Source organism: Chiloscyllium plagiosum, unplaced genomic scaffold (assembly GCF_037043375.1).
Source record: "Chiloscyllium plagiosum isolate Xiang-an unplaced genomic scaffold, Cpla_swu_hap1 HiC_scaffold_45, whole genome shotgun sequence".
NCBI classification, from domain to species: Eukaryota; Metazoa; Chordata; class Chondrichthyes; order Orectolobiformes; family Hemiscylliidae; genus Chiloscyllium; species Chiloscyllium plagiosum.
This window is the reverse complement of record NW_028270183.1, coordinates 44258341-44402519: the sequence shown is the minus strand read 5'-3', so window position 1 is coordinate 44402519 and position 144179 is coordinate 44258341. Positions and strand designations below refer to the sequence as shown.

Genomic DNA, 144179 nt, shown 5'->3' with positions numbered 1-144179 from the left:
TCCACACTGTAATCTAATCTGTAATCTAATCTAATCTAATCTACTCCCACTGTAAATTCCCCAGTCTTCAGTTGGCAGTCAAACCTGATCTTACATCGGGAACGCAAAATTTCTGTCCATGTTTCCCACAAATTGCCATATTCTCGGGTAACTAATCAGAAAGAGTGTGAATTAGCTCATCCCTTACTATCAGCCACTGGTTGGTCCTGTATTTCTCAAAGGTATAACTTCTTGTTCTTCTCTTCAATTCGTTTTGAGTAAACTTTACCCACAGAAGTGAGTTATTTACAGCGATCAGTTAAGAACTTCATACCCACCCTCTGCCCAGGCTGTTTACTGTCCTGCATTTCCTCGGCTTTTATTGCGGTTTTCTTTACTACCTTCATTAATGCCACTGGCTTAGCTTCTTTTGCCACACCTTTTTCCTGGTGGTGACCAGGAGTTCGAAGCAAACACATTCTCGCATTATTTTGGTTCACTGCCATTGTGATATATTGCAGCAGAAAGATATTTTCACGTTTGCAGTATGCAATGAGAACCAGCCATGCCCCTCACAAGGACAAGCTTTACGAAAGACGAAGGAAAGGTCAAAATGCAGGCAGTTGTGAAAAATGCAGACCTGATTTTAGAACCATAACTCTTCGCAAAACGCTGTGATATTGAAGAAACTGTAATGTTTGCACGTCTCGGCTGAGAGGGGTCATCATCTCTGAGCAATACACACTTTAAATGATGCAATGAGATGGAATGGTCACGACAGCAGTGTGCTTTAAACGAGTCACCCACTCACGTACATCTGTGTTACCAACGTCATCCGGCACTGTTTCTACCGTTGGTTATCCATTTGGCTGAAGTTTTGAGCAACGTCTTACATGTGAGGTGAACACCGCAGAATCATCATCACCCTGTAGAGATGATGTGCAGTTTCCCCGAGGCTGATTGTGAAGGCCAATGCAATGGCACCAGAAGGGAGTTGGAGGAGGCGGGAGAGTTAGGGCCAGAGAATTTTTCATTCTGATCCAGGCTTTCACGGGTTTCTGTTTGAAGAGCATGAAAGCGAACTTTGCCTTTCTGGGGTTCGGGATGGTGAGTAACCTGGCAGGACAGGACAGTAAGAGACAGAGGGTGATCGAGGTCTCTATTCATGGCTCCCATTGCTGAAAGGACAATTCAATGAATGAAGCCTTATTCACAAGATCCTAGAAATATGCAGCAGAAGAACAGACTCTTCGTCCATGCTCGCATGATTTAACAAATGGAAGCAATTCAATTTGGTTGTACAGAGCCCATATAACTTTATTTCATAGCCAGATGTTGCATTGATTCGGAAAGGAAGAAAGTTTCGTGCCAAGCTGCGGTCCGTAAATATTCCATATTCTACACAAGGACAGACAGTGAATTCGTGCAGGCGTATTTTACACTGGGTGCGTCTTCTACGATCGAAACTCAGGAGGAAAGTCAAAGTTTTCATTGATATTTCCAACTATACCTGCGTATTTAACCCAAGTACAGAATTGCAGTATCTGTGAACAAATCCACAGCACAATTGTGATGTAAGCACAATTCTCTGGTCAACCACACAGAGGAAACATTACGCTAGTTTCCCAGGATATGGGGGGAGCAGTGGACCGGAGTTGCTGTTCGCAACTTTTCAACTTTCAGTGAACATGTTTGCAATCTTTTTTTGCAGCTGTATCTAATTTAGTGGATTAGGCCGAAAATAATGTTGGTTCAAGAGAACAGCATTTCCTATTTCAACATGAAGTGCGATCAGTTCTCTGCTTAATCCCATGTATCTCTCCAGGAAATTGATACAACTCTTTTACCTCATGTCGATTTACTCTGGAAGATAAATCAATAATTTAGGCCAATTTTCAAGAACGTCCTCATTGTCTAATTCAATTTTAGTACTGTCACGTTCAGAACTACCTGTTTTGGGTACAGTGGTCTCAGTTGTGATAACTGCCACATTATCCTTTTGCTCTCGTTCCTGATTGAGGTACTGTTTGCACGTATTCACACGACATATTGTGAGAGCTGGAATTCTTAGATACCATGACGGGCGCGCTGGGCAATGGAGAACCGTTGCATGTGGTGCATCTGAATCTCCAGGTGATATTGCTCAAGGAAATGCACGTAGGCTGGTGCAACAGGTAAAGGTGCAAGGCATTATTGGTAAGGAGGTAGCATGTGTAAATGATTAGCTAGTGAATAGAAAACAATAATTGTGGATAAATCGTTGTTTTTTTTAAATTTTGGCAATCAATGTCTACTGGTTTGCCTCAAAGGTGAGTGTTGGAATCGTAATTGATTCCAACTGACATCGATGATTTGGAATTTTAGGTCATGTGTAACGTGTCAATGTTCGCACAAGACACTACGATGAGTGGTATCGCAAAAACAGCAGAATAATAGAGAGAGATTAAGTGAGTGGACCAGGGTGTGGCAGGTGCAGTACAATTCTGGTAAATGTAAGGTCATTCATTTTGACAGGGATAACAGCAACACAGTTTTTTGTTAAAATGGAGAAGAGTTGCAGCATGCTGCGATTCAAAGGGTGTACTTGTGCATGAATCTCAGGAGGTTGATTTGCAATTGCAACAGGTAACTAAGAACAGAAATGGTATATTAACCTTAAATGCAAGATGGATGGATTTTCAAGACTCGTAGGTTTTGCTGCAGTTGCATCGCGTGCAGATGAGGCCACACCTAGAAACGTATGTCTAATGTTCGTCTTCTTACTTGGGAAATAATGTAATGGCACTGTACGGGACGCAGAGAGGTTCCATAAATTGATTCGAGAGTAACGAGCTTTGCCTTTTGAGGACCAGACTGAGTAGCTGAGCCGATACATATTGGAATTTAGAAAAAAATGGGAGCGGTCTTCTCGCCACAAGTAAAGTTATGAAGGGAATAGTTAAGATCGAAGCAGGGAAGTTATTTCCACATGTAGGTCAAATTGAAACGGAGTGACAGAAATTCTACGTTTCGGGAAGCAGATTTACGACTCAGTTAAAGAATTGATTCATTACCCAAATGGTTGTGAATCTGCAAATTTCCCTGTCACCTGAAACAATTACGTCAACCATATTTCATGTTTTAAAGGCAAAGCTAGATTGATATTCGAACAGTGCAGAAATTCATGTTTTTTGCGAATGGGCGGGGAAGTTGAGTTGAACATCAAAATGATCACCCACAATGTTAATGGATGATGAAGCAGGCTCGAGGAGTCAGGTCGCCTACTTCTGCTCCTTATATTTCTTATGTTTGAATATTGAACATAGAACTTAGACCATTACAGCGCAGTACCCTCGACCCTCGATGCTGCGGCGTCCTGAGAAACTAATCTGAAGTCCATTTAAACTACACTATTCCATTTTTATCCCTGTCTATCCAACGACCATTTAAATAATCTTAAACTGGGCCAATCTCCTCCTGTTGCAGGCACACCATTCCACGCACCGAGTACACTCTGAGTAAAGAAACTACCTCTGACATCTGTCCAATATCTATCAAGCCTCAACTTAAAGCTATACCCACTCGTTATAACCATCGCCATTCGAGGAAAAAGGCTCTCATTTTCCAGCCGATTGACACGTCTGATTATCCTATACGTTCCAATTAAGTGATCTCTCAACCTTCTTTAACCGAACGCAAACAGCCTCAAGTCCCTCAGCGTTTCATCTAACACCTTTCCTGCACATCAGGCAACATCTGGTAAATCTCCTCTGATACCTAACAAGGTTTCCACACCAATCCTATAAGGTGGTGACCAGAACTGTGCACAATACCTCAAGTGCAGCTGCACCAGAGTTCCGTACACTTGCAGCATGACCTCATGGTTCCGAAACTCATTATCACTAATAATAAAAGCTGACATACTGCATGCCTTCTTAATAACCCTCTCAAACTGGGTGACGACTTGCAGGGATATATGTTCATGGACATCAAAATCTCTCAGTTTCAATGAAGTAAGCATCATTACCGAGCATCATAACGTTAATCCTGTACTCTGCACTCTTGTTTTTTCTTCCAAAGTGAGTCAGCTCACACTTTTCGGCATTAAACTGCATTTGCCAACTGTCAGCTCAGCTCTGCAGAGTATCTGTGTCGCCCTGCAACCTACAACATCCTTTGATATTGGCCACAACTCTACCAACCTCGTGTCATCCTCAAATTTACTAATCGTACCTGATACGCCCTCATTCAGGTCATATATAAATATGACAAATTGCAGTGGTCCCATAACAGATCGGTGCCGTACACCACGAGGAACTGAACTCCAGGATGAACATTTCCCATCAACCACAATTGGATGTCTTCGTTCAGTTATCCAATTTCTGATCAAAACTGCCAAATAACTAAATCTCGAAACTTCGCATTTTATGCAATAACCTTCTGTGGGAAACCTTATCAAACGCCTTACTGAAATCCATATATAACACATCAATTGATTTATCCTTATACACCACTTTGGCCACTTTCCCAAAGAACGCAATAAGGTTTGTGTGGCACGACCTCCTCTTCACAAAACCGTGTTGAATATCGTTAATCACCTTGTTTTCTTTCTGGATGATTATAAATTCTATCTAATAAACCTTTCCAATGCTTTATCCACAGCCGAAATAAGCCTCACTGATCTGGAATGACCATGGTTGTCTCTACCCCATTCTTGAAGAAGGGAACAATATTTGGTATCCTCCAAAATTCTGGCACCATTCCTGTTGACAATAACGAAATAAAGATCAAAGCCAAAGCTCTACAACCACCTCCCTGGTTTACCAGATAATTTATTTTCACACAATCCAGAATTGCTCTTCATTTAGAAACTCAATCCCATCTAGTCAATGAGCCTGTATCTCAGTATTCTACTAGACAACATTTTTCCAGTGTGAATACTGAAAATGGATATTCATTTAGGAATTCACCTATCTCCTCTGACTCCACCCTTAACTTCCTAGTCCTTTCGTCGATTAGCCCTAATCTTACTATTGTCATTCTTTCATCCCTGATGTACCAAGGGAAAGCCTAACGGTTTTCTTTGATCCAAACCTCCAACAACTTCTCATGTCCCCTTTTCGCTCTTCTTCGCTCTCTCTTTTGGGATTCCATTGCTGACATTACCTCTCAAGTGCCAAACTGACACTTCACGTCTTCTTCTAACGTTAGCCTTCGCATTCCTCTTTCGTGAACCATGGCTCCCTCGCTGTAGAACGTCCTTCCTTAAGTAATATTCTTATGTAATAAAACACTTGTCGTTTGATCGGGTGGTCTTATCAAACAAGACACCTCACTCAATTTCACATCAATTTGATACACAACACTACTGATTAGGGAAAGACTCAATTCCCTCCTGGAATAACTCTAATTCTTTATCTACACGAGCAAAACGCAGGAACAAGAGAACCCTTTCAACTGCTCGAACTCCTCCGTCCAGTCAACAGGATGTTTTGCTGCTGAGCTGCACATGTCTGCACTCAGGCTTCATCTCTCCCTCAACGAGATAAAATGCTCTCATATTTCAATCTGACAATTTATGGAGAATCTACTGTGGTTTGTGCAAGTCTTTTCCAAATGTCGATAACCCTTTTTTCTATTCGTTTGCATACTTGTTTGTGTGTGCTTATGTTCATGTGTGTCGGTGTTAGTATGAGTGAGTGCGTTTATGCGGGTGAGACTATGTGTGTGTGTACCATGCGCGTGTGTCCTTGTTTGTGTGAGTGCGTGTGAGTGTACCTGTGCGTGGGTGTGAGTCACACTGTGTTCAAGAGTGAGAGTGTGTGAGTGTTTAAGAATGTGTTGAGTGTGTGTATGTGTATATCTGTGAGTGTATGTGTGCGAGTGTGACATTAAGAGAGAGAGTCTGAGTGAATGCGTCTATGAGACAGAATATGTGTGTGCATGTGTGTGTGTGGCGGGGGGGGGGGGGGGTGGTTGGAGGAAATCGCTCCCAGAATGGAATAGGGCCAAATTCGCAGGCTATGCCTCAGTAGGAAACTGGAATGGAACGACTGTAATCCTCGGGCACTATTTGTGACTGATCACGATGTTAAGGGGATAAATTCCTTGAAACTTTCAGTTATTTGAACGTGAAGTAGCGGAAAGCAGGAGGCCCGATTTGACTCACTGATTCTGTGCTTTTCTTAACTGAATTGCAAGATCACTTTCCCTCTCTCTCGCTGACGTACACAAAGAGGTGATTTCGGAGGAAGTGAGGACTGCAGGTGCTGGCCCTCAGAGTTGAAGATTTTGGTGAATGCCGAGTCCGTGATACTCACCTCACACAGATCATAAATGCCCGGAATCTTGACGGTTTTTGTGACCACCTCCATGTTTTCTCTGATAAAATCCATGCTCTGTCAGAAGATATTGGAAAGAGGGAAACATGCTCAGCTGATAACATGCAGATGTCTTTTGAATGTTAGAATTGTACCAGCCTCCTCCACTTCCTTTGCCAGCTGATGTCATGTACGCACCACCCTATGCATGAAAAAGTCACACCACTCTTCTCATTTAATTCGCTTGACTCTAATCTTAAATTTACGCTCTCTAGGTTTGGTCCACCCAACCAACAGAGACCACCTCAGTGATTCACCTCATCTGTGCTCCTTCTGATTTACTACATCTCTATATGATACCCACTCATCCGCTTGCACTCCAGGGAAATTAATCCTAGCCTGTCCAGCCTCTCGTCAAAACATAAACACTGCAGTCTCGGTAACATGCTTGTAAATCTTTTCTTCCACTCTTCCACATTTAATGTTATCTTCCTGCAGCAGAGTGACCAGAACTGTTCACAGTTTTCGGAAAGTGACCTCACCAAATTCTTATGCAGATCTAACATAATATCTCATCTCCTCCACGCAATGCTCTGACCAATGAAGGAACGTGCATCAGAGCCAATGTTCAATTCCCTGTCTGCCAGTGATGTCACTACAACTATCTACGTACCTACACCCCTTTGGTCCCTCTGTTCACCAGCACTCCACAGACTCTACCATAGACTGTGTAAGTCCGCACTGGTTTGTGCTCCCAGCTTCTAAAATCCCATTCTGTTTTGCTATTGCTCATAAAGCAATCCCTCCCTACTTGGGGACCATCCTGTTGTACCTTCTGTAAAAGTTCTCCAACGAAATGATGTATTTCCTAAAAATGAGGGAGACTTAACCTGCTCACGATGCTCCCGTCGTGGTTTTCCCTTTCCGTTCCTTTTCAACCTCATTGGAACTCACCATCAAATTGGATTCAGGAGCGAGGGAGTTGCAGACTTCCTGCTGCAGTGTTCCCATGCCGATACCATCCCTCCATTGCGACTGGAGCTTCGTGGAGATTTCCACACACTGGAAACAGGACATTGTAGACAAAACTGGATTGCAGAGAAATTAGAAAGGTTATGATTGAATAGGGAATGCTTCCGACAAGTAATCAACACACAAATTCTCATGTTTTAGTTGAGGGCTGGGTAGTAGGGACGGGTAGTGAGGACAGATTAGCTCGCACCAAAAGTGCTTCTGACACTCTGTGTTTGGAGGAGTGCGTACAATTTCAAAACACGTGGAGACGAGAACATGGTATTGTCCGAGGATCTCAGCAGATCTGAAAGCATCTGTGGAGTCAGAGAAGGCAAGGTAAAGTCTTCGACTCCGCTGTACATTTTTCAGAGAATGTTCCCTCCTGGAGAGAAAAATCAAATCATTTTACAAATAAATCTGAACAATCTTCCATGTGGACTTGCGTCAAATGGCGTTGGCCGTGACTGGTTAATCAGTTTCACCTAATAGGGGTGATCGTCAGAGAATTGGGATTGGGAAAGGCGATTCGGAGCACAGAGGACCTTCATAAATATTTCAGAATAACTTATAACTTTTCAGTCTCTCTCTCTATCTCTTTCTCTCTCGCTAAATGTAAAGGACGTTTCAGAAGTAGAGGAATCGCAGTTTGTTTATTATTAACTGCAGGCAATTGAGTTGGAAGATCAAGACGGAATTATCAGTCCAGGATTAGGCAGAGATGTAATATCATTCCACTTCATCAACATCTCGCTAATCGCAATTATGGTGCTTTTCAATGTGGGACGTTCAGACAAGAATGGGCAAGAATGTTTGGGGCCATTTGAACTAATGTGTTTCTTGCCTATCTTGCACAGGAACGCATTTGGCCACAAGGAGGGCGTTGTCCCTGCCCAGAGCTGAACAGTTTCGTGACTGAAAAATACGTCCAGAGAGAGTGTTTAGGCTATCATGTTACTTCGCTTTGCTTAGACATTTTTTGAAACAAAAACGCGCCATAAGCGGCAATATGGGCTCTTCCAGAACTGGAATCGGGATAAACAGCTGGGACAGTTCACATACACCCTTGTGTCGACAGAAATTCAAGCGTCTTTGTCACTTCTGATAGCATTGTCGACAGAATGGGCACATTTTCAGATCAGTGACGTATGTGTCAGTTCTGAACAGATAACTCTGCTTTCTGCCCCTGCAGATGATAAGAGCCTGGCTGGCTTTATGGCGCAGTCTGGCTGTTATTGATTTCCAACAGAGTAAATAGAGCCAATTTGGTCCGTCACATCTGCACTGCCCCTCCGAAGAGCATCCCACCATTTCCCTGTAACCTTGTATTTCCGGCTAACCGTGAATTTTTCGACTGTCGGAGGAAACCGGAACACCTGAGGAAACCCACGCAGACACGGGGGAGAATGCAGAAAACTCACGCAATCCATCGCCGATGGTGGAATTGAGACAGGTCCCTGGCGTTGTGAGGTAGCAGTGCTAACTACTCTGCCCCCCTGCGTTGACGACCTTCAGCATTTGCAGTGCATCCCCTCTTGTGCCACACAGGACTCGGTATTGGAGTGGACCTCACGCCCTCTCCCATTCTAATCAGCCCTCTGATCATTCAATCTCTCGAGGTAAGGGCGAGCCTGTCGATAGCCCCGGTTAAATCGATGAGTTCTAATGAAAGCTCGCTTTGATTGCTTTCTGTTTCCCCATGTAACCGAATGCTTTTCATCGTTTTCCGGGCTGAACCAGAATCTCGTATTATACAAATGCAGACAGCTTAGCATCATGTAATACCGTTAAAATAATGCGACATTCCCATCGGAGTCATTGAGCAGGGAACATTTCAGGTTAGATTCTGAGCAGCAAAAGAACAGTGAATTCGCATCAGCATCAAAACGAAGGTAAGTGACAAATGTTGATTGTCACGGTGTTTCCTGGACTTCTTCAGACGCCCTTTCTACCCTGCCAACGTCCTAAAGAGGAGAGTTTTACAAAGTTGTTAGCATCTTACCAGGAGAGAAGCAGAAGAGAACGAGGAAAAGCAAGACAGTCATCGCTGTTTTCTGACTTTCGAACTCACATGCAGTCCTGTTGTTATACATCAGGAAATCACCCAGAGCTCAGGTTTTATGGTGGAATGACAGAATAGTGAGCACAGCAAAACATGTAAGGTAGCCAATAGGAGCCCCTTCTTGTGACCAAGACATCCACCCTTTCTCCGACAGATTGATCTATGTTTGTCCGGTGTGAGAACACATTGCCACGTTTCCCTTACTGCTGGGAAATTAAACATCAACGCGATGACAGCGCCACAATAGAGTTAGTGAATTGCATCCTTCTAAATGGTGACGATTTCTCAGTTTGTCTGATTGTTACTGGTGTTTGCTTTCCTGGAAGGGTCCTGCTTAATGATTCGGGCCAGTGTTTTGGGTGGGGGATGGGGGGTGAAGCCAACTCAATGATTCCATCCCGAATGCATGCTTTGCTACAGAAGCTGAGTTCTCTCACACCTTGAAGAAAGGAATCCTCGTTGGGACCGAGGAGGGAGCATGGAGGTAAATAAGTCCACACTCTGATAGAAAATGTTTGTCTTTATTCCCCATTGGACAATAAGATTCAGGGGGGCAGCGCTACGACCCTCTGATTCACAAAACCTTAAAGTACAAACCGCATAGATGAAATGAGAATAAATAAACAGAAAGAGGTGATTCAGAGAGCAGGCTGGTGTACACAGAAAAAACAACTATCGGATTGCAGTGCTATGCTTGCGCTACACTAACAGGGGAATCATCTTCCAGGCAAGACTATTCACAGATGTGCCGATATAAATACTCGAAGAGAGGTAGATAGAATCAGAATTACCGTTTAGATATTGTGTGAATTTCATGCAGGGGAGTACTCAGTGCCAAAAAAAAAATCAGTCAACAGGGCTCTCCAGAAGTTCACTCGCGGATTTGAATACAGGGAGGTGACTGACTCCTAGAACTGACTGTTCCGGCCATGGATGACTGGCACTGACTTTTGTTTGGAAAGCTGGCACATTGAAGGAAACGAGGTAAAAACAATGACTGCAGATGCTGGAAACCAGATTCTGGATCAGTGGTGCTGGAAGAGCACAGCAATTCAGGCAGCATCCGAAGACAGGCAAAATCGACGTTTCGGGCAAAAGCCCTTCATCAGGAATAAAAGCTTTTGCCCGATTTTGCCTGTCTTCGGATGCTGCCTGAATTGCTGTGCTCTTCCAGCACCACTGATCCAGACATTGAAGGAAACACCATGTACACAAACATGGGGAAGGATTCGATCAGATGGAGAGCGAAAATAATTCTGCTCTGAAGGAGAAACCCCCTGCACAATTTGGTACTTCTCTCTCAAAGTTTCCAAACTTTCCCCAGCCATTTCCCGACTCTCAACTCAGAAGTAAGAAATGCCTGATCAGTGATAGCCCTAATTCCTGCTGGGTACTCTATTTGATGAGTGAATTAGATTTGCTAAGTTCACCGGACAGTTTTACTTAGTCACAACACACTAACACCAATGAAAGTGAAATGTTTTCTATTTGCAAACAGCGAAGATGTTCTGAAGAAAAATCGAAATGTTCTGAAGAAAAATGTCTTCCTCTTTCAAACATCCTCCCTCCCCATCCCCGGCAAGGTTGATTCTTCGTTTGCTAAGTATGTTTTTTTTTTCCATTGTTGCTCGGTTACCCGTACCATAGACTGAGTCCAGTTCCGGAACAGAATATCGAACTGCAATGAAGTTGATGTTTGGTCTGATAATCTCAAAACATGACAACCGAATTAGCAGGAAGGAATGCACTTTGCCTTTTGAAATCGCAGCTCTGTAAGTCGCAGATGTCCAACACAAAAGGACAAGCTGGCTACAAATTTTGTGTTCAGACAAATGATGGCAGCAAACTCAGGAAAGCTCCAACGAGCTCCAATTATTCTTGAACAAAGAGAAGAGCAGAACAAGCATTACCAACAACATGCCCAGTAGGAACCTTATTGTGTTTCTTTCACTTTCTGTTAACCCAGGGGAATTGTCAGCCTGTGGATCTCAGTGTCAAAGAAAGTTATTGAATTTGAACCTTTCCACATTCTTGTGTGGATACAATACATAGACATAGAAGACAAATTGAGAGGGTGGTTAAAAGGGGATGGGCTTATCAGCATGAACGTCACGAATGGCGGAACAGGCTCGAGAGGCTGAATGATAGAAGGAGCTTAATTTGCATAAATGAAATGTGCAGTATTTTGGTAAAACAACTGAGGGCAGGACTTATACAACTAAAATTAGGGCATTGGGCAATGTTATAGAACAGAGATATAAGGGGTACGGGTGCATAATTCTTCCTGGAGAAATGTGTGAATTACCGGTCAGTCTCCCTTGGCGAAGTATGATTGAGGATCAGTGGTGCTGGAAGAGCACAGCAGTTCAGGCAGCATCCGAGGACAGGCAAAATCGACGTTTCGGGCAAAAGCCCTTCATCATGAATAAAGGCAGAGAGCCTGAAGCGTGGAGAGATAAGCTAGAGGAGGGTGGGGGTGGGTAGAGAGTAGCATAGAGTACAATAGGTCAGTGGGGAAGGAGATGAAGGTGTTAGGTCAGGGAGTAGAGGGTGGAGTGGATAGGTGGAAAAGGAGCTGGGCAGGTCGGACAAGTCCGGACAAGTCAGGGGATCGAATTGCTGGAGGAAAGAAACTAGGATGAGGTGGGGGAAGGGGAAATGAGGAAACTGTTGAAATCCACATTGATGGCCTGGGGTTGAAGTGTTCCGAGGCAGAAGATGAGGCGTTCTTCCTCCAGGCGTCTGGTGGTGAGGGAGCAGCGGTGGAGGAGGCCCAGCACCTCCATATCCTCGGCAGAGTGGGAGGGGGAGTTGAAATGTTGAGCCACGGGGCGATTTGGTTGATTGGTGCGGGTGTCTCGGAGATGTTCCCTAAAGCGCTCTGCTAGGAGGCGCCCAGTCTCCCCAATGTAGAGGAGACCGCATCGGGAGCAACGGATGCAATAGATGATATTAGTGGATGTGCAGGTAAAACTTTGATGGATGTGGAAGGCTCATTTAGGGCCTTGGATGGAGGTGAGGGAGGAGGTGTGGGCACAGGTTTTACAGTTCCTGCGGTGGCAGGGGAAAGTGCCAGGATGGGAGGGTGGGTCGTAGAGGGGCGTGGACCTGACCAGGTAGTCACGGAGGGAACGGTCTTTGCGGAAGGCGGAGAAGGGTGGGGAGGGAAATATATCCCTGGTGGTGGGGTCTGTTTGGAGGTGGCGGAAATGTCGGCGGATGATTTGGTTTATGCGAAGGTTGGTAGGGTGGAAGGTGAGCACCAGGGGCGTTCTGTCCTTGTTGCGGTTGGAGGGGTTGGGTCTGAGGGCGGAGGTGCGGGATGTGAATGAGATGCGTTGGAGGGCATCTTTAACCACGTGGGAAGGGAAATTGCGGTCTCTTAAGAAGGAGGCCATCTGGTGTGTTCTATCGTGGAACTGCTCCTCCTGGGAGCAGATACGGCGGAGGCGGAGGAATTGGGAATACGGGATGGCATTTTTGCAAGATGTAGGGTGGGAAGTGGTGTAATACAGGTAGCTGTGGGAGTCGGTGGGTTTGTAGAAAATGTCAGTGTCAAGTCGGTCGTCACTGATGGAGATGGAGAGGTCCAGGAAGGGGAGGGAGGTGTCAGAGATGGTCCAGGTAAATTTAAGGTCAGGGTGGAATGTGTTGGTGAAGTTGATGAATTGCTCAACCTCCTCGCGGGAGCACGAGGTGGCGCCAATGCAGTCATCAATGTAGCGGAGGAAGAGGTTGGGAGTGGTGCCGGTGTAATTACGGAAGATCAACTGCTCTACGTAGCCAACAAAGAGACAGGCATAGCTGGGGCCCATACGTGTGCCCATGGCTACCCCTTAGGTCTGGAGGAAGTGGGAGGATTCAAAGGAGAAATTGTTAAGGGTGAGGACCAGTTCGACCAAACGAATGTGAGTGTCGGTGGAGGGGTACTGTTGGGAACGTCTGGAGAGGAAACAACGGAGTGCGTGGAGGCCCTGGTCATGGCGGATGGAGCTGTAGAGGGATTGGATATCCATGGTGAAGATGAGGCGTTGGGGGTCGGGGAAACGGAAGTCTTGGAGGAGGTGGAGGGCGTGGGTGGTGTCTCGAACATATGTGGGGAGTTCCTGGACTAGGGGGAATAGGACAGTGTCGAGGTAGGTAGAGATGAGTTCAGTGGGGCAGGAGCATGCTGAGACAATGGGTCGGCCAGTTTGGTCAGGCTTGTGGATCTTGGGAAGGAGGTCGAAACGGGCAGTGCGGGGTTCCCGGACTATGAGGTTGGAAGCTGTGGGTGAGAGATCTCCTGAGGTGATGAGGTTCTGTATGGTCTGGGGGATGATGGTTTGGTGATGGGGGGTGGGGTCATGGTCAAGGGGGCGGTAGGAAGAGGTGTCCTCGAGTTGGCGTTTGGCTTCAGCGATGTAGAGGTCAGTGCGCCAGACTACCACTGCGCCCCCTTTGTCCGCTGGCTTGATGATGAGGTCAGGATTGGAGCAGAGGGATTGGAGGGCTGCGCGTTGTGAGGGTGAGAGGTTGGAGTGGGGGAGGGTGGTCGACAGGTTGAGGCGGTTAATGCCCCGGCGGCAGTTGGAAATGAAGAGGTCGAGGGCAGGTAATAGGCCAGCGCGGGGTGTCCAGGTGGATGCAGTGTGTTGGAGGTGGGCGAAGGGGTCCTCGGAATGTGGGCGGGAGTCCTGTTTGTGAAAGTAAGCTCGGAGGCGGAGGCGACGGAAGAATTGTTCGATGTCACGGCGTGTATTAACTTCATTGATGCGTGGACGGAGGGGGACAAAGGTGAGTCCTTTGCTGAGGACTGATCGTTCGTCCTCAGTGAGGGGGAGGTCTGGGGGGATGTTGAAAACTCGGCAGGGCTGGGAGCTGGGAGCTGGTGTGGGTGCAGAGCTGGGAGTGGGGTCGGAGCCAGTACCTGGAGTGGGTGTGCTCTTCCAGCACCACTGATCCAGAATCTGGTTTCCAGCATCTGCAGTCATTGTTTTTACCCCGAAGTATGATTGAGGTCGAGAGGGTTCCGAAGAAATTTACAAGGAGGTTGCTGGAAATGAAATGTTTGACTAATAAAGAGAGCCCGGAATCTTTTTCACTTGAACCTGGGAAGTAGTGGGGTGACCTTTTGTAGTTTTAATAACCTTGAGAGGCACAAATAAGATAAATAGAATGCAACCTTTCCTCACAGTGGGTGATTAGAAATAAAAGCCTTTTTAAAATTTGTTTAGAGCTAAGCTTCAGGAAAAAACCTGAGGTGTATTCTTCTTTAATAGAAAGAGGTTCATATTTGAAGTGAACTTCTAAACGAATTCATGGATATGGGTGCAGCGACAAAGTTTAGAAGACATTTGGATTGGAGCATGAACAGAGTTTCGGCAGATTCTGTACAGGAGGAGGCGGGTGGGAATACATTAGTGTGAGATTATGGTTGTAATGGAATGGTTGAAATCTTCGAGGAGAAAGTGAGGTCTGCAGATGCTGGAGATCAAAGTTGAAACTTTATTGCTGAAACAGCACAGCAGGTCAGGCAGCATCCAGGGAACAGGAGATTCGACGTTTCGGGCACAGGCCCTTCTTCAGGAATGAGCAGAGAGTGTTCAGCAGGAGAAGATAAAAGGTAGGGAGGAGGGACTTGGAGGAGGGGCGTTGGAAATGTGATAGGTGGAAAGAGGTCAAGGTGAGGGTGATAGGTCGGAGTAGGATGGAGGCGGAGAGGTCAAGAAGAAGACTGCAGGTCAGGAAGGCGGTGCCGGGCTGGAGGGATTCGGCTGAGACAAGGTGGGGGGAGGGGGGATGAAGAAACTGGTGAAGTCCAAGTTCATCCCCTGTGGTTGGAGGGTTCCCAGTCGGAAGATAAGACGCTCCTCCTCCGACCGTCGGGTTGTTGTGGTTTGGCGGTGGATGAGTCCAATCACCTGCATATCCTCGGTGGAGTGGGAGGGGGAGTTGAAATGCTGTGCTACAGGGTGGTTGGGTTGGTTCGTCCGGGTGGCCCAGAGGTGCTCTCTGAATCACTCCGCAAGTAGGCGGCCTGTCTCCCCAATATAGAGGAGGCCACACCGGCTGCAGCGGATGCAGTAGATGATGTGGGTGGAGGTGCAGGTGAATCTGTGGCGGATATGGAAGTTTCCTTTGGGGCCTTGGAGAGAAGTGAGGGGGGAGGTGTGGGTGCAAGTGTTGCACCTCCTGCGGTTGCAAGGGAAGGTGCCGGGAGGGGAGGTTGGGTCGGTGGAGGGTGTGGATCTGACAAGGGAGTCGCGGAGGGAGTGGTCTCGACGGAAAGCTGATAGGGGAGGGGAGGGAAATATATACTTGGTGCTGGGGTCTGTTTGGAGGTGGCGGAAGTGACGGCGGATGATGTGCTGTACATGGAGATTGGTGGGGTGGTAGGTGAGGACCAGTGGGGTTCTGTCCTGGTGGCGGTTGGAGGGGCGGGGCTCAAGGGCGGAGGAGCGGGAAGTGGAGGAGATGCGGTGGAGGGCACCGTCGACCACGTCGGGGGGGAAATTGCGGTCCTTGAAGAAGGAGGCCATCTGTGTTGTACGTATTTTGAACTGGTCCTCCTGGGAGCAGATGCGGCGGAGACGAAGGAATTGGGAGAATGGGATGGCGTTTTTACAGGGGGCAGGATGGGAGGAGGTGTAGTCCAGGTAGCTGTGGGAGTCGGTTGGTTTGTAGTAGATGTCCGTGTTGATTCGGTCGCCTGAGATAGAAACAGAAAGGTCTAGGAAGGGGAGGGAGGAGTCCGAGACTGTCCAGGTGAATTTGAGGTCGGGGTGGAAGGTGTTAGTGTAGTCGATGAACTGTTCAACCTCCTCGTGGGAGCACGAGGTAGCGCCGATACAGTCATCAATGTAGCGAAGGAAAAGATGGGGGGTGGGGCCAGTGTAGTTGCGGAAGATGGATTGTTCCACATACCCTACGAAGAGGCAGGCATAGCTGGGGCCCATGCGGGTGCCCATGCGGGTGCCCATGGCTACTCCTTTTGTTTGGAGAAAGTGGGAGGATTGGAAAGAAAAGTTGTTCCGGGTGAGGACCAGTTCGGTCAGTCGAAGGAGGGTGTCGGTGGAAGGGTACTGGGTGGTACGGCGGGAAAGGAAGAAGCGGAGTGCTTTGAGTCCTTCGTGATGGGGGATGGAGGTGTAAAGGGACTGGATGTCCATGGTGAAGATGAGGCGTTGGGGACCGGGGAAGCGGAAATCCTGGAAGAGGTGGAGGGCGTGGGTGGTGTCAAGAACGTAGGTGGGGAGTTCTTGGACTAATGGGGACAGGACCGTGTCGAGGTATGCCGAGATCAGTTCGGTTGGGCAGGAGCAGGCTGAGACGATGGGTCGTCCGGGGCAGTCAGGTTTGTGGATTTTGGGCAGGAGGTAGAAACGGGCGGTGCGGGGTTGTGGGACTATGAGGTTGGGGGCGGTGGATGGGAGGTCCCCTGAGGTGATGAGGTTATGGATGGTCTGGGAGATGATGGTTTGGTGGTGGGGGGTGGGGTCATGGTCAAGGGGACGGTAGGAGGAGGTATCTGCGAGCTGGCGTTTGGCCTCAGCGGTGTAAAGGTCAGTGCGCCAAACTACTACTGCGCCTCCCTTGTCAGCTGGTTTGATGGTGAGGTTGGCGTTGGAACGGAGGGAGTGGAGGGCTGCACGTTCCGAGGGTGAGAGGTTGGAGTGGGTGGGAGGGGTGTGGGAGTTCAGGTAGCGGTTAATATCGCGGCGGCAGTTTGCTATGAAGAGGTCGAGGGCAGGTAGGAGGCCAGCACGGGGTGTCCAGGTGGACGGGGTGTGTTGGAGGTGGGAGAAGGGGTCGTCAGATGGTGGGCGAGAGTCTTGATTGAAGAAGAAGGCACGGAGGCGAAGGCGGACTTGGTTGTACTCAAGTGTCTGTTTCTGTGTTGTATGACTCTACGCCTCAATTAGTTTTTGAGAGGACATTGAAACAAAAGACAAAAAGAGAGTCTTGGTCTGAATTGACGTTTTCACGCTGGGGTGTCGCTTTGTTTCATTTGACTGTCGCTCGAGTTACGTTGAAGAGAAACTGGCAATATACACTTCTTTAGAATTGTTTTGGATACTGTTGCGGGGACGACTTATCAGAGGTAATCCATTGGGGTACGGTTCTCTGGCACAGAGTCTGTCCATATTGGTCAGAAAGTAAGGGGTGTGGGGGAGATGTGCAGAGCATTGGTCACTGGGGACTCCACAGCTGGGGGACAGATAGAAGATTCTTAGAAAAGAGAGAGTCTAAAAGTGGGTGTGTTTCCTGCCAGGTGCCACGGTTCGGGATGTCTCAGATCATGTTTTTGGAAACCTTAACGGAGATGGGAGTAATTCAAAATCTTGTTCCACATAGTCACCGCCGACTTAGGTTGGAAAAGGGATGGTGATTTAAGGCAGAGATTCAGGGAGCTAATGTGAAAGTTAAAACTAGAACAAAGGGAGTTGCTTTCTCTGGTTTGAAACCCGTGTCACGTGCTAGCAAGGCGAGGCAGACAGACAAGGGAGAGAGACGAGTTAAATGCGTGGCTACAGGGATTGTGGATGAAGGAAGGATTCGGATACATGAATATTTGCGTCTCATTCTAGGTTAGGTAGATCCAGTGAAAACGGCATTGTTTGCAACTGAAGCAGGGGTAACCAATGTGCTGGGGGAAGCGGGTGGTATTTGCGAATGCTCTTTGGAAGGGTTGAAACTCATTCAGCAGGGCGATGGGAAGCTGAATTTTATCTCCAGTGAGAAGGAGATTGAGGAAAATGATTTCATAAATATGGTTACAAAGTCAAATGAATTTCACGGGCTGGAGGAAGGTGGTATGAAATGTGTCAATTTCAACACCAGGAGCATCGACAATAAGGCGGAGTACAAGCAGCATGGGTTTTCGATATTGTGGCCATTTCAAACATGTGGACTGAACAGGGAGAGTCATGAATGTTGCAGGCGCCGAGGGCAATGGCAAAATGAGTGAGAAATGCTGTCGTGATCCAATTGCACCGAAGGGGATAAGGAATTTCCAAGCTTTTGTACCAAAAAGCAGGAGAATATGAGACAAAACCGATGTTTTGATAAAGGATGTCTCAAAACGGCAACATGATATTCCGATGGAATGAAGGATGAGTGGAGAGCCAATATTCAATGGTCATGCAGCAAATTGTTACCAGCAATATGGGTGCAAAGCAAATATACGAGGCGAGAGAGGCGGCGTGAAAGTGAGAAAGTGCGGAGTGGGTGCGTTTCAGATTCCTCGCACCAGTTGTGGCGGAGGTGGGACCAGTCCAGACTGGAGTCGGCACAGCTTGGCAGGACCTGCGAACCTTGGCGTGGGGGGCGGTGGCTTATTCACTCAGGCATATACAATGACTGTTCAGTTAAAATGGCAGGGTGAGTTTGTTTTTGGAACCTTTTAACGTTGGCCCTGAGAAAAGAGCAAGGACAGGAACTCGGAGGAAGCTGGTCATTTCACTTTATAAAATGCTGGGAGCAGCTCTGAGGAGTTCCGACCTGTAATTGTTTTGTTTCAATGTGGACTGTGATTAGCAATGCCGATTGAAAATGTGAGTGCAGCAGCTCTCTGTGTTTAGTCAGATTTTAGCTCTTGACCTGGAGAAAATGAGGCCGTGACATTCGGTCTCTGTCTAGTTGGAGTTCAAAAGATGGGAAACATTGCCTCCGACTTTGTTCTTATGTGAGGCTGTTTGGTGGAGCAGTGCAGCTTGCCTCAGCTGCTGTGGTTTGGATACGCCTGTTGACATTCACACTGTCAAGGCACTCAGCGTGAGTAGTCTCATAAGCCACTGTAGGAATGAACGTCTCTCACTCAACGGTGAGTCGTTCATATGAGGAACAACAACTTGAAGATGATGTCAAACAGAATCGTTGACTGATGTTTCGAAGACCCATATTCATTTGCGAAGTGTTATGTTGAGAAAAGTGTACTTCGCGTGTGAATTACATCTCTGAACACCAATGAGCTCCAGGGGACAAGGGAACTAATTTTTAAGCGAAATATCCCTGCGTGAATTCACATTGGCATCGATTAGATCAAATTCCATCAGAACACTACACCCCCCACCACCGCCTCCCAAACATACCTGTTCGGGAATCTCCCATTTTGTTCCCGATGTGGAACGGGCAAACTTGTGCTCATCCTAACAGGTGTTACTGTATTGACAATGTCTGTTCAAGAGCAGAAATAAAAAGCAAACTTTAAAAGGACAGAGCCTCGTCCAACCTCAGAATGACTTTGGAATCACCGACCCTTTGTCAGAAACAGTAACGTAGCTTTTAAGACATCCTTTGCCAAAATGATTTTGCCAGAATGGTGCTGAAATGTCTGCTTCCGAAATAGTGGTTAAACAGCATTGAGCATCTTAATCTGTTTTTTTTGTTGTTACATTAAACCAAAACACCAAAAGTGGGTGGAGTCAGGCTCACCAAGATCCAGGGCTTTAGTTTTACCTTCAGTTTAAGTTGGGGTGGTATTTGGAGAGAGATTGAAGCTGATAGGCACAGATCTGTCCCCTCTCCTAAAAAAAACTTGCCTAATCTATCTGCTGCGAGAGCGTTACTTTTTTTCCCGGTTTTCTTTTCTCCATATCTGGAGGTAGCAGATGTTTATAAAAATATCAGTGTTTGTGAGAACCCAAAAACAGACGATGTCGGAAAAACACAGCAGGGTTGGCAGCATCTCCAGAGTGAAAACAAGGTTAATGTATTTTTGTGAATTTGCTATAGTGAACAGTTGATGATTAATCATTGCATTCGTTTGTTTCGCCTTTAAATGAAATGAAAGTGATGCCAATTCTGTGTTGTGTTCTGTCTGTTAACTGTTTTCAAGGGAGAAATTGCACTTTTCTTGTGTCTTTAACTCAATAAAAGTTAGGATCTGGGCTATATTCTCGATCTGTTTTGCAGAGATTTGGTCCAGTTCCGAACATTTGCCGCAGCTTTAACTGGACGACAATCCTGATGTTGCAATTTGACTAAACATGCATGAGACACAAGGTTCAAAATCTGAGTTAGAAACTGCAGGAAGAGAATGGAATCGGTCTGGCTCCGTGAGTGAGTTCGCTACATATGTCAAATAAAACAGTAACATTTTAAATGATTTTTTTTTAAATTTTGTACGCTCCGTGAAATCTCCAAAAAAACCCATAAACTGCTCGAGAAACCCGTCAAGTCTGGCAACATCTGTGTAGAAAGCAGAGGTCAGTTTCGAGTCCAGGGACTCTTTATCAGAACTCTCTGTGAAATAAATGGAGACCATGAAGCTTCCCTTTCATTGTTGATGGATCGCTCCTTAATGAACTCTGCTATGTCCGTTTTGACCTTTCTTTGATCTTTTTTCATTTCTTGACTAATTTAAAACATGTTTTTGAAAACTGTATCAAAGCCGCTGACAAAACGTGTTTGCTCGAGGAAGTGGAACTACTAGTAATGATGAGATGTGCATCAATGTCATGAGAATTTATTCGATGTCTATTTCAAGGCCAATTTAAATGGAGGGCCTTGCTAAACTATCGCTTCCAGACCAAATAAAGCAGATGCATAAACAAGAAATGGAATATGCATTAACGTTGAAGGTAGAACACATTTACTACCCGATTCCAGCAGCTGTTGTGATCCCAGTAAGTCCCCTTCTGAGTTGCTGATGCTGAACGTCGGTGTGAGCTCTGTTGCTGTTCTTAATAGCAGTTCTCACTGAGTTTATCTTACACCTGCTTGTTGTGCCTAAGAATTGACCAAAGGCCGTTACTCTGTTCACTGTTTTTTTTTATTCAAACAAGATTGCATTTTATCTGCAACGTATTTGATTTGTTAAGTTCCAACATTCAGAGTAATAGTTTAATGAAAAGAGGAATATTATTATTTCAGAAATGTGACACTTTTTGATGCTCTCGGGGGATGTCTGATACATCAGAATTCTGTGTTTATTTTATAAAAAGGAATCCTGCGGGTAAAGTTAGTTTGTTGCTAACCAATGAGGTGAATGATTAGCAGGTATATTCAGAAATACTCAGGAATTTAGAGATAATCATAAAAGTGTATCAGTAATGAAATTATCGCATAGCAATGCAGGCTGTATGGACTAAGTATGCAACTCATTTTTTTTTTTATTGGTATGTTTCACGTGTTAATGAAGTGTTGTTTTCCTTGTGTGTTGGTGTTAAGAAAAAGCTTCTGGCCAAGACACAGGGATCAGAGAATCTCCAATTGTTACTACCTTTAATTTGTGAGTCTCACGATCAGAATTAGAATAATTGAATACCCTCATGTGGAAGAAAGCGATTCAGCCCAGCGAGTCCACACCATTCCTGCAAAGTGTATTCAAATTAGCGACACAAACCATGTCGCCCTGCATTTCCCTTAGCTAATACATCTACACTGCACATCTTGGATATTACGGGGAATTTAGCATGTTTAACCCACCTTCTATGCATATCGTCGTACTTTCGGTGGAAATCAGACCACCCATAAGAAACCCATGTAGGCAGGAAAGAATATGCAAGCTCCATATGCAGCTTGAGAATGAAATTGAACCGACATATCTGGCGCGTGAAGCCGCTGTGTTAACCACGGAATCACTGTGCCGCAAAAAAAAATATATAGTGCAAATATTTTCAGTTAGAAAAATGTCTTCTCTCGTCCCAATATTACACAGACGAAGCTGGAAATCGTCTCACCCTACTCTATGCCGTCATTTTTCTAAGATTTTACTATCAGTCTGGTATTGTATAATATTGTGCATAACTGAGCCGAAAACAGATTTGCAGAAGGCATGAAATACGGGCAAACAACAATCAGATATTTTTTAAGCGAGGAAGAGAATAACATCGAAAACATGCAGGGGCAGACATTGATCGGGAAGAAGAAAGAGGAGGTGTGGATATTGAGCAAGCATGATCGGTAAAAGATTAGGAGAGATCAGAGAATGAAACGGTCACACAAAAAAAGTGGAGAAATACACAGGAGGAAGCAACTGCAAGTTTGAGAGGAAACTGTGTATTGCAGAGTTGAGATGGAGATGTAAAATCGCAAATGGGAGTGTCTGAGAAAGAGTGACAGCGAGGGATGGAGAATAAATTAGAGGTACATGAAAAGATGAAAAGGTATTGAGATGGATGGGAGAAGCTGGGAAAATAATAACCAATGCACAGTAATTCATGGGAGAATCTGTGTTTTGTTTCCTGTTAGAATATCGTCTTATTGAGTTGGTATTTCAAGTTAACCTCACTTGCTGCAATCTTTTTTTATTTCCTTTCAGTATGTCAATTTCTTCCATCAATGTGTTACGATTCAGAAGTTTAAAATGCATTTGTGACCAAAGTAGGAGAGTTCTTCATAACCCAGAACTTTGAAGCTGAGCGAAACAAAAAAGGTTCAAACAGAAAACGAGAAAGCACCAGTCTGATGGGCTGGAATATAAGTTCATTCCATCGCAATCGGATGTGTGCAATTATTAACCTTGTTTTGTACCCTTAGTTGGCTTGGTCACTAACGTCAAAAGGTCTCAGAAATTAATGATTCATAGATCTCTTTAACCATTTACTGGAAGTTCTCTTGAAGGAAACACTGCTGCAATATAGCCCTTTACGGATTCCCCGGTGTAGAAACAGACCATTGGCACAAAATGTCCACACCGACCCACCAAAGAATAGCCCACCCAGAACCATTTACCTACTCTGTTACTCTATGTTTACCACTGAACTTTGCAACTTGCCTGCACATCCCTGAACACTATGGCCAATTCAGCTTACATGAAAATCTTTGGATTATGGGAGAAAAAGCAGGCACACAAGAAGAATATTTCTTTCTCTTCTTTTTCAAACATGGAATCCCTACACTGTGGAAAAAGGCCGTTTGGCCCAATAAGTTCTTCCTGACCCTTCGAAGAGTATCCAATTACACTGCACTAATCCACCTAAGTTACACACTCTTGAACACGATGGACAACTTCGCTAGGACAATTCACCTTACGTGCATGTCTTTGGAATTCGGAAGGTTAGGCAATCAAACATGGCGAGGACGTGCGAACTCCATACAGAGTGGTGCCCTAGGCCAGACCTGAATCTAGCTCCCGAGAGCTGTGAAGCAGCAGTGCTAACAAGTGAGACACCGCGCCACTGAGCTTTCTTTGCATTAAATTGTAAGCGCACGTGCTGGAAGTGTGGTAGCACCACAGATACCGATATTAATTCAACTCCATTCATATCACGCTCAATTTGAATTCAATGAAAGACAAAGTCGTGTAATGGCAGATTTTCTCCTTGTTTCCTTTTGTGGAGGACATCGGTTGGCCGACATGAGACTCCAGAAGAGACAAAAAGAACACGAACTGCAGATGCTGAAATCCAAGACAGACAAGCAGGAGGCTGGAAGAAGAAAGCAAGCCAGGCAGCATCAGCAGATGGAGAACTCAAACTTTCAGGTGTAACACTCCTTCAGGCCTGGGTCTCGATGTATGTACACCTGCAGATCAAGGAGAGTAGTCGGAGGCAGGAGCGGTGTGACGTGTTCAAGACAGGTGAAAACAAGTGGAGGGCACATCGTGGTTGTTCGTTGGCTAACTGTGCAATTGTTTAGTCTCTGCAAGAAATTGTTAATTACAGGAATGGAAGGGAGGGGGAGAGGCCTCGTAGTGCTGTTGGCGGATGGGAATTGAAGCAGCTTGAAAGTAGAAAACGAACTGTTGAGTCTCGTGGCTGTCATCACACAGGCAGAAAATGAGGTGACCTTTCCCACAATATGTGCTCTGATTCGCTGTGGCAAAGGATGAGGCGAAGGATGGTCATATTAGTTAAGGAGTGGAAAAGGGGAATTACAACGGAGAATGACTGGGAGATCAGGTTGGACCCTGCACACCAGGCTCAGCGAAATGTGGCCTCACTTATCGTTCGGTCTCAGCGATGGAGCGGGATCACTTGATACGAAAAACTACTTTGGAGACGGGGAAGGTGAACAGCTGTCTTAACGGGAAGGAAATTTTAGGGGCTGGGATGGAAGTGACGGAGTGGTGGTGCCAATAGATTTTGATAGTCTTACGGTTGTAGGGGAGGGTGACTTGGGCTTCGGCTGTGTTTGCGGGGCAAGTGGTGTAAAAGAATGTGGAACGGAATGGCACTTCGGTATGCAGGAAAGGGTGGGGAGAGCAAAATATTTTTCGTGGTGAGGTCTAATTAGAATTGGCAGAAGTGTTTGAGAATGATAGGTTGGATGTGGAGCCTGGTCGCGTGGGACATGAGGACAAGAGTGAATCTTTTTCATGGTGTTTAATGGGGAATTTAGAGCAGTGAATTGGAGAATGGAGGAGGTGTGCTGTGGTGCTGTCAGAAAGATCAAAGGGGTGAATAACAAGTTGATCAAAATAGATGGACTTCTGTAAGGCTTGCAAGTAGAATGTCTCTTCGTACAAGCGGATGCCGTGTGGTCTGAGGAATTGGGATAATTGTGTGGACCTCTTGCAGGTTATTTTCAGGGAAAAGGTGTTGTCCACGTAGCGATGAGTCTGTGGGTTTACTGTAATCATCCATTTGGGACTGTACCCGAGATCAAAATAGAGATGTCAAGACACGGCGGGGTGGTTTCCGAGATGGACCAAATGTGACTACAGCAATGGACCTCATTGTAAACTGTCTGGAAGCAATTGTGGGGACCTAATAAAATCTGATGCAGTATGATTTTCCATGCATGAACTATTAATAAAATACTTGCATTCCTGCTTCAATTATTCTGAACGACTGGCTTCTATTAAACTGTTTTCACTGCAGTTTCATAACCCATGCTTTCTTTACAAACCCAGTGTTCGGTTCAAACCTCTTAGAATATCTTAATTCAATTTTTTTCACTCCTCATGCTTCCTGCCTTTGTAGACCACAGTCTCTCGTTCTACTTAACATGTCAAAAGGAATCAATTGCCATCAGTCTTGCCCAGCCTTTAAACTGGCTCCAGATCTGAACTGATACCCTGACTGAGAAAAGATTCTGTCATTCACATACCTCACTGCATTTTACTTCAGCCATTCAAATAGATCTCATGCATTTTAAACAATGACGGTACTGAGTAAATACATTTAAAACAATATTTTTTATCAAAGAAAAATTGACAGAAATAGTGGCCAAAATATCATTCTTCATCATAGACGGGGCGGAAAACGATTAAAATTTCAACCCAGACAGTGTTATTGTATCTTTGCCTCTGCATGTGATCAGAAAATTCCAATTATGTTTCTACCTGTTTCAATATTCCTCATTTTAAGCATTATCCTGCACGCTGAATGTGTTCTTTGATGCTGTCGGATACCCTGATGGATAAAACATTTCCTCCTTTCCTGACTTTGCTGCATACTATTTCAGCTGTCGAAACAGAGCTCGTGCATTTCTTTCTCAATTCCGGATTGAGTAAATAAATGAAAAGTTATCTTTCTTTTTTACCAAAGGAAATTGACTGCAAATACGAAGCACATTTTCCTCATTGAAGATGCAGAAAACGAGCAAGATTTCAAACTGGGCATGTTCATTCTGTCTTTGTGATGGTTTCTAATCAGAAAGTTCTGGCATTGTTTTCCTGTGACTTTCAACTAAACTCAGTAGATTTTTCATCCTGTAACTCACGGCAACTGTTCTTTGTTTAAATGCATCTTTCACTATATCCTGGTTGTTTTCGTGCACCTTATACTGAGGTGGATAGCCGCAATTTATTTCCGAGATTCATTCCTATTCATAACACCTGCTTATTCTCTCATGACCAGTTTGAGGTTTGCAGCCACGTTGTTTCTCTCTGGCTCACTGTGACTGCCACCTTTGATCGATTTGTGGCCATTTAATGTGAGAAGCTTGAAAACAATCTACTGTGCTGAAAAAAAGCGATTGAAGTTAGAACATAGAACATAAAACATGAAAGCGCAGTATAGGTACTTCAGCCCGCGATATTGAGTGACCTGTGAAACCAATCTGTAAACCATCGAACCCACACTGTTCCATTTGCATCCATATGTCAACAAATGACCATTTAAGTACCCGGAAAATTGACGAGTCTACTACTGCTGCAGGTAGACCGCGAGCGCTCCAACTATTCTCTGTGGGAAGTAACTACCTCTGGCATCTGCCCTGTGTCAATTTCCTGTCAATTTAAGGCTATGTCTCCACGTGCTGGCCATCACCAAAAAAGGTCTGACTGTCTACGCCAGCTCACCCACTGATATTTTACATATCTCAGTTAAGTCACCTCTCCACCTTCTTCTCTCTAAGGAAAACAGCCTCAAGTCGCTCATACTTTCCTCACCATATCTTCCTCCATAGCAGGCAACATCCGATTCAATCTCCTCTGAACCCTTTCCAAAGCTTCCACATCTTTCATCTTCTACAGCAACCAGATGTGTATGCCATACGCAAAGTGCGACCGCATCAGAGTTTTGCACAGCTGCAGCATGACCTCATGGCTCTGAAACTCAATTCCTCTACCCAAAAAAGCTAATTCACTGTATGCTTTCTCAACAAGACCATCACTGGTGGCGGTAACTTTGAGCGATCTATGTGTACCCAGGTATGCTGAGATCTCTCTGTCAATCTACACTGTCAAGGCCATTAACCAAGTACACTGCATTCTATTTACTCCTTCAAGTGAAGCAGGTCATACTTTTTATGAATTAACCTCCATTTGCCAACTTTCAGCACAGCTCTTCAGCTTATGTGTGTCCCTCTGTATCCTACAACATTCCTCGGCATGACCCACAACGCTCCCAACCTTTGTGTCATTCACACATTTACGAACGCATCCTTCTACTAACTCATTCAGGTCATTTGTCAAAATGACAAACAGCAGTGGCACCAAAACAGATTATAGAGGTGCACGACTGATAACTGAATCCAGAATGAAGATTTCCAAAGAACCACCACTCCTTGTCTTCTTTCAGCGAGCCAATTTCTGATCCAAATATCTAAAGCACCCCAATCTCTTTCCTCTGTATTTTCTGGAATAGCCTACCGTGGGGAACCGTAACAAACGGCTCACTGAAATCCAAAAACACCACATCAACGTGTTACCCGCATCTGCGTGTTTGCTCTCCTTCACAAATAACTTAACAAAGCTTGTGAGGAACGACTTACTCTCCTCAAAATCGTGCTGACAATCTCTAATCAACGTATTTCTTTATTGATAATTGGAAATCCTATCTCTTATAATCTTTTCCAACATTATACCAACAACCGAAGAATGGGTCACATTTCTATAATTTCCAGAGTGGTGTCCGCTCCCCTTCCTGAACATGGGGACCACATTTTCTGTCCTCCAGTCTTCCGTCACTTTTCCTGTGGACAATGGCGACATTGTTCTTACAAATGTGAACGTACTGAGCTGCTTGGAAACTTTTTTTCCCTGGCGCTTTACGCAAAAAGATCGATTTATGATTGGCAGTGTTCCCTGGTAATTAGATTGAATCTCATCTTTGTTGATTACGCATCATTGACCATAATTGTCACGTCTGATTTCATATTAACTTCCTTTCTCCCGTTCTCTCTTGTTTTTTTGTTCAATATTCTGACTGTCAGACGCATTGCAGAGTACGACATGGGCGCCAGCGCTGAAGCTTTGCAGAGAATCAGAATGACCAAGAGGCTTACAAGCGAAGGAGATTGATTATTCTACACTTTTGACACTTTCGTTATTTTATTGGTGACTCTGCTTGTTTATAATATGTATTTGTGAACTGCAAATATTGAATTTCATCCCTCTGGCTCAGATCTCCACCTCGTAAGAAAACGTTCTTCTGCCATGATATAGCTCCTCAGTATATATGCCAAAACTTTCATTTACACTGCAACACAGCAACAATTCAGAAATAAGCTCAATAACAGTTTAAAATACCGACTCGAGTGCATTGTGAAATTAGTAATCGCTTGAGCCTCTTTATAGTGACAGTAGACTTGTTCTTGGCGCAAATATGCAGAAGGGAACACTGAAACAATGTCCAAGGCAGAATAAGCATCCAGGACAGAATAAGAGAGTACACATATCACCCTAGTCAATAATTGCTGCATTTTCTCATTGAGTGACAAGGATGAGTTCGTAAATACCTTTCACTGACAAGTTGTCAGTTGAAACCTGCAGAGTGGTCCCACTACTGCATGTGTGTTACATTTACCTCTCCATTGTGTTATTGATGTTTTTTACTGATACGAATAATATGAATAATTAAACAATGATTTAAATATTCAGCTGTGTGCACAACAAGTCCGCATGCTATACTCACTTTCAACAAAACTATTTATTTCGTCGTTTCCTCGAACCCAACAACAATTACACATTTGAGGCTCGAGAAAAGTGGGATTCGTATGGTGATGTGTGAAAGAGGCTGATATTTTCCAACAATTTAATATGCTGGATATTTTGAAAAGCCTGAGAATGCATAAATCCCCTGGACCAGCGTGGGTATACCCAAAGATTCGAGGGGAAGTGAGGGAAGATATTGCTGTTTCGGCCATGATCTTAAATATCCACTGGAGTATCACCAGATGATTGACTGTGGCAAATGACTTGCTCCAGATTGGGAATAGGAATACCGCTGGGAATTACAAGCAAGTCAGTCTTACATCGTTGGTGAGCATACGGTTGAAGAGGATTCTGTGGTGCAGGATTTTTAATTGTTCGTAAAAGCCTGGTTGGTGTAGAAATAGTCTGTATATCTTTGTGATTCGAAAGGATTCACGTTGGAAAGGCGCTGCAGGTCAGTCAGCATTCGAGGAGCAGAGAAATCGACTTTTCAGGCATAATTCCTTCATCAAGATTGTGGCACGGAAGGGTGATGACAGATCAATTGACGGAAGTGGCATTAAGGTGAAGGTAACAGGGAGGGTAATAGGTCGGTGTAGCCGGGGGTGATCGTGAAAGATCGGAGCAGACGTTGGCACACATAGATGGGAAGGAATAGGAGCAGGTGCAACAGTTCAAGAGGCCTGTGCCATGTTGCAGGTTTGGATCTGGGCTGAGTTGGGGTAGGCGTTGAGGAAATGGCGATTTCGGCGTTGATGCGGTGTCATTCGAGGTTGCGAGGTGGATGATGAGGAGTTCTTCCTCCAAGCGTCGTTGGCAAGTATTTGGCAAAGAAGGATGACCAGAACTTGCGTGTGCTTTGCGCTGTGGGAGGGGGAGACGATGTGATCTTCCACAAAGCGGTGGGGTTGTTTATTGCTTATGTTCCAGAGATGTTCTCAGAAGCATTCCGCGAATTCGAGCATGTCAGCCTCTTTCACTCCCCTCCATACAGTTTCACAAGGTTCAATTGTTGTTCACCCAAAGGAGGAGACAACATATCGATATCAACGGGCACAGCATATGAGGTATTTCGATGTGCAGGAAAAGCTTTGCTGCATGTGGAAGTATTCTTTAGGGCATTGGATAGAGGTGAGGGTGGCAGGTATGGCCGCAGGATTTATATCTCTTGCAGTGACAAGGGAAGGTGCCGGGGGTGGAGTGCAGCATTGTGGGTTGTGTGGACCAGACGAGGGTGTCGCAGTGGGAATAGTCTCTGTGGAATGCTGGAGGGGTGGGGAGAGAAGTTATACCTCTGCTGCTGGGGTTTGATTGTTGGTGGTGGAAATCACGTAGGATGATGCTCTTTATCGATAGATTGGTGGTATGGATGGCGAGGACCAGTGGGGTTCTATTCTTATTCTGTTTGAAAGGGTGTGTTTCAAGGACAAGGGTAGGGAAGGCTGGAGGGCATTGATGACTTCTTGGGAAGGGGAAATTGCTCTCCTTGAAATAGGAGGCCATTTGAGATGATCTGGCGTGGAAGTGCCCCTCGTGGGAGCAAAAACGACCGGAGCAGAGGATTTGGGATTAAGGCAAAGCGTTTCACAGGAGGGGGTGTGGGAGGATGCGTAACCCAGGTAGGTGCGGGAGTGGGTACGATTGAATTTGATGTCAGTGTTGAGTCAATTACCGGAAATAAAGTTGAAAGTTCCAGGAAAGGGAGAGAGGTGTCTGTGAAGGTCCAGGTGTTCTTGAGGTCAGGGTGGAAGGTGTTCGTGAAGTTGATCAAGCAGGCACCCACAGTGTCACCAATGTAACGGTGGAGGAAAAGTTGGGGATTGGTGCAACGTTAACTACTGAAGATGGATTGTTCCACATATCCGACGGACAGGCAGTCATGGCAGGGCCCCACGTGGGAACTCAAGGCTTCACGTTTGGTCTGAAGAAAATGGAAGGATTCAAAGAAGATGTTGCTGAGGGTGAAGACAATTTTTGCCACTTGAATGAGTGTGTCAGTGATGTGGAACTGGAAGGGTTGTTGGAAGAGGAAGAAACTGAGGGCTGGCATGGCTTCACCATGATGGATGTATCGGTGTTGGAAATGGTTGTCCATGGTGACGATGAGACAATGACCGCTGTGGAAACGAAAGTCATGGAGTTGGGGGAAGGCGTGGGTAGTGACCAGAATGTATGTGAGGAGTTAATCGAGCAACGTGGCACGGATGCTCTCAAGATTTGAAAATGCAGTTTTGGTGTGACAGGAGCATGCGTAGACGCTGCTTCGACTGGGGCAGGCATGATTTTGAATTTTGTTTAAGAGGTAGAACCAGGGTGTGGGATTTCGGGACAATGAGGTGGGAGGCTGTGGATAGGAGATCCCTGAGATGATAAGGTTGTGGATGGTCTGGGTTTGGTGATGAAAGGTGAGGAGGATCCCTGGGAATGCACCTGACATCAGCAGTGTAGAGTTCTGACCGCCACACAAATACTGCGCTCCACCTTGTCTGCTGGTTTGATGGTGACTTTGGGTTTGGAGCAAAATGACTTGAGGAGGGCGCATTGTGAGCATGAGAGGTTGTCGTGTGTGAAAGGAGCGGACAGATTGAGGTGTTGAAACTTTATTGCTGGAACAGCACAGCAGGTCAGGCAGCATCCAGGGAACAGGAGATTCGACGTTTCGGGCACAGGCCCTTCTCATTCCTGAAGAAGGGCCTGTGCCCGAAACGTCGAATCTCCTGTTCCCTGGATGCTGCCTGACCTGCTGTGCTGTTCCAGCAATAAAGTTTCAACTTTGATCTCCAGCATCTGCAGACCTCACTTTCTCCTCGACAGATTGAGGTGGTCGATGTAATGGCAGCAGTTGAATGTGAAACGGGCGGGGACGGGTAACAGACCAACACAGTTTGACCAATGGATGGATTATATTAAAGGCAGGAGACAGAATCCTCAGAGGGAGGGAGGGAGTCCTGATGGCAACAGTAAGCATGGAGACAGAGGCAGCAGAAGAAAAAAATGATGTTGGAACGCGTGTTGAATTCGTTAACTCAGGACCAAAGTGCAAGAAGGTCAGACATTCACTGAGGACTGAACGTTCATTCTCGGTAAGGTCGAGATCTGGGGATGGTACAGAAAACCTCGGCAAGGCTGCAGTTAAGAACCTAGTGGAGCGGTGTAGTTGTGAGTGGGACAGAGACTGCTTTGGGAATGGTTGTGGTCATGGTATTATTTGAGCCGCCATCAAAGGATGTGCTGTTAACTGTAGTGATCGGGGGCAGAGCTGATATATTCATTAGCATCCCCGGCGATTTAAGTGACCTTACGTATGACGTTAGTGCTGTCTTTGGTGGGGGCTGTAGCGATTGACTTCAGTGACCATGGGAATACTTCGGGCGGAAGTGGCGTTGCGGGTAGGCTTGGTGTGTTTTCGCCGGGGGTGGACCAACCCACCAAAAAAAAAATCACCGTTCCCACATTGTGATTGAATTTCTCTCCCAGAATCCCCTCCCGAGTGGAACTGTGGCTGCTCCAAAAGCACGAAAAAAGCAAAACTTCAAGTAGACAGCTCACAACCACCTTATTAAGGAGTTATTCGGGCGAGGGAAAAATCCTGCCCCAGCCCAAAAGAATGAGAGATTGCGTCCACAGACAATTATCAGACTGTGTACCCCGTGAAATTGCGACTTGAATACCTTCTGGCCATTGTTTGATAATCGAGCTTTTCAACAGAGTTTGTTAATATTTGACTGTGCTCTTCCTATATTCTAAACTTTACTTTTAGGGGATTATACAGAATTTCACAGTCCCTTTCTCAGTTCAATATCCTCTGCCTCCAGCAGTAACACGTTTCCCTCCCCTCTCCGTCTCGTCTGAATTCATGCATATCTGGTCCTGCACAGGCTCCACTCTTCTGTTTGTCATTGTGAACATCAGGTGACCAATGCCATTCTTGAATTTCTATTCCAACACGTTCCACATCCTGTCACACATATCTTTGTCCTTTTCAGGTCTGCAGCGTTGTCCAATGTCGAAGACTTGTCCACTTCGCTGCATCATTATTACAGCAGCCTGGTGTTGTGTGATTTTTAACTTTGTACACCCCAGTCCAACACCGCACCTCCAAATCATGACAACCTCGTGTATAGGATGAGTGCACGCTGAACAGCAGCGGACACCGGAAGCCTAGGTAAGTAAGGTAATATATTGGAGAGGTTGCTTTACCCGAAGCACTATTCATGTCGTTGCTCCCACCCATACTCCTCCTGCGATTAATAATAATTCTTCTGTGCGCCAGATTGGAAAACGTTATGCGTTTATCATTTTCAATTGTCTCTTTCGGAATTCAGGACAGTGGTAATGGCTGTTAGGGCATTTGATTGCTCCTTCTATAGATTGTGGGAGTTAAGGATCACGGGTCGCGTCCCCACTGACTTTAATGGCTGGAAGTGCACCCAACAAAAACTGCTTGGATACCAGATGAGGTGACTGGAGCTGGAGCGAGATGAACTTTTGAACATTCGGGAGGCTGAAAGTGTAATTGAGAGGAGTTACAGGGAGGTAGGCGCACTGCCGGTACAGAAAAAAAAGGTATATGGTTTACAGTCAGGGGACAGAAAGGGAACAGGCAAGCAAAGCATGAATCTCCTGTGGACGTTCCCCTCAGTAACAAGTATGCCGCTTTGGACACATTTGAGGGGACGATATACCAGCGGTACCATGCGATACATGTCTCCAGCAGAGAGTCTGTCTCTGTTTCTGAGAAGAGAAGGGTGAGAGGAGGAGATCGTTGTCATTGTGGACTATATAATTAAGGGGACAGATAGGCGATAACGTGAGAACGAGAGAGAGTCACATTTTGTGTGATGCCTCCCAGGTTCCAGGGTATGTGATGTCTCGGATCGTCTTTTCAGGATCCTTAAGTGGGAAGGGAAAGCAGCCGCAAGCCTTGATCCACACAAGCACTAAAGACATGGGTTGGAAATGGGCTGTGGATGTTAGGCAAAATATCCAGGTAGATCGGGTGGAAGCTTGGAGCTAGATCAAGCAGAGCTGTTATCTCTGCTTTGCTACACATGCCACGTGCCATCGAGGCGAGGAATAGACAGATTCCTTGAGTACGTGGTGGCAGGACACTGCAGGAGGGAAGGTTTTGTATACCTGGATAATTGGGGCACAATCTGTGCTAGGTGGTACCTCTACAAACGCGATGGAATGCACCTGAACCAGAGGAATACCAAAAACCTCTGGTGGAAAATTTGTTCATACGCTTCAGAAGTGTTTACATCAATTCAGCACGGGGATGGTAAACTGAACTTCAGATCCATTGAACGAGAGGTTGAAAGTAGTAAGATCATAAATAAATTTTCAAGGTGGCAGGAGTGTATCAGCAATCGGCAAGTTGGTTTGAAGAATGTCTACTTTCACGCCAGGAGTATCTGGAAAAGAAAACCTGGTTGAACCTGCAGCATCGGTTGGAAACTGGAACTTCGAAATTGTGCCATTTTGGAACATGGATAGAACAAGTACAGAAACAGTTGTTGCAGGGTCTGGGGTGTTGATGTTAAAGAAAGTGCAGGAAAGGTGATAAAAGGTGAGGTGTGCATTGTTAGTGAAGAACAGTGTTGAAGTGGTAGAACGGACGTTTGTTGAGAACTCATCTACTGATGTAATATGGTCTGAGGTTAGAAGCAGGAAATGATAGGTCAAAGCATTGTGAGTTTTCTATAGACTTTAGAAAAATTACATAGATTTTTTGGAAAGAATTGCAATGATAATTCTAGATAGGAGTAAAAGTAAGTCGTTGTTATGGGTCTTAACTTTGCAAATGATGACTGGGAAACGCTATTCTTCGAGTCCAGCATTTATTTCAAAGTGTGCTGGAGGATTTCCTAACATACTTTGTAGATAGGCCGACAAAAGCAGAGTCCACATTGGATTATGTACTGGGTAATGAACCCAGCCACATGTTAGATCTGGAGGTAGGTGTGTACTTTGATGATAGTGACTATAATTCGGTTACGTTTTTGTTTGCGATTGAAACAGAAATCTATATACCACAAGGCATGACTTACACTTGTAGGAAAGCCAAATATGATGCCATTAGGCAAGATCAAGGATGCAGTGGATGGGGAAGGAAACAGCAGTGTGTGGGCAAAATGTAAATGTGGAGCTTGTTCAAGGAAGAGCTACTGCATGCCTTGATAAAGTTTGCACTTCTCATACAGTGAGGACGATTTCGAGCGAGGGAGCCATGGTTTACCAAAGTCGTTGAATCTCTTATCAAGAGGAAGAAAGTGGACGATGTAAAGATGAGATGTAAAGGCTCAGTTGTGGGGCTTGAGAGTTACACGTTAGCCAGAAAGGACCTAAAGAGACAGCGTAGAGGAGCGAGAGGGAACATGAGAAGTGATTTGCAGGTAGAATCAATGAAAACTCTCAAGCTTTCGATAGGTATGTCAGAAATAAAAGAATGACGAGAGTAAGATTACGGCCAGTCAAGACAGTTTTGGCAAGTTGTGCACAGAGTGCGAGGAGCTAGGAGAGTAGCTAAATGAATATTTTTCGTTAGCATTAACGCAAGAAAAGTCAATGACTTCGAGGGAATACTGATACAGAGGCTGTCAGAAGACACAGGATTGTGTGTTTTTGAATGCAAATGTACATGCAAAAATGTGTACATCTCGGTATGCATATGTCTGTGTGCGTCAACATGTGCATAATGATATATTTGTTTGCATTAGTAGCATGAAGATGTATAGGTTTTGGGACGAAGTTGTTCCTTTAACAAGATTACGTTATCCTTCGCAGAGAGGTTGGAAAGATGTTGGAATGTCTGAGTTTGCAAGGTGTAAGAGCCAACTTGTTTATAGATAATCGACACTGCGACAGCCAAAATGCTATCAAGATAAAATAAAAACAATTCTACAATGAGAAGTGAGTGGATAGTTCTCCCAGACCAGCTTTTCTCTGGTAGTTTAGTATTAACAGTAGTGAAGAAAGGCTACTGGAAGCAGGTCTTTACTCGTTATCTCTCACTCTCTCTGACTTCAACCATGAAAGAACGTGATTTAATTTTACCTTTTGTGCTAAGTGCTGCTTATGGGGATTATTTCAAGTATTTTAAAACTGCATCATTAAGTTGGCGGATCTGTTGGTTCATGGATAGAAGACGTTATTCGGTATTACTTTATTTGTACTTCGTGTTTCATTCAGAAATTTCGTAAATAATTTCTGTTTTGTTTAATCTGATTTGACAAACTGATTCTCCCCTGGAATACCTACTTCCCACCTGCTGAAAATAATTAGTAAAATATGTTTCAGGCTACCTTCTTGAAATGTTTTGATGGGTCTGGCCTGATCCATGACAGATTTGCGGCTCTATTCGGAGTTTGCTCTGTTGTTCCAAATTGGAATTAGGTATGTCGGACTCAAAGGCAGTGAGTTGGAGGTGTTTTATTCTCCGTGTTAAATTTGCTCAGTTAAAACAGTGTTTGGGATAGCGATGGCTCTTTCAGTAACCAAGGTGTTTTGTTGGGTGGAAAAAGTGACCTTGGGGATTATACAAAAGGTGGTTAAGACCATGTTGCTGGAATTAGCAGGGAAGCTGGAGATGCAGCTGCCTACATGAAATGAAGGACGAAGAGCAATAGCTCAGCATTTAAATATGCTCTGTTCACCATCAGAATATTTAAAGATGGCCAAACCTCAAAGTAAAATAAAGCAGCCTGCGTTACAGGCAAAAGGCAAGGAAAGGACAATAAAACTGAACAGTATGAATTACGATTCAAAGCAGAACACAGAATAAAAAATGAATGGTTTTAACAGAAGGCAGAGAAAAATAGAGAGCGCGTTTGAACTTCATAGTTTGACACTGATACAGAAAACTCAGCTGAAAAGGATGGAGATAAAAGGTGCAGCTAAGTTCTGTGAGAGAGAGTGAGAATGAGCAAACACTTAGTAGCCAAGTACCTGGTGGGGATCTGTTTAAATATACTCAAGCTGTGCCTAAATCCGATGAGGAGGATATTGAAGCCTCATTTGGAAGTGATGTTAAATAGATTAGGTGACCAATGCTCATATGGTTGCCGATCCAAACAAAACTCACCTGTTTTGTCACTTTCAAGGGTAGAAATAGTGAGGAAATGCCATCGTGATCAGAGGATGTAGCTGGAGCTTATGAGGAGGCGACGAATGCCATCTTAAGTGCATATGAGTTTGTGTCAGACGACTTCAGACAACGTTTCATGAAACTATGGCGGGACGTTGTTCAAAACTCCATTGAGTTTGAAATGATTAAATAAAACAATTTTGAAAGGTAGATAAGGGTGGTAAAAATGGAGGAAAGCTACGACTCTGTGAGAGAGACAACTATTTTGGAGGAGTTCAAAAATTCACTTCCTGAATTTCTGAGAGCACATATGGAAGAGCAGAGAGGTAAAAGGGCAAGATTAGCTGCTGAGATAGCTGATGATGATGAGTTGGAGCAGAAAAGAAAGGTTTAGAAATTGAGGAAATGACAAATTCTCACGTGAAAAATGAAAGATCAAACTCGGTAAAGATCATAAGGATGAGTTACAACAGTGTAAAAAAGAAACTCTTGAAGGGGACAAAGCAGGTAAGAAGTTCCGGTGTTTTCACTGCAATAAAGTAGTCCCATGAAATCACCATGTTGGTCGGTTTGGAAAAGGACTGGAAAATTGAGTCTATGAAAACCAGATAAGCCTGTGAATTTTGTCGGAGTGGTAGGAGAAAGCGCCGTGGAGGCTGCACCAGAATGTTCAAGCCAGTCGAAGGTTGTTTAAGAACTTCGATGTCGTAGCCATTTCGGAGACATGGATAGAGCAGTGTGTCGAATGGATGCTGCAGGTTCCAGGATTTAGATCTTTCGTTAAACAAGCAAGGCGGTGAAAGAGGGGGAGTCGTGGCCTTGTTAGTCAAAGATAGCATAACGGTGACTGAGAGACCTTTTGATGAGGACTCGTCTACTAAGGTAGTGTGGGCTGAGGTTAGAAAGAGGAGAGGAGAGTTCACACTGCTTGGAGTTTGTTTATAGGCCTCCGCAGAGTTCCAGGAAGATGGAAGAGAGGATTGGCAAAATTATTCTGGGGAGGAGTGAAAGGAACAGGGTGGTCATTATGGGGGACTTTACCTTCCCCAACATTGATTGGAAATGTTACATGAAAAATTGAGGGCTGCAGATGCTGGAGATCAGAGCTGAAAATGTGTTGCTGGAAAAGCGCAGCAGGTCAGGCAGCATCCAAGGAGCAGGAGAATCGACGTTTCGGGCACAAGCCCTTCTTCGGGAATGAGGAAAGTGTGCCAAGCAAGCTAAGATAAAAGGTAGTGAGGAGGGACTTGGGGGAGGGGCTTTGGAAATGCGATAGGCGGAAGGAAGTTAAGGTGAGGGTGATAGACCGGAGTGGGGGTGGGGGGCGAAGAGGTCAGAAAGAAGATTTAAAGTTAGGAATGTGGTGCTGAGTTCGGGGGTTGGTACTGAGACAAGGTAGGGGAGGGGAAATGAGGAAACTGGAGAAATATGAGTTCATACCTTCTGGTTGGAGGGTTCCGAGGCGGAAGATGAGACGCTCTTCCTCAAGCCGTCGTGTTGCTATGGTCTGGTGATGGAGGAGTCCAAGGACCTGCATGTCCTTGCTGGATCGGGAGGGGGACTTGAAGTGTTGAGCCACGGGGTGTTTGGGTTGGTGGGTCCGGGTGCCCCAGAGGAGTTCTCTGAAACGTTCTGCAAGTAGGCAGCCTGTTTCCCCAATACAGAGGAGGCCACATCGGGTGCAGCGGATGCAGTAAATGATGTGTGTGGAGGTGCAGGTGAATTTGTGGCGGATATCGAAGGATCCCTTGGGGCCTTGGGGGAAGTAAGTGGGCAAGTCTGGGCTCAAGTTCTTGCGGGTGCAGGGGAAGGTGCCAGGAGTGTAGGTTGGTTTGGTGGGGGGTGTGGACCTGCCGAGGGAGTCACGGAGAGAGTGGTCTTTTTGGAATGCTGATAGGGGAGGGGAGGGAAATATATCCCTGGTGATGGGATCCGTTTGGAGATGGCGGAAATGACGACGGAGGTTGGTGGGGTGGTACGTGAGGACCAGTGGGGTTCTGTCCTGGTCGCGATTGAGGGGCGGGGCTCCAGTGCGGAGGAGCGGGAATTGGAGGAGATACGGTGGAGAGCATCATCGACCACGTCTGGGGGAAAATTGCGGTCTTTGAAGAAATGTTACAGCTCTTCTACGTCAGATGGATCAGTTTTTTTTTTGCAATGTGTACAGGAGGGTTTCCTGACCCAGTATGTCAAAGGGCTGACAAGGTGGGTGGCCACACTGAATCTGGTGCTTGGTAATGAACCAGGCCAGGTGTTTGATTTAGTTGTTAGTGAGCATTTTGGAGAGAGTGGCCATAATTCAGTTACGTTTAGTTTAGCGATGGAAAGGGATAACTACATGCCACAGTTCAAGAGTTATCGTTGGAGCAAGGGTAATTCTAATGCGATTAGGCAAGAATTAGAATCATAGAATGGGGTAGCAAAACGTAGGGGGTGCAGACAAACGAAATGTGGAACTGGTTTGACGAACAGATACTGCGTGCCCTTGATAGGTATGTCCCTGTCAGGCAGGGAGGAAGTGATAGGGTAAGGGAACCATGCTTTACTACAGAAATTGCGACTCTTGTTAAGAATATGGAAGAGGCTTAAGTGTTGATGAGGCAAGCTGGTACAGAAGAGGCGATGGCGAGTTACAGATCAGCAAGTAAGGATTGAAAGAGAGAGTAAAGAAGAGCAAAGAGATGACACGAACAAACTTTATAGAATGCAGCATACAGAATAAAACAGAACCCTAAAACTTTCCATAGGTATATGAAGAATGGAAGGATAATTAGGGTGGGAATAGTGCCAGTCAAAGACAGAATTGGGTATTTGAGCGTGGACCCTGTAGAGATCAGAATGGTGATAAATGAACATTTCTCATCGGTGTTCACTCAGGGAAAGGAGAATAGTGTAGAGGAGAAGGATGAGGTACGAGATATTCGACTGGAAAGGATTGAGGTTAGTTACGCACAGGTGTTATGAATTCTAGAAGGAGTGAAAGTAGACAAGTCCCCTGGGCCGAATGGGATTTATCGGAGAATTCTCTGGGAAGCTAAGGAAGATATAGCAGAACCTTTGGCTTTGATACTTGACTCGTCATTGTTTATAGATTTCGTACCTGAGGACTGGAGGATTACAAAAGTGGTGCCCTTGTTCAAGAAGGGAAGCAGAGATGACACAGTTACTTATAGACTAAGTTAAAAATCACACAGCACCAGGTTATAGTCCAACAGGTTTAATTGGAAGCACACTAGCTTTCGGAGCGACGTTCCTTCATCAGGTGATTGTGCAGGGCTCGATCGTAACACAGAATTTATAGCAAAAATTTGCAGTTTGATGTAACTGAAATTATACATTGAAAATTGATTGCCTGTTAAGCCTTTCATCTGTTAGAATTCAGTGATAATTTCACTTCTTTCATGTGTAAATCACAAAACCCTTTTTTTTAAACTTGCATTCTCGGGTTAGCTGTTAACAATGGTGATAGCGAGACAATATGCTGAAGGTGTTAGCCCCCTGTCTTCTCTGTCTATGACCTGATGTTTAGATTGATTCTATTCTAAAAAGTGAGATAACAGAGTTTTACATAGATTCATGAAGTTTTTGAGCTCAGAGTTCTACTTTAATGTGTGCAGTTTTTGAGCAAAGTGCAATGTAACTCTGCAAGTACAAATTCACCACATAAAATATATGTGTGCATGTGGGTCATTGTCTGTCTGTGTGTGTCTGTCTGGGCTGGGGGTTGTGAGTGTGAGAAAGTGTGTGTGTGTGTGTGTGTGTGTGTGTGTGTGTGTGTGTAGTGAGTACAGAGTGTCTTAAGTCTGTGAGGGTGTGCATGTGTGGGAGTGTGTGTGTCTATAAGGGTGTGTGTGGGTGTCTTTGTGCTCGTCTGTGTGTACCTGTGTCCGCGTGTATGTGAGAGTGAATGTGTGTGTGTAGGAATATCTGTGTGTGTATGTGTAGTGCAATGGTGATCACCTGTAATGTGACATGAACCCAAGGTCCTGGTTGAGGCCCTCCCTATGGGTACAGAACTTAGCTATCAGCCTCTGCTCGGCCACTTTCCTCTGCTGCTTGTCCCGAAGTCCACCATGGAAGATGGTCACCCGAAGGTCCGAGGTTGAATGTTCTGGACCACTGAAGTGTTCCCCAACTTGGAGGGAACCCTCATGTCTGTTGATTGTTGTGCGGTGCCCATTCATCCGTTGTCGTAGCCTTTTCTCGGTTTCCTCAATGTACTATGCCTTCGGGCATCCTTGCCTGCAACGTATAAGATAGACAACATTGGCTGTGTCACATGAGTACCTGCCATGTGCAAGGTGGGAGGTGTTCAAACGCGTAATAGTGGTATCTATGTCCGCAATCTGACACGTCTTGCAGTTATAGACCAGTGAGCCTTACTTCCATTTCGACTGGGACAACACATCTATCCTGAGACAGGCTAAGCAAAGACATGCCAGAGAATTCCTAGAGGCCTGGCACTCCAACCACAACACCAGAAACAAACACATAGATCTAGATTCCACCTCTCAACCCCTCAGAAAACGAAAAGGAAATAACATTACCACAAAGCCAAATAACCCCATCCAGGAGAAAGATATAAATAGAAAGCAGGAGACAACAGCTTCGCTTCACTTGGAGGTCGCCACTGATGATGTTATCGAGCCAGGTAATGAAACGTCTGGATATCAAACCTACAGCTCAGCGAGAACACCTACCCGCTAAACCTCAACCTGAGCTACAAACCTTCACAAACCTTGCAACAGCCTAACTTCTGTTGTAGGAAAGGTTTTGGAAAGTATTATGAGAGATAAGATTTATAATAATCGAGCAAGCATCAATTTCATTTCAGATAGTCAACATGACTTCCTCAAGGGCAGATCGTGTCTCACAAACCTCATTAAGTTTTTTGAGAAGGTGACGAAGCATGTAAATGAGGGTAGGGCAGTTGTCGTGGTATATATGGAATTCAGTAAAGCCTTTGATAAGGTTCTACATAGTGCAGACAATGCAGAGGCATGGCATTGAGAGTGATTTAGCAGTTTGGGTTAGAGACTGGCTTTCTGGAAGAAGACAACGAGTGGTGGTTGATGGAAAATAATCAGTTAGGTGTCTAGTTACTAGTCGTGTGTCGCAAGGATCTGTTTTGGGACCACTGCTGCTTGTCATTTTTATAAATGACTTAAACGCAGGCAGAGGTTGATGGATTAGTAAATTTGCAGACGACACTAAAGTCGGTGGAGTAGTAAACTGCTTGGAAGAATGTAATTGGTTCCAGGGGGACTTGGATAAACTGCACAAATGTGCTGGGAGGTGGCAAATGGAGTTCAATGCAGCGAAATGTGACGTGCTGCACTTTGAGAGGAATAGCAGGAAAACAGAGTTTTGGGTCAATGGAAAGATTCTTGGTAGTGTGGATGTGCAGAGGGATCTTGGAGTCCATGTGCATAGATCCCTGAAAGTTGCCACCCAGATGGTAAGTGCTGTTAAGAAGGTATACGGTGTGTTAGGTTTCATTGCTAGAGGGATTGTGTTCCAGAACCGCACAATCATGCTGCAACTATTCAAAACGCTTGTGCGGCCACACGTCGAATATTGTGTCCATTTCTGGTCGCCCCATTGCAGAAAGGATGTGGAAGCATACGAAAAGGTGCAGAGGAGATTTGCCAGGATATTGCCTGGTCTGGAGGGAAGGTCTTATGACGAAATGCTGACAGACTTGGGTCTGTTCTCATTGGAAAGAAGAAGGCTAAGCGGGGATTTGATACAGACATACAAGATGATCAGAGGATTAGATAGGGTAGAGAGTGAAAGACTTTTGCCTAGAATGTTGACATCAGCTTAAACGATAGGGTATAACTACAAATTGAGGGGTGATAGATTTAAGACGATGTCAGAGGCAAGTTCTTTACGCAGAGAGTGGTAAGGATGTGGAATGCCTTACCTGCTAAGGTAGTCGACTTCGCCACATTAGAAAGATTTAAACAATCCTTAGATCAGCACATCAATCATATTGGGATACTGTAGGGTGACGAGCTGAGAATAGTTCACAGGTCGGCGCAACATCGGGGGCCGAAGGGCCTGTTCTGCGCTGTATTGTGCGATGTTCGATGATATGTGTTCTCTATGTAAGGAAGAAGTGCCAGATCTCGAACCATGTACCTGCAAAGGTAAAGTTTATTCGTATCGGCCATGAGCAACAGGGAAACGGGTGACAATGTTCAGAGATCGGGGTTCCTCTCAGTCTGTGATTGTCAAAGATGAGGAAATATGTACCTCTGAAAGAATACCTCGAGAAATGGTAAAAGTATCAGGAATTCAAGGCGGGACGAAAAGCTCTCTGATATGCAATGTGGGGTCAGAGTGTCCAGAGATGAGTATATAATGTGTCCCTGCTAATGATATCGCTGATTCACCGTTAGTTTTGCTGCCTACTGTGTTTGAGAATCACGCGAAAACTAGGGCAACTGATCTACTACAGGTCACATCCTGGATTTTGTGCTGATCGTGCTAATGACGAAACAAAATGCAGATTTGAAACATGAGCTATCAAAGAGTAGAAATAAGAATGCTGAAGTGCAATTTGCAAAGAACCTGTTTGTTGAAATGGTTAAGCCAAGACAGGAGCCTATAAATGACAATACAGACATCTTTAGCTTCGATAAATTGACTGAGTTACAGGGGAAAGTTGAAACTTTAAAGAACTTGTATCAAAAGGCATGCACAGAAGGGAATTCGAATACATCCTTGAATGTTATTACCTTACAAATGATGTATTTCTCAGGAAACGGACAAAATCACATGTTCAGGCATTTGGGAAATGATCAGAAGTCTCTCAAATCGTATTGTCAGTAGGGTTTAGGACGAATATGTCGCAAGCGTTGCCCGAGCTATCACTTGAGTGTTGTTTAGGATTGAGAAAAAGGCAAGCTAAAAGACAATACACTTGTACTGACTTGAACTGCGCGAGGATGTAGTTGAATTGCAACTTGAACGTATTTCGTTGGATTTGCTCCAATTTTTCACAACTTCTCCACGGCTGTTTTCATGATTCTACACAATGAAAATTCCCAAATCATTCCAAGTAAAAGTAATGGAATACACCAGTTATTGTTAGTTTTAAATGCTGAGTATTCGTACATTGGGGTGTAAGACTTGGGGATGGTTTAGGAGTGAGGACCACACAGCTCAAATAGAAAACCATTTTATTGGCGTGAATTGCGCAAGGACGCAATTGAATTCTGCCAGACGTGTAATACATGTCAGCTAATAGTAAAACCACAGGCGGGAATAATAGCTCCACCTTTAACCTCTTTCCTGCATTTGAGGAAACCTCTACAAGCGTCTTAACTGATTTCACAGATCCCCAACCTCAAACATGTGGGAATCATGTATTTATTAACAAGAATTGATGTATCGACTAGTTACATTACACAACATCACAGCTAAAAGGATGGTCGAGGGATTACTCAAATATTTCATGGATACAGACTACTGACAGTGATGCAATCCGATCAATCATCAAATGTCACATCAACATTAGTCAATGAAGTTATGGGCAGCTTAGAAATAAAACAATTTGATTCTACTGCGGCCTATTCAGAATCGCGGGAAAGGTGGGATCAGACATAAAAGACCATGTTGAGGGCTGAAAGCCAAGAAAATACAGATGATTGGGGTAAGAAAATTCGGTTTGGGCTTTTTGATATCAGATATGCATCAAATGAATCGACCAAATTCATTCCATGAAGTAGTTTTCTGGCATGAAGTAAGAAGACTGTCAAAATGGACGAAGGAGAAATTGGTAAGTAAGAATTCAAAGACCCACATAATTGAACTATGTGTCAAATATTAGGGTTCAATTAAATACAACTGGGGAGTTGGCTGGACAGCATTTAACAGTATTACAATATACAATGAAACAGGAGGCTTACAAGAAATAAAACATCGCAATTTTGCTCTCAGGGAAAAGGAAGTGTTACTTCCAGTGATAAGTGAACCCTTAAAAGCAAGATTTCGTACACAGTATCCAGTTGAAAGAAAAATGAGTGATGTGAAATGACGGACAGGGACTCCAGACAGAAATGAATCTCACAGAGTGTCATGTGAATATGCTCCAAAGGGAAGGGAAGGGACAGGGAAGGAAAGCAAGAGAGGATCTATTATTTATTGCAACAGAGGGAAGACCCAAGTTCAGAGGATTCTAAATTGGACATTCCTCAAATTAAGTTGGACAATTAGGAATTTGCCAAACTTTGCGATGCACTTTGAGTTATCTTCCAGAGGAAAATCGAAATGACCTGAAAAAGTTCTTACTATTTCGTGTAGTGATGAGTGTTTAGGCTGTGAAGTACTAATATCATTGTGCAGGATGTAGACACAGGAGATCGTGTTCCCATTAATCAAAATCCTTATGGGCATAAAGCTCTAAAGTTGTCACAGTTTATGAACGAGACTGAACGCATTTTCCAAGACAACATATTCGATATGAGTTACAGTGACTGGAGATCACCCATGTTTATGATGCAAAAATCAGATGGTAACCACCGGTTATGTGTGAACTACCGCGAAGTCATCGTAGTTAATGACACTGATGCATATCCGAATCCGCGTTTGGAAGACCGCGTGGAGAAGGTCAGATAAAAAACTTATACTTCTAAGTTTGGTTTGGTCAGGAGATACTGCAAATACCTTTGTCAGAAAGAGCAAAGGCAATTTCGGGTTTTGTGAAGCTGAATGAACTATATCAGTTTAATGTGATGCCATTCGGCATCAAACATATGCCAACCATAGTTCACAGACGAACCAATAAGGTAACTGAAGGATTACCCCACTGTGTTGCGAATATAGATCACCAAATATTTTCAGTCACACATGGAAGGAGCATTTACAACACTTATCAGGCTTGTTCGAACGACTTCGAAAGACAGGTTTGGCGAGAATCCTGGCCAATCGTGAATTTTCCGAAGTCCAAGTCACGTTCCTGGGCAATGTATTTGGAAATAGACAAATGTCCCCATGGGGTCCAAAAACTAAAGCAATTGGATAGTTTCCCATAACATTATCAAGTGGACCTGTACTACGGTTCGTATGATTGAGTGGATTTTATCGAAAATGGTCCCAAAACTTAGTAGTGAGCCTAGTCCAGGCACTGCAGTGCAAAAGAATGGAAAGACGTTTCAGAGGACAGCAGACTGCCAAATGGCATTTGACAACCTGAAAATTCTATTCTTGTCCCAGTTTCAGCCGCACCTAACTACATAAAGCTGTTCAAGGTGGCTGTCAATGCAAATGATGTCGATGTCAATGCTGTGCTCTCGCAAGTAGACGACGAGAAGATAGAAACACCTATCGGGTATTTCACTGAAAGTTGAATATTCAGCAGCAGACATAGTCCACCTTTAAGAAGGTGACTTTGAGCTCGGTATTGACACTATAATATTTCAGTGTTAATGTGACTGGTACTGCATATGAGGCAGACGTATGCACTGATCATAACCCACTGAAGTTTATGGAGAAACGGAAGGACAGAAGTGTCAGACTGTTTAGATGGAGCATGTTTGTTTACACGCGTTCAATTTTCAAAAAATGGTGCATTTGGAAGAACAGGAAAACTTAAACCCTCTTCCTGACTCGCACCTTCCTAACGAGTCAACATACTAGTGAATATCCTCTTCACGCCCTCCAAAGCATTCACATTCTTTTAATAAAGTGGCAACCAGAACAGTTCGCTGAACCAAAGTCTTATGCAATTGAAACATAGCCTGCCAACTCCAGTAATCAGTACGACATTCGATGAAGGAAAGCATGCCAAATGCCTTCTTGACCACTGTATTCACCTCTGTTGCCAACTTCCGCGTGCAATGGATATTAACAATCTCTCTGCACATCAATTTCCCCATGGATTTTCCATTTACCACAGATTTCGCTCTTGAATTCATTCTTCCAAAAACGCCTCACCTCACATTTGCTCAGATTGACCTCCATTGGCCGTTTCCCCGTCTAACTCTCCAATTGATCTATATTCTTCTGTATTCTCTGACAGCTCCCTTCACTGTCTACTCCTCCACCAATGTTACTGTAATCTGCAAACCTGCTAATTAGACCACGCGCACCTTCTTCCAGATCAGTGATATGCCGATCACTAACAGGAGTGTTCCAGAGCGCAACCCTGTGGAACAAAATTGGACACAGTTTTCCATTTTCTGAAACTCATTTCTTCTACAACTACTCTCCGTCCTCTATTGCCCAACCAGTTCTCAATCCAACTTGCTAATGCTACCTGTGCCCATGTGACTTCACTTTCTCCATCAGCCTAACATGGGGAAACTTATTAAGTGCCTCACTGAAGTCTATGCATTTGACAGCGACAGCCCTGCCCTCATCATTCAACTTTTTCACTTCACAAAGAATTCTACTAGTTTCATAAGATATGGCCTTCCCTGTACAAAACAATGTTGCCTATCACTGATAAGCTCCTTTTCTTCCAACTGGGAACAGTTCGTCACCCTCAGTGTCTTCGCCAGCTGCATGCCCAACATTGATGTCAGTCTCGCCGTCTATATTTGTCTGGTTTATTCTTTCCACCCTTCCGAAATAAGGAGACAACATTATCAACTCTCCAGTCCTCAGGGACCTTACCTTTGTTCATGTATGCTGCAAAGATATCTACTAAGGCCGCAGCTATTTCCTCTCTTGCTTGCCTCAGAAATCAAGGATAGATCCCAACCGGACATGGGGACTTGGACATCTTAATTTCTTTTATAATACCCAACACGGCCTCCTTCCTTTCCTAACTGTTATGCTTAATTTCTCTGATACATTTGAGATAATTACAGAAACAGGTTAACTATGCATGCAGGTGCAGCAGGCAGTGAGGAAAACCAAAGGTAAAGCGAGATAATTTGGGTGTCATGGTAAAGACGTCTTATTGTAGTTAAAGAGGGCATTGGTGAGGCCACATTTTGTGTATTTGATTAGATTTTTTTAGATTAGATTACATTGCATTACAGTGTGGAAACAGGCCCTTCGGCCCAACAGGTCCACACCGACCCGCCGAAGCGAAACCCACCCATACCCCTACATTTACCTCTTACCTAACACTACGGGCAATTTAGCATGGCCAATTCACCTGACCCTGCACATCTTTTTGTGACTGTGGGAGGAAACCGGAGCACCCGGAGGAAACCCACGCAGACACGGGGAGAACGTGCAAAATCCACACAGTCAGTCGCCTGAGGCGGGAATTGAACTGAGGCGGGTCTCAGGCGCTGTGAGGCAGCAGTGCTAACCACTGTGCCACCGTACCGCCCATTTGATTTTCTTATCTGAGGAAGATAATTCTTGCTATTGAGGGAGACAAGCGAAAGTTCAACAGACTGATTCCCGAGTTGGCAGGACTGACAATCGACAAAAAATTAGACCAACTGGACTTGTACTCACTGAAATCTTATAGAATGAGGAGGGATCTCATCAAAACATACATAATCCCGATGGGACTGGGCAGACTGGATGAAGGAAGAATGTTCCCAATGTCGGGGAGTTGTTGGACGTTGTGTCACAGATTACGAATGAGGGATAAGCCATTAGAGAGAGATATGATGAAGAATTTCTTCACTTAGAGAGTAGAGAGTCCCCTTTTTGCCCTCCGGGTTTTTGAATATGTGCAAGATGGAGCTGGACGCAGCACTTGCGGGTAAAGGCACAAAGGGGTAAGGAGAGCGAACTTAAATAAGATGCTGAGTTTGCATGATCGAACATGTTCCAAATTATAGGGAAGTGCAGGCTTGAAGGACCGAATAGCCTACCTCTGCACTTATTTTATACTTTTGTATGCTTCGAAGTATGCTTGCGAATGAGACTACTGTTAGTGTTATGCAGACGATAAGATTTGAGCTGGCGCTCATATTAGTTTTAGGATTAATTTCAGATCCATTTTTCATGTCAACATTAGAGGAATATTGGGGTTTGATGTATTCAAGGCTCGGACTGAGTTGAATTTCCAGCGAGCATCAGGATTATGGCAAGGGTTAGGGTTACTCGCAGAGTTAGGGAAATCCTAGGGATTGTTGTTCTGAAGTTTTGGAAGGTTGGTCACGTTTGGAAGTAGTGTGATGCTGTTGGTTTAGCATTTATAGTGATGTGAAGTGGTTCTCGTTAAAATTACAGCATTAGATGTCCCATTAGATGCCCTGGACTTTGAGTCAGTGGATGTGAAAGATCACCAAAGTTTTAGCTAGTCATATTGATCTGAGGGTTAGAGGAGAACTTGCAGATGGTGCCACCATTGCTACAAAATGATAGCTGATGTGAGTTTGCAATGTGTTGCCTAAGGATCTCTTCTGAATTTCTGCAGTGCATCTTACTGATGGTGCGTACTGCTGCTACCGTGTATCAGAAGTTGAAAGAGTGAATATTGATGTAATGATGCCCATCAAATGGGCGGCTCTCCGTGGATGGACTGGACTTCTTGAGTGTTGTTACTGTTTTATTCATCCAGTTGAGTGGGTTTTATTCCATAAGAAGCATTTCTTGTAGCTTCTGGATAGAGGACTGCATTTGGGTAGTTAGAAAGTGAGTTGTAGCTGGTCATTTTGGAAATGCGTGGATTATTGGTTAGACCGTAGCTGGAGTTCTTTGCCCACTCTTGTCACCGTATTATCGGAAGAATGTGATTGAACTGGATGAATGCACACCCTTTTCAAGAATGTTGCTTGGGCTGGAACAGTTCCGCTGTGAAACGACGCTGGAAGAACTCGGATTGTTTACTCAGTCAAAGTAAAAGTTGAGGAGGGCTTGGTGGATGTGCATAAGGTAGTGAACATAGGGTGAATAGAAAGCAACAATTCGCTTTAGTCGAGGGGTTAGTCTAGATGAGACATCATTTTAAAAGGAAAGGTAGACGGCTCAGTGGGAATTGAAGAATAACGTTTGCACTCAGAGTCTGGTGAGAATCTGGAATACATTTTCTGGGAGGCGAGTTGACGCCTCAAAGCCCAAGACAATTACACGGTTCTTGGATGTGCCTTGAAGTGTTACATCATTAGAGTCTTTGGGCCGAAAGAGGGAAAGTAGGACTATCATTCGTAGTTATATATTTTTAGCCTGTCGATGGCTGAATTGGCCTCTTTTGTACTTCATGGGTCAATGACTACCACAACTTGGAGTGTATTACTCACTTTCAATTACCTTACCACTTAATTCTTCACATTGAGACTACAAAAAGAGACATGAGCTTTGTGATACAAACATTAAAAGTAGAAATCTTTCTGTACGTGTTACGAAATTGTCTGTGTGTGATCGATTACAGAGATAGAACGGTGTGCCAGAGCTGGAGGAGATGACAGCGATCATGAAGGTGAATTGGGCTTGAGCTGGTGATGGAGATATGGGGAGGTGTAGTGAATGGATGATATTCCAGGCAAAAAGAGTGATGCAGATGTTAGAGTTAGTTCCATATAGAGAGATGGATATAGCTGCTGGAGTGGGTTACAGAGATAAGACGCATATCATGTTCACAATGATTTCCAGAGGGAGGGATGTAGGGACTGGAGAAGGTAAGAGTTAAGGAGTTAAGAAGTTAAAATCAAGCCCTTGTGCAATAAAAGAGAGTGGACCGGTCTCCAAATGCAGCATGTTTCTGGTTAGGGTTGGTTTGGGTTGGGTTTTAGCAGGCTAGCTGTTCAGAGGAACCTGTCAGTCAGTTTTGAGGCTGCTGTCAAATAAACCGGTACATCAGAGAAGGTGTTCCATTGTGAATCTCTCCGCCATTTCTGTCTTTACTGTAAGAACCTTGTGCTTGGTTTTTCCTCTTTTGCCAGGGGGTGCTTCTGGAGATTATTGCAGTTATCTTGAATAGCATCATCGAGATGGCATAACCTTTACGATTTTTGGATAGTGTATGTTGTTGTACAATCTACATTCGGCAATCTGGGAAACATATTCTGTTTTTGATGTAGGTTTGGTCACTGAGTGGGCAGGTTCATTTTCAGACTTTTCATCAGCGTACGAGGAAACATCATCACTGAGCCTTCAGAATAAGCGCTGATGGGATGGCCCACATTCTATTTACCTGTTTAGGTTTCCTTGGGTTGTTGACTTCATTTTCTGTGGTGATTTCCTTTCCTGTGGTTATGCCATTTCCCGTTATTTTTGTATGATAAATGGGATCCAAGTAAATGTGTTTGTTGATAGAGTTCCTGTTTGTATGCCGTGCTTCGAGGAATTCTCGTCCCTGCCTCTGTTTGGCCTGTCGTAGGATGCATGAGTTGTACCAGTCGAAATGGGCTCCTTCCTTATCTGAATGTAAGGATAAATCTCAGAAAGGAGTGCCAGACTATTCAGAACGCTTGGGCATCATTGTATCTCACAAAGTTAGGTAGGAGAAATTGAGGACTGCAGATGCTGGAGACCAGAGATGAAAAATGTGATGCTGGAAAAACACAGCAGGCCAGGCAGCATCCGAGGAGAATCGACGTTTAGGGCATAAGCTCTGCTCCTGTTCCTCGGATGCTGCCAGGCCTGTGTTTTTCCAAAATCACATTTTTCAACTCACATCTCACAAAATCACCAAGGCACTAATCAGCAGCTAACGCACTTCAAAAAACCTACAGACGCAACATACACACCTAAAGTCATTTACCAAATACCTCACAAGGACTGTAAGAAACTCTACCTTGGACAAACAAGTAGCAAATTAGCCACCAGGATACATGGCCAACAACTATTCACATAAAAGGCATGACCTACTTTTACTAACATCTTGACATACAGATGAGGAATGGCACCACTTTGCCAGGGACAATCACGCACCGAAGGACAAGCCAAAAAGAGACACGCACGACAATTCCTCGCAGCATGACATTCCAACCGGAACTCCATCAAAAAACGCATGTACCACCCCCTGAGAAAAAGAACAGAAATGACTTCAGCGCAGAAAATGACTTCACCAACGCAAGGAAACATTGCACATAAATAGAATGCGGTCCATACCACCAAGCGTTCATCCGAAGGCTAACTGATGTTCCCTAGCATTGTAAAGAAACGTCTGAAACTGCTCAAGGGTTTATGCACGAAAGATCAATTCTCCTGCTCGTCGAATGCTATCTGATCTGCTGTGCTTTCGCAGGACTACACGCTCGACTCTGAGCTCCAGCATCTACCAGCCTTACCTTCTCCTGGTGGCTTCATAGTGACCATCTAACTAAATATCAATTGTTCAAAAAATACATCTGATCCACTATTACTCTTTAGGAATGAGGCAAAAGGCTGTCCCCACCTTGCCTGACCTATATGTGCCTCGAGACAGTAAAGCAATTGCTTCTTAACTGCTTCCTGAAATTGTCTAACAAGTTTTTCAGTTAAACGACAAATAGGAATGCGCAATACATAATGGCTGAGCTGAATGTGTAACAATACATAAACTAACTCTTTCAAACTACCATGTATTATGTCAGGCAGCGAGCAGCTACCTTGAGCTTTTCAAAATGTGAATTCGTTGCCATGTATCAAACCCAAGGAGCAGTAACTACAAATTGAGAAATACATAGCCGCATTCAGGCGATTTCAACAGAGTCGGATCTGCTTTTGTAATGATTATACATCATTATTCATTCATCACTGTTAACTTTTATTGAAGATTTGTATAAATTTGTAAACACTTTTTAAAGCAACAGGAGAAGGGCCAAACATCTCAAACATTTATGTAAGGTCATACACAGTCATGGGTCAGAATGAATAGTGATAATAATAGAGGTCAAAGACGTCTGAAGTTTTGGAAGCCTATCTTGTTCAATGACGGCATTTCTATCAGAAAAGGCAGTATGTTCTTCTCACTTGGTCCTTCATGTGACTCCAGATCCTGTGCAATTGTGGAAGGGGAATAAATAACGGCCTTGGCAGAATGAACACGTTCAATGTATGGGAAGATTTAAATTTCAATCAGTGAGTGAAATGTTCTTGTTTAAACAGGGCATACACCACACTAGCGGAAAGAATGACAGTTCTGAGGTATTTTTTGACACTTGGAATAAACTGTCTCGATGCAACATCGAGTGAAATAATATATGATCTCAGGTTGGGGCTCATGGGGTTTGAGTGAACAGCGTTGTTTCTTTTAGATTCCAGATTCTGCTTTTGTTAGTTCGTTATGATGTATGGGCAGAAATGCTCCTTCAGGGTTGAGATTAATCTTGTTCTTAGAATTGATTTGTTCATGGCAGAAATTTGACAACAAAAAGCAACAAAGCTGAGCTGCAAACTCGATCTCCCCAAAGATCTTCCACATGGTATAAGACAACGTCTCTGTGAATGTTTTTTCAATTAAGGAGCTTTGGGCTGCCTCTCACCGAAAAATACATGTGAAAAAGATGTCCGACACAATCATTCGTTTTATTTGCGATTCTGATATGGCATTATGACAATTGAATCTGTTTTAATCTGCTGCTACTATCCTCTCTCTTTTTCGCATTTGAACAGAAATGTCTCCAGCTCACTGACTGGTCAGCCTCATCCAGACACCGAAACCGAAATAAAAACTCACTGAGCAGCATTCTCCGTGCAATTATCCACTGACAGAAACTCCCAACTTCACTGCTGGTGCAGTACTTTCTGATCTCAGAGTTCCATCATCTGTTCCGGTTTCATAAAGTTTGAATGTATAAGGAGAGATCAGGTGCGTTACTTCAGAAGAAGGGTCACTGATCGAGAAATATTAACTCTGTTTTCTCTCCCACGGATGCTATCAGTCCTGCTTAGGCACTTCTCTATCGGTTATAATGAGGCCTGTTTTCACTAGAATTTCCAAAGTTAAAAAATAATCTGAATGAAGCCAGACAAAATATTAACAAGATACAAGCGGGTGATAAAAGTAAACTGATGCCATTGGGTGGAGCTTCAGCAATGAATGTGAAAATGATGTTCAGTCCGTTCAGGAGAGATGTTATGAAACAATTTGAAACGAAAAGTATGGAGAGGTGTAGAACTGTCTTCCACACCTCAATTGCTGATTTTAAATCTGAGATAAGCAAATGAATTGTCGGACGTGCTCCCGGTTTTGATTTGTACCTACCCTTCTGGACATTCTTTCATCCTGGCCATCTCTTGTCAGTGACTTCAAATCTTGATTAAGTTAAACATCACAAAACACCAGGTTCTAATCCAACAGTTGTATTTGGAAGCATTAGCTTTCGGAGTGTTGCTACTTCATGGGTTATTGCGCAGCATATGATTATAAGACAAAGAATTTATACCAAAGAATTGCAGTTTTATACAGAGATATATTGAACAAACCTGGATTGTTGCGTCTTTCATCTTTTCTAATGTAGGCTTTGGTTCATTTATATGCGAATCCTAAAGATCTTTGAAGTCACCTTCTCGAGATAACTTAACGTTTTGTAACAAATTGAATTCAACACTTACCATAGCATTGAATATTTCTGATGCCTTTGCTTCTGCTCTTTTTATTCCAACAGGACTCTGGTCCACCCTCCGAGGATCCCTTCTCTCGCCTCCAACATCCCCCAACCACTTGGAACCTCGTGCTGGCCTGTTACCAGTCCTTGATCTCTTTATTTCCAATGGACGACGGGAAATCGACCACCTCACCTGTCGACACCCCTTACACAATCCAATCTGTCACCCTTGCAAAGCTCAGTCGTCCACATGCTCCGCTCGAAACCCAAACTCACAGTGAAACCAGCAGCCAAAGGGTTGGGTGAGGGGGAGACTGGCGTTTGCAATGGTCGTTGGCGCAACGAAATTTGCACTGCTGAAGCCAGGTGTCAACTCACAGGCATTTCTTCCTTTGCCTCATTGACCATGGCGTCCCATCCCATCACCAAACTCTCAGAGCATAAACCCACCTCATCAGCCAATGGGAACTCCTACACACTGCCTCCTCAAAATTGACAAAATTCCCTGCCCAGTTCGACCGATTGTCTCAGAATGATCCTGGCCCACTGAAATCATCTCCACATACCTTGATAATGTCCAATCCACACGGTCCAAGATCTCCTCACCTATAGTCAAGACACCTCAACGACCTCCACCTCCTCCTTGACATTCATTTCGCCGGTTTCCAACAAGTCATCTTCACCATGGATATCCTGTCTCTGCACACATCTTTCCTTCCCGACCAAGGCTTCCATGACTTCCATCTCTTCCTCTCCAGTCGTCCCCACCAATACGCTTCCATTTGCTTGGCATAACTGGTCCTCAACCTCAATAGAACATAGAACACTGCAGCGCAGTACAGGCCCTTCGGCCCTCGATGTCGCGCCGACCACCTTCCCAATCTGAAGCCCATCTAACCTACACCATACCATGTACGTCCATATGTTTGTCCAATGACGACTTAAATGCACTTTCCGTTTGTGAATCTATTACCGTTGCAGGCAAAGGATTCCATATCCTTACTACTCTCTGAGCAAAGAAACTACCTCTGACATCTTTCCTATATATATCATCCCTCAAAAAAAAACTATGCCCCCCTCGTGCTCGCCATCACCATATTTGGAAAAAGGTTCTCCCTGACCACCCTATCTGACCCCTGATTATCTTATGTGTCACTATTAAGTCATCTCTCAACCTTCTTCTCTCCAACGAAAACAGCCTCAAGTCCCTCAGCATTTCCTGGTAAGATCTCCCCTCCATACGAGGCAACATCCTAGTAAATCTCCTCTGTGCCCTTTCCAATGCTTCCACATCCTTCTTATAATGCAGTGACCAGAACTGTACACAATACTCCAAGTGCGGCCGCACCAGAGTTTTGTACAGCTGTAGCATGACCTCATGGTTCCAGAATTCGATCCCTCTATTAAAAAAAGCTGAATCACTGTCTGCTTTCTTAACAACCCTGTCAACCTGCGTGGGAACGTTCAAGGATCTGTGTACATGGACACCGAGATCTCTCTGCTCATCTACACTACCAAGAATCCTACCATTCGCCCAGTACTTTGCATTCCGGTTACTCCAACCAAAGTGAATCACCTCACACTTGTCCGCACTAAACTCCATTTGCCACCTCTCAGCCCCTGCTTTACAGCTTATCTGTGTATCTCTGTAACCTTCGACACTATTCACAACTCCACCGACATTAGCGTCTTCTGCATATTTACTAACGCACCCTTCCACGCCCTCATCCAAGTCATTTATAAAAATGACGAACAGCATTGGACCCAACACCGACCCTTGCGGTACACCACTAATAACTGGTCTCCAGGATGAACAGTTCCCATTAACCACCACCCTCTGTCTTCTTTCAGCAAGCCAATTACTGATCCAAACCGTTATATCTCCCACAATCCCATTCCTCTGCATTTTGTACAATTGCTTACTGTGGGGAACCTTATCGAACGCCTTGCTGAAATCCATATACACCAAATCAACCGGTTTACACTCATCTACCTGTTTGGTCACCTTCTCAAAGAACTCGATAGTGTTTGTGAGGTAATACGTGCCCTTAATACGTGCCCTTCATAAAACCGTGCTGACTATCCCTATTCAAATTATACTTTCCTACATGATTATAAATCATATCTCATTATAACCTTTTCCAACACCTTACCTACAACTGAAGTAAGGCTTACTAGTCTATAATTATCAGGGTTCTCTCTACTCTACTTCTTGAACAGAGGAACCACATTTGATATCCTCCAGTCTTCTGGCATTATTCCTGTAGAGAGTAACGATTTAAAGATCAATGCCAAAGGCTCAGCAATTTCCTCCCTGGCTGCCCAGAGGATACTAGGATAAATCACATCCGGCCCAGGAGATTTATCTATTTTCACACTCCGCAGGATTTCTCATACCTCTTCCTTGTGAACCTCAATCCCACCAAGTCTAGTATCCTGTATCTCAGTATTCTCCTCGACAACATTGTCGTTTTCTAGGGTGAATACTGTCGAAAAATATTCATTTAGGTCTTCTCCTATCTCCTCTGACTCCACACACAACTTCCAACTTCTAGAACATAGAACATAGAACATAGAAGAATACAGCGCAGTACAGGCCCTTGGGCCCTCGATGTTGCGCCGATCCAAGCCCACCTAAACTACACTAACCCACTATCCTCCATATACCTATCCAATGCCCTCTTAAATGCCCATAAAGAGGGAGAGTCCACCACTGTTACTGGCAGGGCATTCCATGAACTAACGACTCGCTGAGTGAAGAACCTACCCCTAACATCAGTCCTATATCTACCCCCCCTTAATTTAAAGCTATGCCCCCTTGTAATACCCGACTCAATACGCGGGAAAAGGTTCATACTGTCGACCCTATCTAACCCCCTAATCATCTTGTACACCTCAATCAAGTCACCCCTAAACCTTCTTTTCTCTAGTGAAAACAGCCCCAAGTGCCTCAGTCTTTCCTCATACGATTTTCCTTTCATACCAGGCAACATCCTGGTAAACCTCCTCTGCACCCGTTCCAATGCCTCCACATCCTTCCTATAGTATGGCGACCAAAACTGCACACAATATTCCAGATGCGGCCGTACCAGAGTCTTATACAACTGCATCATGACCTCAGGACTCCAGAACTCAATTCCTCTACCAATAAAAGCCAGTACGCCATATGCCTTCCTCACCGCACTATTTACCTGGGTGGCAACTTTCAGAGATCTGTGTACATAGACACCAAGATCCCTCTGCTCATCCACACTACCAAGTATCCGACCATTAGCCCAGTACCCCATCTTTTTGTTATTCTTCCCAAAGTGAATCACCTCGCACTTAGCTACATTGAATTCCATCTGCCACCTTTCTGCCCAGCTCTGCAGCTTCTCTATATCCTGCTGTAACCTGCCACATGCTTCCTCACTGTCAACAACTCCTCCGACTTTCGTGTCATCCGCAAACTTGCTCACCCAACCTTCTAACCCCTCTTCCAGGTCATTTATAAAAATGACAAACAGCAATGGTCCCAAAACAGATCCTTGCGGAACACCGCTAGTGACGGCACTCCATGAAGAAACTTTGCCATCAACTACTACCCTCTGTCTTCTTCCATCCAGCCAATTCCTAATCCAAACCTCCAACTCACCCTCAATGCCATATCTCCGTATTTTCTGCAGTAGCCTACCATGGGGAACCTTATCGAACGCCTTACTAAAATCCATATATACCACATCTACCGCTTTCCCCTCATCAACCTCCTTCGTCACCTTTTCAAAGAATTCAATAAGGTTTGTGAGGCACGACTTGCCCTTCACAAAACCATGCTGACTATCCTTGATCACATTATTCCTATCTAGATGTGCATAAATCCTATCCCTTACAATTCTCTCTAAGACTTTGCCCACAACAGAAGTGAGACTCACCGGCCTATAGTTACTAGGGCTATCCCTACTCCCCTTTTTGAACAAGGGAACCACATTTGCTATCCTCCAGTCTTCTGGGACTACTCCTGTAGACAAAGAGGACATAAAAATCAAGGCCAATGGCTCTGCAATCTCCTCCCTTGCTTCCCAGAGAATCCTAGGATAAATGCCATCAGGCCCAGGGGACTTATCTATTTTCACCTTTTCCAGGATTTCCAACACCTCTTCTCTACATACCTCAAAGCCATCCATTCTACTTATTTGTGCCTCAGTATTCTCATCGACAACAATGCCCTGTTCCTGAGTGAATACTGAAGAAAAGTATTCATTCAGTGTCTCCCCAATCTCTTCCGCCTCCACACGCAACTTCCCCCTACTATCCTTGACTGGACCTATTCCTACCCTAGTCATTCTTTTATTCCTAACATACCTATAGAAAGCCTTAGGGTTTTCCCTAATCCTATCTACTAAGGACCTTTAGTGTCCCCTCCTTGCTGCTTTTAGCTCTCTCTTCAGGTCCTTCCTGGCTACCCTATAACTCTCTATCGCCCCAATTGAACCTTCACGTCTCATCTTGAGATAGGCCGCCCTCTTCCATTTAACAAGGGATTCCAATTCCTTATTAAACCACGGCTCCCTCGCACGACCCTTTCCTACCTGCCTGACAGGTACATAATCATCAAGGACACTCAATAGTTGCCCCTTGAACAAGTTCCACATATCATTTACACTCTTGCCTTGGAGTCTACTTTTCCAAGCCACACATCCTAAGTCATGCCTCACCGCATCATAATTTCCCTTACCCCAGCTATAATTCTTGCCCTGTAGTACACACTTATCCCTCTCCATCACGAGTGTAAAAATCACCGAATTATGGTCACTATCCCCAAAGTGCTCACCTACCTCTAATTCTAACACCTGGCCTGGTTCGTTACCCAGAACCAAATCCAGTATGGCCTCACCTCTTGTTGGCCTGTCTACATATTGTGTCAGGAAACTCTCCTGCACACATTGAACAAACACTGACCCATCTAACGAACTTGAGCTATAGCTTTCCCAATCAATATCAGGAAAGTTAAAGTCCCCCATAACAACCACCCTATTACTGTCACTCATCTCCTGAATCACCTTCCCAATCCTTTCTTCAATGATTCTAGGACTATTAGGAGGCCTGTAAAAGACTCCTAACAGGGTGACCTCACCTTTCCTATTCCTAACCTCAGCCCAAACTACCTCAGATGGCAAGTCCTCATCCATCGTCCTTTCCACCGCTGTAATACTATCTTTGACAAGCAATGCCACACCTCCCCCTCTTTTACCCCCACCTCTAAACCTACTAAAACATTTAAATCCCGGAACCTGCAACAGCCAATCCTGTCCCTGTTCTAGCCATGTCTCCGTAATAGCCACAACATCGAAGTCCCAGGTACCAACCCACGCTGCAAGTTCACCTACCTTATTTCGTATACTTCTTGCATTGAAGTATACACACTTCAAACAACTTCCCTGTTTACAGGCACCCTCCTTGGAAATTGATGCCATGTTCCTCACCTCCCTACACTCCAGGCCCTGCACCCTGAAGCTACAATCTGGGTTCCCATGCCCCTGCCGAGTTAGTTTAAACCCCCCCCAAGAGCACTAGCAAACCTCCCCCCAAGGATACTGGTTCCCCTCAGGTTCAGGTGTAGACCATCCTGTTTATAGAGGTCCCACCGTCCCCAGAAAGAACCCCAGTTATCCAAAAACTGGAACCCCTCCCTCCTGCACCATCCCTGAAGCCACGCATTTAATTGTTCTCTCTCCCTATTCCTCGAATCTCTATCACGTGGCACGGGTAACAAACCAGAGACAACAACTCTGTTTGTTCTAACTCCAAGCTTCCAACCTAGCTCCCTGAAAGCCTGTCTAACATCCTCAGCACTCCTCCTACCTATGTCGTTGGTGCCAATGTGGACCACGACTTCGGGTTGCTCCCCCTCCCCCTCCAGGACCCGGAAAACACGATCAGAGACATCACGTACCCTTGCACCTGGGAGGCAACATACCAAACGTGAGTCTCTCTCGTTCCCACAAAACCGCCTATCTGTGCCACGAACTATCGAGTCCCCAATTACTACTGCTCTGCTCTTCTTCACCCTTCCCTTCTGAGTAACGGGGACAGGCTCCGTGCCAGAGACCTGAGCCCCGTTACTTACCCCTGGTAAGTCATCCCCCCCACAAGTATCCAAAACGGTATACTTGTTCTTGAGGGGAATGGCCGCAGGAGGTCCCTGCACTGGCTGCTTCCTCCCAGTCCCCCTCACTGTAACCCATCTATCTGCCATCTTTGGAGTTACTACTTCCCTATAACTCTGATCTATGACCCCCTCTGCCTCCCGAATGATCCGAAGTTCATCCAACTCCAGCTCCAGTTCCCTAACACGGTCTTGGAGGAGCTGGAGATGGGTGCACTTCCTGCAAGTGTAATCGGCAGGGATGTCGATGGCATCCCTCACCTCATACATGTTGCAGGAGGAACATTGCACTGCCTTCACTGCCATCCCTCTAAAGCTAACTGTTTAAACAAAAACTGTGTCTAAATAATACAAGCAAAATTCAGCACTTACCTGCTTGCCACAACAGATGTTATTATTAGGTTAGAGGAGGAGGGCGGGTGGGAGGCACTACCCGTGTAGTGCCTCGGGTTCCTCTCCTTCACGCTTTTAAAGGGGGAAAAAACTAACCCAGCTAAGCTTACACTAACTGCTTCCGGGTCTCGGCTGCCCCTCTGCTTGCCGTCACTTCCTCTGCTGCTCCCGCTCTTTCTGTGAAGGAGAGAGAAAACAAAACACCGATGCCCGCTACAGGTAAGTAATTTTGAAAAAAACTCTTACCTTAGCTGTAGTCTCCCGGGTTCACCTCAACTCGGCCGCTGCTCCCACTCAAATGATTGGCCCTAATCTTACTCTCGTCATTCTTTAATTCCTTAAATACCGATAGAAAGCCTTAGGGTTTTCGCTGAATCTATCCGCCAACAAATTCTCATGTTTCCTCCTGGCTCTTCTGAGCTCTCTCTATATGTCTTTCCTGACTACCTGGTAACCCTCAAGTACCATAACTAAGCCTTCATATCTCATGCTAGCATAAGCCTTCTTCTTCCTCTTGACCAGAGATTCCACTTCCTTCGTAAACCAGGTCTCCCGCGCTCTACAGCTTCCTCCCTGCCTGACAGGTCCATACTTATCTCGGACACACAGGAGCTTTTCGTTGAATAAGCGCGACATTTCTAATGTGCCCATCCCCTGCAGTTTACTTCCCCATTCTATGCTTCCTAAATCTTGCCTAACTGCATCATAATTGCCTTTCCCCCAGCGTAGCCATGGACACACGCGTGGTCCCCAGCTCTGCCTGCCCTTTCGTTGAATATGTGGAACAGTCTATCTTCTGCAGCAACACCGATACCACCCCCGCCCACAACCCCCCCCCCCGCCCTCCCGCTGTTACCTCCGCTGCATTGTTGACTCTATCCCACGAGGTGTTTAAACACTTCATCAACATCATAAACACATTCCACCTCGACCTCAGTTGCACCTGACCATCTCGGACTGTCCCTCCCTTTCCAGGACCTCTCCATTTCCATTTACGATGACTGACTCAACACAGACATTTACTACAAACTCTAAGATTCCCACAGCTAACTGGACTACATGCCCTCTCACTTTGTCTCCTGTAAAAACGACATCCATATTTCCAATTCATCTGCCTCTGCCGCACCTGCTTCCAGGACGACCAATTCCACTACAGAACACACCATGGCCTCCTTCTTCAAAGACCACAATTTCCTGTCCCAAGTGGTCGATGATGGTCTCCTACGTATCACATCCAACTTTCGCACCTCCGCCCTTGAAGCTCACTTCTCCAACATCAACAAAGTTGGGACTCCTCTGCTCCTCAACTTGAACCTTAAGAACTTCTGAATATCTACCACCTGGGACAATCCAACCAAACAGGATCAGTGTGGATTTCGCAAGTTTCCTTAGTTCCCCTTCCCCAACTAATTCCAAATCCAAACTTCCAACGCGGCTTCGCCCTCTTCACTTGTCCTACTTGTCCACCTTCGTCCTCCCCATCCGCTCCACCCTTCTCTCTGAGCTATCATCTTCACCCCAACCTCATTTAACTATTGCATTTTCAGCTACCTTCTCCTTAGTCCCACCCCATCCCAGTTATCTCTCAGGTCTTCTTTTCCAGCCCCTCATTCCTCATCAACGGCTTGTGCCCAACACGTCGATTGTCCTGCTCCGTGGATGCTGTCTGACTGGCTGTGCTACTCCATCGCCAGAGTCTTCGACTCTGATTTCCAGAAACTGCAATGCTCCCTTTCTCCCATGCCAGAAGGATCCGACAATGCTGGGCTAGAAACCCCGGCTGTGGGAAACCGTCACGTCAGGCTGAGACAGCCAATACAAGATGGGACTATCCTAGATTATAAAAACTGTTCGTCGTCACTGAAGAAGGCTTTCAAAGAGGGCCACCAAACAGGGTCAAAGCTGCCAAGATGGGAACTCGCCAAACTGGACTGCTGGAAGTCACCCTGTGGTTGAATCAAAAGAGCTCACATTACTGGAATCAGCCGTTGAGATCTGAGGGAAGCATTTCCAAATATCGAGGACCACGTGCTCAAAGGGAAAAAAACTGGGATAAGTACAAGGCATTTTGTCTGCATTCAAGAGTGGCACAGGTTTCTTTCCTTGACATTTGATTAAAGACTTCGTCGCTTTTCCTACAACTATTTCAGTGTTATGCAGCCAATTCCCAAACACATGTTCATGATTTAGCCTGTAAAGAGCTGCGACTCATGTCTTAGCTTGCAGACCTCATGTTGCCACCCAGCGTATTCAATTCAGAACCCATTTAGTTTGTTTTAACATCTCGACTGAAGTTTTTAATGCACCTCCGTCTGCTCTTGCATATGATAACTTCAAGATTCATCTCAGCAGTCCATGATACAATTCACGCCAAGTATCAAAGCTGACAGTATTGCATTGTTTAAAGAAAAACCTTGATGTTAAATAGTTCACACACAGTTAGAAATATCTCCGTGATTTGAACCGTCCATATGATTGGAGCCCCAGTCAACCGCGATAAGTTTTACACCCACACAGTCATCTCTGATAGATACAGCACTCCCGAACTCGATAACGTCCTCCAGCCTTAAAACGCTTCGCGGTTTTTACAATCTTTTCTAGTCGCAACTCCTTTCGTGAACCTTGTCACATGTGGCATACTTTTCGCACTCTATTCCGGATTCAGGCAGTAACAGACTCGAATTTTGACCTGAACACTACCCAGGCAACGGTGGCAATGGCGAGTCCAGCGAGGTCTCATACCAGCGAGGGCGTTGGTCCGGCAGGACGGATTCTAACTGTGGCAATTTCCATCCCAGCTGCAGTGGTACGGTGAAGGGACTGCTATCTCTCCACCAGGATCATGGCTCATACCGGAGAACTTCAAGAAGTGGACAGTAAAGTTGAACAATTTTATTTTTATTCATCTGCCTTTATATCGCACGTCAAAACTTTTTTTTTTGCGTTTTAAGATGGCACCAGAAGATGGCCACACTCATGAATAAGTTGCACTGTATTCTGTATCAAATTAGCCATAACATCATATGACTAAAATCAAACATCTTTAAAAGTATATGACACAATTCAATCATACATAAATCTCTCGCCTGCCTTGGACTCCACAATCCTCCATATAAAATTGCCCAACCTCACAGAGTTTCCTTTTTTCTTATCAGCAGTGGTATTTTACAACTTTTCTGTACTCCGGAAGCTAACATTCTTGCATCAATTTGATTCAGTTACCATTACGTAATCAGTTCATATAAACTGATTAAGATGATGTCATAGTATTACTCATAGTGGCCAGTAAACTTTGAAAAATACGTGACTCCATTTCTTTGAAGAAAGGAATTTACCATGAATTTCAAGCAAGCTTAGAAGAAATTTTTGTGTTAAGCGATATAGTTGTTGGTGGGAAATCTTCGAACTCTAGCAATATGTGACACCACTTCCTTTGAAAAAGGAATATGCCATGGGATTTCAAGCAGGCTTAGAAAAGAACCCTGTGTTTAACGATACATTTGTTATGTGGGGAGAATTCCGTTCACGGTCTACATTTTCAAGGTTGAATAAGACACAGATGGTTTACTCCCAGTTTGGTAGCCCTCATGAAGAAAATGTAATAGCAGCTGTGACTTGTAAATGTATATGAAATAAAGAACAATTGACTAAATAAAATATGTATACACGAGTCAACCTGCAAATAAAGTTTTTATATATGTCGTTATTTACTGTATTGTACCTTAATACAATTTATACGGATCATTATGTCCTGCCTTTGTTTAGCATTTGAGGCATACAGGCGAATGAACTGTTAAAAGCATTCAGCTCAGCAGAAGAAAATGGTCAAAAATGAGTAAATGCTCGATTCAATGCAGCATTGCCAATTGACTGAGGACTGAGACACGATCTCAAGAACGTCAATATACAGGTTCTATCAGCGTATGTCTCCACTTTCGACTCAAATATAGATTGAAGATGCGTATGTAGCAAAACTAGAAATAAATTTCACGTAGTCACGGTCAGTCATCATGTAATGCATAAATTCACCAGGCTGTAAGTTTGTGGCTTCGAACGAATTAATAAAGAACTGCTTTCACTGACTAAGATACCTATCTGACAGTTTGAAGTTACGCTGCTTGCAAACTGCAGTGGAATATCCTCGAGGCTTTGGAAATGGAGACGAACCAACTTAGTTTATGCCTGCGTCCTAAGCTGAACCAGAAAGCAACAGCTGTGGTACACCTGTCAGGTCGCTGCCCCAATTGTGTTATAATATAGTAAAGTTTCCTGAGTTGTTGCAAAAACTTCTCGTTTGCCTTACTGGTTAAAATCTCAAATGTCCAACTTAATTTTAGAATTTGAGTTTTTGCTCACCTAAAATTTTAACGACGAACTATATGCTTGTTTTCAGCTTCAATTCTTTCATCTTATCGTGATCACACAAACCCCATAAAACTTCCTGTCTCTATCCCTGTCCTCAGCACTTAACCCTTCGCGATTTCCACATTCATCTCCAGGCTCACAAAATTGCAGAAATCATCAGTATTTTGAGCACAGCTAATGTTTTCATTTCTTAGTGAATCTCAAATTCATTTCTAGTCTCTTTATTCAGTTGATTTCAGCTGCTGTAATTAATCCTTCGAAATACACTTTGCCACATCACTTTTGTGACTCCATATACGTAACTTCAAGGCACTGCATCAATTTATGCAAATACTACATTTGGTTTAATAGCTGCAATAATTCTTTGGTATATAACATCATCTCACATACATGGTAGATTTAAATATTCAAGTTCATCCCTTCGCTATTTTTGTAATTGAATCATTGGCTCCTCCCATGAATTCCTTTCCGACTGCACTGCATTGAGCAGAATAACATGACTATTTGTTCATTGACTAATTAATGCCTGTCCCCATGGATTGTATTTCTATTAATTGAGCGGGGATTGCGTGATTTGTACCTACATAAGTGAGTCCTTGCCATATTTTTTCCAACAGTATGAGAGGGACCAATATCTTGGTTACCAACAGAGATAAGTGGATACAGATACAGACTGAGACTGACAGAAGAGGAGCTTTGTGTCAATACATCGACATCTTATGAAAATCCTCTTGAATCCAAAACCCACCATTGAAATTTAACAACAAATGGATCAGCATATCACAATAACAGATTGGTATGGTACAACAATGCACCAGGCTCTGCGAATACCAGCGTGGAACCTTGCATCAAGTGCTGAGAATCTTGGATCAAAATATTGGAATGCAACCCCAATTAAGAGAGATTTACCATGGACTGTTTACTTTCTTTCTTTATTTTACAATCGGATGTCAGTAGCTTGGCGGATCCAGTATATACTTCATATTGTTCAATACTTCTACTATCCTATGCTTGCAATTGTTGGTGTTCCTCGTAAGTAATGATAATTGTTCTTTTTTATATATGTACACATCAAACGAACTTATCTGGATTATTATTCTTGCATTTCAGTGCAGCACTATAGATACGATTGGTGCTCCCAAAGAGATTCCTTTTACAGTTGAAACTTTAGAATTCACTGCTAGTTGTATTCGTGCTCTCATTATCTAACTGTCTTCTTTTAGTTGCGTCTGGTAGTATTGTTAGTAAGTGCCAGCATTCAAGTCATATATTTTTAACCCTCAAAATTCCCCTTTGTAGATCTTCTTATTTCAGTGCTGGTAAGACCAAATCATTCTCTTCAACATTGAACAGAAGCTCCGTTCCGCTGCTCTGGGTGATTTCGGAATTTGAACAAGACTATCTTCCACCTTTAGAATATTTCTCGATTCACACACTAGGTGCACCATCTCACCACCTGAATCAATGCTTCTTTGTGCGACCAGAGTCAAACTGTGAGACCACGTTTGCCTTTCTGAAGTTCAAACTCCACAATTCTCAGAAGGACTCGTTTACAATAAATACATATTTGGAAAATAGAAAAGATCTTCCAAATCCCGACTGCTCGTACCATTTCACTCCAATTCTGTTCAACTGACATCCTGTGCAAACGCACCTTCATTAGGATCTCATTTGACCAAAAAACTATTTTCTGATTTAATTATTTTGTGCAAACCCAGATGTGGCCTCACCCATTCAATGTTTCCATTCCCATACATTTTCAATGAAGTTAGATTTTTGTTGTCTGTTTATTTGCTCATCCTGTTGAACTTACAAAAAATGCTGCTTATTTCGGAAGAAGCTGGAAAGTGAAGTGGCATACCTGTAACACTTCTAATTGGATGAGAATCCTAGATAAAAAGGAGCCAACGGTCGTTCAGTATTATTAACACATTTCCCCCTCATTCCACCACTTTGCTTCTATTCTAACAATTCGCACACCAATCTATATCGACGAAGTTGTGTGAGGATAAATGTGTACCATTCTAATGTAAATTATCTTCTTGAAGAAAATGGGAAGCAAATGTCTCTATGGGTGGTCATAAAATGCGGGACACTTTAATTTCAATTATCATTCAAAACAATGTTTTCAAGTATTGCTCCTCTGTATTTTGTGATCGTCAATTCGCTATGAGGCAAAAGCATCACAGTCATGTTAGCTTTAATTTGTCTTGAGTGTTGGATCCTCTTAGCACGGCTGAAAATGTTGTAAAATTATCAGGAATGCTTCAACGAGAAGCTCCGATATTTCGGATTTGGAAGAGTTCATGCAAAAGCCATGGTGCAAAATCAATCTTCCCCTAACCAGAGTGTTTCATTTGCCAATCCATGGTTGTGTTTATCTATTAATGCCTTAAATATAAATGCATAATAGTCACAACAAACAAACTCATTCTCCATGGGAGATTTAAATTTTCCCAACATTGACTGGGATACACTTAGAGTCAGAGGACTAGGTGGGGTAGAATTTGTAAGATGCGCCCAGGAGAGTTTTCTAGAGCAGTATGTCAATGGTCCGACGAGGGAAGCATCCACATTGGACGTAGTACTGGGGAACAAGCCAGAACAGGTAGTCGAGGTTGCGGTGGGGGATTTCTTTTGGAAAAGTGACAACAATTCTTTAAGTTTTTAAATACTCGTTAATAAAGAAGAGAGTGTAGCTAAGGGAATAGTATAAACTGGGCCACGGGCAATTATATCAATATTAGGCAGGAGCTCGAAAATGTGGATTGGTCACAGCTATTTGAAGGGAAGTCCACATTTGATATGTAGGAAGCTTCCAAAGATAGGTTAAAGATAGTGGAGGAGAGTCAAGGTCAGTTGAAGGCAAAGTATTGGAAGTGCAAGATTCGTGAACCGTGAATAATAGGAATAAATTATACGACCAGCCAAGAGGAAAAGGGAAAGTACATAAGATCTCGGCAGTAAAGAACAGAATTGGCCTTCGAGCAATATTGGAAGAGTAGGACAAGTCTTAAAGGAGGAATAAAGCGGGATATAACGAGAACTTTTAGCGAGCAGTATTAAGGAGAATCCCAAAACATTTCATTCTAACATAAGAAGCAAGCGGGTAAAAAGAGAAAAGATTGGTCCACTAGAGGATAATGGAGGAAGGCTGTGTGTCGAAACTGAGAGAATGGGTGAGATTCTGATTGTTTACTTCGCACTAAAGTTCACTGAGGAGAGGAACATGATGAATCTTGAGATTAGAGAAAGATGTTTGATTATTCTGGATCACGATAATCCAAGTAGGGAAGATGTGTTGGGTAGGATAGAGGTTCCTCAGGTGCACAAATCCCAAGGACCGGATGGGATCTATCCCAGGTTGCTGAGGGAGGTGACAGAGAAAATAGCTGGGTCACTGACAGATATTTTTGTAGCATCCTTAATCACAGGAGAAGTGCAATAGGACTGGGCGTTGCTCATTTTGCCCCAATGTCCAAGAGGGACAGTAGGGATATTCCGGGAAACTACAGACCAGTGAGCCTGACTTCGGTGGTGTGACAGTTTCCGAAGAGGGTACTGCGGGACAGAATGTACATATATTTAGAAAGGATTGTGCTGATCAGTGATCGGCAACATGTTTTTGTGCGGGGGAGAACGTGCCTTACTATGTTAATAGAGTTCTTTGAGGAAGTGACCAAGTTGATAGATGAAGGAAGGACTGTTGATGTTATATACATGAACTTTAATAAGGCGTTTGATAAGGTTCCCAATGGTAGAATAATGGAGAAAGTGAAGTTACATGGTGTGCAGGGTGTTCTACCTCGGCGGATAAAGTACAGGAGAGTAGTAGTTGAAGGGTGTTAAAAGGTGGAGAAAGGTGACCAGTGGTGTTCCACAGGGGTCAGTGTTGGAGCCATTGTTGCTTGTGATGTACGTAAATGATCTGGAAGAGTGCACCATTGATCTGATCAGTAACTTTGTAGATGTCAGAAATGTTTTCTGGAGTAGCAGAAAGTATCAGGGACTGTCAATGAATACAGGAGGATATGGATAGACTGGAGAGTTGGGCAGGAAAGTGGCAGATGGATTTCAATGCATACAAATGTGAGGTGATACATTTAGGTAAAACTAATTCGAGAGCGAATTATACAATGAATGGAAGAGCCTTGGGAAACGTGGATGGGCAGAAAGATGTGAGAGTGCAGGTCCGTTCTACCCTGTAGGTTGCTGCACAGGTAAATAGAGCGGTCAAGAAAGCATATGGTATGCTTCCCTTCACTGGATGGAGTATTGCGTATAACAGCTGGCAAATCATGTTGAAATTGTGCAAGTCATTGGTTCGGCCGCATTCAGAATACTGAGCACAGTTCTCGTCGCCACATTCCCAAAGGGCGTGGACGCTTTTGAGAGAGCGCAGAGAATGTTGACGAAGATGTTGTCTGGTACGGAATGTTCCCGCTATGAAGAGATGTTGAGTAGGATAGGTTTGTTTTCATTAGAATATAGGAGATTGAGGGGGTACCTGATTGAGGTTTAAAAAAGGATATCGACAGGTGAATAGGGACAAGCTTTTTCCCAGGATGAAGAATTCAATAACGAGAGATCACAGTTTCAAGGTCAGAGGTAGAAAGTTTAAGGGGGAATACAAGCGGCAAGTACTTCACAAAGAGGGTCGTGGTCATGTGGAACGCGTTGCCAGCAGAGGTGGTAGAGGCAGGCACTGTAGATTCATTTTAGATCCATCTGGACAGATGCATGAGTAGGTGGGGAGCAAAGGGATACAGATGCTTAGTACTTAGGGTACAGGTTTAGAAAGTAAATTTGGAAACGGCTCAGGCTTGGTTGGCCAAAAGGCCTGTACCTGGGTTGTAAATTTTATTTGTTCTTTGGCTTTCTTTCCATATCTAAGATTTGCCTACCATTGTTTGTTAAACTTAAAGCAGCACATTCCATTCCCTTGCAGCACCACCTGCATGCTCCCATATACAAAGAAAATCGCCTGGGGCACATTTTAAAAACATCACATCGTGCAAGTCTTTCTCACGTTGCGTATTCCACTTAATTTTGGGGATTTTGAAAGCATGGAGAAACTGCATGGAATATCCTTTGGTTCTCCCAGTAGTGTCGGCTCTTCATCGTGACTCAAAAAAACCGCCATGTTAACAGAGAGTGGTTGCAGGAACTAAACTCAACGTCACACCACTTAGGCACTGTTAAACAGAATAAAAGGAAACATTATCCGTCACGTCGAGTCTGATGAAGCTTTCTTGTGCTCTGCAACTTGTTTTCTGGAGCAACTGTTATAGAAGTGGCGTTCCACTTTTTCATATTTCTTTAACCTCATGATACCAGAATTGCCGACAGAGATCTTGAAACAGCAATAATGTAATGCGGCTGGTTACATTCTGGATAGATTGACAAGCATTCGATTCTGAACAATGCCAATTAAGAGTCCTCTTTGAAATGGTGGATTTTAGGTAAACCCAATCATGGAAGAAACTAGTCCTTTTCAAAACATGCCATTTAAATAACCTTGACCTTAGCTTTTACTTTATATCAAGACAAGCTGAAAGAACTGCATTCCAGATGTGATTCGAATCGTCACACACAAATCGTATTTGTTATTCTACAAATGTTGCTGAGGCCTTAGAAACACAGATTTTTGTTATCTAAACTACCCAGAGACTTCCATTTTCAATTAAGTACACAACCAGATAGTCCAGAGTAAACAACCTCTCCCTTCCTACATTTCAGCATGTACATGGTGAGTTGTCGTCTTGGTGTGAATAACAAATAAAAATCCACTTCATTTCTGCATACGTGTGGAGACATTTTCGGGTCTATTTCCCAGTCTACATCATCCGAATTCCTGTTATTATGCTATTTCTTCATCAACTCTATTTTCTTATCTAATTACTGACTCTTTCAAGATTGGAATTTTTCCCTGCAGTATCTGAAAACCTTTATTAGGACAATCTTTCCTCATAACGTAAGTACGCATTCCATTGGATATCAATTGGTTGTTAAAATAGAGATTCGTACAGCCAGTCCGTCGTCTTTTATCAATTGTGTTGCAGAGCTGTCACCTGGTTAATGACATCGCATCGATTGAAACAGCTTTGTTTTCATGAAACCCTTTATCAAACTAAATTAATTATCTTCTTAATCTGCTCTACTAGAAGTTGAACCATCCACTTTTGCTGATTCTCCTCTGTACATGCACCACATATCCGTAGCAAAATACATGCAATTACATCGGTTTCTTACACTCCTCACATTCTGCATATGCTTCACTCCTACCACACCCAATTGTCTATGGCACTCAGTAAAGGCAAAGGTTATTTTATCTATGTTTTAACATACCTAATCTATTGTGTAAAGTTCTGGCACATGCTGAGGATGCTTTGAAGAGTGTGTAGAAATTAATAACGAGGGTGTTACCGGGTATGGGGCATTTTAAGTTATTAAGGAAGATTGGCTAGACTGGATTTGGTATCACTGGAATGCAGCAGATTGAGTGGCGCAGCATAGAAGTTCATATATTTGTGAAGGGCATTGGTAGAGTGGAAAATATGAGGCATTTTCCCTGTGTAGAGGGTGAATTACGCAGTTATAAGATGCAAGATGGGAAGTTTAGACGCGATGCAGGAGGCAATACTTTCACACACAGAGTGATGACTGCTGAGAAATGTTGCTAGACGAAGTGCTTGAAGCAGACACAATCGCAGCACTCAAAAAGCATATGGACGAAGATATGAATGGAAAGGGAAAAGAGAGTTATGGGTCCTCAAAGCAAAGCAATTTTAGAATGAAAGGGCAAAATATGGCAGTGTAGGTTTGGAAGGCTGAAGAACCTGATGCGGAACTGTGGTGTTCTTTGTTATTTACTCTTGAAGTTTTTTTTCCCAGATTCCTAGATAACATTCATGCATGTCCTTGTACTCTGTCTCACAGTGAACGCAGTGACAATTGTGATCCTGTCCCGCGGGAAGTGTGATCTATCCAAATGTGTCACGCTCTACCTGGTGTCTATGGCAATTGCGGACTTACTGGTTATTATCTTCGATCTCATACTCAGACACATTCCAATTGTTTACCGAGAAGATTTTCATTTTTTGATTTCTATCCCTGTGTGTGATATCCATGCTGTCCTACTTTATGCAATCACTGACTGTTCCGTATGGTACACCGTCACTTTCACCTTTGATCGACTTGTTGCAATTTGCTGCCCGAAGCTGAAAAGTAAATACTGCACGGAAAGAACAGCTACGATGGTTGTGGGAACTGTAACAGCTTTGAGCTGCATGAAGAACATTTTTTGGTATTTCATGTTATCAGGTAAATATTTGCAGGTCAACTTACCCTGGTTCTGTTACATGAGAGAAAATGTTTTAGATTCTATGTTCTGGGTGGCAATTGAGTTTCTACATCATATTCTAACACCATGTTTCCCTTTCATCTTGATTCTTTTGTTCAATATAATAATTGTGAGAAAGATTTTATTGACAAGCAGAGCTCGTAGGAGACTTAACGCTTCTCATAGAGGTAACGATCCAGAGATGGAGAGTCGTAGAAAATCCATAATTTTACTCTTCCTTGTCTCAGCTAATTTCATCACCTTATGGTCAACGTTAATGTTGTATTCAATTTGGTATCGCATGTTTTCCTTGGGGTACTATGCCATATCATTGCAGGCGTTCGTGCTTGAGATGGGACTGACGCTTCAGCTTCTGAGTTGTTGTACAAACACTGGCATTTATGCAGTAACACAAACTATATTCAGAACTAATTTTGTGAATATATTGAAATTCCCCTTTACTGTAATTATTAAATTAATTGAAAGATAGGAAGGATTGAATTATTGAAGATATATAAACGTAACCTCTTGTTAATTTGTTATTTGGTGAGGATTTTGTTAACTGATGCGACTGTGTAAGTATTTTTGGGCCAAAATCTATATGAAAACAAATGCGGGCTTCTCCTATATTAGTGAATAAGTGTTCTCACTAAATTGTAACAGAACAATTCAAAACAATGAGGAAGAGAATAGTGAGTGCAGCCTCGAGACAAAAGCTGCTCTATTGGTGGCCATGAGATGATCTGGATTGTTGGAAACGTCTATCTGGTTTCTTCATGCACTCGGAAGAAACAATAGTCACACCTTTTCTTATCCAGCCAACAACACTGACTGAACACTAACTGTGATGAGGGTGGTTCAAAAAAGCTTACTAAAGTGCTCAGAATAAATAATCAGTCTCAGAAGAGAAACCGAACTAAACAATTTCCATCTCAGGAAAAAAAAAACAGCATCGATGATATTGTAACATTATAAACGTCTGATGATATTGTTAAAAGTTAGAGAGGTTTACAGCAGGGAGCTCAACAGAAATCCTGATGTAACACTTATAATAATTATTCTTTATGGACAATGTTCTCGGCAGTTACATCACAGGACGACAATTTGCATACACTTCAATTCACTCAAGGTGATATCAAGAAATTGTTGAATGCACGTGAAATTGGTAAAGCTGTCAGACCTGACAAAATTTCAGGCCAGAATAATAAATACTTATGATATAAAACCAGCAGCACAACTGTTTTTTTTTCAATTATAGCTACAATGCTGGCATCAACCCGACAAAGAGGAACATGGTCCAGGCATATCCTGAAGAATGACAAACCCAACACCACATCACTCTTATCTTGGTTATGAATAGTCTGAGGAGAAAGTGAGGACTGCAGATGCTGGAGATCAGAGCTGAAAAATGTGTTGCTGGAAAAGCGCAGCAGTTCAGGCAGCATCCAAGGAACAGGAGAATCGACGTTTCGGGCATAAGCCCGAAACGTCGATTCTCCTGTTCCTTGGATGTTGCCTGACCTACTGCGCTTTTCCAGCAACACATTTTTCAGCTCTGAATAGTTTGAGTAAAGATGTCGTCAATGAGCACTTGCTCAGCAACAACTCCCTCATTGGCAGCCCATCTTCGTTTCTGACTCTTCATTCACTAATATCATTCCAAGCTTGAGAATGTAGAACACTCCGAAAGATGACACCAGCATGACACCCATCCATATTAATTCCATATATGACATTTTTGCGGCATTTATTACATTAAGAAACTCTAGAAAAACTGGAATCAAAGACATTTATACTGAAGTCTCTCTGTTGGTTCTGACAAAAACTGGCAAAAAGAAGTTCGGGGTTTGATATCAGTTTGAATGCTTGCCGAACATCTCCACAGTAGTTCATCAGAGTGGTATCATTTGCCTAAAAATCTTCAACAGCTTCATAAATGATATTTCCCATTTGGGCAAAATGAAGATTCGTGTTGGAAAGTGGGACCTACCATTTGTGCAACATGTATGTCCGGCAATGGTCATATCCAATGAAAGAAAATCATCCATTGGCATTCAATGACATTATCGTCACTGAATCCACATGAGGAAGTTTTTGCATCAGAATAATGGATATATACTGTGCAAACGAGGCACTTTGCTGCATCCAATGAGTCGTGACAAAAATGCATCATTGTCTTTACCAATGTCAGTTCTAAAAAAAATGATTTTAGGAGACTTTCCGTGCGCATCCAAGTCTATTGTTTTGCAATGTTCAAATATTATCGCCTCAAATACCATTTCTGGCACTACATTTCAGACCACGATCCGAGGGCAAAGGTTCTTTTTTGCCACAAATCCCCTCAAATTCTGCTCCCTTGATATTGAGCATTCATTTAATCGGAATATTGTTTACTGCCCACACTGTGCATTTCTCTCAACAGTGTGTACCCCACTATACGGTCTCTACTCAACGTTCAATTACAAAAAAATCCCTGAGATAATGTAATCTCTCTTCGTGTTTGCAATACTCCATCCCTGACAATATCTCAGTGAACCTCTCATCCATCCAGACGCTGCAACCACATTCTTCCCAATAATTTTCGAGACGAGAACTTCACACAGTAATTCAATGACATGCAGAGTTCCAAAATGACCTCCCTGTTCTTACAGTCTATGCCACGACCAATAAGGGGAAGCATCAAGATTAGAGTAGTACTTGAAACGCACAGCAAGTGAGGCAGCATTCGAGGAACCGGAAAATCGACTTTTCGGGCAAAAGGCCCTTCCCAAAAAGTTGATTTCCTTCTCCTCAGATGCTGCCTGACCTGCTGTGTTTTTCCAGCATCACTCTAATCTTGACTCTCATCTCCAGTATCACTTTCGTCCAATAAACAGAAGTGTTCAATATTCCTTGCTAATTATTTTTCACCTTTACTGCCAGCTTCAGGGATATTTGCATAAGTACACCAACATTGTCCTATTCATTGAAGATTCTTAATATCTTGCATTTCAAGGAAGCTCAGTAAATACTATGGCTGCCACACAATAACGAGGAGTGTGAATTTAATTACAGCCATGGGTGACAGTTTGACTGCATTATGCACTCCCTTATTGTGTTTGCATGGGTTTCAGCTGGGTGATATGGTTTCCTCTTAACGTCCAAATGTTTAAGTGAATTGGCGGACATAAACTACTCTATATTGTCCAGAGACGAAGATGGGCTGCCAATGAGGGAGTTGTATTTATGTCGATTAGCCATGGTAAAAGTGGACTGATTGCGGTAGGGCTTGGTGGGATGAATGGTTCAGCGTGGTTTACCTTCTGCGTTTCTCTGATGACTCGTGGGGCCAAATGGCCTTTTCCTTCGTGGGAGGCAGTCCATACTACTCCCCTTCCAATTCCTTCTTCCAAATTATGTCATCTCAGATATGTCAGTGACAAATTTCATTTGCTGCTGACTTGTATGTCAGACAAATCCATTTATATCTTCATATAACCTAATACCCCTCACGTCACTTTCAACTAACCAGCCAATTTCTTTTTTAGATTAGATTACTTAGAGTGTGGAAACAGGCCCTTCGGCCCAACAAGTCCACACCGACCCGCTGAGGCGTAACCCAACCATACCCATTCTCCTACCTTTACCCCTTCACCGAACACTACGGGCAAATTAGAATGGCCAATTCACCTAACCTGCACATTCTTGAATTGTGGGAGGAAACCGGAGCACCCAGACGAAACCCACGCAGCCAATGTGCAAACGCCAAACAGAGGGTCGCCCGAGGTGGGAATTGAAACCGGGTCTCTTGGCGCTGCGAGCCAGCAGTGCAAGCCACTGTGCCGCCCGTAATGTTGGATCATCCAAAAAATGCATAATTATCTTCTTTCCCGCATTCTCATTTAAATTATGTTTTGAATACATCGTCAAAGGCCCAGATTGATCTTAACGGTAGATCACCTCACAACATCTCCAGGCAGCTTCCATCAGACTCTTTCTTCGAAACCAATTTTTTTTATCCATATTCAAAACTTACTCTGACATCATTAGCTTTTACCTTCTTTTACTTTATGACAGACCTTCCTGTAATTCAAATCAACGTCATCAGAACTCGTGGTCATCTCCTTCAAAAATTCGTCCAGATTTGTTGGGTATGATCTCCGTCTGTCATATCCATACTGAATATTACTGATGAAACGTATCCCTCTAAACCCAAGTATGAGCAGTTTAGGTGGATTAGACATGCTAAATTGTGCAGGATAGGTTGATTAGGCACGGGAAATGCCGGTTCACACGGTTAGGTTGGGATTTGTGTACATGTTGGCAAGGTTTTAGAGCTTTAGTGGGACTCGATAGGCTGAATGGCCTGCTTCTGCACTGTACACATTTGATGATGCTCTGATTTTGAACGGAATTTAATTTTATCCTTTACTATTTTCTCCAGTAGATTCTGAATCCCTCATGTTCGATTCACTAGCTGGTAGTTCCCTGGTTTACGTCCACCATTTTTTTGGAAATTGGAAAATGACTGTCTGTCCTCCAGAACTCTGGAACCTTCTCCGTTGTCTGACATGGATTCAAACTTTTGTCAGAATTCCAATAGTTTCCTGTTATCACCTGCAATAGCCTGGGATATAACTCACGCAGAGCTGGGTATTTGTTCAATTTACAATTTACAATCGATAATCCTTCTTTCTAATATGAATCTGCTCAAAAACTTCACGGACAATTTGCCAAAATTTTGTAGACATTTTTGTCTCGAGGGAAGACATGTGAGAAGCACTGATTTTTTAGTCAGCCAATATTTTCGAGTTATTTTGCAGAGTCGCCCTTGGCCCCGCATAGACTTTAATATTTCCCTCATCATTCTGTTCGATTCATATTCTTGCAGAACATTTTGGGACTTTATCCAATCTTACCTTACAAGGTATATTCAGATCACAATTTTCTTACCTTCTTGTTTTCCTCAGCTGACAAAATCCCCACCTTCACCCCATATGGAACATAGAACTAAAGAGAAAGCAGAGGACTTTCAGCCCAAGATGATCTTCTGAATCTGACGCCAAATTAAACTAATCCCAATTGCTTGTCCGTGCTGCATATCCCTGGATCCCTTGCATAGTGATTTGCTTATCCTTAAGCCCCTTAGATGCCGCAACAGTCTCTACCTGCATCATTACCTCTGGCAGCGCATTCGTGTCAACCTTATAAAAAGGTCCGTTACATCTCGTTTGAAATTTTGCGCTCACTTTAATTGGTTGTCCCAGTACTAGATATTTCAATTCTGGGAAAGCGAGTCAGGCGGTCAACCCCAGCTAAACATCCCATAATGTTATGGCCTTCTAAAAAATCTTGCCTGAGCCTCCGCCGCTTCAGAGGAAATGCCCGAATTTTTCTCGACTCTCGATAATGCCCCAATCGCCAATCCAATACGCAACCTGATAAATCTCTTTTGCACCCACTCCAAAGCACTCTCATCTTTTCAGAAATGTAGCGGCCAGCATTGAACTAAATGTTCTATGTGTGACCGATACAACTCTTATTATGCTGCAACATGACAAACCTGCCTCCGATATTAAAGTCCCCAAACAAGAAAATCAAGCAAGCCATACACCTGCTTTACCACCGTGGACATTTTCAGGGAATTATTAAGTTGAACCCGAAGATCCCTCCTGACAGCAATACTTTTCGGTGTTCCTCTATTAATTGTATACTTTTACTTAATGATTCGTTTGCAATAAAAAATCACCTCATTGTAACTTTGATTACTCTCCATGTGACATTTATACGCCAATATCTCCAAATGATCTTTATCCCACTGGATCCTTTGACCAATTTGTAAATTATCCATAAATTAACTGAACTTTGTATAGCCTGAAAATATATACAGGAGAACTCGATTATCCGAGCGAAATGGGCAGTCGCTATTTCGTTCGGATAATCTATTATTCGGTTAATCGATTAAATGCCTTTCATCTGGGGCAATGAGAATTAAAGGTCTGCTCCCTGTTCAGCAGCACACAGCGTGCGAGCGCCCGAAGCAACACCGCGCCCCTCCCACAACCCCGTCCAACATTGCCTCCCAACCCCATCCCCATCCATCACCGACCCCCTCCCCTCCCCGTCCTGAACACTGTACATCAACGCCCGCCACCAGCCCCCAACCCTGTGCATCGACGCCCCCGCCGCCCCAGCCACAACCCCACCCATCACACGCCCCTCCCAACTCCCCCAAACACGTCCATCACCGCCCCTGCCCGCCTCCAACCATGTCCATCACCGTTCCCCTCCTGCTCCGCCCCAAGCCCGTCCATCACAATGCTTATGTCCCCCACTCCCTACCCCATCCATCACCGCCCGCGACCCACCCCCAACCCTGTGCATCGACGCCCCCGCCGCCACCGTCCAACATCTCTCCCCACTCCCCCAGCCCCCAACCCCGTCCATCACCATGCCCAACCTCAGAATCCCGTCCATCTCTGCACCCCTCCTGCGCCCCCCAGTCCAACCCGCCCCCCCCCCCCCCCGCTCCGGGGCAGCCGTACTGAACACAAACGACATGATTGCTGCTGTTTCTGCCTTTGTGAGGTAAGTCTCCAAATAGCGCACATACACACACACAAACACACACACACACACACGCAAATGCACAGAGCGAAACACAATACATTTTACTGTAACTTTTTGACAGGTTTCACATTTGCCTTGCACAGGACAATCTTGGCGAGATTGTCTATAGAAGGGGGTTTAGGGTACACCCCTTGTAGAACTCCAGGGAAAGTGTGGGGAGAGATAGAGGGCGGGAGATCAGTCACTTGGAGACGGTGATTTTTTTAATCACTGTAACCAAAAGATGTAATCACTGTTGGAAACACATCTTCAATGTAATATTTCTCTCGGGATCTCGAGATCTCCTACGGATAATCCAATGAATGACAGAACAATCTATATTGTTTGAGGATTGCATGTCAGTTTTTTAACAGCTGCTGCAGAACCGAGAGCTGTGCAAATTTTTTAGACTGTAGCATTCTGATGATTGCGCATAAAGAAAACAAGAGATTCTCAGAGACGTTCGACATATTGCAAGTTTCACTGATGATGAATATTATAGCTGGAAAAAAGGACAGAGAGAGGCAATCTAGGCTATATCATTTGTATTTATTTATAAACAGAAACTGTTGGAGGAACTCAACAATTTCGGCATCGTCTTTGGTCGGAAACCAGATTTAAAATGTCGAGTCACATTATCATTCAAGGTACCAAACATAAATTTTCGCGACAAATCACTGAGTCTTTTGAATCCAGTGGATCCCCAATATCTTTCCCATTATGATATAAGCAGAAACATGCGGCATTCCGTGTTTGTAAATCTAAAAGTCATGCACGCTATTTTACAGTGGTGTGTTTTCTTTAAACAAGCTGCAAGTTCAAATGTAACAGAACTGAATTGATTTAACTTTAGCGTCTCACATACTCAAATGTGTCCAGTGATAATATTGCAGTCATCGCAATACAGCACCACCTTAACTATAGAGGTGACTCATTACAGTCATTTAAGATCAAATTGTTAGGAAAAGCGCATCGTAACAGAAGTAAAGAAACAAATATTTCAAAATTATATTCCATGGTAATAAAATAGAAAAGTAAAAATGTAAAAAGCTCCAAATAAAATTCATTCTGATATAGTCCATATCAGTAACTTGTTTCAAGGGATAACTTGCAAAACGTCGTTGCAACGTGCACGAGAACTAAAAACATATGATTTACCCCACAGCAGGTGCCATCCCTTCGCCGCTCGGAATACTTCGCTGACACCACAGAACCTACACTCGCACCACAACCAGGTGCGATTCACTCCACTGCCACGAAAGCCCTCATGTCCAGCTGCGACTGCAGATATTGCTTTGCTGGCGCCACCATCTGTCGCAAACGACTGAAGAACAAGCCTGCTGCTGCTACCAAAGGTACCAAAATCCAAGAGAAGCCGTGCTCACCGCTACGTTCTTGCTGCGGTGTGGGTGCAGCCAAACAACCCGCAAAGCTGTTTTTTTGCTCCCGAAAAACTGTTCCTTTTCTCAAGGATATTGTGTCATTGTTTTTTTCCAGAGGTTTAAGAACAGCTTTCAGTGCCAATTAATTTGGTTTGCTGCAAATATTAAAGGGTATTGAGAAGTATTTTTGTTTATATGTAAACAGATGAGAATTAAGGCCAAAACAGTCATGTTTCGAAGTGACCTGTATAATGAAAGGGGAGTGGTCAGCTCTCCAGGCGAAAGTAAGGACTGTAGATGCTGAAGACGAGAGTCAAGGTTAGGGTGGCAGTGAAAGAGCACAGCAGGTCAGACAGCATCCGAAGAAGCAGGAAACTCGACGATTTGCACAGGACCCCTTCTTCAGGAATGAAGGGCTGATGAAGGGCTCCTTCCCGAAATGCGATGTGCTTTACCAGCACCACTCTAATCTGGTCACCTCTCCAGGTGAACCATTTCATTCACTCTAGAATTAATTGTGAGTTTAACAGTGAGCTGCGTGTAAGCAACCTCTCTCTCTTTTCTGCCATTCAAAACTCAACCTATCAGCTACTGATCCATTTATTTACATTTTCTTAGGGGGTTTGCTTATTGGGAATGCTGGGTGCATTCGGAAACGTATTATTAATTCTAGTTTTGCTAGACTGAATTATGTATGAGTTCTTTATTCTGTTCTTTGTGTTTTATTGTGTAATTTTGTGAATACATATGTTTCTGTTCTTAAGCTGTTAGTTAAGTTCGCTAACCTATTCCGGGTAACTAACACTGTACACTTGCCGAATCGGTTTGGATTCGGGGCAGCTTGCTTAAGATTTTGCTTTGAATAGTCTGGCCCGGTCCATAACAGATTTGGGTCTCTTGGAGGAATTTCCCACATAGTCGACCAAAACAAAGCAGTACTAACAGTTCGTGGAACTGAGTGGATTTTACTGAATGCTTGTGCCAGAAGTTCGTAGTGTGATTGCTGCACTCACTAAATTGTTTAAAAAAAGCTACAATTTTCAGTGGATAGAAGACTGTCAAAAGACATTTTACGGCCTTAAAAACTGTGTTAACCACTGCCCCAAAACTAACCACACCGGATTACATGAAGCCTTTCAAGGTGGTGATCGATGCCAGTGATGTGGGTGTTAGTGCTGTGGTCCTGACTGTAGAATGACGAGTGAACCAAAGACCCTTGAGTATTTTTCAAGGAAGTTGAACTTCCATCAATATTCAACATTGGAGGAAGATATTTTAACCTTGGTGTTGGCATTGCGACATTTCACTGTTTACATTAACAGCAATGCATCTGAAACAATCGTATACACTGATCATAACCCTTTGATATTTGTGAAAAAAAATATAAGGACATAAGTTCCAGTCTGTTTAGATGCAGGTTGCTGTTGCAGAGATTCAGTTTGATAATTGTGCGTATGATAGTTCGCGAAAACGTGATTGCCGATTCATTATCCAGACTCGAAGGTGATGCGAGGGCTTTTGGTGGTGGGTGTAGATGAAATTTCATGTGGTTGTATATGTTTGTATATTTACAGTTAATGTAGTGTATATGCGTGTTTGGATTACTAACCGGGTCTTTGAAAGGTTTTCAAACTGAAGCCACCTTTTCATCTTGATGATTCATTTTGTTTTGAAGGGGGAGGTTTATCAAAGCTGGTTTCCTTTTTTTTAGTCTCATCTTTTTTCTCAAGGATAACATGTCCTTCGTTTACTCAGTGGTGTAATAGCCGAGTAGTTTGGTTTTGTGTAGAGATTATAGGGTATTGAGAGACCTTTTTGTTTAAATGTAAACAGATGAGACTTCAGGCCAAAATGGGTATGTTTGAGTAGTGACCTGTAAAATGAAAGGGAAGTTGTCAGCAGTCCACCTGAGCCGGTTAGTTTAGTGCAGAACTCGTTTGGAGTTCAACAGTGAGCTCTGTGGAAAAAGCCTCTCTCTTTTCTGCCCTACCGATTTCAACCTGTAAGCATGTTTTCCATTCATTTATTTTGGTTTCTCAGAGGATTGTTTATTGTGACTGTTGTGTGTATTTAGAACAGCCTAATTATGTCGAGCTTGGATAGGCTGAGTTCTGTCGGGATTTGTTTTTTTGTTCAATCATTTGTGTTTCATTGTCTAATTTTGTGAATAAATCTTTGTCTGTTTTGAACCTGGTTGTCGATCTCGCTAACTTACTCTGGTAATTTCCACTGTACACGGACAGAAACCTATTGCATATTTCGGGTCTGGGCTGCCTGCTTAAGAATGTTTTGAGTGATTTGGCCGAGACCAAATAAGAGAAAAGAAAGGGTCAAAGCAAAACGGAAAGAGAACGACAGAAAGGAACTGAATAACTTAACACAGGTTTTCACATCTGTGGACTTGATCATCATTTGTTACCACTATCCATAAAGATTGTATTGCTAACAGTGCGGAAACAGGCCCTTCGGGGAAACTAGTCCACACCGACCCTCTGAAGAGCAACCCACTCAGTCCCATTCCCCTAGTTTTAACCATTCACCTAAAACCTAATTCACCTAATCTGCACATTTGTGGACAGTGGGAGGAAACCAGAGAAAACCCATGCAGTCACGGGGAGTATGTCCGCCTTCCACAAAATGGGGGGAAATTTCTTGAGTAGTAATCCTTTTTCAGAGTCGTCCTCTCAACCATCTCCTTCCTGCCTTAACCACGGTACTGAATCTAAATAACTACCTTCAATCCACTCGGCGTTATGTACAAAAACACAAATGAATTTCACCGCAGTTAACTCATTTTCCGATACCTCAATGCAGTTCTTTCATGGAAGGTGAAATGTTTTCATCACAGAGTGACAGGGCGGTAGATTTTGCAGCAGATTGCTTGTGATTTCTAATGTGTCAGGATGATGGTGGCCTTCTTAAACTTAGTGGGGAATTCAGACTGAAGCAAGGAGAACTTAAAGACGTCATCGAATACCAACGTTAGCTGGTCCGCATATGACCAGTGAGTCCATCAGACTGGATTTCCTTGGCTCACTGTAATGAAGGCCAAATTTGCATCTGCAGTGGTCACAGAGGGAAGAGATGTATCTGAAACTCTAAAAGTAGTGGCACCATTTCGCTGAAGATCTGATCGACCGGGTGATCAAATGCAATCACGGATCAGACAGTGCGATATTTTATACAATATTCTTTCCTGCATCACTCTTTAGGCTGTGGTGACAAGTCGGCCATGTCACAGAAGGGAGGCGTCTATGTGGTGAGTTTAGGTCTCTTACATAAGTCCAGTATTGTCTCTTGACGTCCGTTATGGCTTTACTGAGGTTGTGTCTGGATTTCTTGTACAGCTCTGGTTCTACTGAATTGAATCCCGCACAACTTATCTTCAGACAGCAATGTATTTCTCGATTCATACGTGGTCTCCGTTAGGGAATGTACTTTATCACGAATTTCACAATCTTTCCAGTACACTCTTGCTTATGAAGTCCGTGACGACTGTGTCATATTCGTCCCGGGTTGCGTTGAATTCCTGAATAAGGACTATTCCACTGCTTCTCATAGGCCTGCAAAAGCGGCTCCATTGCTCAGATCAGCACTGCATTACTTTATGCAATGGGTCCTCAAGTTTCAACTTCTGATTGTGAACTGGGAGGCAAAATACACCGTTGTGATTGTATTGTCCAAACTGCAGACGGGGAATGGAGCTGTTGGCATTTTGAGGTTTCTCCAGGGATGGTCAAGAATTGTCGATATAAGGAAGTGCAGGAGACGTGTTGATGGTATTTGTGAAACTGCACAGCAACTCACAGTGTAATGCACAGCATGTGATATTTCAGCTTCGAAAAGAAATGGTATATGGGTTAGCACTTGAAACGTCATCACTTTCAAGTGCTTGAAAGGGGGAATAGTGTCGAAATGCTGATGTAGACATTATTGAATGGAAGGCACATTCATTGGCCAAATCGACTACGTTGCCTTAATCTAATGAAACTTAGCTGGTTTGCTCTTGTGCAAATATGGAAGAGAGTATTCTATTAAAACAATGCATTTAAATTTGTTGGATTGCCTGGAAAGGGTGAACAGAGCATGGATGTCATCGTGGTCCAACTGTATCCGAAGAGAGTTCTCCTATGGACTATGAAGGCATTCTTGTCGTATCCCACTGGGACAACTGAAACATTATCACTGGCACAACAGTTTTAGGAAAGAGGGAGAGGAAGGACTGTAGTCTGAGCACAGGAGATAATACCGTTGCAAAATAAGATCACAAATCAAGGACATCTCCCAAAGTATTACAGCAATGCCTCAGAATCTGACTACAAATAATTGGACTTTTGACAAAACTGCAGAGAGATTTAGATATTAGTTGACATGGTCTCTGGAAATCGTTTGTGGTTAACATTGTCTGATTCTATTCTCTGTGCATTTCACATTTTTCAGTACTTGTACTTTCCGATTTTGGTTGTAATTGGGGTATGCAGTAAGTATCAACATTCATTTATTGATTCAACATATTAAGCTGTTCGGGTGAAGAGACACCAAGCTCCAAATGTTAGCTCTGCTTTCTTCTCGAAGATGTTGCCAGAACAGCTGAGATGCACCAGCATTTTCCGACATTCTTCTTGTTATTTCCTTCACTATTTTTGCTGTGCAATCTCTGCATTTTTATTTTTGAATTGCACAGTCACCTATGTTATAAATCACACAACACCAGGTTATAGAACAATTGGTGTAATTGGAAGCACTAGCTCTTCGAGCGATTGTGGAGAACAAGAATGTAAGACACCGAATTGATAGCAAAACTTTACAGTGTGATGCATCTGAAATTATGTCTTGAAAATGACCTGGAATTGTTTGTTAAGTATGTCATGTTTTAGAATGACCATGTTGGTTTCAGTTCTTTTATATATAAATCGCAAAACTTTTTTTTAAAAATTACATTCTCAAGTGAACTTTAACAATTGGTGTCATGACGGCCCAGATAAGGTATTGAAGGCGTTAGCTCCCTGTAAGGCTGTCTGTGTCAAAATGGTCAGACTGATTCTAATTTCAAAAAGACGGATTTACAAAAACTTACGTGGATTAATGATGTTTTCGAGGAAAGTTAAATGTAATCCTGCAAGTACAAAGTCACCCCACAAACATATACATGCTTGTGAGCATGTGGGAGTGCGTATGTGTTGAGGCCATGGGGGTGGATGAGTCATGAGTGTCCGTGAGAGTGTGTGTTTGTGTGTGAGTGTGAATGTAAAGGAGTTTAAGTTTGTGAGAGGATCCGTGCGGGAGTCTCTCTGTGTGTATGAGAGAGGGTCTAAGTGTGTGTACGTGTGTGTGTATGCACGCGCGCGCGTCAGAGTGTCTTTCTGTGTCCGTCTGCCTGTGAGTGTGGATAGTGCAATGGGGTCACACACATACACAAACACACAATCATACCCTGCATCATACAATCACGCGTACACTTCCACACACACCCTGCACAGAATTAAACCCCTTTAAAGTCAGACTCACACATATACACACACCCTCTCAGAGACAGTCACAACACCCCGACACATTCTCCGCCCCACAAACTCATACTCACATGCACACATACACATATAGGTTTGTGGAGTGTATTTTCACTTGTAGAATTACATTTTACTTTGCTCAAACACTGAATGAATTCATGTCAGATTTTATAAATCCGTTTTTTAGAAAAGAATAAGTGTGACGATTGTGGCACAGACAGCAGTCACAGGGAGCTAACACCTTTAATACCTTATCTGACCGACATGACACCAACTGAAAGGTTCACTTAGGAATGTAAATCTAAAAAAATGTTTTGCAATTTACATCTGAAATAACTGAAACCAACATGGTCATTCTAAAAGGTAAGATATTTAACAAACCATCCAGGTTTTTTTCATTATGTAATTTCAGTTACATCACACTGTAAATTTCTGTTGTAAATTTTGCGCCTTACAATCACCTGATGAAGGAGGAGTGCTCCAAAAGCTACTGATTTCAAATAAACCTGTTGAACTATAATCTGTGTAATTTTTTTACTTTCTACACCCCAGTCCAAAACCGGCATCTCCAACTCATGACAATCAACTATAACAGTGAGCCTTGTCATTCAAATTCTTCTTGAACTTTCTGGTAACGTTGCGAACGAAACTCTATGCTTTGTCATCCAGGTTAACTCTATCACTCTTGATACAATATTAATGTTGAAAAATTAAACTCCATCTCTCTAAATTGAAAGCACAAAATGTCTTCCTTATACCTTAGCTCCAGTGTAATCGCTGTCCAATGGATGTTGGCACCAATCTCATTTCACTCCATCAATTTGTTGTGGGTTACGTTGTGATGTTGACAAGATAGTTCGCTTGGCGTACCTGCAATAATTCTTCGGAAAAAAATGTTGTAACGTTTGAGTATACGTAGTTCTGTTAGAGCATATAGCGTAAGATTCCATTTGCCACAGTAATATCAACGATTTTTGAGGTCGTTCCTCAGGGTCGAGGATGGTTTGCTTCCATTCCAAGTAGGTTCTGTGGGAAATGAGTAATCCATTCTTGCAGCCATTGAATCGTGATAGGGCTGTTGCTGTTTGAGGATATATTTGGTTGGAATGATCTGGATTCTGCGCACAATTTTCATGATTTTCCATTACATTGTCATTTCAAAAGTCTGTCCATTTTACCAGTCAGTAGCTTTTATTCATAAGCTTGTTATTGTCATTTATATTGTGCATTAACACTTCTTGTATTGCATGTTTATTTTAGTTCCTCACTTTGTTCAGAATCCTGTGCATAGCATAAATCTAAATAACAGTGCCGCCAGCAATGAACATTCAACATCTTTGGCAACACTTCCGAGTGTAACGCCCAAAATACTTAACTTTGTAATTAAATGCTTGAATGATTGGGGCGAAATCTGCAGTACCGGTACCAACCTCTTATGCATACCCAATCACGACCAACAGTCGCTCGATGTACCAGATCCGTTAGAGATATTGCGTCGATGTCGGAGATCAAAATTAGGAAGATCCTGTTTCAAATCTATTTGTGGTTGGTGAAGTAGTGCCTGGGGTACATTGTACACTTATAGTCGCTGTTTTCACGAAAGGATATCCTAACTTTGAAAACGCTTAGGTATGCATTCACTTGGATAGTTCATATTTTGAAGGTGATCTCTTTTTAATAACATCTAACAGTTTGTGCTTATTTACCACAGTTTACTGAAATCAGGGTCAGCTGATTGAAACATACAATGTTCTGAGGAGATATGATGGGAGAGATGTTGAGAAGATGTTTCGACGAGTAAGGGTGTTTGAATCAGAGAAACATGGTGACAGAGCCAATGAATATTCAAAGAAAACCAGAAAAACAAGGAATTTCTATTCCAGAGTCTGGCCAACGTTTGGTGCTTCTGTGACCACGTTGCAAGAAGGATGTGGAGACTTTGTAGAGTGTATATAAGAGTTTTAGGGCGATGCTGGTTAGTTTGGAAGGTATGAAAAATAGGAGAGGCTCGAAATCTTCGATTTGTTTTCTCTGCAGCAGCCGACATTCAGGGGAGACTTGGTCGAAGCCTGAAAGCTTATGGTCTGTGCATGAAGCGTGGACAGTCAGGGAGGTTTTTTTAATGGAAGTTCAAATATATAATATTAGGGTGAATACACGTATGATGGGCGGAAGAATGTTGAAAGCAGAGGGCATTGGCATATTTAATGTAGAGACCCTTCGGACTCAGGATCAGACTACTGGGGTAATGTTGCATGCAGATACGTTAGGTGCTTTGCATGAAATTCAGAAATTGAGGGATATATAGCAATGCAGACAGAAGGAAATATTTTAATTTTAATTTCGGACTGTTTTCGGCATAATGTCGTGGACAGAAGAGCACGTTAATGTGTTGTATTTTTAAGTTTCTATGTTGTCAAAGAATTGATTTCCCATTGATAATATTGTAAGAGCTAGGGAATGGATTCCCAAAGTGCTGGTGAGCTGACGGCTATGTTGAGATTCCACAAGACAGGAGTGAAGACGTGAGGCAAATCAACTATAATGCAAGAAAGAAACATAAATCCCTCAGAGGCTTTTCCACTCTTCAAATTTTTCATACCTCCTTCTCAATATTATATTTGCACTTGCTCCCCATTTTCCTTGAATTCATTTAAATCCTTGACGATTTTTGGAATATATTCAGTGAATTTACCTCCTCAGTCTTCTTTGATAGAATATTTTACATTATCATTGACTTCTTTCTATCTCATTCATAAACAGAACATAGAACATAAATAAGTACAGCACAAAACAAATCCGTCGGCCTACGATGTTTTGCCGAGGATTATTCCTCACCAAAAATATAGTAACATGACCTACGCACTCCTCAATTCACTGATGTGCATATGCATGTCCAGCAGTCGCTTAAATGTCTCGAATGACTGCGCTTCCTCCACCATCACTGGCAATCCATTCCAAGCATTCACAACTCACTGCTGAAAGATCTTAACTCTGACGTCTCCTCCATAGTTTCCTGCTAATATCTTAAAACGATGACACCTCGTGCCAGTCAATCCTGCCCTGGGAAAAGGTCTCTGGTTATTGACTCTATGCAAACCTCTCATTTCCTTGGATACCTCGATCAGGTCTTTCTTCCTCCTTCTCTCAAGAGAGAAAATTCGAGATTAGTCAACCTCTCTTCATAAGATAAGCCGCCCCCCTCCCCCCCCTACTCCGTATAGTTCCTATATAGGGCGACCAGGTTTGGACACAAAACTGCAAGTGTGGTCTCGTAGAACTGAAGCAAAATATCGCGGCTTTTGAACTCGGTCTCCCTGTTAATGAAAGCCAAAGCACGAAAGGCTTTCTTAACAAACCTATCCACTTGGGTGGCAACTTTGATCGATCTGTACATAGAACATAGAACATAGAAAAGTACCGCACAGAACAGGCCCTTTGGCCCACGATGTTGTGCCGAGGTTTCATCATAATGTAAAATATAGTAACCTAACCGACGCACCCTTCAACTCACGGCTATCCAAGTGCATGTCTCACAGTCGCTCAAATCTCCCAAAGACTCTGTTTCCACCACCACAGCTGGCAATGCATTCCATGAATTCAAACTCTTTCCGTAAAGAACAAACCTCTGACGTTTCCATTATACCTTCCCTCTAATATCTTCAAACTATGAGTCCTCGTACCAGTCAATCCTGCCCTGGAGAGAAGTCTCTGGCTCTTGACTGTATCTATTCCACTCATTATTTTATACACCTCGATCAGGGCTCCTCTCTTCCTCCTTCTCTCCAGAGAGAAAAGTCCGAGCTTATTCCACCTTCTTTCATAAGGCAAACCCTCCAGTTCAGGTTGCATCTGGGTAAAACTTTTTTCACCTTATCCAAAGCCTCTGTATCTTTCTTCTAGTAGGGCGACCAGAACTGGACACAATATTCCAAGTGTTGTATCACCAGAGACTTGTACAGCTGCAGCAAAACCTCGCGGTTCTGACACTCGATCCCCCGTTAATGAAAGCCAAAGCACCATATGCTTTTATAACAACCCTATCTGCTTGGCAGGCAACTTTGAAGGATCTATGTACTTGCACACCGAAGTCCCTCTGTTCCTCCACACTGCCAAGACTCATGTCTTTAACTCTATATTCAGCATTCGAGTTCGAACTTACAAAATACTTCACCTCGTAAGCATCCAGGTTGAACTCCATCTGCCATTCCTCAGCCCAGGTCTGCATCCTGTCTATGTCGCGCTGCAGCCTGCAGTAGCCCTCTGTACTATTGACAACAACTCCAACCTTTGTGTCATCTGCAAACTTACTAACCTACCCATCAACCTCCTCATCCAAGTTATTTATAAAAACGACAAACAGCAGAGGCCCATGATCAGAGCCCTGTGGGACCCCACTCAACACTGACCTCCAGGCAGAATACTTTCCATTCAAAACCCCTCTCCGCCTTCTGTCAGCCAGACAATTCTGAATCGAGATAGGATTTCCCCCCCGACGTGGTCGACGATGCCCTCCACCGCATCTCTTCCACTTCCCGCTCCTCCACCCTTGAGCCCCGCCTCTCCAACCCCCACCAGGACAGAACCCCACTGGTCCTCACCTACCACCCCACCAATCTCCATGTGCAGCGCATTATCCGCCGTCATTTCCGCCAACTTCAAACGGACCCCACCACCAAGGATATATTTCCCTCCCCTCCCCTATCAGCATTCCGTAAAAACCACTCCCTCCGTGAATCCCTCGTCAGATCCATACCTCCCACCAACCCAACCTCCACTCCCGGCTCCTTCCCCTGCAACCGCAGGAGGTGCAAGACTTGCGCCCACACCTCCCCCTCACCTCCCTCCAAGGCCCCAAAGGAAACTTCCATATTCGCCACAGTTTCACCTGCACCTCCACACACATCATCTATTGCATCCTCTGCACACGATGTGGCCTCCTCTATATTGGGGAGACAGGCCGCCTACTTACGGAGCGTTTCAGAGAACACCTCTGGGTCACCCGGAGCAACCAACCCAACCACCCTATGGCTCAACACTTCAACTCCCCCTCCCACTCCACCAAGGATATGCAGGTCTTTGGACTCCTCCATCGCCAGACCACAACAACACGACGGTTGGAGGAAGAGCTCCTTAGCTTCCACCTAGGAACCCTCCAACCACAAGGGATGAACTCGGATTTCACAAGTTTCCTCATTTCCCCTTCCCCCACCTTGTCTCAGTCAAATCCCTCGAACTCAGGACCGCCTTCCTAACCTGCAATCTTCTTCCTGACCTCTCCGCCCCCACCCCAGTCTGACCTATCACCCTCACCTTGACCTCTTTCCACCTATCGCATTTCCGACGCCCCTTCCCCAAGTCCCTCCTCCCTACCTTTCATCTTAGCCTGCTGGACAAACTTTCCTCATTCCTGAAGAAGGGCTAATGCCCGAAACGTCGATTCTCCTGTTCCCTGGATGCTGCCAGACCTGCTGCGCTTTTCCAGCAACACATTTTCAGCTCTGAATCTAGATAGCCAAATCTCCCTGTATCCCATACTTCCTGACTTTAGGAATGAGCCAACCATGGGGAAACTTATCAAATGCCTTGCTGAAGTCCATATACGCCACATCCACTGCTCTACCATCGTTGACCTGTCCTGACACCTCCTCTAAGAACTCAATACGATTGAGGCATGTTCTTCCCCTCACAAAGCCATGGTGACTGCCTTTAATCACCCTATGCTTTCCCAAATAGTCACAAATCCTATCCCTCAGAATTCTTTCCAAGCTTGAACACCAAGATTGCGAAGTTCCTACACACTTCCAAGAATCCTGTCTTTAATCCTATATTCATCATTCAAGGTCGACGTCCCAAAATGCATCACTTCGCATTTATCCAGTTTGCAATCCATCAGCCATTTCTCAGCCAAGATCTGCATCCTGTCTATGTCGCACTGCAACCTGCAATAGCCCTCGATACTAGCGGCAAGTACAACCATTGTGTCATCGGCAAATTTACGAACCCACCCTTTAACCTCCTCATCAAGTAATTTATAAAGCTACAATGAGCAGAAGCCTTGTGGGACACCATTCACGACTGACCACCGAACAGAATGCTTTCCATCTACAGCCACTCTCTGACTTCTGTCAGCCAACCAATTCTGAATTTAGACAGCCACGTCTCCCTGTTTCCCATACCTCCTGACTTTATGAATAAGCCTAGCATGGAGAACCTTATGAAAAGCCTTGCTGAAGACCATATACAACGTATGTACTCCTCGACCTTCATCGACCTGTCTCGCCATCTCCTTAAAGAACTCAGAAAGCATTATGAGACATGACATGCCCCTCACAAGGCCATGCTTTAGTTCACACCACCCTAAGACGGTGCCCATTGCTCTGAATGAGAATATGCTGGGATCGTTGAATGCATCTGCAAAGCATGCAGGGAGAGTTCAGTAAAACTTTCTGCTGCTGGTTGATAAAGTTTGCAGGAGAAGGCGAAATTTGTGGTAAAGTAAAGCCATTCCGGAATTAACTGGTTATTGTTCTCGGATGATAATCAAGGGAAAGCTCGGATGTCATTGATGGGCATTCTGTTCAGGTGATCGAAACTGCATACTTTCCTCAAATTCAAAGTTATCAAATGCGTTGAATTTTTAATCGACGAGAAAGCTTGGTCAAGATCCGCCTTTTTGGTTAAAAGACACGTTGCGAATTCCGAAAGCTTTTGTTCAATAAACTACATCTGAAATCCCTGATAAATTAGTGTTTTTGGTATTAGTTTTACAAACAACAAATTGGCTTTGCGATTCCTGATTCCTGATGAAGGGCATTTGCCCAAAACGTCGATTCTGCCTGTCCTCGGATGCTGCCTGAACTGCTGTGCTCTTCTAGCACCACTAATCCAGAATCTGGTTTCCAGCATCTGCAGTCATTGTTTTTACCTCCTAAATTGGCTTTGCGAGCAGAGTGCTGTCCACTGGATCAGTTAAATGGCCATTGCCTCGGCTTCAGAGAACGACACCAAATAAATGTGGGAATTTAGACTACAGTAATTACCCATCACGAATTGGCGCTATACTGCAGTAATTGATGATCTGTCTCGAATTAATGTGAAAATATCCGTCCGTTTTCTTCTGAGTTAAGAACAATCGGACAAGGAGGTATTTGTCTGCAGCACGTAGTCTGTGGTGCTGTCAAAAGGACTTGACCACATCCAAAAGGCAGGACTCTAAATTTGGAATGGAGACTAGGAACAAAATACCTGGGGTATGATATTCGGATGTCAGTGTTGTTGCCGTGAGACTGCCAGATAAATCAATGCGAGACACAGGGAATTGGTGACTTTCCATTTATATACTGCTGGACTCCAATAGGAACGAACCCGACGGGGATCCGACATGAAGGAAAACACAACTACGATGCCAGCAGTGGTTCAAACACAGTTGGGAAATCGGTGGAGTTCGAGTGTAAAAACATATCATTTTTTTAAGACCAGACAGGAAGGTAAACGCACCACCCCCCCACCCCGGCAGACTCTCACTAAGCAGTACATGACAGACATACCTTCAATCATTAAATCGATGGAAAACTTAATGGGGGATGGGATCAATCCCAAGTCCTGTATCAAAAACGAAGTTTTCCCTTAGGACATCAGGGAGATAGAACCAAGAAAACTGGGCTTGTTTTAAACAAACAACAAAGAAAATTTACAGCCCAGGAACAGGCACTTCGGCTTTCCACTGCTGAGCCGATCCAAATGTACTGTCTAAACCTGTCGCCCAATTCCTAAGCATCTGTATCTCTCTACTCCCCACCTATTCATGCATTTATCCAGACGCATCTTAAATGAATCTACCGTGCCTGCGTCCACCACATCTGCTGGCAACGCGTGCCAAACGCCCACCACCCTTGATGTGAAGTACTTGGCGCGGGTCTCCCCTTGAAACTTTCCACCTTGAAAGCGTGACCTCTCGTTCTTGGATACTTCACCTTGGGAAAAAGCTTGTCTCTATCCAACCTTTCTATACCCTTCACGATTTTATAAAACTCAATCAGGTCTCCCCTCAATCTCCTTTTTTCAAATGAAAATAAACCTAAACTACTCTTCATAGCTAGCACCTTCCATACCAGACAATATCCTTGTAAAACGTCTCTGCACCATCTCAAAAGCGTCCACATCTTTTTGGTAATGCGGCGACCATATTTATGCACAATATTCTAAATGCGGCCGAACCAATGTCTTGGAGAATGTTAACATGATTTGCCATCTCGTATACTCATTGCTCCGTCCAATGAAGGCAAGAATACTATATGCCTTCTTGACCACTCTATCCACCTGTGCAGCAACCTTCAGTGTACAATGGACCTGTACTCCCTGATCTCTGTGCCCATCAAATTTCCCAAGGCTCTTCCGTTCATTGTATAATTCGCTGTGGAATTAGCCTTGCCTAATTGCATCGCCTCACATTTGTCTGGATTGAAATCCATCTGCCACGTTTCCACTCAACTCTCCAGTACAGTTTGGTGCATCAATAGCTGGCCTTATAGGCTAACCATCAGAATCCACAAAGAGGTCAACATAGAACATGGAGCATAGAACAATACAGCGCCTAACAGGCCATTCGGCCCTCGATGTTGCGCCGACTTGTGAACTATTCTCAGCTCGTCCCCCTGCACTATCAAAAAATAATCCATGTGCTAGCTAAGGATTATTTAAATTTTCCTAATGTGGCTCAGTTGACTACATTAGCTGGTAGGGAAAAAAAAGGACTGCAGATGCCGGAAACCAGAGTATAGATAAGAGGGCTTTTGCCAGAAACGTCGATTTTCCTGCTCCTTGGATGCTGCCTAACCTGCTGTTTTTTTCCAGCACCATTATAATCTAGACTCTACATTAGCAGACAGGGCATTCCACGCACTTACCACTCTCTGCGTAAAGAACCTGCCTCTGACATCCCTTAATTTGTAGTTATGCCCCCCGTGCACTCTGATGTTATCATCCTGTGAAAAGGACTTTCACTGCCGACCCTATCTTATCCTCTGCTCATTTTTAATGTCTCCATCAAATCCCCTCCTAGCCTTCTTCTTGCCAATGAGAACAGGTTCAAGTCTCTCAGCCTTTCCTGATAAGACCTTCCTTCCAGACCAGGCAACATCCTGGTAAAATCTCCTCTGTACATTTTCCAATGTTTCCACATCCTTCCCGAAATATGGGGACCAGAACTGGACACAATATCCCAAGTATGGCCGCACCAGCGTTTTGTATATTTGCAGCATTATATATCGGCTCTTGAATTCAATCCCTCTACGAATGAAACCTAACACACCGTATGCCTTCTTAACAGCACTATCCAGCTGGGTGGCAACTTACAGGGACCTATCTACATGGACTCCATGATCCCTCTGCACACTCACAATACCAATAATCCTTCCACTGACCCAGTACTCTGCCTTCTTGTTATTCTTCCCAAAGCGCATCACCTCACATTTAGCTGCATTAAACTCCATTTGCCACCTCTCAGCCCAATTTTGCAGATTATCCAAGTCCCCCTGCAATCTGTAACATTCTTCCACGCTGTTCACTACTCCACAGACTTTAGTGTCATCTGGAAATTTACCAATCCATCCACCTTTGCCTGCGTCTAAGTCATTTACAATAATGACAAACAGCAGTGGTGCCAAAACAGATGCTTGTGGCACACCACTAGTAACCGGACTCCAGGCTAAATATTTTCCATCAACTACCACTCGCTGCCTTCTTTCAAAAAGCCAGTTTGTAATCCACACAGCTAAATCACCTTCAATTCCTTGCCTCTGCATTTTCCCCCAACAGGCTACCATATTGAATCTTTTCAAAGGTTTTATTGAAATCCATGTATACCACGTCAACTGCCCTACCCTCATCTACATGCTTGGTCACCTTCTCAAAATACTCAATGAGGTTTGTGAGCCACGACCTGCACTTGAAAAGAATCTTAGAATAACCGTTTAAGAAATAGGGGCCAGAGGACACTTAGAAAAATGCAGATTAAAGGCCCTTCTTAGAAATTGGACTTTCTGATAGATTCTTTGCGCGAATTAGTCAACTGGCTAACTTGTAATATTCGAAATAAAGGATTTTGTGTGTGTGTGTGTGAGAGAGAGAGAGACTGTTGTCAAATGAATGGGGACAAACATTTCTACAGAGGGACACCATCAAAATGGAAAGGATGGGTGGACATACAGAAAGTATGAACCACTGGAATGAAATGGCAATTGAATTGGTCACTCATTTCAGTGAAAAGGAAGTTTAGGTGAGAGTACGGAACTGATAGATTTCTCTTTTTGATGCTTGTGTCCTTGTCTTTCCTTGAGAACTTGGGATCAAACCACTGATTGTGATATTTCGAATAGTCATAGGGAGATAAGCAAAATCTCATAGACCTTTTGATAAGATCATATGGGAGTCAAGAATGCGTGACCTTCTTGGATTGTAAATATACTTTGCAAAACCGATTGCTTCCTCCGTGGTAAACAACATGATTGAGTGCTGTAAGAAAAAAAATCCACTGAAGATCGGACCTTAAACATTTAGACCTACTTGGAAATGGATTAATATGGCTTGGGAGAGCACAATATCATAGTTTAATCGACGAGACATAGATAAAATTAATCGAGAAACTAGCTTCAAAACAGTGATAGTGAGAGGGGGAAATCAGAAATGATACACCTGTCACTTTGCAGAACCATATGGCCCTTGCCTATTTGCCAAAGGCCCAGGGTGTCACCTTTGCTGATATTGGCTCCAACTGTTGCACGTTCATTGCGAACGCTACAGACAATATAACTAAACATGCGGATCCCACACGTCTTGAGGCAGATACGATTCTGTAGGAAGGGCAATGGTTTCTTGATTTTAATCCACCGGGGTCGCTGCGGTAGCTACTAGGCGATTTTTAGGGCTCGTACTGTTGGCATGCCTTAATCATACTCATTGTTATCGCTATAGCTTGTAGCACTGTCACAGCTCCCTTTAAATCGTGCTGCAAAGACTTGACTGCCAGCGCTCTGTCTCGTGCCAGTGTTCATGTCATTAAAACTGTGGAGTGCCCATTGATGGGGGACACCGAGACATTTTGGAAATTACTGTAAGTCTTCTGGAGTCCATGGTTAATCAAGGCCTTTAACCATCAGCGCTGACTGAAGTAGAGCATTCTGGGATCATTGACTAATTTTTTTCAAGCATGCTGAAATTGTTGACTAAGATTTTGTGCTGGTGGTTACTAAAACATTTGTTCAAGTTTTGCTTTTGTCCTGATGGTTGGTAAAGCTTGCAGGAGCAGGCAAAAGTGGAAGTCACGTAAAACCACCAACTCAAATTAACCAGTTACTGCGCTTAGATAAATGTCATGGGATAGCTCGAATTACAGTCGTGAGACATTCTGATTACATGACTAGATCTGTGTAATTTGATATAATTAAAAACATAAAGGATGATAAATTTTGTTATCAGCGAAACAGCTTGGTTAATACGCGTGTTTAGGTTTAAAAACCACGTTTCCCCAAAACGTTCTCGGTCAATAAACTGTGTCTGAAATCACTTTTAAATTCTGACTTTGATATAGTTTTTTGCTAACAACACCTCGATACTCCGCAAACATGGACAACATCATTTCTGTATCTCATATTTTCATCCTGTTACAACTTGTTCCATTTCCCACAAATGCCCAAGCATTCTTAAAGTTGGTGTAACAATTGTGTTGGAGTCACGAGTGGTTGAATGGCCTCGACCTGCACCCGTGTCTTAAGTTTTCAACATATTTCACGCCACCACTGAGACCAAGGTTGCGAAGTCAAAGCTTCTAAGGCCACCTTAAGGTAGATAATGTTTGCTGTATTTAAAATACAGCCACATCTGCTAGAATACAGAAAAATTAGGAGACGTGTTTTTGTTCAAAATAGATAAATGTGACAATTGACTCTTAAACGGATACCTGAGTTTTGATTGCTGTTTTATAAGAATTCAAATTTAATCATTACATTTAAATTATGTCAAGGTATTAAAACACAATTGAGTTCAAATTTATTGCATTGACAACATCGGCCTTTTTGTGTCACCATGAATTTCCATTATCAGTACACTTTCTGACAATAGGTGTTCAGATGTACATTTGTCCTAATCTTTCAGCATCACAGACTGAGATTCTGTAAATAAATTATATTTGTTTAAAACTTGGCAGTTGGAGCAGCTGATTCATTCCGTTAAGATCTACTATACATTTATCTAAAACAAATAGAAACGTTCTGGTCTGGACTACGTGCTTGAAAAATGTTTTAAGGGTTCGGGCCTGGTCCGTAACAGATTCGGAGCTCTTTGTGGGATTTAAACAGGGATTGGTAGGTGTTAGTGTCTTTTTTTTCTGGTGTTGACTTGGTTGGGGAAACTGAGCTTCCGATAGCAATGGTTCTCTCAGTCACCAAGGATATTTTGAAGGTGGAAGAAGTGAACGTGTAAGTATAACTAAATGTACATAAGATCAAGGAATTAGGAGACAAGCTGGAGTGGAAGCTAACGTGAGCAATATGAGATAATATAAGCGGGAGCTCAGCACGTAAATTTGCTAGAAAGCCTATCAGGATCTGAAAAGATACTAAACATCAATTACAAATGAAGCAGCTTGAGATATAAGCTGAAATAAAACAGATCTGAACTAAGACTAAAAACATTTGAAATATAAGCAATGGCTTCAGCAGAAGGAAAAGAAGTAAAAGCTAGGCCGAGAAAGGAACACAGTGTGGATGAGCATGCCCCTGGTTTTCAAAAGCCTGATAAAAAGCTATTTATGTACTTTAAGGCATTGTCTAGATTTAATCATTTTTCATACCATTTGAAAAAGTGGCTAAACAAATGCAGTAGTCAGTGACCATGTAGGTTTTTAATGTCCAAACAAAACTTGTGAGTGGAGTTGGTGAGGTGTTCACATCACTATCAGAGGATGTACCTGGGGAGAATATCGTGGTGAAAAAGCCGTCTTGACTGCAGATGAGTTTCCACCACAGAATTACGGAATGAAACAAAATATAGAAAATAGAATACCGGATAACTTATCCTATCCAAAACCCCACAGACTATCCCACATTAATTATGCTGTTCTGAAAATACTTGCAACAATCCTAATAAACAAACTCTTGAGCACAAAGAATAAACATGACACAAGAAGCTTACCGGTTGTGAAGTAGAAGAGCAGAACAATTGAGAGAGCTTTCTGCATTAACTGTGACCCTGATTCAAATTACCCCTGAACTAACCTGCGCAGCTGCAGAGCTGCCCACGCACCTTGATTGTACGAATCTTTTTTAAGTTTTGAAAAATTTGGATCTGAAGCATTCTCTGTTCGGTACAATCAAAACGGCCACAACGTACCATTCAAATTTCAGACGTGGTAGACGTTTGTGTCGTTTAGAATTTATCTGGAAAGCTCTAAGGGCAATCTAAACATGTCAAAGATAAAGGACCGTCACACCAGGAAGTTTAATAAGTAAGAAGTAAGTGCAGAGATGGCAGAATAGTATACATTGGAGCAAAAGGTGAAATTTAGCTTCCAACAGGAATTTCATATTGCTGCAGATAGAAATTGGTAGAAGGGGTCATGCTTCACTAAGAAAGGAAAAGGTGATCACCTGGAAATAACTGGCGACAGGGAAAGTGTGAAGCCCAAGGGGTTGCAAACGAAGTGGAAGTTCTCAGGTGTTTCCATTGTCTTAAGGTGGGACACGTAACATTTATTTAGAAAGGCACTGGAAGAAAATATCTGGCAAACGAAACTTAGGCAGTAAGATTAGAGGAAATTGGAAACAAATAGGAAATAATGAAATTCCAAAAAAGTCGAGGAGCTGAGGGGAGTTCAAAGCCTCGGTAGCGACTTAGTATTGAGTAAGTGCCCGATCTCTACAAAGACTCTTGCAAAAAAGCTATATCATAGAACACAGAACATAGAAATATACAGCGCAGTACAGGCCCTTTGGCCCTCGATGTTGCGCCAATCCAAGCCCACCTAACCTACGCTAGCCCACTATCCTCCATATGCCTATCCAATGCCCGTTTAAATGCCCATAAAGAGGAAAGTCCACCACTGCTACTGGCAGGGCATTCCATGAACTCACGACTCGCTGAGTAAAGAATCTACCCCGATTCTTATACCTACCACCCCTTAATTTAAAGCTATGTCCCCTCGTAATAGCTGACTCCATCCGTGGAAAAAGCTTCTCATGGTAAACTCGAGCTAAACCCCTAATCATCTCGTACACATCTATCAAGTCACTCCTAAACCTTCTTTTTTCCAATGAAAACAGCCCCAAGTGCCTCAGCCTTTCCTCATACGATCTTCCAACCATGCCAGGCAACATCCTGGCAAACCTCCTCTGCACCCGTTCCAGTGCCGCCACATCCTTCCAATAGTATGGCGACCAAAACTGCACAAAATACTCCAGATGCGACCGCACCAGAGTCTTATACAACTGCAACGTGATCTCAGGACTCCGGAACTCAATTCCTCTAACAATAAAAGCCAGTGCACCATATGCCTTCTTCACCGCACACCTTACCTGGGTGGCAACTTTCAGAGATCTGTGTACATGGACACCAAGATCCCTCTGCTCATCCACACTACCAAGTATCCGACCATTAGCCCAGTACCCCATCTTTTTGTTACTCTTACCAAAGTGAATCACCTCACACTTACCCACATTGAACTCCATTTGCCACCTTTCTGTCCGGCTCTGCAGCTTATCTATATCCTGCTGTAACCTGACACATCCTTCCTCACTGTCAACAACTCCGCCGACTTTCGTATCATCCGCAAACTTGTTCATCCAACCTTCTAGCCCCTCTGCCAGGTCATTTATAAAAATGACAAACAGCAATGGTCCCAAAACAGATCCTTGCGGAACACCGTATGCCTAATTCCTGTGCCTCCAGCGTATCTGCTTCCAGGAGGACCTGTTCCACCACAGAACACACCAGACGGCCTCACGAAGATGCCCTCCAACGCATCTCATCAGCATCCTGCACCGCCGCCTTCAAACCCCACCCCTCCGACCCTAACAAGTGCAGAATCTCCCAGTCCTTATCTTTCACCCTACCAACCTTCTCATAAACCGCATCATCCACCGACATTACAGCACCTCCATACAGACCACACCATCAGGGATATTTTTCCCTCCCCACCATTTCCACTTTCCGCAAAGACCGACCCTCGTTACTACCTGGTAATGACAACGCCCCCAACAACCCACCCTCCGTTTTTGGCACCATCCCCTGCCACCGCAGGAATTGCAAAACCTGCGCCTAAACCTTCTCCCTCACCTCCATCCAAGGCCCCAAAGGATCCTTTCACATCCATCAATGTTTTACCTGCACATCCAGCAATGTATTTTATTGCATGCGTTCCTCCCGATGCGGTCTCCTCTACATTGGGGGAGACTGGACACCTTCTCCCAGAGCTCTTTAGGGAACATCTCCGGGACAGCTGCACCAATCAACTACTGTTCCGTGTCGGAACATTTCAACTCTCTCTCCCGCTCTGCCGAGGACATGCCGGTCCTGGGCCTACTCCACTGCCAATCGTTCAGCAGCTAATGCCTGGATGGAAAATGCCTGAGCTTCCGCCTCACAATATTTCAACACCAGGGCATCAATGTGGACGTCACCAATTTCGTAATTTCCCCTCCCTCCACGTTAACGCAGTTCCAACCTCCGAGCTCGTCACGAACGTCATGACCTGTCCTACTTGCAAATCTTCCTCCTAACCAATCCGCTCCAACCTCCTCTCTGAGCTGTCACCTTCATCCCCACCTTCATCCACCTATTGTACTTTTGGCTACCTTCTCCCCACCGACAGCACTCGCCAATTTATCTCTCCACCCCGGAGGCTGCCTGCCATCATTCCTCATGAAGGGCTTTTGCCCGAAACGCCGATTTTCCTGTTCTTCGGATGTTGCCTGATCTGCTGTGATTTTCCAGCACCACTATAATCGAGACTCTGATTTCCAGCATCTGCAGTGCTCAATTTTGCTTTGATAAAGACTTCACCACTGTAGTTTTAGTGTGATCTGGAAGAAAAGGGGGACAAGGGAAGGACGTTATAATTTTAAGAGAAACGGGATTTGGTGAGTCTCACATATTAAGAGAAGAAAGAAAATGCACTCTCATGTTATCTGAAACGAGGATGAGTTGTGGAATAGATCGAGAGAAATTTAGCGTTTCCCTTAACTAAGATCAAGTTAGAGAATCAAATCAAGACTGCAGAAGTAACAATGGAAGTGATTGGCAGTCAGTTCCTGGAAACGACCTAGAAGGATCCACGGTAGGACTGATGCTCCTTGTGCTCGCAAAACAAAAATAAAACCAAAAAACTGAGGACATAAAAGGAACGTACCTTGATCGTTCTCCAGACTGTCAGTACAAGATCCCATAATCACAAGTTACAGCAAGAAGGAAATTGTAAAGAGAAAAATTAAGAATTTGGTGTTCAGTCAGCTACCACACTTCAAAGTTTGGGAGATTTGTAGCTCGGGTGCTCGTTGTTGTGGTTCTGTTCGCCGAGGTGGGAATTTGTCTTGCAAACGTTTCGTCGCCTATCTAGGTTACATCCTCAGTGCTTGGGAGCCTCCTGTGAAGCGCTTCTGTGCTGTTTCTTCAGACATTTATAGTGGCCTGTCTCTGCCGCTTCCGGTTGTCATTTCCAGCTGTCCGCTGTAGTGGCCGGTATATTGGGTCCAGGTCGATATGTTTGTTGATAGAGTCTGTGGATGAGTGCCATGCCTCGAGGAATTCCCTGGCTGTTCTCTGTTTGGCTTGGCCTATAATGGTAGTGTTGTCACAGTCGAATTTATGTTGCTTGTCATCTGTGTGTGTGGCTACTAAGGATAGCCGGTCGTGTCGTTTCGTGGCAAGTTGGTGTTCATAGATACGGATCGTTAGCTGTCTCCCTGTTTGTCCTATGTAGTGTTCTGTGCAGTCCTTGCATGGGATTTTGTATACTACATTGGTTTTGCTCATGTTGGGTATCGGGTCCTTCGTTCTAGTGAGTTGTTGTCTGAGAGTGGGCTGTTGGTTTGTGTGCTGTTATGAGTCCGAGTGGTCGCAGTAGTGGTCGCAAAATAAGTTTCTGTGTGTGTAACCCCGACAGGGCTACATCAATTCAACGTGATGCACTTTGGATTGAAGAAGGCATCAGTCACATTCCAAAAACTCGTGAACAGAATTGTGGCCGGATTAAACAATTAAGCCATTTATCTTGATGATGTAGTGATCTTTAACCTTTCCTGGAATGTACACAAGTACTGTGGATAGACCTATTGGAACGATTGCGAAAAGCAAACTTTATAAATAAAACGAAAGAAAAAAATCACAAAGGCAGATATATAGTTCTTCGAGAAATCTTCGAATATGGAAAATGGTTGAAGAAACCTGAAGACGAAGGATCTCGAAGAATTTCTATAACCATCCTCGAAAAAGGAGCTGTTTCGACTTTTGTGACTAAAAGGATTCTCTGTGACATTTCGACTAAATGTCAGCAGCGCAGTGGCACGCCGACGGATTTACTGAAGAAGAACACCAAACTGCCGTGCACAGCACAATGCCAGCAGGCATTTGATACTGCAAATGCCGTATTAATAATTGCAAAAGTTATAGCTTTACCATTTTGTTTGAAACTGTTATGAAGTTGTAGCGGTGTACTGTAAATTAAAGAGAATTGAAAATCTAGCAAGGAGTGAGAGTCCTGAACAAAGTAAGAGTTTAAAACGTGAAAATCAAATAACTGCAGCTGAGATGCCATGAAACAAAAAAGAACACAATTTCGGCCAATCACATTTAATTATGCCGCAAGATCCAACATTCAATCAAATTTAAACTTTGTATTTTGATAATATCAAATCAATGAAACCATCCGATATTTTGCGGGTATTTAACGAACATTTTGAATTATTGGAAGGAGAACTGCCGAGCAAACAACAAGAACAGGCGGCCAGCTGAACAGTTCTCTGAAAGGTACCAATCTCTAAAACGTTGCACAGCAGAACATCGAAATCGACTTCGAGAAAATGTACTAAGGAAAATCTATAAAGGAGAATTGAAAAAGCTGACTAGTTTTGAAATTTCTTTTCAGGAAATCTTAATCAGGATTTTTTTCATTGTACCATTATTGTAGAGTGGGAGGTACAAGATAACTTTAAGAGTCAGGAATTGCTCTGTTTGACTTAAAGTTTAAATTAGCTTTTGTTAATATTTACTTTGAATAGTGAGTAGTTAAGGTCAGAAGACATAGGAGTGGAAGTAAAGCCATTCGGCCCGTCGAGTCCACTCCGCCATTCAATCATGGCTGATGATCATTTCAACTTCACTTACCCGCTTCTTTGCTGCTCGAATTCTGACAGATTTTGGCAAGAGGAAAACCTTTTCTGTGTGACTGGTTTAAATTAGCAGAGGGATTTCCCCTTATCGTAACATTTTGCGGGTTTCGTCCGTGATTTGGACTGGTTTCGACAGATCCAGCCTTAGATTTGGACTGATCCCAATAGACTTGGGGTACAAAAACTCTCAGTAGATTAAATACTTGCATGTTAGTGTTCTAGAAATAAAATAAAACGTAGCTAAGACATTTTCTTAAAATTTCTTCGACTTGTGGTTGGTTAATTTTAAATTGTGAGATATAGCTGTATACACTGCGAAAGAGATTGTGAGGTTTAAAGATGATTCTCAAATTTGCCAAGAATGTTCAGCAGGATAGAAATATACCATACTTTTAGAATGAGCAAAGAATCTAGGTTTGGGTTTAACCAAGGACAAATTTAATCTGAAATTGTAATGAAGTTATTTAAACAGTTCGGTAGTCAGAGAAACAGAAAAGAGCAGTGGAGTTCGAAAAAAAAAACACATTGGATTTGAGGAAAATGAAGTTAGAAGGTAATAAAGGGAGAGAGAAAGAAACATAGTAGAGAGGGCAATAAAGAGACAGAGACGGTTCTTAGCTGAGCCAAAAGACAGATAATTTGAATATGAGAAGCTGCGACTGTGTCAGCAATGTCAAGTTAGCATGATGGAGGTAAAAGGAGAGGTTAGTGGTATACATTATTAAGTCAAAACTCTCACATTTTGATGAGAAATGCGTTGAACCCTTCTTTATTTCATTTCAAAAATTGGCTAGGCAGATGGAGTGGTACGAGTATTTATGGTTAATGCTTGTTCAGACTAAACTGGTTGGCAGAGCTAGTGGCGCATTTACTGACACTATTAATACTGATTTTGTCATATCGACTACGGTCAGCTATGTCCTCATGTCACGTGGATCAATCTCATTTGGTTGAAGATGGGAATCTGTCATTGTGCAGACATCATGACGAGGGTGAATTTGATCATCCACTCAACACTTCAAGATGAGGATGGCACAGATCCTTCATCAAAGTCTTTCATACTGCTTTGCAGGGCTGTTCCATTGTTTAAGGTTGGAAAATATATGGAGCCGTCTTCTCCAGAGAGTTGTTTAGTCGTCCATAACTGGTAGTGGCAGGGCATGTGGACATCGATCTGATCTGTTCGTCTTAGGATCATTTCACCCTCTCTCCCAAATGTTAGCTCTGCTGTTTGGAATAGAAACAGTCAAGTACAGTAGCTTTAACGGTTGTCATCAGCTTTAGGTACACAAAGCTTAATTCTGGCATGTCCACGCACACTGTCACTGAACCAGAGGTAGGCTTGATGATAATGGTAGACAGGGGATTATTTCGGGAAAAAAATTCCGAGACTGTGTTTAAATGCAATTCTGCTTCTGCTGCTGCTATTGTCTACATCACGACATCAGTGTTCAGACCTCTCTTTTAAAAGCTGCACTGCTCTGTCATTGAAAGTAATTAAAGAGGATTTATCATATGGAAATGAGTTGAGAGCAACAAATAATTGGCCAGGAGAGAAGAGCAATAAAGTCATAGATTATTAGAGTTATACAGATCCAAACACTTTGACTTAGATTGTCCGTGCCGACCAGGTTTCCGAAACTGAACAATCCGATTTATCTGCATTTATAATAACTCATTTTTCCCTATTCATATACCTATCCTAATATGTATTAAATGTTTTAAATTTATTTGTCTTTTTCACTTCCTTTGACAGCTCATTACATTCACACACCAAAGTTTGAGAAAGAGCTGCCTTTTAGATCCCTTCTAAATCAGTCCCTTCTCACTTTAGGCCTATGCCCTCTGGTTTTGAACATGTCCACGTTGTAGAAGGAACATTAGGTATTCATTTTACCCATGCCATTTGCGATTTTATAAACCTCTTTCAAGTCACCTCTTAGACTCCAACGCAGAAAAAGCAAAACTCCTGGGAAATGCAACCTATCAAAACTTCCAGGCTTCATCGCGTCATTTAAATGTTTTTGTATCCATTCGCGTTTATAAAATCCTTCCTGCAGCAGGGCAATAGGAATTGTACTCTGTACTCCAAATGTGCCATTACCATTGTCTTGCGGAGCCAAAACATGATATCCCAACCTTTGAACTCTATGCTCTGACCAATGAAGATAGCGTGCCGAACGCCTTCTTCTCCGCACTGTCAACTGCGACTCCATTTTCAAGGAAGTATGTAACTGCAGCCTTAAGTCGTTCTGTTTGACAACACACCCAAGATCTGACCATTAACTATATAAATAATGCCCTGGGTTGTCTTACAACTTGCAACACCTCACATTTATTTGCATGAATCCTCATCTGCCATTCCTCGGACCGCTGGCCTAATTGATCAAGATCTCATTGTTCTCTTTACTGACCTTCTTCACAGTCCAGTATAACACCAAATTCAGATTCGTTTGTAATCTTACTATGCATCATCCAAGACATTTGTAAAGTTAACGAACAACAGTGGAGACAGCACCAATCCTTGTGGCTGGTCACAAGCCTCCAGCTGGAACAATAAATCTAGAATTACACCCTCTGTCTCCTACTCTCCTCAAAATTTTGTTTCTTATTGTCCAGCTTTGCGTGATCCCCTTTGGTCTAATATTATTAACCAATCTACCATGTCGAATGTTGTTAGGCCTCACTGAGGTCAACGTAGATGACGGAAGATGTGTTGTCTTTATCTATCTTCCTGTTCAAGTCTTCAAAAATGTCCAAACGTTTCTGAGAGAGATTTACATTACACATAGCTATTATCATATCCAAATCAGTGGTTGACTTCCTGAAAGCATAGAAATTCAGTCTTTCAGAATCTCTTCCAATCACTTATTCACCACTGACATCAACCTCTCTGGTCTATAGTTCATATGTTTTACCTTGCAGCATTTTAAAACGTACTGCCACAACATTAGCTGTCTTCCAGCGCATCAACCGTGGTTGTCAATTAGACAAATAAAAACTGAATGAACGGCGGATGCTGTAAATCAGAGACAAATTAGAAGTTTCTGGGAAAGCTCCGCATGTTTGGCATCATCAGATCCTATGAGGATGAATCAGAGTTTATGTTTCAGATCCACTGACACGACGTAGGACTCTGAGGAATATTCTGAAACCCTCAGCTCGGAGACCCACACTTTCTTCCCCTGCTTCCTTCAATAACATAGGACATATTTGAACTGGTCCTGGGTACTTATCTAGGCTTATACAATTTAAGAGTTGAAACACATTTTCTTCTGTAATGTGGCCTCGTTTTGAAACATCACTAGATATATTTATTTCCCCAATTTCCCGAGCTTCCATCTCTTTCCCCAAAGTAAATACTGACACAATATATTCATGAAGGATCTCAACCATCGAGAAAGAACAGGCCATAAGGCCACGGAGTATGGGATGTCGAGGCCTTGTCAGGAGAGTGAACCCCGCATGGCCAGAGGCTTATCGACTGTGTTGTTGAATTGTTAACTGTGTTTCTGTGTTTTTCCACCTTTATAGGAAGGACTGTAATGTGTTACATTTACACTTTGTTTTCTTTTTTCTTCTGCTTTGCACAAAGGATTGATATATCAAACCTACTTCTTCTCCTGTGGTTCCACATATAGATGGCTTGTTGATTTTAAGGGGCCGTATTCTCTCCATAGTTTCTCTTTTTACCTTAATATACTTGTATATTAGTTGATTCCCCTCAACTAATTTGTCAAAGCTATCTCAGACCCTCTTTGTCCTTCCATTTTGATTTCCCTCGGACGTACACTCCTACACCTCTTGTGCTCCCAAAGGAAATTATTTTACCCTGACTTCCTATATCTGAGTTACAAACATTTGCTTCTTAACTTGAGCCTCAATACCGTCTGCCATGTACTGTTCCCTACTCATTCTAGCGTTTGCCTTCACACTAAAAGGAACATACTCTCTGAACTCTCATTTTCTTGCTTTTGAATGACTCCCACTTGCCAGAAATTCCTTTATCTTTGAACAGTTTTGGCCATTAATCTTTTGAAAATTCCTGCGTAACACCATCAACATTGGGGGAAAGTGGGTACTGCAGTCGCTGGAGATCAGGGTTAAGATTAGTGCTGTTGGGAACAAGCACAGCAGGTCAGGCAGCATCTGAGGAGCAGAAAATGGACATTTCCGGCAAAGGCACTTTAGCACGAATGTAGCTGGGAGCTTCTGTGTGGAGGGATAAATGGAAGCGGGTGGGACTGGGGCAAATGTACCTGAGAGCGCAATAGTTGGATGGAAGTGGGAATGAAGGTGAAAGGTCAGAGAGGATGGTGGAGCGGATAGGGAGGAAGGAAGATTCACAGATTGGAGAAGTCATGACGATGGTGCTGAGCTTGATGGTTGGAACTGGTGTAAGGTGGGGGAGGAGAAATGAGGAAACTGAAATCCACAGTGGTCTGAGGTGTTGAAGTGTCCCGACGAGGAAGAATCGGCGTTCTTCCTCCAGACGTCCGATGGTTAAGGAATGGTGATTACAGGGGCTCAGGACCTGCATGTATTTGGCAGAGTGGGAGGGACAGTTGAATTATTTAGCTCAAAGGTGGTGGGTTTGATTGGTGCAGGTGTCCTGGAGATGTTTTCTGAAGCACTCTGCGAATTGGCGTCCAGTCTCCCCAATGCAGAGGAGAACGCATTGGGCGCTACAGATACATGAATGTCATGTGTGTCAGTGCAGGTGAAACTTTGTTGGCCGTAGAAGGCTCCCTTGGGGTCTTGGATGGATATGAGCGGGAATTGTGGGTGCAGGTTTTGCAATTCCTGACGTGGCAGGGTAAGGTGCCAAAAATGGAGTACAGGTTGTTAGGAGTCCATGCATCTGACCCAGGGAGTGGTGGACGGAGCAATGTTTACGGAAAACGGATGAGGATCGGAATGGAAATAAATTACTGGTGGTGGGGTCTGATGTAGGTGGCGGAACGGTAAAAGAAAACGATGCGATCTGTGTGGATGTTGGTGAGGTGAAAGGTTAGTTGGGGTTCTGTCCTTGTTGCTGTTGGAGGAGTGGGTTTCGAGGTCAGAAGTACGGGACGTGAATGAGAGGCACGGCTGGGCATCTCCAAACACGTGGGAGGGGAAATTGCGTCAAAATTGGCCTTGCCCCAATTCATAACATTAACTTGTGGAAAAAGCCTATGGTTTTCCAGAACTATTTTCAGTCTAATTTAATTATGTTTCCAAACTAACAGCTCCAATTCAGAAGAGGAAAAAATGTTGATGCCCAGATCCGATTAGCCATGAGCGGTCGGATGTCTGCACATACCTAATTTGTTTATGACAGTATGTTTCATGTGCATGAGCCCTTCTTCAGGAATCATGCCAGAAACGTCGATTCTCCTGCTCCTTGGATGCTGCCTGACTTGCTGCGCTTTTCCAGCAACACATTTTCAGCTCTGATCTCCAGCATCTGCAGTCCTCACTTTCGCCTGTATGCTTCATGTGTTTGTTTTTGCGTTTGTATGTGTTTCAGTGTATCTATGTGAGTACCTCTACTTCTGCATCTCTGAACATTTAAGGTTCTCTTGTTTTGCTAGTGGACGAATGGAAATGGGGGAAATGATGACACTCCTCACTCTCTCACTGTCTTTACATCTGTCTTTCCCTCTTGTGTTAAAAGTGATCTCATTATACGCACTGCTGGCCATGCTATTCCACTGTACAAGCAGCAGCTTTCACGGAAAAGGCACAAAAAAGGGACTCTCTCACATTTGAATTCAATTGGCTTTGCTGTCACGTGCAATCTAGTGAATGCACATAACCATTTGCAATGCAGTTGTTTATGGTGCCACATTAGGTACAATGCAGCTAGGTACAGATTCTTCGGTTTTTGGTGCAAAATTAGTAGAATTTTAAATGAATATCCTGCAGAAAATTAAAAGAAGAAAAATAATGGACAATATATAGAGTCATCACGCATCAGTCTGTGCCAGCAAAAGTCTCCAGACTGCACCGGGCCCTGTCTCAAGAGGTCACAGGGTCCAAACTCCAGACTGCAATGCGCCTCGTCTCCAGATTTTACCCGGCCCAGTTCCCAGACTGCACGAAGCCAAGCCCCCAAGGCGTGTTCAGCCCCGTCTACAGTCTGCACGGGTCAGATTCTCTGGATGGTACTGGGCCCAGTTTCCAGATTGCACCAGGTCCAGTCTCAAGACAGCACTGCTCAGATTCCTCAGACTTCACTGAGAACAGACTCCATTCGACGCGAGGCACAGTCTCCACACCGCAGCAGGCCAAGAAGCCAGACTTCAAGGGATCAAGTCACTAGACTGCACTCAGCCAAGCCTCCAGATTGCACTGGGTAGATTCTCCAAACTGCAACAGTCCAGTTTCCAGACAGTTTTTGGCTCGACCTCACTCGGCCGAGTCTCCAGACGGTACTGTCCCAGTCTCCGCACCACACCAGTTTGAGTCACAACACCGTAACATGCCCAGTCTTCGGACGACGAGAGGCTCGTCTCCAGACTGCACCAGACTCCAAAGCATTCAGGGCTCAGTCTCCGGACCCCACCAGGCCCAGACTCCAGACTGGACTTGGCCCAGTCTCCAGCATACTTGGGGACCAGTCTCCAAAACACCTCGTGGTCATCCTCTCGACCGCACCAAGCCAGGTCACCAGACCACGCCAGGACAAGTTTTGAGACCAACCCCAGTCTCCACACCGCACTTGGCCCAACATGAAGATCACACTGTGCCCAGTCTCCTCACCTCATCAGGTCCAATTTCCAGACCACGCCAGACTGAGTCTCAAAATTGCCCCAGGCCAAGTCTCCAGACCACACTGGGCTATGTTTCTAAACAACAGCGGGCCCAGACTCCAGGCATCTCTGGACCAGTCTCCAAGCCGAAGCTTAGGTATTCTCCAGACTGCACCAGTCCCCAAGTGCAGACCACGTCAGATCCAGTCTCCAGACTGCATTGGGCCCAGAATACAGATTGCACAAGTCCACTGTCTAGACCACACCAAGCTCCGTCCACAGATGCGCCAGGCCCAGTGTCGAGACCAACCCCAGTCTCTAGACCATACAGGGCCCCGTCTGAAGAACACACAGCGCCCAGTGTCCTGGGTGCACCAGGCCAATTCCCAGACTGTACCATACCTTGTCTAAAGACCTCACCGGGCTGAGCCACAAGGGCGCAACATGTCCAGTCTCCGGACGACACTGCGACGAGTCTCCAGACTGCACCAGGACTAGTCACCAAACATTTCAAGGACCTGTCTCCGGATTCCACGGAGCCCAGTGTCCACACGGGACCTGGCCCAGTCTCCAGACCACTCTGGGCCCAGTCTCCAAACTGCATTGTGGCATACCTCCAGACTGCACCAAGCCCAGTCAAAAGGCCTCGCAGTGTAAAGTCTAAAGATCACACAGTGCCAGACTCCTGACTGCACCAGGCCCAGTTCCCAGTCTGCGCCAGCCTGAGGCACAACTCTGCCCCAGGCCAAAACTACAGATTGCACCAGGCTATTGTCTAGACCACACCAAGGTCCGTTACCAAACAGCACCAGGCCCAGTCCCGAGACCATACTGGGCCGCGCCTGAAGAGCAAACTGCGCCCAGTGTCCTGAGTGCACCAGGCCATTTCCCAGACTGCACCACACGGAGTCTCAGAACTGCATTCAGGCTCTGTCTCCAGACCATAATGAACCCTGTCTCCAGACTGCATTCGGGTTCCAGCCTCCAGACCACACTGGGACCAGTCCACAAGCCGCACTGAGCCCACTGTTCAGACCACACCAGGCCCTGTCCTCAGACACCACCACGCCCAGCTTCCATACCGAACCAAGTCCAGTCTTCAGACTTCACCCAAACTCGTCTCAAGACCACACCGGGACCAGTCTCCAAACCACACTCGTCTAATTCTTCAGTCCAAACCGAGCCCATTATTCAACCAGCAACAGGTTCCACACCGGGCACATTATGCATTCCACAACGGGCCCAGTCTCCAGTCCAGATTAGGCTCAGTCTCTAGGTCACACCAGGCCGAGTCTACAGACTGCAAAAGCACAAGTCTCCAGACACCACCGTGGCCAGTCTCCAGACTTCATCGACCCAGTCTCCAAACTGGAATGGTCAGATTCTCCAGATTGCACCAGACCCATTTTCCAGACGGCACGAAGCCAGACCCCCAAACCGTGCTCAGCCTCGTCTCCTGTCTGCACGGGTCAGATTCTCTGGATGATACTGGTCCCAGTCTCCAGATTGCAACAGGTCCAGTCTCAAAACAGCACTGCTCAGATTCCTCGGACTGTATTGAGCCCAGACTCTATACCACGTGAGACCAGTCTCCCGACCGCAGCAGACCCCGTCTCCAGTCCACTCTGGGCCCAGTCTTCAGACTGCACTGCGTCCACTCCCCAGTTTCGAGACCGGTCAGGGTCCAGTCTTCAGACCACATCAGATCCAGCCTCATGACCACAGCGGGTGCAATTTCCAGACCATAGTGAGCTGAGACTCCAGATCACTCTGGACCCAATCAGTAGGCCACGCTGGGCTGAGTCTACCGCCTGCACTGGGCTCAGTCACCAGACTGCTGTCGGCAAGAACTCCAGATTACTCTGGACAGGTTTTTCATAGGTCAAGGTCAAGTTTCCAGAAGTAACAGACCGAGAAGCCAGACTTCACTGGATCGAGTCTCCAGACTGCACTGTGCTATTCACTAGACTGCAAGACGCCCAGTTTCCAGACTGCACCAACCTAGTCTCTCGGACGGTACTTCTTCGAGTCTCCGGACTGCACTCAGTCAAGACTCCAAATCGACTGGGCAGATTCTCAAAACCGCATCAGTTCCATTTCCAGACTGCATTGGGCCGAGTCTCCAGGCCTCACTTGGCCGTGTCCCCCGAATGCACTGTCCCCGTCTCCAGACCGCACCAGGCTGAGCCATAAGACCGCACCATGCCCAGTCTCTGGACGACGCTGGGGCTGGTCTCCAGCGTGCACCCTGCCTTGTCTCCAAAGCATTCAAAGCCAGACTTTGGACCCCAGTAGGCCCAATCTCCAGGCTGGACTTGGACCAGTCTCCAAACCAATCGTGAGAATCCTCCAGACCGCACCACGCCCAGTCGACAGATCGCATCGAGCCCAGTCTCCAGATCGCTTCGAGCCCAGTCTCCAGACTAACCCCAGTCTCCAAACCTCACTGGGCCCATTCTGAAGATCACACTGTGCCCACTCGCCAATTTCCACCAGGCCCAATTTCCGGACCGTGCCAGTCTGAAACTCAAGACTGCCCCATGCCAAGTTTCCAGATAACCCTGGGCCCAGGTTTCAGACCAAAATAGGCACAGTCTCCAGACTGAACTAGACCCAGTCTCCAGAATGCTCCAGACCAGTCACCAAGCCGGATTTTGGCAATTCTCCAGAACGCACCAGGCCCCAACTCCAGACTGCACCAGGCCCAGACTATAGATTGCACCAGTCTAATGGCTATGCCATACCAAGCTCAGTTCCGAGACAACACCAGGTCCAGTCTCGAGACCAGCCCCAGTCTCCAGACCATACAAGGCCCCGTCTGAAAACACACTGCTTCTGGTGTCCTGCGTGCACCAGACCAATTGCCAGACTGCTCCAGACCGAGTCTCAGAACGGCACCAGGCCCTGTCTCCCGACCCTGCTGGGCCCTGTCTCCAGACTGCACTGGGCCCAGTTTCCAGACCACTCTGGTACCAGTCTCCAGGCTGCACTTCGCCCATTCTACAGATCGCATCAGGCCCTGTCTCCGGGCAGCACCAGCTTCCATACCGAAACGAGTCCAGTCTGCAGACTGCAACCAAACTGGTAACCACATCACACTGGGCCCAGTTTCCAAACAACAAAAGGACCAGTTCCCTCTCCACACCGAGCTCTTCATGCCGTCCACAATGGGCCCAGTCTCCAGTCCACATCAGGCTCAGTCTCCAGGCCACACTACGCCGAGTCTCCAGACCGCAAAGGCACTCGTCTCCAGACACCGATCTGGGCCAGTCTACAGATAATACTGACTCAGTCTCCAAAATGGAATGGTCAGATTCTCCAGAATGCACCGGGCCCAATCTCCAGTCAACACTGGCCACAGCCTCCAGACCACGTCAGGCCGAGCCTCTACACCGCAATCTCTCCAGTCATCAAACTACACCGGGCCCAATCTACAGACTGCGCCAATCTCTGTCTTCAGAACGTACTGGATGCAGTCTCCTGACAGCACTGGACTCAGTCTCCAAAGTGCACCGGGCTGAGTCTCCAGACTGCACCGGATCTATTCTCCAGACTGCGCCAAGCCCAGTCTCCAAACAATTCTGGACCCAACCTGCAGACCGCACTGGTCCAAGTCTCCAGACCACACTGGGCGCAGTCTCCTGTCTGCACCAAATGTACTGGGCCGAGTCTCCAGACCACACTGGGGCCAATCTTCAGGCCACACCGAGCCCAGTCTCCAGACAGCATCAGGCCCAGTGTCCAGTGTGCAACGGGCTCAGTCTCCAGATAGCACCATCCCGAAATCAGACCACACCAGGCCGAGACTCCGGACTGCACCAGGCCCAGTCTCCTGAACGTACTGAAACCAGCTTCTGGATCACAACGGGCCCAGTATCCAGACTCCACAATGCTCAAATTCTGCCCTGAGACTCCCTTGTGGAATTCCCCTTCCTGTGCTAGCCCCAAGTTTGGGACTCTCTAACTCCATTGCACTCCAATTAATATTAGGTTAAAAAACTAAAGAAATGAGATAAATAAAGTTGAATCAGAAACTGAACAATGTAGCTTTGTGTGTTCCTGCTGGAACTTTTAATCTCTGCCACCATTTTTCGGACATTTCAAGGCTGTTTTCTTCTTCAATGAATGGCTTTAGTTACTCAGAAAAATTTTGTTTGAGTGATGAACGATCTGTGGTTCAGAAAGGGTATCACGGAAGAGATTCAATCGCAAATGGTTGTTTATTAAGCGATGAGACTGCACCTGGGGGGTGCAGAATTGTTTTGAAGAGGGCATTTTTCATTTATTATAGGAGTGAAGAGATTTATTTGATTTTCTCACGCGGTTGTGAGTGTTTGGAATTCTCTTGCCCAGAAAGAAGTGGAGACAGAGATAATGAATATTCATACTGCTTCGTCGAGTGTGAGTGAAGTGCTAAATGGGCAAATGACGCACTTCAATGGTATTTCCATGTGATTATAGCAGACTGTATTTGCTCCTCCTCATAAGGCATCTGCATGGCACAGGATGATGGCTCGAATATGTTTAGGTGAGTGTTACAAACAGGGGAATTCTATAGCCTACATTCTCTACTCGACAGTACCTAGAACATTCTGTAATCGACTTTCCCAGAACCATTCTGTACACGATATTCTCCAGAACGTTATGTAACCAATATTATCCAGAATATGCTGCACACGACAATCCCTGGAACATTCATTTTCCGACATTTCCCAGAGCATTCTGTACCCGACATTCCCCAGAACTTTCTGTGTCCAGCATCATTTGCGAACGGCTAGACGTCAGTATATTGAAAAAAAGATAATATCCTGAGGGAAGAGATCACATCCCAGGAAGAAGGAGATATTTTTCCGAGGTGCCATTCTGCAGTTTAAGGGGTCAACATATTTTCCCTTCGTTTACATTTCGACACGACAGAGGATCAAATGCAGTTCAGACTTAAAGACAGAAATTTCCAACCTCTGTTTGTCGTCAAAGAACTGGGAGAGAATCCTTCAGGACAACAGCCTTGGCACTGTCCGTATTAGGAACTGAAAAGAAATGCTTTAAAAGGATCGAGTGTGTGGGAATGCATGTCTGTGTGTTTTGAGAGGGAGGGTTTCTTATGGTATACATCATATTCTTTATCGGTAATTCGGAAATAACCATCTTAATTTCAGCTCTAATTTTATCCATACAGTGACACAATTGGATATCTCTTTGGGTCCTCAATCAAACTGGTCATTTTGCTTCCAAGATGAAGTATAAGTTGTTTGTTTTCCTTCCTCACAGTTAACATAATTACGATTTACGTTCTGCTTCACAAAGATTGTGGATTGTCTCCATGTGTCAGACGTTACCTGGGGGCCATGGCAGCGGCGGATCTCCTGGTCATTATCATCGACCTGATAATGAGACACATTCCGATTGTTTATGCAGAACAGTTTTTATTCCTGGAATCTCTTCCCGTGTGTAACATCCATGCCGTCCTGCTTTATGCAGCCACTGACATTTCTGTCCGGTTTACCGTCACTTTCACTTTGATCGATATGTGGCCATTTGTTGCCAGAATCTGAAAAGTAAATATTGCAGTGAGAAAACAGCGGCTGTGGTTCTGGGAATCGTGACTGCGCTGAGCTGTTTGAAGAACATTTTCTGGTATTTTTTGCTCACATCTCACTATTGGTTGGCGAACGCGCCCTGTTTTGTGATTCAAGATATAATGTTCAATTTTCCAGTATCTGGGTGCCAATCGAGTCCCTCCACCACATTCTAACCCCGGGTGTCGCATTTCTCTTGATTCTGCTGCTCAATGTTTTCACCGTCAGACACATTTTACTAACCAGCAGAGCCCGCAGAAGACTCTGAGCTCACTCCAATGGGGAGACTCAGTCTGATACAGAAATGAGAAATCGAAATAAGTCCACCATTTTACTGTTTGCGATCTCGGCTAATTTTATCCTGTTATGTTCAATGTTCATGGTATATTCTCTTACGAACCGGACCGTAGGGATGGTGAACACCCCTGTATATCTCGATATGGCTGTGCTGGAGCTCGGCTTCATGCTGCAGCTCCTCAGTTGCTGCTCAAACACCGTAATTTATGCCGTCACCCAGACGAAGTTCAGAGAACAGCTGAAGAATGTGCTGGATTATCCCTTTATTCAAATTAAACAATCAAATCAATGCACCCCGGGGTTTTCTCATTTAAGTTCAAATTTTCAGAAATGAAGCAAACTTGTGCATTGGTTTCAGTTTGAAGGGATTGCTGGTTTTTTTTTTTCCAAACCTATCCCCGAGGGGATCACAAGGAAACATTTCAACGTTTCTTTCAACTCAGGGGTCTGTGAGAAAAATTACCATCCCACTGACTGTATCTATCACTTCAATTTGGAAACAATAAAAATGCTCTACAAAAAGCACCAAGCAGCAGTCAACGATATTGTTGTTTGTCTTTGTGTTAAAGAAACTGAGCTGGAGAGAGAAAAACTCAGCCCAACGTTCTGGTCCTCAGGGGAGGGGAGGTGACCAATACCTGAGCTCAGGAATTGGGTTAGAGTCACTCTGCCCTTGCTTTCCTCTCTGGGCCACCTACCCGATGAGGCCTCGGCAGAATTCATCTCTCTCCCATAGTCCCACTCCCCTAATACCTCCCACCCTCACACTACCCTCTGTCTCCCTTCCTCCCATTTACACGCTCTCTTTCACTGTCCATCCCTTCCACATTCTTCTTCAAACTCTCGACATCTGCACTCTTAATCTCCCAATCTCCCTCTCTCCAAACCTCTGCATTTGGAATTCTCCCTCATCTTAACCTTACCATGGGAAAGGAGGGCTTTATATGGGACTTCAGGCCTTGCTATGGTGACGGGAGCGTGCAGGACCAGCCATTACGAGGACAAAATGGGAGTTGCGGAGTTTCAGGCAGTTGATCAGCTAACAGAGGAAGGTCTGGAACATCAGGCCATTGTTACGGGAAAACATGGGGTGTGGTGTTTCACGCAGTTGCTAGTGGAACAGCATGAGTCTGGCGCCAAATTCCGTTGCTACCGACACAGGTTGAAAATACCGAACGTTACTAGGAGGTCAATGTGAGAGTGGCACCATAGCCTGTGGCTGTACCTGAAGAGTGGGGGAGCGGGAACAGGCTATTATGCATGGACAATATTTTGGGGTACCGCTGTCTATTACTCAGGGAACAGAGAGGATGGGGTCAAAGGCCATTTATGGGATATGCACTGGTGACGGATTCGAAGATGTGCTAAGGTTTTGGCATGTGTGGGGGGAATGCGTGTGATGGTGAGTGAGTCTGAGGAAGTGAGCATGACGGTGATGGAGTGAGAGTGAGGCTGGTTAGATTCGATTAATTACAGTGTGGAAACAGGCCCATCGGCCCAACAAGTCCACACCACACCCATTCCTCTACATTTACCCCTTTACCTCACGCTACAGGCAATTTAGCACGGCCAATTCACCTAACTTGCACATTATTTTGGACCCACGCAGCCACGTAGAGAATGTGCAAACTCCACACAGTCAGTCGCCTGAGGCGGGAACTGAACCCGGGTTTTTGCCGCTGGAAGGCAGCATTGCTAACCACTGTGCCATCTTGCCGCCCACAATGTGATGGATTCAGAGTTACAGTAGGCGAGTGAGTCTGAGGGGGTTAAGTTGACGGTGATGGAGTGAGTGTGAGGGAGTCAGGGTGACTTTAGTAGAGTGTGAGCGTGTCAGTGAGGTGTATGGGTTGTCCGGGTGATAGTGGATGAGTGAGTGTGAGTGGTCAAAGTGACGGTGACAGAGTGATTATGCAGGTTGATAGTTTCAGCGTGTCAGGAAGACAGTAAGGGATTGAGTCTGATGGGTAAAAGGTCACAGTGACGAAGTGAGTGCGAGCGGGCCAGAGTGTCAGTGATGGAGTGAAAGTGAGGGGGGTCAGAGTGACAGTGGCCAAGTGAGTGTGAAGGGGCCAGTGCGTCTGTGACAGTGTCAGTTTGAGGGGGCCGAAATGACAATGACGGAGAGTATGAGCGGGTCAGAGTGACAGTGATGGAGGGAGAGTGACAGAGTAATGGTGACAGTAACGGAGTGAATGTGAAGGGTTCAGCTTGACAGTGATGGAGTGAGTATGCGAGAGTTCGAGTGCTGTTGATTGAGGGAGTGTGAGAATGTCAGGGTTATGGTGCCAGAGAGGATGTGATGGACCCAAGGTTACGGTGACTGATTGAGTTTGAGGTCATCAGGATGGAGGTGTTTGAGTGAATGCAAGGGGATTTGCATGACATTCAGTGGAGTGTGTGTGAGAGGGTTTGCGTGACGGACAGAGTGAATGTGAGGGCGTCAGGGCGACGGTGATGGAGAGAGTATGAGGGGGTCTGTGTGACAGTGATGGAGTGAGCTTGAGGGCGTCAGGGTGTCAGCGATAGAGCAAGGGTGAGGGGGCCTGGGGTACAGTGGTGGAGTGAGTACGACGGGTCATTGTAATGGTAATGGGTTCGTGAGAGATGGGTCAGAGTGAATATGAGTGGGTAAGGATGATAGTGATGGGCTGAGTGTGAGTGTGTCAGGGTGATTGTGATGGAGTAAGTGTGAGGGAGTCAAGGTGACAGTGAGGGAGTGAGTGTGAAGAGTTAATTTTGACACTGATGGAGTGAGTGTGAGGGAGCGTGGATGTTGTTGATTGAGTGATTGTGAGTGTGTGCATATAACGGTAATGGAATGAGTGTCAGCGGCTCATGATGACAGTGACAGAGTCAGTGTAAGTGGATCAGGGTAATGCTGAGTGCGTGAGTGTGAGGGAGTCATGGTGACAGTGACAGGAAGATTGTGAGGGTTGAAAGTGACGATGACAGAGTGAGTGAGGGGCGTCCATGGTGATGGTCAGTGAGTGAGAGTGAGAGAGTCAGAGTTATGGTGACGGATTGAGTGAGGGATTCAAGGTGACGGTGATACAGTGAATATCAGAGGGGTTACGCTGACTGTGGGAGAGTCAGGGTAATGTTGACTGAGTGAATGTGAGCCAACTCGTGTAATGGTGTATGAGAGAGTGTAAGAGAGATAGACTGAGTGTGAATGGGCCACCACGATGATTATAAATGAGTGTGAGGGTGTCGTGATAGAGTGAATGTGATAGTTACAGGGTGAGGGTGACGGAATGAATGTGAGGGGTCGGGGGTTCGTGACTGACTCAGTGTGCTGGATTCAGGGTGACAGTGATGGAGTGACTTTGATGGAGTCAGGATGAGAATGACGGAGTGTGTGTGACAGTGTGAGGGTGGTGGTAGTAGAGTGAGTGCGTGTGTGAGGGTGAAAGTGAATAATTGAGTTTGAGGGGATGAGGATGGCAGTGATGATATGTGTGAGTGAGTTAAGATGACAGTTACAGAGTGAGTGTGAGGGCGTTAGGATTTCGGTGAAGGAGTAAATGTGAGTTGTCAGGGTGATGGTGACGGAGTGGTGAGAAATGTGTCAGAGTGAATTTGAGTGGGTAAGGGATACACTGTGTGTAAGTGTGTCAGGGTGATGGTGATGAAGTTTGTGCGAGGGAGTCAGGGTTACAATAGCACAGCAAGCAGGTGAGTTTGACAGTGATGCGATGAGTGCAAATGAGTGCGGATGATGGTGATTGAGTAAGTGTGTGTGTCGGGTGATGGTGATAGAGTGAGTGTGAGCGGTTCAGTGTAACAGTGGCAATTTGAGTGTGAGGGTGTGAGTGTGGTGTGGATGGATTGTGTTTGAGAGGGTCAGGGCGATAGTCACGTCGTGAATGTGAGAAGTCTGGGTGATGGAGATCAAGTGAACGTGAGGGGGTCAGGGTGACGATGATAGAGTGAGTATGATGAGGTCAGGGTGACAGTGATGGAGTGACCTTGAAGGGTCAACGTGACAACGAAAGAGTGAGCGTGAGGTGGTCAATGATATGGTGATGGAGTTTAGGGGAGTGGGTGAAGGTGATGGTAATAGAGTGAGTGGGGAGTTTATGGTGACAATGGGAGAGGGAATGTCAGGTGCTCAGGGTGACTGTGACTGAGTGAGGGTGTGGGAGTCAGCTTAACAGTGAGAGAGTGAAGGTGAGGTGGCCATTGTGTATGTTACAGTGTGAGTTTGAGGGGGTCCGGATGACAATGACAGAGTTAGTGTGAGCGGGTCAGAATTACATTTACAGAGTGAGAGTAAGGGGATCGTGTTGAGAGTGGGGAGTGACTGTGCAGGGTGTCAGGATAATAGTGGGGGATTCAGTGATGGAGTGGGTGTGAGCAAGTCAAGGTGACAGTGATGGTATGAGTGTGAGGGTGTCAGGATGACGATGTCGGAGTGCGTGTGAGAGAGTCATGGTGATGGCGACAGTGAATGTGAGCAGATCAAGGTGACAGTGATGGGATGAGTGTGAGGGTGTCAGGGTGACGGTGACAGTGTGAGCTTGAGAGTTCCAGGGTGAGAGTCAGGAACTGACTCTGCTAGGGTCAGGGTGATGGTGACGAAATCAGTGTGAGGGGTTCAGGTTGACGGTGAGGGAGGGTCTGTGAGGGGGTTTAGGTGACAGTCACAGATTGGCTGTGAAGGTGTCAGAGTGACAGTGCTGGAGTGAATATACTAGGTCTGGGCGAAAGCGAAGGAGTGAATGGGAGGGTGTCGGTGCGATGGTGAGAGATTATTGTGAGTGGGTCAGGGTGACAGTGACAGAATGATTATGAGTGGGACAGGATGATGGCGCTGGACCGAAATAGGAGGGGGTCAGGATGACAGTGACAGTGTGAGTGGAAGCGGGTCAGGGTGAGGTTAACAGAGTAAGTGTGTTGACGTCAGTGTGATGGATCTCATCCTTTCTCCAGGAATACCACTCACTACCCTCTGAACAGTTACCTGTGCTGTGTCCCTCCCATTGCTGAGTTCACCGAGTCAAACTGCCTCGAGAATTATTCTTTGAACACCTAACTCATAACTTTCGTCAAAGTCTCTCCCATCGACATCATACCCTATCATGATAACCTGTCCATTTGACATACTTCTGATTCCCTGAATCTGATTCCTAATGTATCTTCCAAGAATTTATCATTGGTTCGCCACATTTCTCGACCGATAGGGAAGATCATCTGAAAAGATTACCAGTTGAAGAATACATATTAACAGAGGGAAACATGTGCATTCCAGCAAGTATCATCAACAGATGCTACCTTCATCACCAATATCAGGGATTGTGCATCCAATAATAAATTATTTAATAACTCCGGGGAACACAACACTCCGGGGAAATAAATACATTCTCAATCCCCAGTGATCGTTCACTGAAGGATGTGGTTTGACGAAAGGCACCTTTGTAAGTAAACGATAGACATTCAGAACAGATTATTGTGGATGCCTGGAATGTACTGTCCAGTCTAAACGTATAAAACACAACCTGTCACACACATCCTCCTTATCCAAATTTGTAATGCTAATCCACCTGAATCCCTTGCTTTTTCCCCAAATCTCCATCAGTGATGGTGGTGATTTTCTTATTGACAGTTGTTTAACATAAGAACATAAGCACTGGGAACATGAGGAGGAAATTCAGCCTCTGCTATTTATTGCGATGATGAGTGAGCTCATCTCAGCCTCAAGTGGATTTTTCTGCCAGCTCTCTACCACTTAACAATCCGTATGAAATACAAATTTGCTTTCCTTCATCGACTGGGCGACACGGTGGCACAGTGTCACATTGGTTAGCACTGCTGCCTCACAGCGCCATGAGACCCGGGTTCAATTCCAGCCTAATGGCAAGTGTGTGTATGGAGTTTGCATATTCTCCCCGTGTCTGCGTGGGTTTCCTCCGGGTGCTCTGGCTTCCTCCCACAGTCCAAAAAAATGTCCATGTTTGGTGAACTGGCCATGCTAAATCGCCCGTAGTGGTAGGTGAAGGGATATGTGTCTGGGTGGGTTGCTCTTCGAAGGGTCGGTGTGGACTTGTTGGACCAAAGGGCCTGTTTCCACACTGTAAGTAATCTTTAAAAAATGTACTCAGTGTCCTGGCATCCACATTGCATATACAATCATAGAGACTGGGTTGTGAATCCTGCAGATTACTCTGCTTCGAGACAGTAGATTTCCATTCATCTCTGGTTTAAATCTGCTACCTATTACTCATCGCCCTCTCACAATTTACTGAATCAATATTCCTTTCACCAGAAATCTTCTTATCTAAACGAGTATATTAGATTACTTACATTGTGAAAATTGGTCCAACAAGTCCACAAAGACACTTCGAAGAGCAACCCACCCAGACACATATCCCTTCACGTAACACTACGGGCAATTTAGCACGATCAATTCATCTAAACTGCACATTTTTGGACTGTGGGAGGAAACCGGAGAACGCGGAGGAAACCCACGCAGACACAGGGAGAATATGCAAACTCCATACAGACATTAGGCGGGAAATGAACACGGGTCTCTGCCGATGAGAGGCTGTGAAATCCAATTAAGGCCCACATGTCCTTTATAATGATGCTGTTCTCACCACCCTCCACCACACAATTTTCATCTTACTTTCAAGAAACAGGGCACCAATGGTGTCAGGAGGAGTCTAAATCCCACATTAAGAGGCATGGCTTCGTGTTATTATCTCTGGAGTGTTAGCCCAGAGACCCAGGTAATGTTCTGGGTCCCAGGGTTGAATCCCAGTCCGGAAAAACGGTGGAGTTTGAATTAAACAAAAAATCTGGAATGAAAAGGTCTCATGGCCATGAAAACATTGCAGATTGTTAGAAACTACCCATCTGGTTCACGAATGTCCTTCAGGGAATGACGTTGCCGTCATTACTCGGTATGTCCAAGAAGTGACTCCAGACCCAACAATATCTTCACTGCCTTTTGGGAAATTATGAAATTAGATAATAAATGCTCACATAGTATTGCCGTAGATGGGTTGGAACACACTTCATAATGCGATTGGCTCGAGACAAATGCACCCTCTTTTTTTGGTCACATGGAGAGGCGTCAAAGTTCCAGTACTTTCTGGACCATAGGGAGGTTGTATATTAGAGGCAGCTGAGTAGCAATGGTAGGAGAGAGGGTGGTTTGCATGGTTACAGTTTTAAGGGGGAGAGGAAATAAATATTTCAGAGAAACTAGAATTGTGCTCTGTATTTATAATCAGTACTTATTCCTTTCATAATTCATTTTACAGGATACAAGGAGGCGAAGATGTTCACAGAGAAAGCTTAAAATCATGTGTGGATAGTGAAATTAACTGAGACATGAATGACATATATTGAAAAATGTCCATTTGTTCTGTCTGCATCAAAGGTTATAAATATTGGTTAGACTGGAAAAACACTAATGCAAAGTCTCACACTCACAATTCTGAGTCTTCCAGAGAACTGGCTGTGGTAAAAACAATAACGATTTGACACACTTTGACACAAAACTAGTCGGGTTTTTTTTCTTAAAAAACCCCTTGGCTCAAGGATACTCTGTCCTTGATTTTTATCAGAGTGTTAATAAATCAGGCCGGGCTCTGATCAAACTGATTTGGTACAGAAATGAGAATGATGTTGAGCGGCTTTTTATTTATATGTAAACAGTTGAAGTATCAGTCCAAAGTGGTCATGTTTCAGAAGTGACCTATGGAATGAAGGTGGAGTGACTCGCTATCTAAGTGTTCAGCTCTCTATCTCAGCAGTTTAGTTCTGTCCTGTAGATTTCACCTTATCTGTAATTTAAATCTGCGAACAATTAATCATCACATCTTCACAATTTCCTGAATCTATATTCTTTTACCAGAAATTTACTTACCTAACAGAGTATGTCAGCAAAATGCAATCAAGGCTCACATGTCCTTTATGCTAATCCTGTTCCCACTATCCACCAACTCACACTTTTCATCTCACTTCCAAGAAACAAGGCACCAGTCGTGTCATAAGAATTCCAACTCACACAATGGAGGATGACATAGTGGCATTATCTCTGTAGTGTTAATCGTGAGATCGAGAGGGTCTCAGCGTTGAATCCCACCGCAGTTAAACAGTGGAATTTGAATCCAATAACAATGTAGATAGAAGAGTTCTCATGGCCATGAACACATTTCGGATTGTCAGAAACTAACCATCCGGTTCACTAATATCCTTCAAGGGAGGAAATGGCTGTCCGCTCTCGGTCTCTCCAAGAATTGACTCCAGACCCACAACAATGTGGTTGAATCTTAACTGCCCTCTAGGCAATTAGGGATGGGAAATAAATGCTGATCTCGCATTGCAATGGCTGGGTTGGAACACACTTCAAAATGCAATTGGCTGCAGATCGAAGGCACCATCTTTTTTAATAGTTCTCAATTGGGTGTGGGGATGGGTTCAAAGCTCCACCTCCAAATGATCGCAATCCTACGATTGGAGGAATGGAGAAATAAAGACATCAAACCTATACCAAACAAAATTATTCTTTTATCTCCTGGAAATAGATGCGAACTGCTTGCTTGAACGTTCCTTTCTTTTCGTTCTTCTGTTAAGTTATTGTCTTGCAGTCACAGGAGGGAATGGAAGTGATCCCTGGAAGTCTGCAGAGACTGCCCATTGCCGGAAATCCTGAGCATGGGTCTGTTTAATAGGTCCTTTCGTGCATGGGGAGAATGTACGTTCGAGGCAGCAGAGTAAGAATGTTTGGAAAAAGAGTGGGATACATGGATACAGTTTTGAGGGGGAGAGGAAGTAGATATTCCAGAGTAAATAGATTTCTGCTCTGTATTTATAATCAATTCTTATTCCTTTCATAATTACTTTTACTTGTTACTAGAAGGCGAAGATTTGCACAGAGAAATCTCAAAATCATGTGCGTATAATGACGAAATTAAATGAGACATGAATGAAATGCACTGAAAAATGTCCATTTGCTCTTTCGGCATCAATGTTTTCAAACATCGATGAGATTGGAAAAGCACTGAGACCATATCTCCTACCACCAAATAAGAGTCTTCCAGTGAACTGACAGTGGGAAAAACAATAACGCTATGACACACTATTTTTCACAAAGCTAGCCCTTATTTTTCTTCTAAAAGATGTTCATTATCTGATCGATACTCTGTCCCTTTTTTCAGATTGTCAATAAACCAGCTGAGAGTGATTTTGAGAGGCTTTTTGATTATATGTAGACAGTTGAGATATCAGTTCAAAGTGGTCATGTTGTAGAAATGACCTATGGAATGAAAGTGGAGTGGTCAGGTCTCTAACTGAGCAGTTTAACTCAGCCCAGAACTTGTTTGGAAACATGTTGTGAAACTTGAAAGGGTTCAGAAAAGATTTAGAAGGATGTTGCCAGGGTTGGAGGATCTGAGCTACAGGGAGAAGCTGAGCAGGCTGGGGCTGTTTTCCCTGGACCATCGGAGGCTAAGGGGTGACCTTACAAAATTATGAGGGGCATGGATGGGATAAATAGAAAAAGTCTTTTCCCTGGGGTCGGAGAGTTCAGAACAAGAGGGCATAGGTTTAGCGTAAGAGAGGAAAGATATAAAAGAGACCTGAGGGGCAACGTTTTCGCGCAGACGGTGGTACGTGTATGGAATGAGCTGCCAGAGGATGTGGTGGAGGCTGGTACAATTGCAACAGTTAAGAGGCATTTGGATGGGGATATGAATAGGAAGGGTTTGGAGAGATATGGGCCGGGTGCTGGCAGGTGGGAATATATTGGGTTGGGATATCTGGTCGGCATGGACGGGTTGGACCGAAGGCTCTGTTTCCGTGCTGTACATCTCTATGACTCGGTGACTCTATATACAGTGAGCAGTTTGGCAACTCTTTCCTCTGCCCTTCTAACTGCAACCTGAAAGTATCTGACTTTTTTTGTACTGCGTTTTAAAAGGTGTTTGCTTATTAGGCCGGTTGTGTATATTCAGAACATCATGCTTTAATCTATTTTGGATAGACTGAGTTCTGCCAGTGTTCTTTATTGTGCTCTTTGTGTTTCGTTGTGTAATTTTGTCAATAGATTTTTGGTACGTTTTAAACCTGGTATTCAACCTCGCTAACTTAATCTGCGTAATTATTTACTGTACACTTACCGAAGCAAACGGCAAAATTTCTGGTCTGGGCTGCCTGCTTGACAATGATTTGACTTGTCTGGCCTCGCCCATTGCACTATTTCCGTGTTTGATGTAGATGCGGATTTAACTGTTTGTTGAACCTAGTGAGACACAACGATTCCCACATCATGGGGATCCTGGAAATGTGAGGACTGTGGGATCGGTTTCCATTCCCAGTCAACACTGGAATTTCATGGATATAGATACACCAGGGGCAGGTCATTGTTCTTTTCTGGTGGTGTGAAAGATTTCCCAGATTCTTCTCCACACCAGAAATGTCACCATGCTGGCACCGGAGAGAAGCTGTTCACGTGTTCTGAATGTGGGAATAAATTCAGTGAATATTTCACCCTGTTGAGACACCAATGAGCTCATACTGTTGAGAACCCATCCACATATTCGGAGCGTGGAATGGATTTTCTTAGTCATCCTGACTCTGTGCATAGCAGTGAGTTCACAATTGGGTGAGGCCATGCAGCTCCTCTGATTGTGGAAAGGCATTCACTCAGTCATCACACCTGCAGAAATGTGAGCAAATTCACATTGGGGAGAGACCACTAAAATGCTCCAAGTCTGGGAAATGATTCGGAGATTTATCTGACCTGCAGAACTACAAGGAAATACATACTGGGGAGATGCATTTCGTCTGTTCAGAGTGTGGTAAAGGATTCGTTCAGTCAGTGCATACGCGGACAATCGAGTGAATTCGCGAGTGAATACAAGAGCAACATCTCCTGTTATTCAGCAGCAAAGTCCGTGCTGATAGATTGCACTTTCCAATCTCACAACAACTTGTATTGCAAATATGGAGAAACAAAGCGCATGAAATGGCACGCCTCATTTCCACATCACTCCTTTCACCTCTTGTTTACTTCTTTGCTTTTCTGATTTCTATATCAATTTACATGCAGCACATGTAGTAGTTCAGTGGTCGATCCCTTGAAGTCATATTCTGTAATTTTGTTCGTGTTTCTTGGTATTTTCCGAACAGATCCTCATGGCTACTTTTACCAATGGTGTTGGTCCCCACATGAATAACCACATCTGAATTCAACCCATACCACTCCAACATCTTGGCAAGCCTCTTCAAGATTTGTTTTGCATTGGAACAAGGCAAACAACACATCATGCCTCCTCTCCCTGTCTCTGTCCGCGGCCACTGGCCAAATTTGAAGGAATTATTCTGAAATGTATGATTCACTCCTGAAAAACAAAATCCAGGTAATTCTCCCAATCTCTGAGACTTTGCAGTTCAAAGCTCAGACTCAGTTCACCAACTGAGTCAGATTTAGTCAAGCAACGAGGACAAGCAACAGATAGGGTATGTATAAACCACAAAGTTTTCCACCAGCTCCCAGATTATGCAGGGACAATATATTGCCTGGCAATGCACTTATAAATTATTAGCTTTAACCTTTCATTTTTCCATTTCATGCTGGCCATCAGTTATTAATCTATGAAATATTTCTTCAATTTAAGTGCTCAAACAAAATGTTACTTATCAAGCAGTGAACTTACAGCTTTACCTGTGATGTCCCTTTTTAACACTATCAGATCCCTTACTCTCCTCCTGTGGTGACTGTTCTCTCCCTCTCTCTGGTCTCCTATAATTGAGTAGGTCTGAATAACTAGAATCGACATGTTTTCTTTCAAATTTTCTGCTCAGTCTGTGTCCTGTCTGCTGGTTTCTGTAACATTTATGGCCCAAATTCTTAAAGACCTGACTTTGATGACAAAGAACAGATGTATTTACCAATGAGAGAAAAACAGGAAATGATCACCTCCAATATCGTCTGCTAAACGGCAGTGGTACCCAAATTCAACTAAACTGATCTCTAATGTAAGACGGAATGAAAAGCAGAAACATTTCTTTCACCCAGATATTGCACAGAACTTCGTCTCATGTGCTGGAAAATGAGGTTCGAGTCCCTGCTCCCTATCACCCCTCAACCATTGCTAATTAAGAATCTCCTCTTTAAATTTGCCCATTGTCCTGGTATCCATCACATTGGATGATTGAGTTCTACTGATTCATCACTTTTTAAAAGAAGTAATTTACTTTATTATCGGATTTAAATTTGCTAACCTTATCGTGAAACTACGTCTTCACATTCTGGACCGGCCCTCAAGATGAAACATTGTTTTCTGGTCAAAGTTGTCAATGGCGTTTAACATCATCAGATCGCATGGTTCACTTGGACCAAGAGTTAGAAACAATAATGAATTTACAAGAGCTAGGGTGTGTGATTGATGGCTGTTATAGGCAGAGTGAAAAGCCGCAGATACGGTCAGGTAGATGGGTTAAATACCAGTAAGGTAGGAGGGGTAGGCAGGTAGTGTAGGGGGTATTCTGTGGCTATCCGCATTTCATACTAGTATGCTGCTTTCGAACGTGACGGGGGTGATGCACTCTTCGTGGAAGCTAGTACAAACAGCCAAGGTTCCAGTAACGATATAAACTCAAATATAATAAGGCGTGCGTCAATCTCCAAGGGATCGATTTTGATAAAGGACACTCTCGTCAGAGGCACAGGCACACAGATGCTTCTGTGGTCAGAATGGCGTGTTCCTCCCTGATACCAAGACAAAGGATGTCTCAGGGAGGGGGCTGAATTTTCTCAACGGAAAGAGGGATCGCAAGACCTCCCCATTGTACACATTGGAACAAACGACACAGTAAGGGAAAAGGATAGGATTCCGAAGGCAGAAAATAGAAAGTTAGGCAGGAAATTTTAAAAAAGGAAGTCAGTATTATTTGGATTACTCCCCATGCTACGAGCTAGGGATGATTGGATTTGGAGGACAGAGCAGATGAATGCGTAGCTGGACAGCTGGCACATGGGAGAAAGGTTCACATTTTTGGAACATTTGAATTTCTTCTGGAGTAGAAGTTACCTGTACAAGAAAGGGAAATTGCACCTGAATTGGAAGGGCACTGATGTATACTGACAGGGAGATTGGCGAGAGCAGCTCAAGAGAAATTAAACTCGTAAGATGGTGTGGTGTGATGTGGGGCACGAGAAGCAACGAGATCAATCTGAGACCGGTAGAGTCAGGAAGGGGAGCGATTAAAACAGTCAGTGCAAAGCAGAGAACAAGGTAGGATGGATAAATTAAAATGCATTTACTTCAATGTAAGAGTATTCAAAGGAAAGGCAGGTGTACTCAGGGCATGTTTAAGAACGTGGCAATGGGATATCATAGCAATTCCAGAGACATGGTTCAGGGGTGGCAGGACTGCCAGCTTAATTTTCCAGGATACAAATGTTATAAGCATGATGGAAAGCAGGCAAGACAGGAGGGCGGGATATTCCTGGCAATACATACAGGGATATTATTTGGGTGGTACTGAGAAATCAGAAGGGGATGATGCACATATTAGGATTGCATTATTAACCCCATAACAGTCAGCGGGAAGTTTTGAAACAAATTTGTAAGCAAATTTCAGTTATCTGTAACAATAATAGGGTGGTTATGGAAACTCAGCCTGCGTTCTCTAGTGATACAAAAACTCGTAAACTATCGCAGTGAAAATTCAAAACTCACACAGAGGGAGTTACTAACACAGTGACGTGGAGAAAAGGTGGCCAACAAGATTGGGCAGAATGCCAAGATAATCTTAGCAGATAGCGAGTGAAAAATAATAACCAGGGAATAGTTAGGACCCGATAGAAACCAATGAGGCAGTCTGTGTGTGAAGCCGGAGAACGTTGATAGATTGTTACATGAGCGCTTCACGTCTGTGGTAATTGGGACAAGGAGGACGCAGGTATAGAATTCTAGGAGATGGACTGTAAAGCTGTGACGGAGATTGATTAAACGGTGAACGGTGTTTGGGGGCTTTGGTTGAAATAAAATTGGACCGATTGCCAGATCGGGATGAGTTGTCTCTCAGGTTGTTGTTGGAGACAAGGGAGGAAAGACACTGCCCCAAATGTTTAAGTCGAATCTGTCGACAGGGAAGATGGACGTTGCAGAGGATTGCAGAACTAATAATGTTGAGCCACTTTGCTGGAAGGGCGGTGGAGATAGACAAGGGACTATAGAACAATGAGCATCAGATCAGTGTTCAGGAAACTATTGAACAAAGTTAGGAAGGAGAAAATTAATCACCATTTCCAGAGACAATGTTTGATAAGGGATAGGTAAACATGACTTTATCAAAGTGAAGTCATGGCTAACGAATTTAATTTTGTTTTAGTCCAGTAGGTGGTGGATATGGTTTTTCAGCAAATGCTTTCGACACAACACCACATGGAAAATTGATAAAGCAAGTAAAATCTCATGGCATCAAGTGTAACTTGGCAAGTGTCAACGGTAATTGAGTTCGTGATAGGAGACAGAGAGTGGTGGTAGAAGATTGCTTGTGTGACGGGAGACCTGTGTCTTCTGGTGTACGACAGGGTTCAGTGCTATGTTCCTCATCATTTGTTGTAGTAATAAATTATGAGGATGTGATGTTGGATGCGGGTGAGGGAGTGTGAAAACAAGTCTTGGTTACTCACAAAGATTGGCTGAGTGGTTGGCATTGAGGATGAAGTTCTGACTCTACAGGTACATGTGGATAGAATGGTCAGATGGACAGAATAATTGCAGATAGAATGCAACTCTTATAAATGTAAGGTGTTGTGTTTTGGAAGATAGAACCAGACAAGGGAATATTCAATGAATGGCGGCACACTAGGAAGCTAAGAGGGTGTTTCTCCACAGGACCCTAAATGCGACTAGACAAGTTCATTGTTTGGCTATGGATGCACACGTGACTGGATGCATTGTCTTTATTAATTGAGACATAGATTATAAGAATTATACAATACATTGTCTGGGCAACAGAAGGAACATTGTGTGCAGTCCTGTGCATCACATTACAGGAAGGATGTGACGGCATGGATCGTGTGCAGAGGAGTTTCAACAAGATGCTCCCTGGCGTGGAGCATAACAGTTATGGAGGGAGGCTGGATAACCCTGGGTTATTTCCTCTGGATTAGAGAAGGCTAAGGGGGACGTGACTCAGAAGAAGAAGATTCCAAGTGTATGGGCATGGTGGACAAACAGCTGTTATTTTTATTGAAAGCGCCAAGAACTAGGGATAACACTTTTAAACTGAAGGATTTTGAGGTTAAGAAAAGATGTGAAGAGTGATTTTCACTCAGAGAGTGTGGGGTCTGGAATGTACTCCTCAGAGGGGCGTTGTCACGGGTAACCTCACAACTGTTAAACAGTCATTGGAAGAGAACCTGCAGTGTCATAACATTCCTGCCTACAGGCCTTCTGTAGGAAATTAGGGCTAATGAAGACCGTGCTGTGTTTCTGACAGCACAGAGTCTACGCATCTGTGATTGTACGCTTGTGGAAGGTTAGTAATTGAACTGCTTAAGACAGGAATTGCTAGGCTTTTGAAATGTATTTAGACAACATGAGAAGAGTCGCGAATGTGATACTGAAAAGCACAGGAGATTAGGCAGCATCAGACGAGGCGGAGAATCGATTTTTGTGGCATAAGCCCTTCATCAGTAATGATTACAAGAATGCGAAGAATTTTATAAGCGTGAACTGTAATAACTTCGATAATTATATAATTGTGAAAGTAAGCAAAACAAGTGTAGTTCCTTACAGTCTGAAACCAGGGAATAGAGAATGGAGAAGATAGAAATGGCAGACACGTGGAGTAATGAATTACGATTAAAAGTCGAGCAGAGAGAAATTCAAAGAGAGTGGGAAAATATAGAAAAAGGAAGAGAGCGAGAGAAGAGAGAGAAAAAGAGAGAAACGAAATCAAGAAAGACAGTTCGAACTTCAGAATTTGGCACGTAGAATTTAAACATTTACTTCCTAAAGTCTGCAGAATCCGTGTGAAAGAGCAGAGAGATAAAACAAAATGATTAAGATCTCAACTATCTGATGATTATGAGTCGATCCGTAAATCAAAGTTTCATTTTCAGAATCAATTTCAATCGTGAGGGATATAACTGAGGAAAAGAAAAATTTGCATTTGAAAAGGGAAAGTTAGGTCTCGGTGAAGATCATTAGGATAACTTACCACTGGATAAAAATGGATACCCTTTAATCAGACAGGATAAGCCAGTGATTTTTGTTGGAGTGGTAAAAGAAAGCACAGTGGAGGTTAGAAAACTGCACTAGAATGTGCACACTGGTCGGAGGTTTGTCACGGAGGAAGTGCCAGATCTGCTTAAGCCTAACATCTGCAGAAGTAAAGTTTATTCACATAGGCCAGGAGCAGCAGGAAAAGAGGTAACAATATTACGAGACACAGCATACTTTCAAACTGTGAACATGAAAGATGACGAGATATGTCCTTCTGAAGGACTATTGCCACAGGTATACTAGTAACGATATTGACAATGAGACAAAAGTGAGGTTAGAGTGTTCAGTCAAGAGTGGAAAATTCCTGGTATCAGGACTGAACAAACTTTCAGGTCCAGGAATATAACCTGTCCTTGTTAATTATACAGTTGTTTCAGCGATAGAAGTGTTGCCAACTGAGGTTCAAAAGCTAGTGTAAATCCAGGCAACTAAAAAAAAAATGCAGGACACGTATCCTGGAATTATCTTGAATGTGTGATAACGAGATCAAAAAGTCACCATCTGAATCATGAGAGATCAAAGAGTACAGATAATAAAATTGATGTGGAATTAGCAGAGACCATGTTTAGTCACATAATTGGCACAAGCCGGGAGCACATAGATGACAATGAAGATACATTTAGCTAAAACAAAAACAGTGTTAGAAACAAGATGGTAATTTAAAGCAATTGTATAAAATGGCATACACAGAAAATAAATGTGAATGTATCCCTGCTAGTTGTTATCTTTAAAAATGGTCTCTTAGTGAGGAAATGGAGACCAACACATATTCAGGCATTAAAGAAATGGGCAGGAGTTTATCTAATGCTTTTGCCAGTGCATTGTAGAAAGGCGGCGTTGTGAATGGCGCACGAGCTGCAACTTGGGGATCATTTAGGAGTCAGGAGACCTGAAGCCAAAATACAAAAAAAATTGTACTGTCCTGGGATGCACAAGGATATAGCTGAATTTTGCCAGACGTATCACACATGTCAGGTAATTGGAGAGCAACATGCAGCAATAAAACTCGCATCTTTAATGCCTATTCCTGCAATTGCACGACCTTTTCAAGAGTCTTAATTGATTGCGCAGCTCCCCTCCCTCAAAGAAAGAAAATGGGAATCAGTATTTGTTACCACTAATGGATGCCTTAACTTGTTTTCCAGAGGCCGTTCCATTTTGGAATATTTCAGCTATAAGGTTTGTAGAGGAATTACGCATTTTTTGACAAGGTGCGGACTACGAAAAAAGATACAATCAGACGAAATTTCAAGGAAGTTATGGATTACTCAGGGACTTTTTTTTCAAATTTACTGCCAACTATTCAGAACCTCAGGGGGCATCAGATAATGAAGACCACGTTGAGGGATTATAGTCAGGACTACCCAGATCATTTGGATAACGGGCTTCCTTTTGTGTTTTTTTTTGCGATCAGAGATGCACCAAATTAATTGACTAAATTCAGTCCATTTGAATTAGTTTTTGAGCATGAATTGAGAACACAGTTAGCATTGGTTCCGGAAAAATTGTGAAGTCAATAATCAGAGACCACATATTTGTACTACATATCAACCCGGTGAAGTAGATCTGGAGTCGGGGGTGGGTAGATAGCATTTAAACGTATTGCAGCAAGCAATGCAGCAAGAAGTAGACGATAAATCAAACATCAAAACGTTTGCTATTGAGGACAAGGTATTAGTGCTAATTAAACTGATAGTTGAAACTTTAAAAACAGGTTTTGTGAGACCTTACTAAGTCTAAAAGAAATTGAGTGAGTTGAACGACTTGGTAGGAAATCCAGACAGAAAGGAATTTCACAGAGTGTGTCATGTGAATGTGCTCAAATGCTATTTTAAAATGGAAGGAAAACATCAGAAGAATGCGTTATTCATTATAACAATGAGGGATGAACCAAGTTCAGAGGATCCTATATTGAACATTCTTCAAAATAAATTGGACAAGAACCGAACTTTCGAAAATTGGAATAAATTATTGAGTTATCTTCCATAGGAAAGCCGAAATGACCTGAAATAGTTACAATCACATGAAAAAATAATTGGAAATAAGATGGGAAGGTCAAACTTAATTACGCATGTGTAGACATGGGAGATGCTGTTCCGAATAATCAACACTCTTACAGGCATAACCCTCTAAATTTGGCCCAGGTTCTAAAGCAGATTCAAATGCATTCTCCATGACGACATAACCGAATTGAGTTATAGTGATTGGAGCTCACCCTAATTAGTGGTGCAAAAACCAGATGGTACACAATAGTTATGTGTGGATTATTGAAATGTTAATGCAGTTACAAAGACGAACACATATCTGATTCCGCGTTTCAAAGGTTGTGTTGAGAAGGCGGAACAATCAACTTACATTTGTTAGTTGGACTTAGATGATACTGGCAGATACTTTCGACAGAAAGTGCAAAGACATTTTCAGTTCTCGCAACAGCGAATGGAATGTAAATGCTCCGCTCACGTTTCACGGGCTAACCAATAACTGGATTACCCAACTGTGTTTTACATATCAATGACCTGGTGACTTTTAGTCACACATGAAAGGAACATTTACAACATTTGTCAGATTTCTGTGCTCGACTTTGGAAAGCAGGCTTGGTGAATAACTTAGCTCAAATTGAATTTGCCAAAGCTCAAGTCACCTTCCTGGGCTATGTTATTGGGCACGGCCAAATGACGCCAAGGGATGCAGAAACAAGAATAATTGGGGATTTCCCATGCCCTCGACAAGAAGAGTAGTTCGACAGTTCCTGGGACAGAGTGAAAGTTATTCAAAATTCACAGCAAATGTTAGCAGTGTGGCTGCTCCAATCATTGAATTGTCAAGAAAGGCAAGACTTTTCAGTGGACAGTGGACTGACATTTGACAGCCTAGCAGCTGTGTTAACCATTGTCCCAGTATAAGTCACATCAAATTGCACAAAACCATCGAAAGTGGCTAACGATGCAAGTGATGTGGGTGTCGGTGCTGTGCTCTTCCAAGAAGATAACGAGCAGATAGAAAGACCAATCAGTTATTTCTCGCAGAAGTTGATAATTATATTCCACGGTTGAGAAAGAGACTTTCAGCTTGGTGTTGGCATGAAAATATTTCAGTATTTATGTTCCCAGTAAAGTATATGAGATAATCATATGCACTGATCATACTCACAGAGCGCTTCAGATAACATCTCTGGGACGCCCGAACCAAACAACCCCGCCGCCCGAGGCCAAACACTTTAATTCCCCCTCCCACTGTTCCGAGGACATGCAGGTCCTGGTCTTCTCCATCGCCACTCGCTTGCCATCCGACGCCTGGATGAAGAACGCCACATCTTCTGATTCAGATCCTTCCAAACTCATGGTATCAATGTGAATTTCAACAGTTTCCTTATTTCCCCACCCCTACTTTGCCACAGTTCCAACCTCCCAGCTCAGTACTGTCATCGTGACCTGTCTCATCTGTCCATCTTCCTTTCCACCTGTCCAGTCTACCCTTCCTATCTGACCCATCAACTTACCTGCAACTTCCATCCATCTGTTGCACTCTCAGCTAACGTATCTCAGCCTCAACCCCTCCTAATTAGTGCTCCACGCCCGAGGCTCCACGCATAATTCCTGATGATAGTCTTTTGCCTGAAATGTCGATTTTCATACTCCACGAATGCTGCCTGCCCGGCTGTGCTGTTATAACACCACACTCTTGGGCCTAATCTCCAGCATCTGCAGTACTCACAGTCGCCTATACTTTTGTGGGAAAATTTACGACAAACATGCCAACTCTTTCGATGGATCTTTTGTTGCAGCCATTCAACATGAAAGTTCTGCATGTGGCAGGACGAAAAAGTGTTATTGCCGGCGCATTGTCGAGACACAAATGAGAAACAGAAGTGTTCGCTGGCAGCAAAAAAATGCACTCGAATGTTGTTTTCAAGTTTATACTCAATGTGATGTTTATGTGTATTTTCAAGACCTATCAAATATTACGAGGCGTTTTAAAATGAAACCATTTCTTTAAGGGATGCAGTCCTGATTTCTTTTTCCAGAGAGGTCGTAAAAGATACAGACTCCAGAAAGTCGTTAGATTGAAGGGTTTTATGGCTAATTTGATAATAGCTAAGTTACAAAATTATGAGGCGTATGGATGGGGTAAAAGTGGATTCTGGGTCATCCAAGATGGAGGACGGGAAAAATTTCTGGCTGTAAGAGCTGCTCCTTTTTTGAGATATTTTAGGTGTTGGAAGTGATTTCCGCGAATTCCAGGAGCAGCAATTACTGTTTTGTATGCTGTTGCATTGTTTTGTAATTTGGAAAATAAAAGTCAAAACAACAGCAGTTTCTAAGGAAGAAGATCATGGTGAGGACAGAGCAGGAGAGAGAGAGAGAGAGAAAGAGAGAGAGACAGAGACAACGAACCTGCACAGCTACCGCCTTTGCTGTTTGACTTCGTGTATCGCTGGACATCGGAGTGCACCTGGGAAAATTAACAAAAAGTGAAATTCACAACTAATCTTGGAGAATTATTGGGCGACGTTCACAGCACAGAATCAGATAAGTTAATTGTTGTTTTAAGTCTGTCCAAGAGAAAGGCTGCAGTAGTGAGTATAGTGGATTCTTTCTTGATTATTTTTTTTGGAGATAGGTTTCTTGATTAAACTTAAAATATAAGCCTTAACTATTAGTTTAACCTGGGGCAGTGTTTGTAGAGGAATAAGACGGTGTTATTTTCTGGGTCTGTAGATTGTGAAATGGCCTTTGCAGTGATATGTACTTCTTGTCAGATGTGGGAGTTTAAAGAAAGTTTAAGGGTTACTGCGGATTATATCTGCCATAAATGCTGTTGGATGCGAATCTTATCATATGGAGTGGATCGGTTGGAAAGACAGATAGAACCGATGAGGGACATGCAACAGCAACAGTATGTGATAGATGGCAATTATAGGAAAGGCGGGCAAGTCTCAGATACAGTCACACAGGTGGGTTACCTCCAGAAGGGTGAGAGAAATCGGCACGTAAGGCAGGAGTCTTTTGTGGATATACCCATTTCAAACGGGGTGAACGATTCTCAGGGGAATGCAGCACGAAGAGCCAAGTATCTGAAATTGAGACTGGCTATAATGCAATGTGGGGAACGTCGGCTTCCAAGAGATCAATTGTGTTCGGGGATTCTGTAGTCCGAGGTACAGAGAGACGTTTCTATGGCCAACAGAGAAAAAGAGAATGGTGTGTTGCTTCCACGGTGCCAGGATCAAGGATGTCTCAGAGAGGGTGCAGAATGTTCTCACGGGGGAGAGGGGCCGGCAGGAGGTCATGGTCCACAGTGGAACCAACGACTTTGGAAGGGCAAAGGGTGAGATTCTGAAGGGAGATTACAGAGAGTTAGGCAGAAATGTAAAAAGGAGGTCCTCAAGGTTAGTAATGTCTGGATTACTCCAGTGCTACCAGCTCGTGAGGGCAGGAATAGGAGGATAGAGTAGATGAATGCATGGCTGTGGAACTAGTGTATGGGAGAATGATTCACATTTTTGGATCTTTGGAATCTCTTTTGGGGTAGAAGTGATCTGAACAAGAAGAAAGGATTGCACTTAAGTTGGAAGTGGACGAATATACTGGCAGGAAATTTTGCTCGAACTGCTCGGGATGATTTAAACTAGTAAGGTGGGACCCAGGGAGATAGTGAGGATACAGATCGATCTGAGACGGGTACAGCTGTGAACAGAAGTGAGTCAAACAGTCAGGGCAGGCAGGGACAAGGTAGGACTAATAAATTAAACTTCATTAATTTCAATGCAAGGGGCCCAACAGGGAAGGCAGATGAACTCAGGGCATGGTTAGGAACATGGGACTGAGATATCATAGCAATTACAGAAACATGGCTCAGGGATGGGCAGGTCTGACAGCTCAATGTTCCAGGATACAAATGCAACAGAAAGGCTAGAAAGGGAGGCAAGAGAAGAGGAGGAGTGGACTTTTTGATAAGGGACAGCATTCCAGCTGTGCTGAGGGAGGATATTCCTGGAAATATATCCAAGGAAGTTATTTGTGTTGAACTGAGAAATAAGAAAGGGATGGTTACCTTATTGGGATTGTATTATAGTCCGTCCAGTAGTAAGAGGGAAATTGAGAAAGAAACTTTTAAGGGGATCTCAGCTATCTGTAAGAATAATAGGGTGTTATGGTAGGGAATATTAACTTTCCAAACATCGACTGGGACTGCCATAGTGCTAAAAGTTTAGATGGAGAAGAACATGTTAAGAGTGTACAAGACAATTTTCTGATTCAGTATGTGGATGTACCTACTGGAAAAGGTACAAATCTTGACCTACTCTTGGGAAATAATGCAGTACAGGTGACTGAGGGCCAGCAACAATAATTTTATTCGTTTTAAAATCGTGATGGAAAAAGATAGACCAGATCTAAAAGTTGAAGTTCTACATGGGAGAAATGCCAATTTTGACGGGATTAGGCAAGAACTTTCGAAAGCTGATTGGAGAAAGATGCTCGCAGGTAAAGGGACGGCTGGAAAATGGGAAGCCTTCAGAAATGAGATAATAAGAATCCAGAGAAAGTATATTCCTGTCAGGGGAAAAGGGTAGGCTGGTAGATATAGGGAATGCTGGATGACTAAAGAAATTGAGGGTTTGGTTCAGAAAAAGAAGGAAGCATATGTCAGGTATAGACAGGATAGATCGAGTGAATCCTTAGAAGAGTATAAAGAAAGTAGGAGTAAAATTAAGAGGAAAATCAGGAGGACAAAACGGGGACATTAGATAGCTTTGGCAAAATGAATTAAGGAGTATCCAAAGGGATTTTACAAATATATTAAGGACAAAAGGGTAACTAGGGAGAGAATAGGGCCGCTCAAAGATCAGCAAGGCGGCCTTTGTGTGGAGCTACAGAAAATGGGGTAGTTGCTAAATGAATATTTTGCATCAGTATTTAGTGTGGAAAAGGATATGGAAGATATGGACTGGAAGGAAATAGATGGCGACACCTTGCAACATATCCAGATTACAGATGAGGAAGTGCTGGATGCATTTAAACGGTTAAAGTAGGATAAATTCCCAGGACCTGATCAGGGGTAACCGAGTACTCTGTGAGAAGCTAGGGAAGTGATTGCTGGGCCTCTTGCTGAGAGATATTTGTATCATCAATAGTTACAGGTGAGGTGCCGGACAACTGGAGGGTGGTAAACGTGGTGCCAGTGTTTAAGAAGAGCAGTGAAGACAAGCCAGGGAACTATAGGCCAGTGAGCCTGATCTCGGTGGTGGGCAAGTTGTTGAAGGGAATCCTGAGGGACAGGATGTACATGTATTTGGAAGGCAAGGACTGATTCGGGACAGTCAACATGACTTTGTGCGTGTGAAATCATGTCTCACAAACTTGATTGAGTTTTTTGAAAAAGTTGCAAAGACGATTGATGAGGATAGAGCAGTAGATGTGAACTATATTGAGTTCAGTAAGGCGTTCGACAAGGTTCCTCATGGGAGACTGGTTAGCAAGGTTAGTGCTCATGGAATACAGGAAGAACTCGCCACTTGGATACAGAACTGGCTCAAAGGTAGAATACAGGGTGTGGAGGTGGAGTGTTGTTTTCCAGACTGGAGGCCTCTGACCAGTGGAGTGCAACAAGGATCGTTGCTGGGCCCTCTACTTTTTGTCATTTACATAAATGATGTGGATGCGAGCATAAGAAGTTCAGTTAGTAAGTTTGCAGATGACACCAATAATGGAGGGGTAGAGGGTTACCTCAGATTAAAGCTCGGTCTGGATCAGATGGACCAATGGGCTGATAAGTGGCAGGTGGAGTTTAATTCAGAAAAATGCGAGGAGCTGCATTTTGGGAAAACAAAACCTAGCAGGACTCATACACTTCATCGTAAGTTCCTGGGGAGTGTCACTGAACAAAGAGACCTTGGACTGCATTTTCATAGCTTCTTGAAAGTGGAGTCGCGGTGGATAGGATAGTGAAGAAGGTGTTTGGTATGCTTTCCTTTATTGGTCAGAGTATTGAGTATAGAAGTTGCGAGGTCATTTTGCGGATATACAGGGCATTGGTTAGGCCACTGTTGGAATATTGCGTGCAATTCTCCTCTGCATCCTATGTTGTGAAGCTTGAAAGGGTTCAGAAAAGATTTACAAGGATGTTGCCAGGGTCGGAGGATCTGAGCTACAGGGAGCAGATGAACATGCTGGGGCTGTTTTCCCTGGAGTGCCAGAGGCTGAGGGGTGACCTTATAGATGTTTACATAATTATGAGCGACGTGGATATGATAAATGGGCAAAGTTATTTCCCCGAGATTGGGGAATCGGAACTAGAGGGCATGGGTTTAGGGTGAGAGGGGAAAGATATAAAAGAGACCAAAGGGGCAACTGTTTCACGCAAAGGGTGGTCGTGTATGGAATGAGCTGCAAGAGGATGTGGTGGAGGCTGGTACAATTGCAACATTTAAGAGGATTTGGATGAGCATATGAATAGGAAGGGTTTGGAGGTATATGCGCTGGGTGCTGGCAGGTGGGACTAGATTGCCTTGTGATATCTGGTAGGCATGGACGGGTTAGACGGACGGGTCTGTTTCCATGCTGTCCATCCCTATGACACTATGTCTCTATAAATATCCAAAGTACTTTTGCTGGGGTAGGGAATTCGCGAAATAGAGGACATAGGTTTAGGGTAAGAGGGGAATGATATAAAAGAGACCTAAAGGGCAACTTTTCCACTCAGAGGGTGGTACATGTATGGATTGAGCTGCCAGAGGAAGTGGTGGAGGCTGGTATAATTGCAACATTGAAGAGGCATTTGGATGCGTATTTGAACAGAAAGGGTTTGGAGGGACATGGACTGGGTCTTGGCAGGTGAGTCTCGATTGGATTGGGATACCTGGTGGGCATGGTCATGTTGGACCTCAGCATCTGTTTCCAAGTTGTACATCTCTATGAATCTATGACTCTATTTACATTATTGGGCAGAGGCTTTCAAGTTTTGAAAATTGCAGTTGGAATATTTTGACGTTTCTGTCCTGGTACAAAGAATACTGCTATTGATGGAGTGGAGTGTTTTACAAAATGGTCACTGTTTGGTTTTGCTAAAGTAAAGGAGTCTGCATTTTGAGCAGTAATGACAAGAGATTGGATTGAAAGTGTACAAGTGAAATGATGTTTCACCTGGACGGCGTGTTTGGTTCACTAAGGAATGAGGAGCGGGTTAGCAATATTTTCAAATATCTGGTGTTATTTCTTCCTTAGTCTAAACTACATAGTTTCACATTAGGACCTCCACTGCAACAGCTTTAATTGTGTTATTGACAGTTTATTTTGGAGTCTATTGAGTAACAAACTATTCCCCACATCCTAACAACAGGGTTCAGTGACAGCTGTTATCGAGTAAGCCAGACCACTCAAAACATTCTACAGCAGGCAGACCCAGACCACAACCTTGCAATTTGTTTGAGTAAGTATATAGCGAAAGTTACCTCATTAATTGAGCGAGGTTAACTACTAGATTTTAACACAGACAATAATTTATTCACAAACTTCCGCAATGAAACACAAAGAACAGAGTAAAGCACCCCTGCAGAACTCAATCTATCCAACTAGACTTGATTATGCTGTTCCAAACATACACAGCATTCCCGATGAGCAAACAGCCTTGAAAAATTAATATACATGGTAGATATTCTTACAGGTTGAAGTTGAAGGCCGAAAAGAGACAGTTTCCACATAGCTGACTGTTGTAGTTTATTGTTCAAGACTGTACTAAAACTGCTCAGCTCAGATAGCTAGCTGACATTGCTTACCTTTCATTGCTTACATACAAACAAAATGCCTCCCAAAATATTTTTCATCTCTGCACCAAACCAGACTGATCGGAGTCCGGCCCGGTTTTTTGTCCTTATGAAAAAAATAGTCAATGGTATCGTCTCCTTGAATCAAGGAGCAACTTTTAGAAAAAAAAGACTAGTTTTGTGAAACAGTCTGTTTGTCACGCATTTGTCTGCCTCCTTCTAACCGATTTCCTTTCTTTAAACCATACTTGTAAAGCTGCTCTTTACAATAGCATTTGTAACTATAACCCGAACTAGACTGTGGATTCGTCATACAGTTTTCAAGTACTCCGTAACTTGCATATTTTCATACTCATTACCGCTAATCATAAACCCAAGGCTGCACTGAGCCTTCTTAACAAAGGTTTCAACTTGCCTGACCGCCTGCAACATTTTGTCTTCTGGTTCCCTCTGTCCATAAACTGGGAGGTTATCATCGCTCGTCCTCTGGAAACTCCCCAAACACCACCCGACACCAGTGATTCCTCAACGAACACCAATAATACCTTCAAAATGTCCTCAGTTATCTCTTTAGAACAATGGAGTACAAACTATCTCGTCTGGGTGATCTATCCACTTTCAGATTTTCACATTCCCCAGCACCTTCTCCTTATGATGGTCACTGCACTCACTTCTGCTCCCGACTCCCTTTAAACTCTGGCGGGCTGTTGGTGCCTTCCGCTGTAAAGACTGATGCAAAGCAACCGTGCAATTATTCAGCTATTTATTTCTTTCCGACAACTTCTCCCGGCTCATTTTCGAGCAGTACAATGTTTGCTCTTGCTTTCCTGTCTTCCATCATGTGCATCTGAAAAATTCTTGTAATCTTCTGTGATATCATTCACAAGCTGACCATCCCATTTCATTAATTTACTATATTACAGCCTGAACGGACGTCACCAGATCTCAGAGTTTGGGATTTCTCAGATTTGGTTCGTCAGTATCATCGGAAGCTAAATTGGTCTCAACTGATTTGAAAGCTTCAGTGAATGTCTTCTGGCTAGTATTCTTTCTGGAACTTCTCGTGATGTTTTTCTCCTACTCGATTTGAGAAGTGCATGTGAGAATCTGTGTCTCATTTTTTTTTTCTTCTTGCCAAGTGCTGTGGTTGTGGGATGTTCCTATATTAGAACAGCTAATTAATAATACTTTCTTCATCTTTTATTCTGTTAAGTCGTCCAACAGAAATACCTTGTTCTAAATTACTCTTTCTTTGTTTGTATTTTAATTACAATTTTTATTTAAATACATTGTTTTCAATTTAAAACACTGTAGATTGCATTGCATCAGTGTCACGCAGTGCTGTGCGACACGGCCGTGAACCCTT

At 43.9% G+C, this 144179-nt stretch overlaps 1 pseudogene; it reads left to right on the top strand.

Annotated features, from left to right (window-relative positions):
• The first annotated feature begins 31566 nt into the window (after nucleotides 1-31566).
• Nucleotides 31567-72814, top strand: LOC148136496 (uncharacterized; annotated as a pseudogene).
• The last annotated feature ends 71365 nt before the right edge of the window (nucleotides 72815-144179 follow it).